The sequence below is a fragment of the Heterodontus francisci genome, chromosome 12, assembly GCF_036365525.1.
Source record: "Heterodontus francisci isolate sHetFra1 chromosome 12, sHetFra1.hap1, whole genome shotgun sequence".
In the NCBI taxonomy this organism is placed as follows: domain Eukaryota; kingdom Metazoa; phylum Chordata; class Chondrichthyes; order Heterodontiformes; family Heterodontidae; genus Heterodontus; species Heterodontus francisci.
Window position 1 is genome coordinate 99,020,856 of NC_090382.1, and position 144,179 is coordinate 99,165,034.

General features: G+C 42.9%; 1 protein-coding gene across 1 annotated transcript; it reads left to right on the forward strand.

The window, feature by feature from the left end:
- Nucleotides 1-12,848: 12,848 nt before the first annotated feature.
- Nucleotides 12,849-115,145, forward strand: fat2 (FAT atypical cadherin 2). The gene is made up of 23 exons (XM_068043037.1): nucleotides 12,849-16,077; nucleotides 21,625-21,939; nucleotides 34,755-34,816; nucleotides 36,747-37,061; nucleotides 54,973-55,183; nucleotides 63,772-63,911; nucleotides 67,553-67,828; nucleotides 72,607-72,817; nucleotides 74,217-78,278; nucleotides 79,963-80,159; nucleotides 83,585-83,738; nucleotides 88,188-88,421; nucleotides 89,845-90,234; nucleotides 92,063-92,277; nucleotides 92,777-92,914; nucleotides 94,125-94,268; nucleotides 95,322-95,519; nucleotides 96,281-97,085; nucleotides 102,484-102,638; nucleotides 104,247-104,697; nucleotides 105,033-105,186; nucleotides 109,882-110,453; nucleotides 114,634-115,145. Exons 1-23 carry the CDS (start codon nucleotides 12,849-12,851, stop codon nucleotides 115,143-115,145), a joined length of 13,140 nt encoding a protein of 4,379 aa, XP_067899138.1.
- The last annotated feature ends 29,034 nt before the right edge of the window (nucleotides 115,146-144,179 follow it).

Here is a 144,179-nt window from a genome sequence, read left to right on the forward strand (position 1 = left end):
GGGATAATGGATGCGGAACCAAAGAAGGATACTCCCTACCTTACAGCACTGCGGGAGCACCTTCACCACACAGACTGCAGTGGTTCAAGAACGAGGCAAATCAGCACCTTCTCAAGGGCAATTAGGGATGGACAATAAATGCTGGCCTTGCCAGTGATGCCCACATCCTACGAATGAATAGAAAATATGATCAGGAGGGTTGACCAAATGTTTGGCCATGGAAGTATATTTTGCGAAGTGTCTTCGAGGTGAGGAATGAATAGAGGGATTTAGGGTGGGGCCAAGGTGACTGAAAGGAGGATGCCAGTAGTACGATGAGGTGATGCGCAAGAAGCCAGAATCAGAGGACCAGATGCTCTGGGTGGAACGGAGGTGGTGTTGTTAGGCGGAAGTAGGTTAGGGAGGGGCAAGGCTGTGGACTGATTTAAAAGATTTCACATTTGAAGAGTGAGGGACTTGGAGCATGGGTAGGCCTGGTGTACGTACAGGGCTAGGTGACAGCTAGCAGAATATTACATGAGCCGAAGATTCTAAGAGGACAGCCACTGGGCCACAAACACACCTTTGTTCATATTATAGTACTGCTGCCAAAATAAGCAAAGGTGTTATTTTCCTGGACAATGAGGTTCAGCTTGATTTCATAAAACAACGTGCTGAGGCAGACACCTTTCAGTGAACAGCTTGTTTGCATTCCCTCATACTCCATCATTTCTTACCTTTTTATATGCTAACAGATGTGATAAATAGCTCATTAGTTAACACTCTGCATAGCCTGGCCAAAGCTTTATTTATTTCAAGATTGCACCTCTTTTTCTACTCTTAAATCCACTGTTCATTAAATTTAGTCAATTGACTGATAGCCATTTTGCTGCAGATGTAGTTCTGAGCTGAGGCACAGGAGGTTATCTTTCAAGCAAAACAAAATGACCTTTTGGGATAGTTTTTGACTTGTGCAGTTGGGAGAGATGTAAAAGGAGCTACTGACTCGTTATCACCCATTCTACATTATTGCACTGACAAGATTTAGCCCATTTATATAGCCGATCTCTCTCCATTGTGGGTAAGAACCTGGTCATCAGGTGCGAGGCGCTCACGTTGTTGCTCTACGTGGCGCAGGTCTGGCCCATACCCCACTCCTGCGCTGTGGCAGTCACCCGAGCCATTTTCCGCTTCATTTGGAGATCCAAAATGGACCGGGTCCGGAGGGACACGATGTTTAAACCTCTGGATAAGGGCGGGAAAAATGTACCCAACGTGGCCCTCATCCTGATGATTACCTTCATGTGCGGCTGCATCAAGCTGTGTGTAGACCTCCAGTACGCAAACTCCAGGTATCACTACGTGCTGAGGTTCTATCTGCCCCCAGTGTTGCGAAGGATGGGCCTGGTCACATTGCCGCTGAACGCTCCATCCAGTTGGACTGTGCCGTACCACCTATCCTTCGTGGAGCCATTTCTGCAGAAAGACAACTTTGACCACTGATCCAACAGGCAGTGGTCTGCATGGAATGTCCTCAAGGCCCTACGGGAAATGGAGATGGTGGATGCTGTCGGATGGTTCCCCGAGCAGACCGCCAAAGTCATTTGGCGGAATGCCTCATCACCAGAACTTTCAAACAAGCACCAAGATGTAGCTTGGCTGGTGGTGAGAAGGACCCTCCCCGTCAGATCCTTCCTGCACGCCCGAAGTCTCACCCCCTCCACGCAATGCCCTCGCGGTGGCTGTGGTGGGGAAGAGACGGTTGCCCACCTCCTTCTGGAATGTGTCTTTGCAAAGCAGGTGTGGAAAGAGATGCAGTGGTTTTTGTCGAGGTTCATCGCAAGCAGCTCTGTAACACAGGAGTCTGTGCTCTACGGGCTGTTCCCAGGGACGCACACCGAGATAAACATCAACTGCTGCTGGAGGACTGTCAGTTTGGTGAAAGATGCCCTTTGGTCTGCCCGAAACTTGCTGGTCTTCCAGCGCAAAGAGTTGTCCCCCACCGAATGTTGCAGACTGGCACATTCCAAGGTCCAGGACTATGTGCTGAGGGACGCACTGAAGCTTGGGGCAGCCACAGCAAAGGCTCAATGGGGAAAGACCACTGTGAAAGGTCCCCCCACCAAGCTGAACGGAGGGGCTGGATCTTTGGAAAACCCCTCGAACTGTATCGGGAAAATTTTTGTTTGCTGTAAAATGTATATGGCATGAGAAATGAAATGGAAGGGTTGTGAGGCAACTCATGATTGTATTGAAGGAAACTGACCTCCTTTGCACTGTTTGTAATTTTTGACTTGGTGCTGTTTGGAACTGTTTTGTCTTGTATTTTTACAGATTTTTATGAATAAAGTATATTTTGTAAATTAAAAAAAAATTATCGCACCTTTAACATAGAAAAACATCCCAAGATGCTTCACAGGAGTGTTATCAAATAGAATTTGACATATACCATATAAAGTGACAAGTGACTAAAAGCTTAGTCAAAGACCTAGGTTTTAAGGACCTACTTAAAGGAAGAGAGAGAGGTACAGAGGCAAAGAGGTTTAGGAAGGGAATTACAGAGCTTCAGGCTTAGGCTGCTGAAGGCATGTCCACCAATGGCAGATCAAAGGAAACCTGAGATCTGAAGAGGCCAGAACTGAAGGAGTGTAGCGATCTCGGAGGGTTGTAGGACTGGAAGAAGTAACAGAGGTAGGGAGGGGAAGAGACTCTGGAGGGCTTTGAACATCAGGATGAGAATTTTAAAGCTGGTCCATGACAAGGAAGGCCTAAAATATCATTATGTGGCCCCACAGAAAAGTAAAACAAAAATCTTTTTGGGCCTCATCAGTCCCACGTCCTCTTCCCCATTGTGTCCACCTGGCAGGAAATTCACCGTGGCTTCCTGCTCAGTAAAGGTTGCAGTCGGGTCCCAATAACACCACCTGGACTCAACATACATACGTAAAGAAGGACTTCGGTGGTCCTGAGCAGGTGCTTAGCTGAACTGGTTAAAATTGGGAACCGTCAACTTAAGCAGCTCCAGGATGAGTCAATAACCTGGTTGATTTTAACTGCTCACCCATTCAGTTTCCACCAGGCAGATAAGGTTAAAATCAAGCCCCATCAGAAACATGACAATCTATACTTGCCTAAATGGCAGCTGCTTCTGTCAGATGTGGCAGGTTTGAGCAGGCTACCTGTTACAGTTGTAAAATGGAGAATGCTGTATCTCCTCTAGGCAAAGTGCTATCCTCCACCTTCAAAGTCCTGACCATTTATCTCATTGTTGTTTGTGGGATATTTTTGTGTACAAATTAGCTGCTGTGCTTGCCTATATTACACACGGGACTACACTTCAAATGTACTTCATTGGCCCCGATGAGGCGAAATGCAAATTCTTTCTATCATATTTCACTCATTCCCCTCAACAAGGCATTGATTTATGGTGGGTCAGAGTTTCATAGGTGCCACCCTTCCCCCTATAGTGTTAGCAGGCTATTGTACCCTGAGAGGCATCACAGAGATCCTGTCCATATCCATTGTTCACACTTGCACACTTTCTGTTATGGGTCACTGGATTGCAATCTGAAGTAGGGCTCCTGACTTATTTCTCCCCACTGCCCCCTACCTTACCCACCAACCCTAATCCCCACCATAGCCCAGGGGCTCTGAGAGTGTTGTAGCTTTCTACTGCTTTCCCAGCTGAGATCAACTATCTCCCCAAAGACGAAGCATCAAACTTAAGGACTTTGCAGGGGCCTGTATGGCTCAGCACTACATTGAAGCATCAAATTCCTTATATTCTAAAGAAAAAGCTGAAATAAAGGAAGGAAAAAAAATCATAAAAATCGTTACAGCACAGAAGGAGGCCATTTGGCCTGTCGAATCCCCAATAGCTGGCTGCAAGAGCAATTCAGCTGGTCCCACTCCCCTGCTCTTTCCCTGTAACCCTGCATTTTTTTTTAATCTCCAGGTGCTTATCTGATTCCCTTTTGAAAGCTGAATTTACGTAGAATCATAGTATCATAGAAAGTTTACGGAACAGAAAGAAGCCGCTTGACCCATCGTGTCCACTCTAGCCTAAAAAAAAGAGAGCCACCCAGCCTAATCCCACTTTTCAGCATTTGGTCCGTAGCCCTGCAGGTTACAGCACTTCAGGTGCACACCCAGGCACCTTTTAAATGCGTCTATCGCCCTTTCAAGCAGTGAGTTCCAGACCCCCACCATACTCTGGGTGAAAAAAAATGTTACTTATCTCCCCTCTAATTATTCTACCAATCACTTTAAATCTATGCTCCCTAGTCACTGACCTCTCTGCTAAGGTAAATAGGCCCTTCCCATCCACTCTATACAGGTCCCTCACAATTTTGTACATCTCAATCAAATTTCCCCTCAGTCGCCTCTGTTCTAAGGAGAACAACCCCAGCCTATCTAATCTTTCCTGATAGCTGCAATTTTCCAGTCCTGGTAACATCCTTGTAACTCTTCTCCCCCAGTGCAATTACATCCTTTCTGTAATGAGGTGATCAGAACTGCACACAATAATAAAGTTGAGGCCCAACTAATGCAGTTCCAACATAACCTCTCTACTTTTATATTCTATGCCTTGGCTCATAAAGGAAAGGATAGCACCTTCACAACCTCAAGACATCTTAAAGCCAATTAAGCATTTTGAAGTACAGTCCCTGTGAAATGTAGCAGCCAATTTGTGCACACCAAGCTCCCATAACAACAATGTAATAATGACCAGATCATCAATTGTAGGGATAAACATTAACCAGGACATCAGACAATTTCCCCTGCTTTTCTTCAAATAGTGTCATGAGATATTTTGTAGCTATCTGAGAAGGCAGATGGGGGCCTTTGTTTAACATCTCAAGAAATAGCACTGCCTCTAAACTGCACTGCAGTCTCCGGAGTAAAGCCACAGCCTTCTGACTTAGAGGTAAGAGTGCTACCACTGACCCAAGGCTGTGTGTGATATTTTGCGACAAAGTTAAAATTTATATATTAGGGAGTATTTATTTCGAGAGATCTATCGATGTCAGTCTTGAAAGTCTTAGTTGACTCCTTTTGGGGGAAAGAGTTCCAAATTTCTAACACCCTTTGGGTGAACAAGTGCCTCCCAATTTCACTCTAAAATGGCCTAACTCTAATTCTGCTGGACTCCCCCACGAGAGGAAATAGATTTTGTATCTACCTTATTGAATCCTTTTAACATTTTAAACATCTCAATTAGATCAGCCATCAATCTGCTATGCTCAAGGGAGTATAAGTCAAGTTTATGCAGCCTGTCCTCATAATTTAGTTCTTCAAGCACCTGGTAAGCCTTCGCCGTGCGCTGTGCAAGGCCAACATATCCAATTTCCTGAGGAGTTGTGTCCAGAAATGACTGCAGTTCTCCTTATGTTTGCACAATAACACAAAATAGCATCATCACGCAATCAATGCTGATTCTAAGAGCAAAGAGCAAAGTAGGAAAGTCCTCATCGGGGAACTCCTCTTTGCTGACGATGCTGCATCAACATCTCACACTGAAGAGTGTCAGCAGAGACTTTTCGACAGGATTGCGGCTGCCTGCAACGAATTTGGCCTCACCATCAGTCTCAAGAAAACGAATATCATGGGACAGGACGTCAGAAATGCTCCATCCATCGATATCGGTGACCACGCTCTGGAAGTGGTTCAAGAGTTCACCTACCTAGGCTCAACTATCACCAGTAACCTGTCTCTCGATGCAGAAATCAATAAGCGCATGGGAAAGGCTTCCACTGCTATGTCCAGACTGGCCAAGAGAGTGTGGGAAAATGGCGTACTGACACGGAACACAAAAGTCCGAGTGTATCAAGCCTGTGTCCTCAGTACCTTGCTCTACGGCAGCGAGGCCTGGACAACGTATGTCAGCCAAGAGCGACGTCTCAATTCATTCCATCTTCGCTGCCTCCGGAGAATCCTTGGCATCAGGTGGCAGGACCGTATCTCCAACACAGAAGTCCTCGAGTCAGACAACATCCTCAGCATATACACCCTACTGAGCCAGCGGCGCTTGAGATGGGTTGGTCATGTGAGCCGCATGGAAAGTGGCAGGATCCCCATGGACACATTGTAGAGCGAGCTCGTCATTGGTATCAGACCCACCGGCCGTCCATGTCTCCGCTTTAAAGACGTCTGCAAACGAGACATGAAGTCCTGTGACATTGATCACAAGTCGTGGGAGTCAGTTGCCAGTGATCGCCAGAGCTGGCGGGCAGCCATAAAGGCGGGGCTAAAGTGTGGCGAGTCGAAGAGACTTAACAGTTGGCAGGAAAAAAGACAGAAGCGCAAGGGGAGAGCCAACTGTGTAACAGCCCCGACAACCAATTTTATTTGCAGCACCTGTGGAAGAGTCTGTCACTCTAGAATTGGCCTTTATAGCCACTCCAGGCGCTGCTTCACAAACCACTGGCCACCTCTAGGTGCTTACCCATTGTCTCTCGAGACAAGGAGGTCAAAGAAGAAGAAGCCTTCGCTGTGCGCTGTGCAAGGCCAACATATCCAACTTCCTGAGGAGTTGTGTCCAGAACTGACTGCAGTTCTCCTTATGTTTGCACAATAACACAAAATAGCATCATCACGCAATCTATGCTGATGCATTGCGCTGTCTCAGTTTCAAAGTCCCTGGCCTGAGCATTGTATTTGCACCATGACATGATGTTCTCAGGCTCATTCACTGAACTGGTCTAGTTTACACAGAGGTAGTATAAACTGTTCGAGAGCAGAGCATGCAGATCACTCTCAAAAAAAGCAAAACAAAACAAAAGATTATCATTCAGACACCTTCTTTGGATAAATTCGAGCCATCCAAGGAGCAATTTGACCAATTAGTATGATGGGCTGGAGCCTTTGTTAATCAGATTGCTAACAGGAAGCTGCTATTTAAGTGGAGACTTTTTTTTAAAGTGAGACATTCCTTCCAGAGACAATTGAGTCTAGAGGGGCCTGGGATTAGTGAGTACCTGCATACATATGAGATGAACTGGGAAGCAAGTCAGGAAGTGGAGGAGCTACAGCAGCAGTCAACTACGCAGAGGGTAGGTGGGTGTTCTGAGTAATTACCAAAGTATATTCCATCATGGAGTAAAACAAGCAATGTTGCTGGTACTGTGCTTACACTGGAGTATATTTTAACAATATATGCGATTCAATTCCAGTAGGGAATTCAGAAGAAACTTTTTATCCAGAGAGCTGTTAGAATGTGGAAATCGCTACCACAAGGAGTAGTTGAGGTAAATAGCATTTTGGGGGAGCTAGATAAACTCATGAGGGACAAAGGAATAGAGTAGATGCTGATAGGGTGAGATGAAGAGGGGTGTGGAGCATAAACACTGGCGTGGATCAATTGGGCTGAATGGGCTGTTTCTGTACTGTACAGTCAATGTAATTCTATGCAACTTACTGGTTGTTAGAAACAAGTACATAGAGGAATTTAATGTAAGTGTCAGTTGGAATATTAGCTGCTGATTTTTTTTACTCTAATTGTCTGTTTTGGAGTTTTTTTAGTATGTTTTCGACAGGCAGCTCTCCAACACTATGTGCAAGTGACTATTCTTTGAGCACAGGCAGTGAGGTTCAACAGGCTATATATCTGCAACTGAATCATAGTTAATCAGGATCCTGTTCTTGTTTGATAGCTGTGCATAGTAGAAGTTGCGGCAGAGTGCTCAGGAGCAGGAATGCTAGTGATTTTTTTTTTGCTGGTGGGGGGGCGGGGATGTTGGGTGGGCTATAGCCAATTGTAATTGCCTCAGTGCTGTCTTGGGCTGAGATCTGCAAACTCAGCAAAAATCAGGATTTGAACCTGGGATGTTTCTGGCCTGTATCGCTCAGCAACACACCAACTGCCCATTTGTCCTAAGCTATTAAGTGAAGCTTTTCGATTACGTATTTGGTTAACAAAAAAATGTAGTGGGTCTTATGTAGTGTTAGTGGACCAACATCTGGGTGGAGTGGACTTCAATGGAGGGGCTCAATTTACACCAGATTTGTGATGTTGGAGAAATTCAGTTCAGTGGTTGACAAATCACTTTTCTTATGCTGAGACAATTTACAAAATGGATTAGATTTATGCTGATTAAGGTGTTACATAATCATAGAGTGATACAGAACAGAAGGAGGCTATTCAACCCATCGTGTCTTGCCAATTCTTAGACACACATCTCTAACATATAGCTACACTCGGCTATCTTGCCAGTATAAGTAATAAATATTTTTAAATTACCTTTGTGAGTACCAAAATAAAACCCACACTGAATTGGATCTAAGTCAGTTCTGGAGCATATGAACTGGAACTGGATTATCTATTTGCTCACAGTTTAGGCAATTTATCATCAGCAGTAATTATTATTTTAAAAATTCTCATCTTTTACTGCCAATTTTTTTCCACTTCCCTCCTCTTCTAAATGATGTGCGCACTTTCACAGAGGAATGAATGGATTTATTTTTTAAAAACACTTTCCAAAAAATTCTAATTGAAGACAGTTGCCAAAAATTATTGACACTCATCCCCACAAATGATGGGAGTTAAGTAAAATCCATGGTCATTAATTTCTGGAGATGGTATTTACAGAAAATTTTGAATTGTCGAAGAATTCTCAATAAATTAAAATTTGGGGGTAGAAATTGGACCTCAAATGGGTGTAAAATGGGCACATCAAGGTCCTGTGTCCTGAAAGGCATCTGACCTGAAATTAGGTAGGCTTATTTGTCAGGTTGACTTGACCACCTAAAAAGGCATTAGGACACTTAAATATGTAAATTAGGGCCCTAACGCATCTTTTCGGTCCGTCACAGAAATGTTATTACAATGAGCTGGGCAGGCATTAGACCCAGCCAACTCAGCATTATTAAGGTGCTGAGAATTGAAAAAAACCGCAACCTACTTGTGGAACTAAGCAGCCCACTCTGCCAATCACTCTCTCAGCACCCTCCAACCACCCTACCGATTGTTTGCTCCAACACACTATACGAGAGAGAAACAGGGTTAATGTTTCAGGTCAATAACCTTACATCAGAACCTGTTCCTGGTGTTGGTTGAGGGAGGAAGGATGGCCAGGAAAGCTTCCATTCTTCCTCAAGTAGTGGAGTAGGATAATTTACTTAAGCAGTCAGACAGGGTCTCAGTGTAACATTTTGTCTGGCGATGTGGCACTCCTTCATGTGTCAGCCTGGAAAATGTGCTCAAGTCCTGAAGTGGGCTTGAAACCACAACCTGCTGACTCTGCAATGAGTTTGTGCACTGAGCATCCAAACTTCTCTCCATCCAACTGCTGAAGTTTCACATTATGTAACCGATGTCCCCCAGTAACAAACCACCATTAAGCATGAGATGGCTAATGAACAATTAAAACAGCAACTGCTTCTGGAATGGCTGGGTGGGTAACTGTAGTGTCTGGTCTGGCACTGCACGATAAAGTCTAGGAATGTCACTGTGTGCATGGTTAGTAGATTTCAGCTGTGATGGCAGTAGGAGTGCTATAATTAGCCTGTTTGTTATTACTCAGGGTTCCTCTTTAAGCTTTTTTAATGCAGTGGATCTTGCTGAAGAATAGATGTATATAGACATGAGAGAAGGTTGGGACCAAGTTTGGCTGTGATGGCCATCCCATGCCTAAATCAGATAACAGCACAGCAGAGAGAAAAGTGAACGAAATTGCATGAGGTGTGTGTTTGTGGGACTTGGTGGTGGGGGGGTGGGGGGGGGGGGGGGGGGTTGGCGGTGTGGGTGGCAGTGCGCAGGATTGCATAAGAATTACAAAATTAATATTTTTGGCTGTTATGAGTAGAGGTCAATGGAGAGGTTATATCAACTGGATGAATTTGGAATCAGAACCTGATATCAAAATGCATTTATGTATTCACCTACATAAATAAAGACTTGCATTTCTGTAGCACCTTTTACAACCTCAGGTCATTCCAAAGTGCTTTACAGCCAATGGACTTTTGGAGTGTAGTCACTATTGTAATAGTAACATACACTTTCACCAGGAGTCACTGGAGAGCAACCAAGGAAGGGAACTCTGGCAGGTTTCCCTCCCTAACCCAGCCATGTTGAGACCAATTGCAGTGCACCTAACTCAGAATTGATGAGGGGTCAAATCTGGAATCTTCCAATCACTGGATACTTCCACTGAGCCATCAAGGGAACCTTTGAGCCATAATCCTATGAAACAATTTGTTGATTAGTTCTAATTTAATAAGGTTTTTCATCAATTGGGATGGGGTTGCCATCGATGGGGTTTTCTTTTTGTGCTGGTAAGAAAAGCAGAGAAACAAAGCGGATTTTCAGCTAGGCAGGCCATCACTAGAGGGACAGAAAAACATAGGTCTACCAAGGGTCTTAAACGATGAGGAGGTGAGCCTCAAATAGCACTCAGGCTCCGTGAGGAGCATCACTGAATAGACGATTGATCTGTAATCTGCATGAATCAAAGGAAGTTTCAGAAACAAGATGTACTGTACTGCTGTATAATTATCAGGAAATAAGGAACATCCTATTACATCCTGGATGATAGGCTAACGTTGTTTCAGGTGTCCTGAGCTTTTTTAAAGAGCACATACAATAGGATCTATTGTATTCCATTCTTACTGGTACATGTTTGGATTATTTGGACATGAGGGCAAAGCTTCTATAAACAGCTGCTATCTGCACACTTGACCTCTGAGGTTGAACACTAGAGCAAAAAGCAGGGTGCTATTAAATTTCTGGCATGTAGCAGCAATGCTGGATCACAGGAACCTGCTAAAGTATTTACTTCTAAAAATGAACCTGTGTTCGGCAGTAATGTTGTACCTGGTATAAATAGTTTGAATACCTGTGGCCCTTATCATTGTTATTTGACGGATTCTCAAATCAACACTTTCTTAAATGCTTTAATTGTCATCATTTTGTATTCATGTGTCAAATAGTTAAAAAGAAGTCAATACTTAGCATGGTTTAGGTACAATGAGGTAAAAACTTGCCTTGCGTGGTAGCGCAAAACGGGCATGATCTCACATCAGCTGCCTGTTACAGGCCTCACCTGATAATCCGTTCCGTTGGTGCCAATGAAGCTGACTATCTGACAAGAGCGTATAACAGACAACAAAAGCAATAGCATCCATCCCACACCACCACCCAAGACGTATCTCTAGCCCAATGTCCACGTTTGTTTCACTGGCACCTTGCAACCCTCAGAAGCTTCAGTGTTGATGTAATTTTGTCCTGATATATGGGGGTGGGGGCTTGACTTTTGTACTGATACTGGCCCCACGTGTGCTTAAAAGAAGGGGCGGTAGCAGGACCAGAATTAAGTGGTGTATACTTACACCAACTTACTACTGCATCAATGTCTGTCTGTTGCGATTTTCGGGTGAACCTGCACCTGGTGGCCAGATCCCCCATTGAAAACAACCGGAAGCCTCATACAGATTTGCAAATCAGGGTCAAACATTGCAGTTAAGACTCCAAGTTGATTAAGGGAATTCTCAGCGGCTATCGGGGAATGTTGGCAGGAAGTGGGAGACCATTGGGAGGTTGCCTACTGGTTTTGTGCCTTAAAGGCCTTGAAATGTACTTGCTGCTGTAAGTTGCTCAAGCATGATACTTGACGCTTACAATACTCTGCATCTTTGTATTCGTGATGCCAAGTACACCTTCCCTTTAAGGTGCTGCCACAGGCCCTTTCACAAATGACCAACATAGTGAGCTGCCTATTAGGGAGTGCATATCATGTTGGCAGCTGATTGCGTTATAAAGTGGGTCCAGGACTGAAATCCATCGGACCCCACACCAACTCCTCCAGGCGGCCCCTGCTTGCATCATGACCACTGCCCGTCCACTTAACACAAATCTTCTATATATTTCACTATCTGGAGATTTAACCTTCATATTTTTCCTCTTGTAAGCTTTTTTTTTAATGTAGAATTGTCTTTATCCCCTTATCTGATCAGAAACACATCTCTAATCGGTTTCCTATTCTGGCACTTGTAACAATAGAGAGTTCAGAATGCTTCTGAGAGGCAAGGGGCATCCCAGATTATCCTACACTCTAAAGTCAGTATATTGCCATTGCTGGGAACAGACTGGTTTCAGACCACAGGGAAAGCTGGAGCAACCCCAGTTCTCACATGCATTGCTTAAATATCTTGCTGTTTGGAATGTGACCGGAAGTAAGACGCTGTACAGATAATATGCCAATGCGTAGGAGACAATTTAAGCAAGAAGGGAATTCAAAAGTGCATGGAGAGCAGAAGCAGGCAAGAGGAATAGATTGAAAGACTTAGTATGTATGGAGTGAAGAAGATGGAATTAAAGAAAGAAGCAAAGGGGAGGAGAGAATCAGAAACCATGGAGCAGAGTGAATGATAATGTAAGAATGACCTAGTAACATTAAATTATTATTTTTCCTAATGGATTAACTTCCAGGATTCAAACTCTGCCCTTTGCAACTGTGCTTCTTGGGCATACCTGTGTCAATATACCACTCTGTGGAAGGAGGCTCCTAGTTCTTATATGTTGGAAGCAAAAATGGGCACTGCTAATTCTTTACTTTTTATGTGTGCTGGTAAGAAACTTTTACACTGAGCTTAAGAGGACATTACCACCATGATTCCCTGCAGTCATAGCTGATGGCAATCCAGTATAAACTTGTCGGATTTTCTAGGGCTGGACAGCAGGAAGCCTCGATGATACTGGCACACCAGGATATTCAGTTTCAAACTAAGGTTAAAGACGAGCCTTGAACTTTAAAATGGGACTTCTGACTGTACATTTGCTGGTTTTGTAATGTTAGAAGCTTGTGGTTCTAAGGAGCTAATCACTTTCTATTGCCATCCTACAGATTTTGAGAAGAGGACCCATGCGATGAACAATGGCAGCAAAAAGCTTACGACTTGTAGCACTTTTGGTGATGGTTGGCATTTCTGAAGTGAATCTAGAGAAACTGCACACCTCGCCTTTCCAATTCACCCACCATGTTTACAATGCTACTATCTATGAAAATTCCTCCCCCAAGACCTACGTAGAAAGCAGTGTAAAAATGGGCATTCAGATCACAGAGGTTATCGAGAACATTAAATACAAAATTGTTTCTGGAGACAATACAAATGTGTTCAAAGCAGAGGAATACTTGGTAGGCGACTTCTGCTTTTTACGCATAAGGACCAGAAGTTCCAACATGGCTGTTTTAAACAGAGAAGTAAAGGATCATTATCTGCTGACAGTCCAGGCATCTGACAGAACATTCCAACATGAAGTATGGACCAAGGTGATGATCCAAATCCTCGATAAAAATGACTTGCGCCCCCTTTTCTCACCGCTGTCATATGCTGTCTCCATAGCAGAGGATACCCCATTGAGATCCAGTGTTGGCAGAGTCACCGCAACAGATGCAGACATCGGAAGCAATGCGGCGTTTTATTATGCTTTCAAAGACAGGACCAATATGTTTGCCATTGATCCCAGTCGCGGTGTTGTCACATTGGCAGGAAGCCTTAATTACACAAATCTAAAGAAGTATAGCCTAGAAATCTTGGCAGTGGACCGCATGGTGAAGCTATTTGGAGGCAGTGGGATTGGCAGTGTGGCAAAGCTGACTGTCAGAATAGAGCAGGCTGGTATGAGAGTGCCAGGAATTCTGTCTGTACATCTCACCCCTCCTGGAACTAACCACAATTCTACACATGCAATTATCACAGCAGAGGAAGGGGTAGATGCAGTGGACATTGTGGATGGAGACTCATCGCACCATTTCAGAGTGATACCATTCTACCAAGGCAGTAGGGAGTTCAAGCTAATATATATCAGAGAGGCAAACTGGTTAAGCAATTCCCTTGGCTATAACTTGTCTCTGCAAGCCAGAGATAAAAGCAACCCGACTAACTATTCACCTATAAAAGTCATTCACATACCAGCAAAGTGGCCAGAAGCCTTAAAGTTTGAGAAAGACCTTTATACGGTTAGATTGTGTGAGTTTGCACCGCCAAATAGTCCTGTTGTAATGGTTAAAGCTAAACCAAAACTTCCAAATCAGGCATATTATCTGGAGCATAATCATGACAGCACAAAATTTAGGATAAATCCTCGAACTGGTCTCATTACCACTGCTGCTGTAATGAATTTCTTGGACCAATCTCATTTTGAATTGAAAGTAAAGACGAGTATTGGTCAGATCTCAACCAATATTAATATTGATCTAATAGACACTAATAATAATCCTCCAGAGTTCAGAGCATCTTCATACCAAGGAAATATTGATGAAAATGCCCAAATTGGAACAAGTATCTTAACAGTCAATGCAACCGACAAAGACCAAGGTGAAAATGGCTATGTGACATACAGCATTGCCAATGTAGCTCCTGTCCCTTTCAGCATTCATCCTTTTACAGGAACCATTGTGACATCTGAGGACCTGGACTATGAACTCATGCAGCGAGTGTACCATCTACGAGTTTGGGCCTCTGACTGGGGATCACCATATGACTATGAAGTGGAAGTCCCTGTGACGATTTACTTGAAGAATCTGAATGACAACGAACCACTATTTGAGAAGAACAATTGCCATGGTAATGTTTCAAGAAATCTCACTGTTGGATACCTCATCACCACTGTCTCAGCAGTAGATGCAGATGAATTGCAAGGGATCAGATACAAGCTTTTGTCTGGTAATGAACTAGATTTCTTTGATCTCAATCCAATTTCTGGTGCACTAATATTGAAGCACCCTTTCTCTTACCGCCCTGACAATAAGATCTTGTTTTTTAATCTTAAAATCACAGCCACAGATGGAGAGAACTATGCTTCCATTATAGATGTTAACCTCACTATTACAGATAGCCTGAAAATGGTCAGCATGCATTGCAGAGACACTGGAGCACTTAAAAAGTTAGCAGAGACACTGCTGCTTTCAGTTAAACCACATTATGAACCTCATGAAGATTCATTCTCTTATATCCACATTGTCAATACTCACACTCCACAATTTGATATTAATTTCCCAAGCTCCATTGACATAAGAGAGAACATTCCAGTGAACTCAACCATCTTGAATATTCATGCTACTGATCCTGACTCTGGTTTCAATGGCAAGCTGGTCTATGTGATCTCAGATGGGAATAAAGACAGCTGCTTCATTGCAGTGATGGAGACCGGAGAGCTAAAAGTTGTGTTGCCCTTAGATCATGAAACAACAAATCTTTATACTTTAAACCTTACAATTTATGATCTTGGAAGACCTCAGAAATCCTCTTGGAGGCTGTTAACAGTACATGTGCTGGATGCAAATGATAATAAACCAATATTCTTGCAAGATAGCTATTCAGTAAGAGTACCTGAAAATGCGGAACTTGGAAGGTCTATAGCCCAGGTAAAGGCTAAAGATAATGATCGAGGAGAAAATGCAGAAATAAAATACTCACTTCTGACTGGCACAAAAACATTTTCCATTGACAAAACTTCAGGTATAGTGCTTGTCACTGGCCAATTAGATCGAGAAATTCATCCAGTATATGTTTTGAGAATTGAAGCCAGAGATCAGCCTCAACAAGAGCCCCAACTTTTCTCAATCATTGATCTAACAGTAGTCTTAGAAGATGTCAATGATAATCCACCTCAGTTTGTCCCATTCCACTACAGGGTGAGAGTTCCTGAAGATATTCCAGTAGGGACTGTCATAATGTGGCTTGAAGCCTATGATCCAGATTTAGGACCAGGAGGTGAAGTGAGTTATAGCCTGATAGCAACTAGAGAAAATACATTCAGAATCGACAAACTAGTAGGAGCTATCCGTACCAATACGCAATTAGACTTTGAAAGAAAGAATTTTTATAATCTAACAGCTCGTGCAGTTGACAGTGGAAAACCCTATTCTTTGAGTTCCACCTGTTATGTGGAAATCGAAGTGATTGATGTCAATGAAAACCTGCATCGACCACACTTCTCCTCCTTTGTGTTCAAAAGCTCTGTCAGTGAAGGGATGCCTGTGGGAACCTCAGTAATAACACTCACTGCTCAGGATGAAGACAAAGGAAAGGATGGTGAGATCCAATATTCGATCAAAGGTGGAACAGGTCATGCAGTCTTCACCATTAATGAAAAAACAGGTAAGAACATGAGTAGAACTTTGGTTGAAAGTTATATTGATCTGATTTCACAATAGTCTCTTAAAAATAATATGAATAGCATTACTGAATGTTTGAGGATTGAGCCTTTTTAAAGACTTACAAGTCATCTAAAATGTATTGTCATTTTACAAAATAAAGTCAAAATTCATTCCAAATTGGAGGATTAAAAGAAAGTCATTCCCATCAGGGATTAATGAGTTCATTTTCTTCTCCCAACTGCAGTGGAGCTTCATGTAAAGTTAGAACAAAAAAAATGTATTAAAGCAGTATTAATCCTGTTTGATCTAGAAACACCTACATAGAACCATGCCACATAAAACAGAATTCCTGAATGGCCTGAGAGAGCTGTTACTGAGTTGGAATATGTGTTTATCTTATTGAGTTGTCTTGGGAAATATCAGCATGCTGAAGTCAATAGCTTGGAAATCTTTGAAAACTGGGAGTGATGTGCAACGAGCAAATGAATCAATATTGCTTGTTTGACACTATTGTCCAAAGCCAAAATTACCTACAGAGGAAGAATTACCCTCAAATTACAGGAAGAACAGAAATTACAATAAGATCACAAAATGTTTCTATTTATTAAACACGGTTTAAGGGGATCTGTGCCTCTACCTAGGAATGTAAGAAAACTGTTTGGCTGCTAATTTCTACATATTAATACATTTGAAAATCTGTCAGTTGGATTTGTGGTTTGAAAATAGTATTGAAGATAAGGAGCTGCATCAGTTCTGTATGGAAACAACCCAGAGACTTGTAAATTACATTTTGCACAAAGGCTCGCTGCACAGCATGAACATTTTTGGAACTGAAAGTATATTGTAAATTAAAATCTGTTGTGGCACCAGAAAGGAACATGATAAATGGACTGAACATTTGGACGTTCGTTCTGGTAGGTAAATCTTAAGACCACAGTTTTAGGGGTTTTTCCCAGCAAGCCTCACCTTGTTTGCTGAAGATGATGAAGCCTGCTTATAACAGTAGCCCTCTTGTACATAGGAAAATAGAAATAGAATATGCTATTCAGCCTCTCAATCCTGTTCCGCCATGGCTGATCCAACTGCTTTGACTCTATATCCCTTAATGTCCTTAGCTAACAAAATTCTATTGATCTCAGATTGAAAATTATTAATTGAGCTTGTATCTATTGCTTTTTGTGGAAGAGAGTTCTATATTGCTACCACACTTTGCATGAAGAACTTATTCTTAACATTGCTTCTGAGAGCCCTTACTCTGTTTTTAAGGTTTTGTACCGAGTCTTAGACTCTCCCACCAGTGGAAAAGTAACTTTCTATCAACCCTAAATATTAAAAACCTCCATCAAATTACTCCTTAACTTTCGCTATTACAGAGGCCAGAAACCTAATTTATCTAATCTCTCCTCATAATCTGATCCTTGGGGCCCTGGTAATGTTCTGGTACACATCTTCCAAAGCCAATATGTCTTTTCTTAGGTGGGATTCCCAGAACTGGACACAGTACTCTAGATAACTGGCAGCAGAGGATGTGGACGTGGTTCTTAATGAATACTTTGCATCTGCTTTCGCAGAAGAGAATATGATATAGGCATTGCAATCAGGGAAGAGGAATGTGAAATATTCGATGAAATCAACATAGTGAGAGAGGAAGTATTAAGGGATTTAACATCTTTCAAAGTGGATAAATCCCCAGGCTCAAGCGAAATGTATCCTAGGCTGTTAAGGGAAGCAAGAGAAGAAATAACAGAGGCTCTGAAGGTCATTTTCCAACACTCTTTAGGTATGGTGCCAGAGGACTGGAAGACAGCTAACGTACCATTGTTTAAAAGGGGAGAAAGGGATAGACTGAGCAATTACAGGCCAGTCAGCCTAAACTCAGTGGTGGGAAAATTATTGGAAAAAATTCTGAGGGACAGGATAAGTCTTTACTTAAAAAGACACAGATTAATCAAAGACAGTCAGCACGGATTTGTTAAGGGAAAGTCATGTCTGACTAACATGATTGAATTTTTTTGAGGAGGTAACAAGAAGGGTTGATGAGGGTACTGCATTTGATGTAGTCTATGTGGATTTTAGAAAGGCTTTTGATAAATTCTCACATGGCAGACTAATTGCAAAAGCAAAAACCCATGGGATCCAAGGCAAATTGGCAAGTTGAATCCAAAATTGGCTCAGAGGCAAAGGGCAATGATCAATGGGTGTTTATGTGACTGGAAGCTGTTTCTAGTGGGTATCCACAGGGCTCAGTACTAGGTCCCTTGCTTTTTCTGGTATATATCAATGAGTTAGACTTGAATATAGGTGGTATGTTAAGAAGTTTGCAAACAATGCAACAATTGGCTGTGTACTTGATAATGAAGAAGTAAGGTGTAGACTGCAGGAAGATATCAATGGACTAGCCAGGTGGGTGGAACAGTGGCAAATGGAGTTCAATCCAGAGAAGTGTGAGGTAATGTATTTGGAAAGGCTAACAAGGCAAAGGAATACACAATAAATGGTAGCACACTCAGAAGTAGAGGAACAGAGAGACCTTGGAGTGCATGTCTACAGATCCCTGAAGGAGGCAGAACAGGTAGATAAGGTGACATACAGGATACCTGCCTTTATTAGCTGAAGCATAGAATATAAGAGCTGGGAGGTTATCCTGGAACTGTGTATAAAACACTAGTTATGCCACAGCTGGAGTACTCTGTGCAGTTCTGGTCACCGCACTATAAGAAAGATTGCACTAGAGAGGGCTGTGTTCTCGCACCCACACTTTTTGGGATTTTCTTCTCCCTGCTGCTTTCACATGCGTTCAAGTCCTCTGAAGAAGGAAGTTTCCTCCACACAAGATCAGGGAGCAGGTTGTTCAACCTTGCCCGTCTAAGAGCGAAGTCCAAAGTACGGAAAGTCCTCATCAGGGAACTCCTCTTTGCTGACGATGCTGCTTTCACATCTCACACTGAAGAGTGCCTGCAGAGTCTCATCGACAGGTTTGCGGCTGCCTGCAATGAATTTGGCCTAACCATCAACCTCAAGAAAACGAACATCATGGGACAGGACGTCAGAAATGCTCCATCCATCAATATTGGCGACCACGCTCTGGAAGTGGTTCAAGAGTTCACCTACCTAGGCTCAACTATGACCAGTAACATGTCTCTAGATGCAGAAATCAACATGCACATGGAAAAGGCTTCCACTGCTATGTCCAGACTGGCCAAGAGAGTGTGGGAAAATGGCGCACTGACACGGAACACAAAAGTCCGAGTGTATCAGGCCTGTGTCCCCAGTACCTTGCTCTACGGCAGCGAGGCCTGGACAACGTATGTCAGCCAAGAGCGACGTCTCAATTCATTCCATCTTCGCTGCCTCCGGAGAATGCTTGGCATCAGGTGGCAGGACCGTATCTCCAACACAGAAGTCCTCGAGGCAGCCAACATCCCCAGCTTATACACACTACTGAGTTGGCGGCGCTTGAGATGGCTTGGCCATGTGAGCCGCATGCAAGATGACAGGATCCTCGAAGACACATTGTACAGCGAGCTCGCCACTGGTATCAGACCCACCGGCCGTCCATGTCTCCGCTTTAAAGAAGTCTGCAAACGCGACATGAAATCCTGTGACATTGATCACAAGTCGTGGGAGTCAGTTGCCAGCGTTCGCCAGAGCTGGCGGGCAGCCATAAAGACGGGGCTAAAGTGTGGCGAGTCGAAGAGACTTAGTAGTTGGCAGGAAAACAGACAGAGGCGCAAGGGGAGAGCCAACTGTGCAACAGCCCCGACAAACAAATTTCTCTGCAGCACATGTGGAAGAGCCTGTCACTCTAGAATTGGCCTTTATAGCCACTCCAGGCGTTGCTTCACAAACCACTGACCACCTCCAGGCGCTTATCCATTGTCTCTCGAGATAAGGAGGCCAAAGAAGAAGACTAGAGAGGGTACAGAGATTTATAAGGCTGTTGCTTGGACTGGAGAATTTTAGTTCTGAGGAAAGGTTGGATATTCTAGGTTTGTTTTCTTTGGAGCAGAGGAGGCTGAGAGGAGACCAAATTGAAGTGTATAAACTTGTGAGGGGTTTAGATAGATTGGATAGGAAGCTCTAGTCCCCTTGGTTGAGGGGTCTATTACCAGGGGGCATAGATTTAGTGGAAGAAGTAGGGGCTTTAGAAGGGATTTGAGGGGAAATGTTTTCATTCAGTGGGTGGTGGGGTCCTAGAGCTCACTGCCTGAAAGGGTGCGAGAGGCAGTAACCCTTATAAAATTGAAAAAGTACTTGGATAGGCACTTGTAGTGCTGTAACCTACAAGGCTACAAACCAAAAGCTGGAAAGTGGGATTAAGCTGTATGGCCACTTGTCAGCTGGTGAGGACATGTTGGGCTGAAAGGCTTCCTTCCGTGTTGTAAATTTCTATGATTCTATGATATGTGGTCTAACCAGGGATTTTTGTTTTTCAGTACCAAAGCTACCTCCCCTTTATATTCCAGCCCTCTAGTTATAAAGGCTAACATAACCTTTTTGATTATGTTTTGTACTTGACAACTACAGTTTAGTGATATGTGTGCATTAACCCCTAAATCTCTTGGACCTCCGCTGTTCCATGCTTTTCACCACTTAAAAAAAGTACTGGGATCTATTCCTCTTTCAGTCCAAAATTGATGACCTCAATCTTACCTGCATTGAAATCCATCTGCTATAGTTTTGCCCACTCAATCGATCAATGTCTCTTTGCAATTTTATGCTTCCGTTTACTCCACTATGCCACCAATCTTTGTCATCAGCAAATTTGGATATATAGCTCTCTATTGTGTTATCTAAGTTATTAATAAATGTAGTGAATAGCTGCAGCTCCAGCACACATCTAGGGGGACACCATTAGTCATTACCTTGCAATTTGAGTGCATACCCATTATCCCTATTCTGTCTTCTACTGCCACCTAATCTCCTAACCCAGGCCTATAATTTGCCTCAATTCAGTAAAATGCTTTGAAAAGATGACACAAATCTAATTCTGACACAATTCTGATAGTATCATTACTGAAACCCTTTCTATGACGTGTGTGGACATACCTACATCTCCTTCTCCACCTCCACTGTGAGAACTGAAACCAGTTAATTGTGGGAATTTACAGAGTAGATTGCACACTTATTACACTCGGTAACTGGGGGAAACCATTGTCAGTGCTCTTGCATATTTGCTACTATATCCATTGCCTGATTCTATATATAACTAGTTGAGTGAATTTCATGGGAATGCTGATGGTTTGTTCTTTGCCTTATGGCAAGGTACTAGGTGCTGACAATATAGTCCCTGGAGCATTATTTAAGAGGGTAGTTTTAATATAACCTACCCGCTGGAAAACTGAGGGGATCAGTGAACCAATATTGTACCTGAATCCCATGAACTTCCTGCCCAATGAATTAGGTTAAAATTACCCCATAATTGTCATTTACATTACGTAAAATCTCAGTTGCTTGCTTGTTCTTCAGGATAAAGGAAACTTGTATAGATAGTAAGTCACATGATAAAGAAAAATCAGTCATTAAAGATAATTTATTTTGATTGCAGGAATAATACAGACTGCAGAGATCCTTGATCGTGAAAGATGCCCCCATTACTGGCTGACAGTTCTTGCAACGGATTTAGGTGCCACCCCTTGGGTCACTTCAACCGAAGTCTTCATCAAAATTAAAGATATTAATGATAATCCTCCTCAGACCTCGGCGCCTGTTTACTATGCCTCAATCATTGAAAACTCCCCGAAAGATAAGTCTGTTCTTCGCATTGATGCTGAGGATCCAGATTCCAGTTCACAGGACCAGCTGACCTACAGGATCACTAGTGAAAACCCAAGAGGATTCTTTGCTATTGATCCAAAGACTGGTACGTTAATATGTAACTATTACTTCTTAAATGTTCAGTATTTCCTCATGTTTTGTTTGCTTATGCAGCTACTGTCGCCTCTCTATAGTGTTATTCGAAATATATGTCTTCTTCATGAGTTTCTCATTACATTTACCCACAGGGGGTGGGGGTTTCAAATTTGTTAAAGTTTCCATGAACAACAGAATTATAGACAATATATAATTATACTGAATGATTGATTATTAATAGGCTTTTCTGACACAGTGTATTATGATTCATTAATTTGTACATAGATGAACTCTGATTAAGCCTCTATCTGTCCAAGTCAGGATGGTGCATAAATCTCTTTACAGGGGAATTCTGAATACGGCAGCACAGTGGCGCAGTGGTTAGCACCGTAGCCTCACAGCGCCAGGGACCTGGGTTCGATTCTGGGTACTGCAAGTGTGGAGTTTGCAAGTTCTCCCTATGACTGTGTGGGTTTTCGCCGGGTGCTCCGGTTTCCTCCCACAGCCAAAGACTTGTGGGTGATAGGTAAATTGGCTGTTGTAAAAAATTGCCCCTGGTGCAGGTAGATGGTAGGGAATATGGGATTACTGTAGGGTTAGTATAAATGTGTGGTTGTTGGTCGGCACAGACTCGGTGGGCTGAAGGGCCTGTTTCAGTGCTGTATCTCTAAATTTAAAAATATATATAGGTTGCTGCCTATCTACAATAGTTCTGGTCATTCCAATACTGACTATGTCTGTCAGCAGCACAGAGTGTTTTTTGTTTGTACGTGGATAGTGCTGATTTTGTGGAGTTTGTTGCCTGATTCCTGGTCATTTTTTGGATTAAATTGTAGTCATCTTGTCCAAGATGTCATTAATAGAAAGCTGCAGAATATTGTTCCTTATGCAAAAGCAAGACAATTGGTTCAAAATACAGGTTAACAGCATCTAGGAGGTATAAATTTATGTTTGTTAAAAGAAGGAAATTTTGAATAATTTTGAACTTGTCATTACATGATTATTGACCATGACAGCACTACTTGAAATAATTGACAGCTAGAATTGCAAATTTAAAAACACCTTTTAATTAGACTTTGGACAATTGATGATCAGATTTAGCTGAGACTGAAAAAGTTTTAATCCTTGAAGATTAGTAGTGCAAGTGCATGGATGTTTGATGTCGTTCCCTGCTTGTTTAGGTAAATGCTTTTGTTAGTTATGTAGTTGCTCTGCTTACTGCAAAGACACGCAGGGCTGGATTTTATGCAGGAGACGTGGGTCCCGGCGCTGGGCCAAAAAGGTTGGAGAGGAACCCACCACTGCACTTTTTCAGGCCCCCGGAGCGATCCTTAGTTTTTGGCCATCAAAGTTGAAGGAGGCGGGATCCCCGTCCCTTTAAACACTTGATAGGGATGAGGATTCCGCCCCCAAGAGCTGCTGGCCAATCACAGGGCCAGCAGCTCAACAGAATTGACAGCGCCACCAGGAACGGTGGCCACTGCCGGTACTGCAAAGGCCTCGGACCCAGGCCCTTCGTTGGCACCCTGGACCCGAGGTAGGTGAGACGGGGTCACCGGGGCCAGTCTGGAAGGCCCCGGTGAGCGGCATGGGTATTCGGTCCAGGGGGAGGGGAGTCCTGTCGGGGACAGTGGTTCCCGGGTGGGGGGGGGGGGGGGGGGGGTTGTCCTCCGTGGGCCATGACTGGCCTATGAAGGAGGGACACCCCCAAGCCCGCAGGGAGGGCACCTTGTTTTCCAAGGTGTCCTTCCTGCGTGGCAGAGACCCGCCCCCACTGCTGGTAAGATCCCAGCGGCAGCGGGTAGAGGCCCTTAATTGGCCGTCAATAGGCCACTTAAGGGCCTCAATTGGCCTCTGGGCTGGAAGGCCGACGTTGGCCTATCCCACCCCTGGGGAGTTCGGCCCCGGCAATCCTGGCGTCAAGTTCCATTGCGGCCACTGCTGCTTCGTAGCTTCTGTAAGTTCTGGTTGTAACAGTCAGCTGCCACTGATACCTGAAAAATACATCAACTCACAGCATCCTTTGTCATTCATAGTAGGCGCATATAATCTGTTCTTTGACATAATGGTGTTCTTTGATTATGTATGTCAGGACACTTATAATGCAGTTTTGGATTATTCAGAAAAAATAATTAAGCAAAATGAAGTCTCAGCTATGGATAGCCTACTTTTACAATCCTAAATTCCACTGTCAGTATCTATAATGGAACGTGCCTATGTAAACGCGCCACATTGTAATTGCACACTCATCAGTGAAAGTGCAGGAACATACTTTCATCGGCTTAAGAATTTATAATAGAAATCTGAAAATAAGAATCAAATGGATGACTTTAAAATGGGGAGTGAATTATGTATGTATTAGATTTGGCCCTCTAATCCTGCTTCACCTGAAATTATACATGGACTTGATTCCCCATGTGTGAAACCATTGGAGAATTCTTGCATCGCACATCAAAAATATAGAAAGCAAGCCAGTCATTTGCTGCTATTCTTCTGTCTTTGTGTATCCTAGTCTCTTCCTGAGGATGTGAATCAAATGATTTACAAGCAGTTCTACAAAATCATCTTTCAACAAGTGACCTTCATGTGTTTATTTAGAGCAGTTGGCTTAAGCAGATAGGTTAAATAAAACTCCATCTTAGCAGCTAAACATTGGAGATGGGGTAAATGTTGACCTTGTGCAATATTATAAAACAAGTGCGAACTAATTGGCAGCCTGTTTTACATCTCTTCCATTTTTTATTTCTATTGAGTATGTACGTGGGCAGAGCAATGGCAAACAAAAATTAATGCAGTCAAATGTGAAGTGTTACACAGGAAGGAAAGAAAATAGATGAATGGTGTTGAAATAGCTATGGATAAGCTGAAAGACAGCCAGAAGACTTAGGAGCAAAGCTAAACATGCCTAACTGCTGCAGAACAGCAATCAGGAAAGCCAATAAAACGTTGCATAACACAGCCAAAGCAATGGAATGTAAGTTTTGGGGAGTGATGATCAAACATATTCATGCTCCGAGCAAATCAGACCATAAATGCCGCCTCCAGACTACTAGCCAAGAAGCAAGAGAAATCATCAAATGCTGGAGGCACTGTGGAGAAGATCCACCAGACCAGTTCCTACTGTCAAGGGTCTGAATTTTGAGGAAAGACATCTGAAAGGTGATCTTATTGAGGTACAATCCTCACCACTTTTCGAGTACCTCAACAGTGCGGGAACGTTCATGGGGCATTCCGTTCTGGTCACTGGTCACCAGATTTCTACAGCAATTGAGAAAAGATGCAAGCATAGATTCGTTCACCCAGAGTGGCTTCTCCTGTTACCTGTTGGCCAAATTCACTGGATATTGTGCAAGGGTCAGACCTCTAATCTATCCCACGCTGGAAACACCAGGAGCAAGTCAAGAGGACGAGGATGACTCCATTACAGTTCACTGTTCTCAGAGCCGCCCACTGTTTCAGAGAAAGGGCTGGTTACAGTCTGCAGAGGCGGCAAGTTTAGTTTATTGTGTGGCTTGCCTTGCAGTGTATCGGGAATCTCTGCTGAGCCTGTGCTGCAGGGGTTTCTCAGATCGCTATCAGTTCCCCTGGGCCCAGTAACTGTCAGTTAGCAGGTCCCCTCTGATTCCCAGAATCATCCCTTCATACAGACTCTGCCAGAACTTTGGGTGAGGGACTGAAAGGTATCAGCTGCTCTCAATTTTATTTAACCTGCAGTCAGTTTCTGCCCCAAAATAAACAGACCTCTTATGATGCTATAACCGTCAACTTTGACATCAGTGCAAATAGATAATGGTTATGTCTGCCCATTTTTAATGTGGGTGTTTAGAGTGGTGTAGACTATATGTATGATTGTTAAAGGTATAAAAAAGTTAACCCTGAATGTTATTTTAAATTAAACTGCAGGAGTGAAATAAAAGGACATAGGTTCAAACTGGAGAAGGGTACTTTCAGAATAGATATCAGGAAATGTTTCTTCACAAAATGAGTGATTAACATGTGAAATAAAATTCCAGGTGGAGTAATGGAGGCAAACATCCTGGAATTATTTAAGGAATAATTGGATGCTGTAAAGTGGGGGCGGGGGGGGAGCGGGGGGGGGGGGGGGAGTGTGGCGGGGTGTGGGTGTGAATATTAGGATCTCTCTGAGTGGGTTAATCAAGATGGGCTGAATGACCTTCCACATCCATAATTATATTTTGATCTTGTTATGATGCAAGACTATAATGGTGAAAAGAATGAATGATATAATGAACAACTTATGTGTGCTTGTGGGTGTAAAGGGACATTAACACAAAACTGACAAGTCTTAAAAGAGAACTAGAGATAGAAGAATGGCTTTCCCTTGAGGCAAATTATTGGCTTCCAATTGTCGTCCTGGTTCCAGAGAAAGAGAATCGAACCTGGATCTTCTGATCTGTGTGACCTACATGATAGGGAAGCTGGCAGGGGGCTGCACGCAGCTCTCAGATCAGAAAAGCCATTCTTCAGCAAGACCTATTTTGGGAACACTTTTGTGGATTTTTCGAAAGTAGTCTTCCTGTAAATATTATGGTCATGGCAGCATTGCTTCTGTGCACCTTGAACATCAAACCATTTTAAACTGGACCTCAGCAGGAGTTGTCCTAATCCTCGTCCTATGATTCTTTGACCTAGTAGAACAGCAAGGAGGCTGTCCTCATTCACCTTTTATCATAAACTTACAGTAAATATCAGAGTTTATATGTCTGTGGGGAAATGGGGTGGGGTGTGGGTAAGAAGCATCTAGTCACGATGGTGCTGCCATCATGAGTGTGGGGCAGGCTTGATGGAACAACTATTTTTTGTTTGCCTGTCATTTTTATATGCAGGTATCTCTCTGCCCAGAGCAACATTACCTTGCACAACCAGCTAAATCAAGTCAAACAACCTCTTAATACTTCTTTCATTCAAGCCAGCAGTTTACTCGCACTGTTCACCTACATGGCACCAGTTGCTGTATTTCAAACATAGTTAATTATGTGAAACGCTTTGAATCTTTTTGGCATCCCAAAGTGCTATATAGATGGTGAAATCATAGTATAGGATCTTTAGATATTGGAATGTTTTACTGTTTTTTGAGATTGGTTATAATTATTGTTTTGTTTAATATAGTCTAATTTGGAATTTGAGATTGGAACAATTTGCATCAATTAATAAAGCTAATTGTGACATTAACCTGTTCATATAAAACAATTCTTGCCAATTTTCATGTCAACTTAATGACTCTAGATATCAGATTTATGAATAACAATAATTTACAAAATTACTGAACATCTCTGTGCAGGAGTCAACAAAACTATCAACAAGGCAATTGCCTGCCGCAAGAAAATTGGTTAATTAGTGAAACCATGAAAACAGAAGCAGACTTTCTTTCTCCCGACAGAACATTTTAAGGTTTAATTTATTTAATAGGTGGAGTATTTTCTAAGAACTCAGTAAATGAATCATATTACTCGCTGATCATATCACAAATGTTGAGAGATTTATCAACTTGCGAAACTCACAGAATTCCACTGAATTGCTCAAATCTGAATATATCAGGTTCCACATCTTCCCTTTCCAAGGCCGGAATTTTACGGCCCCCCACAGAAGTGGGCTGGCGGCAGGGGGGCGGGGACCGTAGAATTACGTGGGAGGTGGGGGATCCCGTCCCCGACGTCTTCCCACCTCCACTGCAATTTTACCAGGGGTGGAGGCGGTGAGAAATGGCCCGCCCACCCCAGGCCAATCAAGGTTCTTAAGTGGCCGATTAAGTGAAACTTAAGGGCCTCCACCCACCATCGCTGGTATTTTACCAGCAGCCAGCAGGTGCCTCAGGCCCCCATAAGGCCACCAGGTGTAGGTTGGAGCGGGGCCCTCCTGATCGGGCACCCTGTGCCCCCGGAGGATACCCCTGAAGCCCCAACCACCCCCACTGAAATAAAATCCTCCCCCCTCCCAACTGATCCCACTTGCCTCGCTGGGACCCGGCTGATTGTCCGCGACGAGGCCCCACAAATGTACCTTTCTTCTGTGGCTGGTGTCCCTCTTGCTGCCGATGCTGGGTGGCCACCGCTCCCGGTGGAGATGCTGGGACTGAGAGCTGCTGGCCCAGTGATTGGCCGGCTGCTCTTGGAGGCAGGACATCCTGCCTTAGAGAGGTGGAAGGTCTGCCCAAGTCCAATTAAGGGCCTGGGTCATGTAAAATTGTAGCGTGGCTCCCTGGCCTGGCAGAGGTGGGCTCGCCCCGACCTTTTGGCCAGCCTACCGCCCACCGTAAAATTCCGGCCTATTTTTCTCTACCTTCTCTATCCAGTTATTCCCCTTCCCTTTGTCATCCCCAAATCATTGCTTCCTCCCCTTCCTTCAGTTATATCTCATTTTCCATTAGATGGTTCATGATTTCCTGAGGTCTCTGGTTTATTGGTCTTGTATTTGGTCGGACAGTCCTCATTAATGACCACACTCAGAGATTTTCCCGTTATTGTCAGAATTTCCATTTTTATATTAAATGCTTGACTAAGAAATTTGGTTTCTCCAAGTGGTGCTTGGATGCACCTATGATACTTCATAGCACATCTCTAGTAAATTGTCAGACTTTCTTTGGCTTAAATCTGCACTGTAGCAATGTGACGGAAATAGATTTATGTGATGACATTGCAGCTTCAATCAAGCTTTTTCTAAGTTCAGAAATTATAGAGTTATTTACAGCATAGAAGGAGGGCATTCAGCCCATCGAGTCCATGCTGGCTCTCCATGGAGCAATCCAGTCAGTCCCACTCCCCTGCTTGATCCCTGCAGCCCTGCAAGTTTATTTCCTTCAAGCGCCCATCCAATTTCATTTTGAAATCATGTTAGTTGAAACAAGGACATTTGTCATTTTTGAGATATTTTATTAAGCTAAATCCATCTAGGACATTACTCAGATTAGGACAATGTTTGGAATTAATGAAACAAAAACAAGAAATGCTGGAATCACTCAGCAGGTCTGGCAGCATCTGTGGAAAGAGAAGCAGAGTTAACGTTTCGGGTCAGTGACCCTTCTTCGGAACTTCAGTTCAACTCTTGGTGGTGCATCATTTCATTGGCACCAACAACCCGCCACTTCTTCAGCCAAGTTGACATTCTTCTTGTGTGAGACTCGTCAGTGAGTCTTGGCAAGTTACTTAACCATGGAAGGTATCAGTGCAGAACCAGATCTTGTCTTCACTCTGATAGCCACACAAATGGGCCTGGAGTTTCCACCAGTATTCTGCCCCAACCTGAGCAGAAAGTGTGGGAAAATAAGCCCGACCACCTCAGCCCTGCCTGACTTCAGTTTTCCTCTCCAAACCCCTGCCAAGTGCTCTTCACCACCTGCCACGACTAATTGCCAGCAAGGATGCTGATAATCCTTCTTAACACAGCTGCTTTTGCTGATGTCAGGAGAATGCTGGCAATGCCAAGTCCTCAGGCCATTGGTTAATGGAAGGGCCTACTGGTGGCCTTCGCTTCCTCCCTAGGTATTTAACCTGCTAATGGACTCAAGCAGTCTGAGGCCTTCAGTTCAAAGCAAAGAGTTTACAAAATGTTCAAGTGTCTTCTGCCCCCTTGAAGATCTTCTCTCCCTCTTCTGGGGTTGCATTGGGTGTTCTGCTGCAGCACCATTGCTATTCCCACCTCTGCAGCAATGGGCTTGCTTTTGATGATTGTAATCCTGCCAAATTCCCACTCTGCATACAGAACTTGACCCGAGGAGGAAACTAAACAGGCTTTGGAGTGGGATTTGGATGGTAAATGATCCAGCTGCAACCATCTTTAGGCAGGCTTAGGAAAATCCAGGCCTTTTACTTTCCAGCAAGATTTACTGGATAACAATTCGGATTAACCATCACCAACTGTTACCCACATTGAAATCTGCCACGTCGGGACAAGTTGAGGATTGAGTCTGGGAACGTTCTGATCTGTATGGTATAGTGACACACTAGGAAGTGTCTTTGACCATAATGCCATCAATGATACTTGGGCTGAAGGGGTAAATTATGAAGACATAGATTAAGCTTGTATTCCATTAAGTATAGAAGATTAAGGGGTCATCTAATTGAAGTGCTTAAGATGATGGGCCGGATTTTATTCCAGCACTGGAGCCACAGTAACGGGCCAGAAGGTGGTTACGTGACTCTGCCTTGGCCCTCCATCGGACCCCCAGTACGATTTCATGGTGGGAAGCTGATTAACAACCCGCCACCCCTTTAAGGGATGAGCTTCCACCTCTTGAGCTGCCAGCAAATCAAAAGGCCAATAGCTCTGCAGGACCGGCACCACCACCCAGAGTGGTGGCCACATCTGGTTACTGCAAGAGGCCCTGCAGAGTAGATGATTGATGAAGACCCAGGAGAGGTAAGTGAGGTTGGGGTCACTGGGGCTATTCAGCGATGGGGTGGCGAGAGGAATGTTATTGAGGATGGGGGTCTTCCTGAGGGTGGCAGGAGGAGCGGTGCGGCCATCACTGACAGGGAGGGAGGGACGGGGGGTGGGTGGGCCCTCCAAGGGTCCTGGATTGCTCCCAAAGGAGGGACCTCCCTCAACCATGCTAGGAGGGTGCCAGGTTTTACCTGGTGGTATCTCGCTGTGGCAGCGGGCCCCTCCTCCTTCAACAAAATTGAGGTGGAGGTGGGAAGAGGCCCTTAAGTGGCCATTAATTGGTCTGGGGTGGGAAGGCTGTCCTCAAACTGGACTAAATTTGAAGACATCGGGAAGGTGATGGGCACTCCACCCCTGCCATTCCATGCAGTTTTATGGGTGCCCCTGCCTCCATTCCCGTCCCTAGGGGGCCCATAACATTCAGCGTGCTTAAAGGAATTAAAAGGGTAGCTAGAGAGAAACTATTTCCGCTGATGGGGGACTCCAGAACAAGGGACAGGTCCTTAAAATTAAAGCTAGGCTGTTGAAATGATGTAGTGGAAATCTGGAATTCTCTCCCACAAAAATTTATTGAGGCGAGGTCAATTGAAAATTTCATAACAGCTTGATAGATTTGTGTTAGGCAAGGGTATGAAGTGGTTTGGAACCAAGGTGGGCAGATGAAGTTATGATACAGATCAGCCATGATCTAGCATGGACTCTTGAATGGCAGAACAGACTCTCGGATCTGTTCTCATGTTCCAATGTTCTATCACAAGAATATGATTACAATTCTTTCAGAGCTGATGTGTCCAGTTAAAGCTGCGTCTTGCAATAACACAGCTAAATGTACCAATATGAAATACTTCCTTTCCTTAGTGTTTTGTTGGTCTTTAAATAGATCATTTGATCAACTTTATGATATACTTAGAGATTTGCGGTAAGCTAAGCAGCTTTCATGTTCGAAAAAAAATACAACTCCAAACTGCCACAGCATATTATTGCCCTTTAAACAAATTCCATGTCAATTTGATATTGCAGTTACTTATTTCTCTTTCCCTTTTGATTTGTGTAGGTGTTGTTAACATTGCCTGGAGCTAGTAAGCAAGGGCAGATTAATTCATGGGAAAAAGAAACCAGCAATTTGATTTCCATCTCCCTGTTTAAACACGACTGGGAATGGCATCAAGTAGCAATAACAACAAACACATCTGCGCACTTTATTGTGTGTAACCTGTTTTTAGTGGGTGTTTAGCTGTGATGTGCAGCATGCATCGGCTATATAATGTTGAACATAGCTCAATTGGTAGCACTCTTACGTCTGACTCAGAATATTGTGGTTTCAAAGTCCCACTCCAGAGATTTGAGCACAGAACCCAGGCTGAGGTTTCAACAAGATGTTGAACTGGGGTCCCATCTGCCATCTTAGGTGGAAATAAAATTCCATGGCACTATTTTGATGAAAAGTAGGGGAGTTTTCCCAAGTCTCCCAACCAACATCACTAAAACAAATAATCTGTCATTATCACATGGCTGTTTGTGGGATCTTGTTGCATGCAAATTAGCGCTACATTTCCTACATTACAACAATGACTGCATTTTAAAAAGTACTTAATTGGCTGTAAAGCACTTTGGGATATCCTGATGTCATGAAAGATGTTATATGAATGTATGTGTTTCTTTCTAATAGGCTTCACGCAGTAACATGAGTTAGTTTGGTTCAGTTGGGAGGGTCTGGTCTGAGTCAGAAAGTTGTGAGTTTAGCCCCGTTCCAGGAACTGAGTATGCAATCTGGGTGGATATTTTAGTGCAATGTTGAAGTAATACTGCTTTGCTGGAGCTGCTGTCTTCAAATGAGACCGTAAACTGAGGCTCTGTCTGACTCATTCAGGTGGATGTTGCGGTATTTGAAGAAGAGGAGGGAGTTCTCTAAAGTCCTCCTCAATCTTTCCTCAAATAACTCATTGCTCGTTGTGGCACCATTTTCTGTGAAAAATGGCAACAGCATTCTTTTCTTTGATTTCACAAGTTGTAAGACGTTTGTCCAGTTGCCAGAGTAAATAGAGTGTTCCGATTGCATTAGACATTGAGTGTGCCATTTTGTTTTCTGTCTTTTTATCAAGATGCTCATTGATGGAATGTGTTTCACCTCTGACTGTCTGCCAATGCTTGTTTTCTAAAGTGATTTGATACAAGTTATTTCAATAAAGGATTGAGATACTGATCATACCACCTCTACTTCTTAAGCCAAAAATTGCATGATCGAGGGGCAGTGCAACTGGGATGTGATTATGGTGGAAAGTGGGGCTAATTGAAAGCTGCTTACTAGGAAATTGCATTCCAGGAGGGGAAGCGATGGGTATTTCTAACGCATGGCTATATACAATTCACGGGAGAAACCTGATTGTGGGTGCAAAGGGATTCTGCACAAGGTTTGGCCAAGTTCAAAACACTGGGAACAACAAATCTTTTGAGAAAGGTAGTGACATGGAATAATCCCATTGGGTCCTTTATATTTGGAAATGAGACAAAAATCTATACTTTTGCTGGAGAGACATATCCAATAGGATCGGAGCTATGTTTGATCTGGTCGCCACACTACCAGAAGGACGTGGAGGCTTTGGAGAGGGTACAGAAGAGGTTTACCAGGATGTTGCCTGGTCTGGAGGGCATTAGCTATGAGGAGAGGTTGGATAAACTCAGATTGTTTTCACTTGAACGACGGAGGTGGAGGGGTGACATGATAGAGGTTTACAAAGTTATGAACGGCATGGACAGAGTGGATAGTCAGAAGCTTTTTCCCAGGGTGGAAGAGTCAGTTACTAGGGGACATAGGTTTAAGGTGAGAGGGGCAAAGTTTGGAGGGGATGTGCGAGGCAAGTTCTTTACACAGAGGGTGGTGAGTGCCTGGAACTTGCTGCCGGGGGAGGTGGTGGAAGCAGGTACGATAATGACATTTAAGAGGCATCTTGACAAATACATGAATAGGATGGGAATAGAGGGATACGGTCCCCGGAAGTGCAGAAGGTTTTAGTTTAGGCAGGCATCAAGATCGGCGCAGGCTTGGGGGGCCGAATGGCCTGTTCCTGTGCTGTACTGTTCTTTGTTCTTTGATTTTAATTTAGTAGGAACATTTCTTACACCTAGCTGAAGATATAGCATACATATTTTGCTAGTGTAAGCCAAATTTATCATGCAAATTTCTTGACAACTTCAGTCACGATGAAAAGCACACAGGGCATGTTGTCAGACAAGTGGTTTAACATCAATCCTTCATTGAGACTATGGAATAGGAACATAAGTTCAGGAGTAGGCCATTTAGCTCCTCGAGCCCATTCTGTCATTCAGTGAGATCTGCCACCTAACCCCATGTACCACTTTTGCCCCATATCCCTTTGGATAACAAAAATCTATCAGTCTCATATTTAAAATTAACAATTGATCGAGTATCAACTGCCATTTGTGGAAGAGAGTTCCAAGTGCCTCGCACCCTCTGCATGTAGAAGTGTTTCCTAATTTCATGCCTGGAAGGTCTTGCTCTAAGTTTTAGACTATGACCCCTAGTCCTGGACTTCCCAACCAGCAGTAATAGTTTCTGTCTACCCCATCTGTTCCCTTAATATATTGAAAACTTTGATTAAATCACCCCTTAACCTTCTAAATCCCAGGGCATACAACCCGAGTTTGTGTAGTCTCTCCTTGTAATTTAACTGTTGGAGTCTAGGTATCATTCTGGAAAATCTATGCTGTACTTCCTCTTCTTTCTTTCTTTCTTTTCTTTCTTTTGGGCCTCCTTATCTCGAGAGACAATGGATATGTGCCTGGAGGTGGTCAGTGGTTTGTGAAGCAGCGCCTGGAGTGGCTATAAAGGCCAATTCTAGAGTGACAGACTCTTCCACAGGTGCTGCAGAGAAATTTGTTTGTCGGGGCTGTTGCACAGTTGGCTCTCCCCTTGCGCCTCTGTCTTTTTTCCTGACAACTACTAATCTCTTCGACTCGCCACATTTTAGCCCCGTCTTTATGGCTGCCCGCCAGCTCTGGTGAACGCTGGCAACTGACTCCCTCTAAGGTCAGTATATCCATCCTAAGTTGTGGTGCCCAGAACTGCTCACAGTACTCCAGGTGTGGTCTAACCAAGACTTTGTATAATTGAAGCATGACTTCTACCCCCTTGTATTCTAGTTATCTAGATATAAAGGCCAGCATTCCATTAGCCTTTATGATTATTTTTTGTACTTGTTCATGACATTTCAATAGATTTAATAGCATTTGAATAGGTAAGAAAACAATATTGGAGATGCTAGAGGGTGGACTTAGTTTAACTCAACTAAATGGGCTTCATCTCATTGCATTTCCTGTAAATTTTCACCCTTGACTGAAATGATTTCTGCTTTTGTCTTTAGAATATATCTTATAGAAGAGTTGTTTCCTTCTTTTTGATTCCAGGTCTCATCACCACCACAGTGCGTAAGCTGGACCGTGAAAAGAGAAATGAACACAACCTAGAGGTGAGTAGAACAAAGCCAACAGGTTAGCTGTCAATATGCTGAGGCATCATATCAGTCAGAGGCAAGACAGTGGTCACGCTGAAAAACTCGCGCACAAAGAAGCTTTGTTGTATTTTTGGATTTGATATTAGTATCTAAAAAAAATTACTTTTATGAAGAAAATATAGAAAATTGTGTTAGTAACCATCAACGCAAAGACTAGATGCAGATTATTCACAATCTTTGTGCTTAGGCTTTCAACAACCCCCTACCACTGCTCCCCTCCTTCGCCACCGATTGACGTGCATCACTGTTGGAGCAAGGCTTTTATCAGCCCCGATGGTGCTTCCCATTACCCTGCTCTTATCCATATGGGAGACAGAGTCCCCCTCAGCCTATGCCATCCTGTTGTGCAGTCTGGAGAGAGCCGGGGACAGGTGGAGGCTTACTATGGCAGGCCTTGGAAGAAGAGATGAGCTAGCTGTTCCAATTTTTCTTACTCTGTCAATATTTCTAACAGGACTTGTGCTTGGCAGCACTCTGACAACACCTACATCTCCTCAATTTCTGCACTCGGGCCCATTCTGGGAAATGGTGGCGTAGTGGTAATGCCACTGAACTAGTTATCCAGAGGTCCAAGCTAATTCCCTGGGGCCATGGGTTCAAATCCCACCACAGCTGGTGGAATTTAAATTCAATTAATTAATAAAAAAAATCTGGTATTGAAAGCTAGTCTCAAAAATCCCATTTGGTTCATTAATGTCCTTTAGGGAAGGAAATCTACTGTCCTTGCGTGATCCGGCCTATATGTGAGTCCAGACCCACAACAATGTGGTTGCCTCTGAAATGGCCTCGCAGGCCATTCAATTCAAGGGCAATTAGGGAAGGACAATAAATGCTGGCCTTGCCAGTGACGCCCACATCCCATGAAAAATTTTTTAAAAAGTTGTTTCTGGTGGGAGCCCTCCATGGGTCGCAAATTGCCCATGGAGAAGAGACATTCCCCCTCCCACCAAGCCTGCAGTGAGGGTGCCTCGCATTACAAGGCATCCTCTCACGTGGCAGAGGTCCTTAATTGGTTGTTAATAGGCCACTTATTGCCCTCTGGGCGGGAAGGCTGTCATTGGCTTATTTGCCCCCAGGAAGATTGCTGGGTGACGGGGAGGCAAATGGGCCCACTGCCCCCCCGCGATTCATCGCAATACTCCGTGCCCTAAAGGCTGGCTACCCGACCCGAACCTGCCGGGACCTGACGACGTGTGTCGGGTTCAGGTCGGGTCGCACTTCCAGATCTGGCATTCGGGCTCAGGTCGGGTCGAGCCGGGTTGGACACGTTCTATCACAACCTCAGGTAAGTGGTTCCAATGTTAGTGTACTTTTTGGACTAGAAAGGTGGTTTTGTTACGGTTATTTTAAGCTTGTGCAGATAAGCAACAAAATGAAAAACGGAAGGTGAGTTAACTGACTGTCGGGTTGGGTCAGGTTGGGCGCGGGAAAAAATGGAAGGACTTGGGCTGGGTCGGGCTCGGGGTCGGATGTGGTTCTGTCGGGCTTGGGTCAGGTTTCATTTGCAGACCCGAGCCGGCCTTTACCGTGCCCCTCCCCACCTCAGTGGGGCCACACAAAATTACGGCCATGATGGAATCACCCCATACGAGACTCACTGAAAACTTGAAAGCAGTTATTTTTATTTCATGACCAAAACTGCTCCCATACCAACACTTAATGCATTTGTACCAAATCCACCTATGTGCCTTTTTAAGGGGTGAGAGACGAATGTGAGAGGAATTGAACTTAAAAGGTATGTTACCATTCATTTTCCCTGTTTATTCACCTGACTGAGAAGCTCGTAAAGTAGTACTGGTTCTGGACAGTGCTTCGAGGTGGATACTTGTGTTTCAACAATGTCAGGAGTACTGGGGGAAAATATGTTCTCTCTGCTTCTTCGCAGGTGACTGTTAGTGACAATGGTGTTCCCCCAATGCAGTCCACAGCAAAGGTGGTGGTGGAAATTGTGGATGAAAATGACAATGCTCCAAAGTTCCCAGAAGTCCTGTATAATGTTAGACTGTTGGAACGCAACAGCTCTACAGAACCTGTGCCCATCTACAAGGTGATCGCTTCTGACCAAGATATAGGTCCAAATGCAGATGTCACCTACAGCCTTGAGGACGGACCCGAGGAAGGGAAATTCAACATTAATCCAAAATCTGGGATGGTTTCATCTATGTGGACATTCATAGCAGGGGACTATGACATCCTAACAGTAAGTAGGAATGGGTCTTGTTTCCTACTTAAACCTCTTCATTAAAAGGAATGGTTTATGTCTTCTATGTGGATAGAGTTGAAGCTTCTAAAAAAAGTAAAATGCTGGGGAGTGGTATAGCAGTGGAGTAGACAAGATTTTGTAGTGGGGGAGTGTGTTTCAATATGAGTTTGCAGGTGGATGAGGTGCCTTGCTAAATCTATGCAAGTCGAGGTCCTATTATGTCAGCATGATGCCACTGCAATTTTAGATTTCTCACTAGGCAGAGGCAAGTCTGAGAAAGAAATGGTCCTTCTAGGTAAGTCTGAAACTTCTTGTTGTGGGGCCAGGAGGAGCCAACACCCCTGCTTCTTCCTGCAACACCTTCCTGAGAAACTTCCTCTCATCCACTTACCTGGAAAAAAGGAGGCGACCAAAGTTCATCCGATTATCTCCTGCTGTGTACCCTCTTTGTGTCTGTTTCAGGCAGCAAGAGGGTGGCGGCATTTAAATGAAGGTTGTGAGTTAAAATGAGGCCTCTGCTGAGCAGGAAATCAGCTCGTTGGAGCAGTTTCTAATTGGAAACCTGCTCTTAGTTAAAAGTCGTCCCAGAATCATTCATCTTTTACTTATCACTTGCATTTCACTTTCATCACAGAAAGAACTCTAACAAATATCTCTACTGAGTATCACTGCATTATTTTGGGGATAAGCCAAAGCTGTCAGCAATGAACAGAGCCTAGGTATAAGCCTCTTCAATGCAAGCTGTACGCCTTAGGTGTCACCTCCTGCCAAAAACATAAACATAGTTCAAAGTGGCAGGCTGCTTACATCACAAGGTTTGCAAGGAATGTCTTTTTCCCTCTCTCTTCCTTGCATTTCAGATCTTTTTACTCTTTTACTCCTATCAGGCGGTGTGACTTTCAGATGTTATTCCTCGTATTCTCTTGCTGGAGGTAGAGCAATACCAGCACTGATAGCAGCAGTTGAGTATCTTTTACTAAGACCATAGGGTTTGCACTTCAAAGAGGCTGTTTCACTAGAGCTATGAATACTGCAATAACACCATGTCCATATAGCCTCTTTTTTTCTCCCTGTCCAAATGCAGGAGACTTGATAGGCCTGCTAGTGTAATAAATTGCTTTCTTTGCTATCTTGGCCTGATCATGCTCCTGCAAAGTGGATGTTTTCCTACGTTAAAGACTTATATAAATCGTTTATGTGTTACCTCTGGAATCCCCCAAGGATATATCCTTGGCTCCCTCCTGCTTCTCATCTATACGCTGCCACTGGACAACATCCGAAAACACATCATAACTCTGTAATCTCCTCTAGCCCTACATCCTCTGAGAACTCTGCATACCCCCTATTCTGGTCTTATTTGCCCCTCCATTGGTGACCATGCCTTCAGCTGTCCAGACCCTAAACTCTGGAATTCCCTCCCTAAAACTTTCTGCCTCTCGACCTCTTTTCCTTTAAGATGCACTTTAAAGCATATCTGTTTAACCAAGATTTTGGTCACCTGCCCTAATATCTCCTTATGTGGCTCAGTGTCAGATTTTACCTGATAACGTTCCTGTGAAACACCTTGGTATGTTTAAGGCTATATAAATGCAAATTTTTGTTGTTCCCTAGCTACTGATCTATCCCTCTCCCTGGTAACTGTTTGTGGCTGAACCAGACTATTTGCAACTTTGATGTCATATTTGATGCTACAGTGATCTTCCAATCACATATTACTAAGACCGTCTATTTTTGCCTCCGTAGCATCTCTGACTCTGCCCCGCTTCAGTTCATCTGCTGCTGACACTCTCATGCATTCCGTTGTTGCCTTGAGACTTGACTATTCCAACACATTTTTGGTGGTCTCCCACTTTCTACTCTGTGTAAACTGGAGGTCATCCAAAATTCTGCTGCTCATGTCCTAACTTGCGTCAACTCCCATTCACACATCATCCCTGTGCTCAGTGATCTACATTGGCTCCCCGTTAAGCCTTGATTTTGAAATCCTCGTCCTTGTTTTCAAATCTCCCCTTGGCCTCGCTCTTCCCTATCTCTGTAATCTCCTCCAGCCCCACAACTGTCAAAGATATCTGCACTCCTGGAATTTTATCTCTTGAGCATTCCCGATTTTAATCGCTCCATCTGTGGTTGATGTGCCTTCAGCTGCTTAGGCCCTAAGCTTTGGAATTCCCTCTGTTAACCTCCTCACCTCTTTACCGCACTCTCCTCCTTTAAAACGTCCATTAAAACATACCCGTTTCACCCAGCTTTTAGTCAACTGCTCAAATATCTCTGAATATGGCTCAGTGTTAAATTTTGTTTTATGAAGCTCCTGTGAAGCACCTTGGGGCATTTTATTGCATTAAAGTACTATATAAATCCAAGTTGTTGTTGTTATTGTTGTTCTTATTGAGGCATAATTCTCCATTCCCTTACAGTTAGACTTGATTTTCTGTTCTACTACCCTGGACAGGTCTGATTTTCTACCCACATTTTTAAAATTCTTTCATGGGATGTGGGCATTGCTGGCTAGGCTAGCATTTATTGCCCATCCCTAATTGCCCTTGAGAATATGGTGGTGAGCTTCCTTCTTGAACTGCTGCAGTCCTTGGGGTGTGGGTAGATCCACAGTGCTCAGTGCTGTTAGAAAGGGAGTTCCAGGATTTTGACCCGGCGACAGTGAAGGAACAGCGATATAGTTCCAAGTCAGGATGTTGTGTGAGAAAGAGGGGAACTTGCAGGTGGTGGTGTTCCCATACATCTGCTGCCCTTGTCCTTCTAGGTGGTAGAGGTCGCAAGTTTGGAAGGTGCTGTGGAAGGAGCCTTGGCGAGTTGCTGCAGTGCATCTTGTAGATGGTACACACTGCTGCCATTATGCATCTGTGGTGGAGGGAGTGAATGTTGAAGGTGATGGATGGGGTGCCAGTCAGGCGAGCTGCTTTGTCCTAGGTGGTGTCGAACCTCTTGAGTGTTTTGGAGCTGCACCAATCCAGGCAAGTGGAGAGTATTCCATCATACTCCTGACTTGTGCCTTGTAGATGGTGGACAGGATTTGTGGAGTCAGGAGGTGAGTTACTCACCACAGAATTCCCAGCCTCTGACCTGCTCTTTTAGCCACAGTACTTAAATGGTTGGTCCAGTTCAGTTTCTAGTCAATGGTAACCCCTAGGATGTTGGTAGTGGGGGAGTCATTAATGTCAATTGAATGTCAAGGGGAAATGGTTGGATTCTCTCTTGTTGGAGATGGTTATGGCCTGGCACTTGTGTGGCGTGAATGTTACTTGCCACTTATCAGCCCAAGCCTGAATGTTGTCCAGGTCTTACTACATCTGGACTTGGGCTGCTTCAGTATATGAGGAGTCACGAATTGTGCGGAACATTGCGCAATCATCAGCGAACATCCCCACTTCTGACCTTATGCTGGAGGGAGGGTCATTGATGAAGCACCTGAAGATGGTTGGGCCCAGGACTCTGCCTTGTGGAACTCCTGCAGTGATGTCCTGGGACTGAAATGATTAACCTCCAACAACCACAACCATCTTCCTTTGTGCTAGGTATGACTCCAACTTACTATCTGGCTTTATCCCCTTGTCCTAGAGACTGATTCTTTATTCTCTGATTGTTATGCCTTGTTCAACATTACGTAACTCCAGAGATTGGACTGGTTCTAAGTTTTGTCACCCTGGAGATAGACACAATTCTCGGTTCCTAAGTAACCTGATTTGATATTCTCCTGTCATGCAGGAGTGTGGGTGTGGTTGCAGATCAGAGTTTGTGGCAGTGACAGTGACCAAAGACAATGGCTTTGGTCTTCCCGATATTTAGTTGGAGGAAATTTCTGCCTATCCAGTACGGGCGTTGGACAAGCAGTATGACAAATCAGAGGCAGTGGAAGGGTCAAGAGAGGTGGAGGTGAGGTAGAGCTGAGTGTCATGACATGTGGAATCTGATGTATTGTCACCGAGGAGCAGCATGTAGATGAAAATCATAGAATTGTCGAAACTTATAGCACAGAAGCAGGTCAGTCAGCCTGTTGTCCCTGTACTGGCTCTTTTTAAAGAGTAGTCTTGCTTTGTCCTCCACCTGTCTTTTTGTCCATGACACTGTAGGTTCTGTATTCTCAAGTACCCAACCAACCTCCTTTTAAAAATAAATAGTGGGGAGCCAAGGATAGTTTAAGGGGAAGTCCAGAGCTATTGGTGCAGGAGTGAAAAGAGAAGCCAGGGCGGGAGGAATCACTGTCAGAGTAGATTGGAAAAAGATATTGGAGCAGGCAGCTTAGTTTCCTCTGAATTACAGCACAGAAACAGGCCATTTGGCCCAACTGGACTATACCAGTGTTTATGCTCCACACAAACCTCCTCCCACCCTACTTCACCTAACCCTATCAGCTTATCTGTCTATTCCCGTCTACCTCACTTACTTGCATTTAAATGCATCTGTGCTATTCGCCTTACTCCATGTGATAATGAGCTCCACATTCCATCCACCCTGTGGGTGAAGAAGTTCCTCCTGACTTCCTTATTGGATTTAATAGTAACTATTTTTTATACATACGAACTTACAAATTAGGAGCAAGAGTAGGCCACTTGGCCCTTCAAGCCTCCTCGCTATTCAATAAGTTCATAGCTGAACTAATTACTCCATATTTCCACCTACCCCTGATAACCTTCCACCCCCTTGCTTATCAAGAATCTATCTACCTCTGCCTTAAAAATATTCAAAGACTCTGCTTCCACTGCCTTTTGAGGAAGAGAATTCCAAAGACTCACAACCCTCTGCGAGAAAAAATTTCTCCTCATCTCTGTCTTAAATGGGCGACCCCTTTTTTTAATCAGTGACTCCTAGTTCTAGATTCTCCCACAAGGGGAAACATTCTTTCCACATCTACCCTGTCAAAACCCCTCAGGATCTTACATGTTTCAATCAAGTCGCCTCTTACTCTTCTAAACTCCAGTGGATACAAGCCTAGCCTGACCAATCGTTCCTCGTAAGACAGCCCGCCCATTCCAGATATTAGTCTAGTAAACCTTCTCTGTACTGCCTCCAATGCATTTACATCCTTCCATAAATAAGGAGACCAGTACTGTACACAGTACTCCAGATGTGGTCTCACCAATGCCCTGTATAGCTGAAGCATAGCCTCCCCACTTTTGTATTAAATTCGCCTCGCGATAAGCGATAACATTCTATTAGCTTTCCTAATTACATGCTGTATCTGCATACTAACCTTTTGCGATTCATGCCCTAGGACACCCAGATCCCTCTGCATCTCAGAGCTCTGCAATCTCTCACCATTAGATAATATGCTTCTCTTAAATTCTTCCTGCCAAAATGGACAATTTCCCACTTTCCCACATTATACACCATTTGCCAGGTCTTTGCCCACTCACTTAACCTTTCTATATACCTTTGTAGCCCCCTGATGTCCTCTTCACAACTTACTTTCCAACCTATCTTTGTGTCATCAGCAAATTTAGTAACCATACCTTTGGTCCATTCATCTAAGTCATTTATATTATTATGACCAGGTAAGAAAGGTACCTAGGGGTCTTTTACAGTCTTCACCTGGTCTTATTCTAATGGGGTTTAATTTTAAACACGCCGTATTTTGAGCTGTCCCTTTGGTGAATCCTTGTTCACCACTTCCCAATTATAAGGCAAAGAAATGAGCATAAACAGGTTTTCTTAGGTTTAAGGAAGAAAAGTGAAATTTATTAAACCTTAAATTTAAACTCTAATATGGTTAACACCTACGATATATGCCACGCCCCATGCTAGAATGCCTATGCAATATGTATATGCAAATCGAGACAGAAAAGAGAAAAAAAAAAATGGAGAGGTTTGAGGCAATATCAGAAGAGTTGCTTGTTTACTGTGCTTTGAGCTCACTGTAGTCCTGTTGTAAGTCGTCTTGCTTTTCATTGGGACCCAGTATTCTTCTTAAACCTTGTTCACTGTAGGAGACTTTTCTCTCTTGGGGTTCATGTGTCTTCAATGGTTTCCGAAGTTGGTGAGAGCAGGATGAGAGCAAACAGGAGAGAGGCCTTCTCAGTCCAGGAGAAAACAACTTCCTGAGTTCAAAATCCCTGTTGGAAGTTCAAGTTCAAAAAAGTTCCAACAGTCAGCTAGTCATATGACCAAACTGGTCCAACCAGTGTATTTGGCCATCTTAACAGTAAACCTGGAATGCTTCAACGTCTAGTAATCAAAAGTCCATTGTGGATTAAATTGGAGCAGGGAAAAGCTCCTTTTGTCCTTCGAAGTACTGTCTGTTGATATGCTAATGTCTCTCTCCAGCCAAACTTCACCAACAACTGTTTAAAATCAATGTTCATGTGGCGAAATTAATTTTCCTCATTCTTGGCAGATGGGGGCTTGCCTGACAATAGAATTGTAAGATGTTGAGGCCCCAGCACAGGTCCCTGTGGCACACCACTCATTACATCTTGCCAACCAGGAAATGACCCATTTGTGCCTACTCTCTCTTTCCTGTTAGCTAGCCAATCTTCTGTCCATGCCAATATGTTACCCCCCTACACATGGGCTTTTATTTTCTGCAATAACCTTTGATGTGGCACCTTATCAGATGTCTCTGGAAATCTAAGTACAATACATCCGCCGGTTCCCCTTTATGCACAGTACATGTAACTCCCTCAAAGAACTCCAATAAATTGGTTAAATATGATATCCCTTTCACAAAACTATGTTGACTCTGCCTGATTACCTTGAATTTTTCTAAATGCCCTGCTATAACATCTTTAATCAAAGTTTCTAACATTTTCCCTTAGACAGATGTTAAGCTAACTGGCCTGTAGTTTCCTGCTTTCTGTCTCCTTCCCTTTATGAATAAAAGAGTTACATTTGCTATTTTCCAATCTAATGGAACTTTCCCCGAATCTAGGGAATTTTGGAAAATTAAAACTAATACATCGACTATTTCACTAGCCACTTCTTTTAACACCCTCGGATGAAATCCATCAGAACCCGAGGACTTGTCAGCTCGCAGCTCCAACAATTTGCTCAGTACCACTTCCCTGGTGATTGTTATTTTCTTGAGTTCCTCCCTCCTTTCCGTTTCCTGACTTACAGCTAATGCTGGGATGTTACTTGTATCCTCAATAGTGAAGACTGATGCAAAATATCTGTTCAATTCATTTGCCATCTCCTTATTATCCATTATTAATTCCCCAGATTCACTTTCTATAGGACCAATGCTCTCTTTGTTGACTCTTTTCCTTTTTAAATATCTATAGAAACTCTTACTGTCTGTCTTTATATTTCTAGCTATTTTTCTCTTGTACTCTAATTTTACCTTTCTTATCAATCTTTTAGTCATTCTTTGCTGTTTTTTATATTCTGTCCAATCTTCTGACCTGCCTCCCATCTTTGCACAATTATAGGATTTTTCTTTAAGTTTGGTACTATCTTTAACTGTTTTAGTTAACCACGGATGGCAAGTTCCAACCTTGAAATTTTTCTTTCTCGTTGAAATGTATCTATTCTGTGTATTCTGAAATATCCCCTTAAATGTCTGAATCTCTGTTGACCTGTCCCTTAAACTGATTTGCCAATTCACTTTAGCTAGCTCTGCTTTCATGATCTCATAATTGCCCTTATTTAAGTTTAAAATACTAGTCGGACCCACTCTTCTCTCCCTCAAACTGAATGTAAAATTCAATCATATTATGATTGCTGCTACCTAGGGGCGCCTTAACTATGAGGTCATTAATTAATCCTATCTCCTTGCACAATATAGCCTTCTCTCTGGTTGGCTGTGGAACGTATTGGTCCAAGAAATCATCCCGAAAACATTCTATGTACTCCTCATCTAGGCTACCTCTGCCCATCTGAATTTTCCAGTCTCCATATAGGTTAAAATCTCCCATAATTATCGCTGTACCTTTCTACAGGCTACCATTATTTCTTCCTTTATACCCCGTCCTACAGAGTGGTTTAGTTAGGTGGCCTGTACACCACATGCACAAGTGACTTCTTGCCTTTATGATTTCTCATCGCTACCCAAACTGTTTCGACATCCTGGTCTCCTGAACTTAGATCATTCCTCTCTATTGTGCTAATACCATCATTAATTAACAGAGCTACCCCTCCACCTTTTCCTAACTTGCTGTCCTTCCTAAATGCCATGTACCCTTCAATATTCAGGCCCCAATCTATGTCGTCCTGCAGCCATGACTCTGTAATGGCTATCAGATCATACTAATTTATTTGTATTTGCTCTCTCAGTTCATCGGTTTTGTTTCAAATGCTGCGTGCTTTCAGATACAGTTTTGTCCTTTTATTATTTTTGTAACCTCTAGCCTTATCTGTTAATTTTATCTGTTGATATTTAAGACCTCTGGCTTTTAACTCCCCACAAGTAAAAACAACTGTGTGCCTACTCTATTGAAACTCTTCATAATTTTAAAGATCTCAATCAAGTCATCCTTCAGCCTTCTCTTTTCTGAAGAAACGAGAGTTCTTTGAAGAAAACTTGGAAATTGTTGCTGGATAAGCAGTTGTAAAGTTAATCTACTGAATTTTTTTGAGGAAAGCATATTTTGAATGTAAGTTTAAACTGTCATTAAAAGAGCATTGTCTTCATGGGGAAAAAAAAGACAATCTTAATTTGTGCAAGGAGAATTGCCAGAAGGACATTTTAGTCATAATTACATGTGCAGTTGATGCCATGATGCACTGTGTTGTCTATTTGCAAGCAAACAGAAAATGGTTTGCCAAATGTTTTTGTGAAACTGGCTAATATTCTAAATAACATTTAAGAAAAGGCACAAACAATGTAATGTTTAATTGCAGCTTCTGAGGACACAGAATCCATTAAATAGAGATAAAACCTGATTACAGAGAAACAAGAAAGGCGTGCTGTGATTATTGTTTAGACATGTTGATGTGTGGAAGGCAAATCTATTCTTGGCTTTTAATTAAGAACAATAGAACCTTTAATGACATTGCTGAGCCCTCGGGAACCTCAAAGAATCTTTGCCAAAAGTAGTTTTTCTCGAGGGTAGATGATAGCTCAGCTTCTTCTGGGAGTCCTTTACCTGAAGCAGTTAGATAAAATTTCTAGTACGGAAACAGGTCATTCAAGAAATTGACCAACTGTGTTCATGTTCCACCGGAGTCTCCTCCCACCCTTCTTCATCTAAGCATTCCTTTTTCCCTCATGTATTCATCCAGTTTCCCCTTAAATGCTTCTATGTTGTTTGCCTCAACCACCCCATGTGGTAGCAAGTTCCACATTCAAACCACCAGTAAAGACATTTTTTCCTGAATTCCTAATTGGATTTATTAGTGACTCTCTAGTTTGGGATTTCCCCACAAGCGAAAACATTTTCCCTATGTCTACACTATTAAACACCTTCATAATTTTAAAGATCTCTGTTCGGTCATCCCTCAGTCTTCTCTTTCCTAGGGAAAAGTGCCCTAGCCTGTTCAATCTTTATATAATCTCTCAGCTCTGGTAAGTATTCTTTGCACCTTGTGCAATGCCTTTTTGTATTATGGAAACTGGAACTATGCACAGTATTAGGTCCATCAGTCCTGGATGTGATTGCAGCTGGTACTAAGTGCAAACACTCACTGGCACCCATGGTGCTTCAGAGTATTTAATCACCTATTCCTGTACCTAACCCTAGAACCTATATTTCCAATCTGAATCAACCATAAGTCCAGCATGATTTCAAAGCAATTAAAACAAATCGGTACTTTGGCTGGGAATTTAGTCATTGTATCTCCAACTAGTTATGAAAATATTCTTCCGATCCCTAATCTTGTTTGAAGCTGCAATCTACATTATAATCATGTTCCGCATGTCCTTGAGCTTTTGAAGAACATACACCACGAACATGCTCAACCTTCTTTTCTCTGAAAATAGGAAGTTTGATTTTCAATCTATTTTCATAGCATCTATTAGCATTTTGAGCCCCAGCAAAGTATTCTTAGTGTGTAATCAGTGATACGCACAATGTAGTGTGTACATTTTAATATTTGGTGGGTTATCATCTTTCTTCATCTTTAAGAAACCCAGGTTAAGGTCAAGGCCCATTGTTCAGGGTAAGGTGACGATGCAAAAGGAAGGACAGATGTGTAGGATGGTGTATTTGAAGGTTAGGAGGAACAAGAGAGGAAAGGTCAGAGGAGCAATAATCATGATACCGTCATAAAATAGAAAAAGAAAAGTGGATTATGATGCAGACAGTTATGAGTAGAGAATTGGAAGCTAGAGAGTAAGTAGGAAGTGAACAATACTAGGTATGCAGTGAGTATTTTCAGAGAGTCATAGTCATTTACAGCACAGAAGGTGGCCTTTCGGCAAATTGAGTCCATGTCGACTCTTCTTGGAGCAATCCAGTCAGTCCCATTCCCCTACGTGATCCCTGTAGCCCTGCAAGTTTATTTCCTTCAAGTGTCCATCAATTTTCTTTCAAAATAATTCATTGTCTCTGCCTCCAGCACCCTTGTCGGCAGCAAGTTTCAGGTCATTACCAGTCTCTGCGTAAAAAAGTTCTTCCTCACATTCCCTCTACATCGCTTGCCTAAAACCTTAAGACTGTGCCAAATAAAAAGAGAAAGTGCTGGAAATATTCAACAGGTCTGGCAGCATCTGTGTAGAGAGAAACAGAGGGGAGAATTTTATGCTGGCGGTATGGGTCTCGACGTCGAGGGAAACTGCCGCCGAGATCCCCGCGTCACCTCTTGTATGGGAGGCCCACCGAATTTAGTGCCAATCAGGCACTTAACTGGACAGCAGCATGACTTCCGTAGGTTTTAGGACTTTGTTGCCGGAAGTCCCAGCCTTGTAGAGCTGCCAGTCAATCAGAGGCTGGCAGCTGCAGTGCTACCAAGGAGGCAGTGGCTGCTGCTGGAGCTGCAGTGACCAGAAAGCGAGGAGTGGCGCTGGAACCAGGCTGAAGGCAGATTAGGACGGGAGGGATCTCGTGGGTGGGGGCCACGGGGTGGGGATGGGGTTCGGCAGCAAGGGCAGGGGTTGGCCCTTAATGGACACCCCTCTTTCACAATGCTGGGCCCCTCGTTCAGGCACTATATTATCCTTTTTGTCCCTAATAGGCCCCACTCCACCTATTACTACCTGCTTCCTATTTACATGCCGGTAGAAGATTTTTGGGTTCCTTTTATGTTGACTGCCATTCTATTTTCATATTTTCTCTTAGCCAGTCTTATTTTCCTCTTCACTTCCCCTCTCAACTTATTGTATTTGGCCAGGCTTTTGCTTGAAGAATTCGCCTATCTTTTTATGTTTCATCATATTCTTTATGTTCCTCGTCATCCAAGAAACCCTGGCTTTGGTTGCCTTACCTTTCCATCTTGTTGAAGTGTATCTGAAACATCTGCTCCTTAAAGATCACCCATTGTTCCAGAACAGTTTTTCCTGTCATTTTACCCTGGCTAGATCTCCTCTCATCCCATTTAAGTTAGCCCTCTTCCAGTTTAGACATTCTACTTTAGATTGTTCCTGGCTTTTCTCCATTACTAGTCTAAACCTAAGTGTTCTCCCACAGTCACTCGGTCCACTTGGCCCACTTCATTCCCCAGCCTTAGATCCAGTAATGCCTCCTTCCTAGTTGGAAGGAGAACATACTCGTCAAGGAAATTCACCTGAATATATTTCAGAAATTCCTTCCCCTTCTTATCCTTTACTCTAATACTATCCCAATTGATGTTTGGGTAATTAAAGTACTCCAATGCTACCACTCTCTAGTTCTTGTATATCTCTGTGATTTCCCTGCAGATTTGCTCCTCTATCTTCCTCTCACTATTTGGAGGCCTAGAGAATACCCCTAGTAGCGCGATCATCACCTTTTTATTTCTCACCTCTTACCAAGTGGATTCTGTCTTTTCCTCCTGAAGGACATCTGCTCTTTCCAACACTGCAATGTCTTCCCTGATCAGCGCTGCCACCCCACCTTCCCTTTTTCCTTCCGTATATTTTCTGAACACTTTTTATCCTTGAATATTAAGTTCCCAGTCCTCACCATTGTTAAACCATGTTTCCATTCTTGCCACTACATCATATTCCCACATGGCTATTTGTGATTCACCAAACTTTGTGCATTAACATACATGCATTGTAAACTGGTCTTTATATTCCTAGAAGTCCTTCTTAGTCTGCTCCTATCTAATATGATATGACTCTCTTCTCTAACACTGTCCAAATCTCTAACTTTTTGCACCTTATCCCTTTTTTCTACTTCTATATGCTGGTGCCCATCCCCCTTCCAATTTAGTTTAAACCCTCCCCAGCTACATTTGTGAACCTTTCCGTGAGGACATTGATAGCAATCCTGTTGAGGAGCGACCTCCTGCCCCAGAACTGATCTCAAGCCCCAAGAATCTGAAGCCTTCTCTCCTGCACCATGCCTCAAGCTACGCACTGATTCTCCCTATCTTCCTATCTCAACTCTCGCCAGCACGAGGCACTGGGAATAATCCAACGATTACTACCTTCATGGTCCTACTTTTCATCTTCCTCCCTAGCTACTGAAAATCTGATTATAGGTCCTCAATACCTGCAGTCTCAATGTCATTGGTACCGGCGTGTACCACAACTTCCATCTCACTCTCTTGCCTGTGCAGAATATTCTGCACCCTCTCCCAGATGTCCTTTACCCTAGCACCAGGGAGGCAACAAACCAAGTGGGACTCACGACTACAGTTACAGAAATGTCTGTCTGTCCCCCTAACTATGGATTCTCCAATAATGACTGCATTTCTCCTCTTTGCTGTTCCATCCTGTGTAGTCCCTTGCCCATTGGTGCCATGGTCTGAACTGCACTCCATCAAGGTGTTGTCACTCCCAGCTGAGTACTAGTTTGAGAGTGGCACACGCCCCAAAGACTCCTGTACCTCCTGCCTCTTTCTATTCTTCCGAATGGCCACCATCTGCTATCCTGCACTCTCACTACCTGTGGGGTGACCACCTCCTGGAGCATACGATTCAGGAAACTTTCCTGCTCCCTGATGCTTCGCAGCAACTGCAGCTAGAATCATAGAAAGTTTAAGGCACAGAAAGAGGCCACTTGGCCCATCGTGTCTGTGACGGCTGAAAAACGATCCACCTATTCTAATCCCACCTTCCAGCATTTGGTCCATAGCCCTGCAGATTACGGCACTTGAGGTGCATATCCGGACTCCTTTTGAATGAGTTGAGGGTTTCTGCCTCAACTACCCTTTCAGGCCGGGAGTTCCAGACCCCCAAAACCCTCTGGGTGAAAAATAATTTCCTCAACTCCCCTCTAATTTTTCTACCAATCACTTTAAATCTATGCCCCCTCGTCACTGACCACTCTGTCCATGCCCCTCAAAATTCTGTACATTTCAATCAGATCTCCCCTCAGCCTTCTCTGTTCCAAGGCGAACAACCCCAGCCTATCCGATCTTTCCTCATAGCTGCATTTTTCCGGTCCTGGCAACATCCTCATAAATCTCCTTTGTACCCTCTCTAGTGCAATTACATCCTTTCTGTAATGAGGTGACCAGAACTGCACACAGTACTCAAGTTGTGGCCTAACCAATGAGTTATACAGTTCCAGCATAACCTCCCTGCTCTTATATTCTATACCTCGGCTAATAAAGGAAAGGATTCTATATGCCAAGCTTGAATGAAACAGCTGGAGACACTTCCTACACACGTGGTCCTTCTGTATGAGAGTTCCAGGTACCTGAACAGGCAATACTTAAATACTTATTGTGTACATTTTAATTATACAGCTGACTGAAAACAGATCTACTGGCACTGAGCCAATATGGTTGTGTAGTTGTATTTGCAGCTGTAAAATCTGGTGGATAATAGGCAATTATATTTTCAGATTAAGTACAATGATTGCTTTAAGAAAGACTTTTTAAAAATAACTCTGAGCTATTTAGCTTACAAAATTGCCACAGACTTGGTGGAGTGGCACAGGTGCTGAAGCACTAAGACACTGTGCCGCAGAATGGTGCATTGTAGGTTATGTAGTGACAATAACCGCCGAGACAGGTTCTGATCTCAGCCAGACAATCAAGGTGGTGTTGCCCCATGAAAAGCAGGGTTAATTGAACCATGGAATCACAGAAGTATGGATTTGCTTAAACTAGGGCGTCAATACAGGCTTGTTTGTGCTGGTATGTTAATATGGCTTTCTTCTTTCAATGTGTGTCTGTTGATGCCAAAGTAGGGCAGTGTGGGCTTCTTTGTGCTGGGATGGGTCAGTTTGAGTTCCATCGTTCTAAAGTATACCAATCCATTTGTAAAGTGGTTCTAGTGCAAATGGCTTAATTGCTGGTGATGGGAATCTTGTCGCATGTTTTTTATTTGCACCATTGTATTGAATTTTCTGCCTTGCATTATTGACCTATAAACTTGCACTAAGTGACTACCGGATAGAGAAGGTTCTTCTGAAATATTTAGTTTGAGTTTTGGTCATCTTATTTAATATTTATGTACTTAGTAGCAGTTCAGAGAAGGTTCACTCGGCTGATTCCTGAGATGAGGGGCTTATCTTATGAGGAAAGATTGAGCAGGTTGGGCCTATACGCATTAGTGTTTAGAAGATTGAGAGGTGATCTTATTGAAATGTATAAAATTCTGAGGGCGCTTGACAGGATAGATGCTGAGAGGATGTTTCCCTTCTTGGGGGAATCTAGAACTAGGGGGCACAGTTACAAATTAAGGAGAAACCCATTTAAGATGGAGATGAGGAGGAATTTCTTCTCTCAGAAGGTTGTTAGTATTCAGAATTCTCTACCCCAGAAAACAGTGGAGGCTGGTCATTGAATATATTCAAGGTTGAGTTGGACAGATTTTTGATTAACAAGGGAGTCAAGGGTTATGGGGGAGGCAGACAGCAAAGTGGAGTTAAGGCCACAAACAGATCAGCCATGATCTTATTGAATGGTAGAGCAGGCTTGAGGGGTTGAATGGCCTACTCCTGCTCCTATTTCTTATGTTCTTGTGGTGAGGATGAAAGAAGTGCAGACTTGCAGGTTGATAGGTAAATTGGCCATTATAAATTGTCACTAGTGTAGGTAGGTGGTAGGGAAATATAGGGACAGGTGGGGATGTTTGGTAGGAATATGGGATTAGTGTAGGATTAGTATAAATGGGTAGTTGATGTTCGGCACAGACTCGGTGGGCTGAAGGGCCTGTTTCAGTGCTGTATCTCTAATCTAATCTAATCTAAAGTGAACTTTATCCATTTTTCCAGTAGTTAATGGTGAGTGTTCCCTCACTATAAAACAGCTTGCAGAATCTCAGTTTTTCATACACACCTTCAGGCTCAGCTTATACTTATTAGGTACAGAGATCAATCAGCAACAACATCAAAGTTATTAAGGAATCTGTTGGGTTTGGAGAGCTGATGAATAGCAACAACCAATGGTAAAAAAGTCTCATTGAAAGTGAAGTAGGGTTAAATGTCAGCTATAGATTGGTGACAGCCCAGTTTAATTAAAGAAGGTCCACTGTCTCATGTATGACTTGCACCATTGCCCATTTAAGATTCTTTTTACACAATAGGAGCATATTTTTAAATAAATCATTTAATATATATTAATTTACAAACATGTTTATGTCATTTTAATGTAGATTGTTACAAAATAGAAGCTACTTAAATGCTGCCTGTTATGTTGAAAGTCATTGCTCAATTCGGGCGGCACAGTGGCGCAGTGGTTAGCACCGCAGCCTCACAGCTCCAGCGACCCCGGTTCAATTCTGGGTACTGCCTGTGTGGAGTTTGCAAGTTCTCCCTGTGTCTGCGTGGGTTTCTTCCGGGTGCTCCGGTTTCCTCCCACATGCCAAAAGACTTGCAGGTTGATAGGTTAATTGGTCATTATAAATTGCCCCTAGTATAGGTAGGTGGTAGGGAAATATAGGGACAGGTGGGGATGTGGTAAGAATATGGAATTAGAGTAGGATTAGTATAACTGGGTGGTTGATGGTCGGCACAGACTTGGTGGGCCGAAGGGCCTGTTTCAGTGCTGTATCACTAAACTAAAACTAAACAATTTGAAAATCCACTCAGAGAATGCATCGATATATTATTTTTCTAATAATTGTGTATTTAAACACTTCCTGTCAACATTTCTGTTGGCACAATTTTTGGTCTTGCTTTTATGTTAATGTTTGGGTTTCTCCAGGAGCCCTCAGCTCCAGACCTCATTACAGCTTGATCCAAACCTGCACAAAAGAGCTGAGGTGAGAGTGATTGCCTTCGACATCAAGGCAACATTTGACCGAGTGTGGCATCAAGGAGCCCCAGCAAAATTGAAGTAAATGGGATTCAGGGGGGAAAATTCCCACTGGATGGAGTCATATCTAGCACAAAAGCAATTGTTATGCTTGTTGGAGGCCAAACGTCTAATCTCCAGGACATTGCTGCAGGGGTTCCTCAGGGTAGTGCCCTAGGCCCAACTATCTTCAGTTGCTTCATCAATGGCCTTCCCTCCATCATAAGGTCAGAAGTGGAGATGTTCGCTGACAATTGCACAGTGTTCAGTAACATTTCAGACTCCTCAGCTACTGAAGCAGTCCATACCTGCTTACAGCAAGACCAGGCTTGGGCTGATAAGTGGCAAGTAACATTCAAGCCACACAAGTGCCAGGCAATGATCATCTCCGACAAGAGAGAATCTAAGCATCTCCCCTTGATGTTCAGTGGCATTACCATCACTGAATCCTACACCACCAACATCCTGGGGTTTCCCATTGACCAGAAACTTAACTGGACTAGCCATATATATACTGTGGCTACAACAGCAGATGAGAGACTGGGAATTTTGTGGCAAGTAACTCACCTCCTGACTCCCCAAAGTCTGTCCATCATCTACAAAGCACAAGTCAGGAGTGTCTCCACTTGTCTGAATGGGTGCAGCTCCAACACACTCAAGAAGCTAGACACCATCCTGGACTAAGCAGCCTGCTTGATTGGTACCCCATCCACCAACTTAAACATTCACTCTCTCCACCAACAGTGCACAGTGGCAGCAGTGCTTACCATCTACAAGATGCATTGCAGCAACCTCCAGCGACAGCACCTTCCAAACCCATGACCTCTACCACTTAGAACAAGGACGGTAGACGCATGGGAACACCACCACCTGCAAGTTCCCCTCCAAGCCACACACCAACCTAACTTGGAACTTTATCATCGTTCCTTCATTGTCGCTGGGTCAAAAACCTGGAACTCCCTTACCTACACCACGTGGACTGCAGCCATTCAAGGAGATGGCTCAACTCCACCTTCTCAAGGCCAATTAAGGATGGGCAACAAATGCTGGTCTTGCCAGTGACACTCGCGTCCCATGAACAAGTAAAAAAAATTGAAATAAAAAAAAATGAAACTACCCAAGTAAATATTTAGAATGGAAATGCTGTATGTAAACAGTTGCCTATAACAATGTCATTGCAGACTCTGACCAGTAGGTAGCACTGTGAAGTAAGTTTCTGAAATCTCTCTTCCCAACTCAATCACCATATTCTGTCTTCAAAGATATATATTCATCAACTAACCATGGGCAATGCCAGGGGCGATTTATTAGTAATAATAAAACAAAACTGGCCATTTGATCCAATGCTGCCTCTCTCACGAATGGCTCAGGGAACTAGTGTGGATTTGAGACATTTTTGCACCATGTTTCCTTGTATTCTGAAGACACCCAACGGTAAAATGTTATCCTTCTCATCTGGTGGTTGAATCTGGAGAGAATGTGCAGCTGTCAGTAAGCATGGTGTTGCGGTGCTGTAAAATGCTGTACTGTTGCTATATAGCAGATACGTATCAGGATTAAGGCAAGGACAACTAGACTCACATCATGGTGTGAGACTGTGCTGAAATTCATTGCATAGACTGACACGACCATGGCTGGAATTATTTTTGGAATCCAAGCTATTAAACTGTGTAATCTGTACTTTCAGATCCGTGCCTCTGACAATGGGAGTCCCCAAAAATCAGCGACTGTTCGTCTACACATTGAATGGATTCAGAAACCTTCACCATCCACTGAGCCTCTGGCTTTTGATGAGCCTCACTTTAACTTTGCCGTCATGGAGACAGACCCAGTGAATCATATGGTTGGGGTGACCAGTACAGAACTCACTAAGAGCTGGTTATGGTTTGATATTATTGGTAAGTCAATAATAAACTTGCAGAAGTGTAAATGTTCTTTAGGTTGTTTAGAATTCTTTGTTGCCTCATATTGCTTGTATTTGAAATTGTTCATAGTTGAACCTACTCATCTTTCTGTTAAATGCTGGCATAGGACAACAGGGGAGACAGTGATGTAGTGGTAATGTTACTGAGCTAGTAATCCAGATTTCCAGCATCCGCAGTATTTTGCTTTTATTTTAGTAATCCAGAGGCCCACTCTAATGTCCTGGAGAAACGGGTTCAAATCCCACCATGGCAGCTGGTGGAATTTAAATTCAATTAATTAATAGAAATCTGGAATTGAAAGCTAGTTGCAATAATTGTGCCATGAAACTGGCATCAGTTGTCTTCTTGTTTAAAAACCCATCTTCACTAATGTCCTTCAGGGAATGAAATCTGCCATCCTTACCTGGTCTGGCCTACATGTGACTTCAAGCCCATAGCATTGTGGATAACTCTTAACTGCCCTCTGAAATGGCCTAATAAGCCACTCAGTTGTCAAGGGCAAGTAGGGATGGGCAACAAATGCTGGCCTTGCCAGCAATGCCCGTATCCCGTGAAAGAATAAAGCAAAATTAATTATGTAGTTTCACTCGAAGCGGCTACAATTAGATTTAGTTTATATTACACAGAGCTGCTTCAAAAAGAAAGAAATTGCATTTATATGACACTTTTATGACCTCAGGAAGTCTCAAAATGCTTTGCAGCCAATAAGGTATTTTGAAGTGTTGTCACTGTTTAAAATGCAGGAAACACAGCAGCCAATTTGTGCACAGCAAGATCCCATGAAAAGCAAAGAGATAATGATTGATGATGTTGGTTGAGGGATAAACGTTGGCCAGAATACTGGTATGGTGTAACCCCTGGCTTAGTTGGTAGCACTCTTGCCTCTGAGTCAGAAGGTGTGGGCTTAAATCCCACACCAGGATTTGAGCACAAAAAGCTGTGGAACTGCTACACTGTTGGAGGTACCTTTTTTTCGCATGAGTTGCCAAACCGAGGCCCCACTTCCCTCTCGGGTGAAGATAAAAGATCCCCTGGCATTTTTTTCAAAGAAGAGCAGGGGAGTTATCTTTGGTGTCCTGGCTAATCAACATCACAAAAATAGATTAGCTGGTCATTACCACATTGCTCTTTGTGGGAGCTTGCTGTGCTCAAATTGACTGCTGAGTTTCCTACATTACAACAGTGACTACACTTCAAAAGTACTTCATTGGCTATAAAGCACTTTAGGACATCCTGTGTCTATGAAGTGCCCAATATAAATACAAGTCTTTCTAAGTATTATCCAAGACACCAAGGAGAACTCATCTGCTCTTCATCAAAATAGTACTATTGCATCAATAATGTCCACCTGAGAGGACAATCAGGGCCTTGGTTCAACAATTCATCAGAAAGATAACAGCACTAACTGTACAGTACTCCTTCAGCACTGCATTGAAGTGGCAGCTTAGATTATGTGCTCAAGTCTTTGGCGTGAAACCTGTACCATCTGCCCAAGACAAGAGTGAATCATAGAATAGTGTAGCACAGAATGAGATCATTTGGACCACTGTGCCTCTGCCAGTTCTTTGAAAGAGCTAACCAACTAGCCCCTAGAGGACTTCAGCTCCAGGGCATCACCGCAGGAGTTCCTCAGGGTAGTGTCCTAGACCCAACCATCATCAGCCGCTTCATCATTGACCTTCCTTCAATCATAAGGTCAGAAGTGGGGATGTTCGCTGATGATTGCACAATGTTCAGCACCATTTGCGACTCCTCAGATACTGAAGTAGTCCATGTAGAAATGCAACAAGACCTAGACAATATCCAGGCTTGGGCTGATAAGTGGCAAGTAACATTCGCACCACACAAGTGCCAGGCAATGACCATCTCCAACAAGAGAGAATCTAACCATCTCCCCTTAACATTCTTTGGCATTACCATCGCTGAATCCCTCACTATCAACATCCAGGGGGTTACCATTAATCAGAAACTGAACTGGACTAGCCATGTAAATACCGTGGCTACAAGAGCAAGTCAGAGGCTAGGAATCCTGTGGTGAATAACTCACCTCCTGACTCCCCAAAACCTGTCCGCCAGCTACAAGGCACGAGTCAGGAGTGTGATGGAATACTCTTCACTTGCCTGGATGGGTGCAGCTCCAACAACACTCAAGAAGCTTGACATCATCCGGGACAAAGCAGCCCGCTTGATTGTCAACCCATCCACAAAACATCCACTCGCTCCACCACCGATGCACAGTGGCAGCAGTGTGTACCATCTACAAGATGCACTGCAGCAACTCATCAAGGCTCCTTAGAGCTTTAGACCTTCCAAACCTGCAACCTCTACCACCTCGAAGGACAAGGGCAGCAGATGCATGGGAGCACCATCAACTGCATGTTCCCCTCCTAGCCACACACCATCCTGACTTGGAACTATATCGCTGTTTCTTCACTGTCGCTGGGTCAAAATTCTGGAACTCCCTTCCTAACAGCACTGTGGGTGTACCTACCTCACATGGACTGCAGCGATTCAAAAAGGCAGCTCACCACCACCTTGTCAAGGGCAATTAGGGATGGGCAATAAATGCTGGCCTAGTCAATGACACCCACATCACATGAATGAAAAATAATTCCCCTCCTATTTCTCCACAGTCCTGAAATTTTTCCCCTTCAAGTCTATATCTAATTCCCTTTTTAAGGTTACGACAAAATCTGCTTCCATCACCCTTTCAGGCAGTGCATTCTGGATCATAACAACTTCTTGGGTAAATTAATGTCTCCTTATCTGGCTCTTTTGTCCGTTCCTTAAATCTGTGTCATCTGGTTACCGACCCTCCTGCCAGCAGGAACAGTTTCCCCTTATTTGCTCAATCAAAACCCTTTCATTATTTTGAACACACAGTGCTACTACTAACTGAATAGGGACCGGCAATATATGTTGGCCTTGCCAGCGACATCCACATCCGATGAACGAATAAAAATAGTTCTCCAGTTTGATCTGTAAATTTTGATATTGGGTTACTTATTCCTAAATCCAGATCAATAATGTAAATTATGAATAACAGTGATCCCAACACTCATCCTTGTGGAGGTATTTGCACTGCTTTCCTCTAATCTGAATAACTATGCTTTACCCGTACTCAGTTTTCTATGTAAAAGCCAATTTGCCAAGCATTCAGCTATTTGTAGAATCATAGAAAGTTGTCCCCTGACTCCACAAGGCATAATCTTTGTTATAAACCTACCATGTGGTACCTTATTGAAAGGTCTTTTGAAAGTAGGAACATGAAAGTTGCTTCTTTCAGATATCTTGCACCTGCAGATAAACATCCTCCACTTTACAATCGATTGAAACCCACCTGTTGTGTTCAGGCAACCGTTTGTGCTGTTTGTTTGTGGTTGTTGTGAAGTTCTTCAGTCATGTTTCTTTTCTGAATTGAATAAAATTTAATTACAGTTGTGCTGAGATTTAAATGTTTCTTATGCAACTCATTTATTTATAGCATGCCAGCTATGAACATCCAGTCCAGGTGATGACAGATTATGAATGCTGAAGGTAGATTAGATCTGTGTGAGTGCTCTCTGAGCATGGCCTCAGAGACTATTTGCACCTCAGTTAATTCTGAATGGCAGAGGGTCGGGTAATACCCACGGTGCGATGTGTCCTCTGATTGTCATGGTTACAGACCACGCTGCTCATCTCTACACCATAAGTTGCGCTGCTTTGCACCAATGGGAAAACACTTGTATCTTTTGATGGTCTGGAGAGGTATTTGCACAAGCGTTTCCTGGGGTTATCACAAAGGGGCTGAAATACCAAAAGAGTGGCAATTATGTTGCGTTATATAAAGCTCTGGTTCGACCCCATTTAGAGTACTGTTCAATCCTGGGCACCGCACTTCAGGAATATATTGGCCCTGGAGGAGGTGCAGTGCAGATTCACCAGAATGATAGCAGGGCTAAAAGAGTTAAATTATGAGGCTAGGTTGCCAAGTCTGGGCTTGTATTCACCTTGAGTATGGAAGATTGAAATCATTTAAGTGAGATGTTTAAGTTGATTAAAGGATTTGATAGGGTAAATAGAAACTATTTCTTCTGGTGGGGGAGTCAGGTACAAGGGGTGTAACCTTAAATATAGAGCTAGGCCATTTATGGGTGATTTCAGGAAGCACTTCATCACACAAACAATTGTGGAAGTTTGAAACTTTCTCAAAAATCTGTTGAGGCTAGGAGTCAATTGAAAATTTCAAGACAGAGATCGATAGATTTTGTTAGGCAAGGGTACCAAGACAGGTCGATGGAGTTAAGAACAAAGAACAAAGAACAGTACAGCTCAGGAACAGGCCATTCGGCCCTCCAAGCCTGCGCCGATCTTGATGCCTGCCTAAACTAAAACCTTCTTAAGATACGGGTCAGCCATGATCTAAGTGAATGGCGGAACAGGCATGTGTCGCTTAAGTTCCTAAGTTTCTGGGTCAGCTCATTTACATATATATTGGAGGAGATTTGGTGAAAATTCAGTTAAAAGGACAGTTGCAGTTGGACAGTCGAGCATACTGGGGCAATCATGTAGGGGCAACGAGGGCTGATTTGTTGTCATATTGAAGGATGAGTGGCAGAATAAGGGAATATCCCTTTATTTGAAAGTGGGAGAGAGGTAGATAAGGTTCTGGTGTCAAAAGTGAAGACTTGAATGATGAAATGTGCTTTGAGGCCCCTGGGAGCAACCACGAAGGATTCTTCCTGAGTTAAGGTGATCATGATGCTCTCAGAGTGCAACAGATTCAGACCATCTTGCTAGTATTGTCAAACTACAGCCTTTTTTATATGGTGAAGTTGTAAAGGGCACAGCAGGCTACAAATATGAGTGACATGATCTGGTGCATATTGGAGCTCCCCTTCCAATATGTCAAGGCAGCGAAAGTGTTTAAGACCCAGGTGTTCCTCTTGCTGACCATTCTGGTAGTGCTCTTCTTTTTCAAATCCTTCCCTGCACTGCCCTAGCAATGCTGTATGCCAAGATATGCAGCTTGGCACCTAGCTTTGCCAAGGGCATAAATTAGTAAAAATGTTGTATAAAGCATTTTGCTCATTCATGTGTTGTAAAAAGCGTACCAATTTGCGGGCAGGCATATTAAGGACCCACCCCTGAGAGTTGCAGGGATTTCCGCAGGATTCGCAAAGGGAGAGCCTCCTGATCATCCATTGCCGGTTTCAAATTCCAGCCCTTTCCTGCTGCCAGTGTGCCCAAAAACTGTGGCCATTCCACCAGAGATTTCAGGGCCTTGGTGAACAAAGTGACTTCCTCACTTTTCTCGGTCCAGTCTTCTCCTGTCATCCCTTGGAAGCAAGTTAAGATGATTGACAAAAAATCCAGGGCGGAAATTCTTTTATGCAGCAAGTTGTTACAATCTGGAATGCCTTGCCAGAAAGAGTGGTAGAAGCAGATTTAGTAGAAGCTTTCACAAGGGAATTGGATATGTACTTGAAAAGGAATGATTTGCAAGACTATGGCGAAAGAGGAGGGGACTGGGGCCAATTGGATAGCTCTTTCAAAGAGCTGACACAGACACGATAGGCCAAATGCCATCCTTCTGTGCTGTATGATTCCATGATTCTCAACACTGATTTACGATGGCATGCAGCTGTCATTCTCCACATGACAGCCTACGAAATTGGGCATTGGCTATCAGCGTCAACATTGTAAGAGAGTGCATCAAAGGCAGGTCTGATCTTGTCCTCACTAAACAACCGCTAATGCACACTTTCCAGCAGAGGTTACAGAATATCAATCAGGAGCGGGAGCCCTGGCTGACATTTGCTGTTTCCTAATCCGGCATGCTGAAGCCAAGTTGCAGCATCTCCGCATGAACAGGAGAGTGAACCTGGAGCCTTCCTACTTTGTACAATCCGGTTCCAACTGAGCAACACATTTAGCAAATTAGTCAGCAGAGGCACAACAGGCTCTTTCTATCTACTCAGTGTCTAATGAATGTGGCTCTGTGTTGGTGAAGATGCTTCAGGCATTGAAGAGACAGAGGCATGAATTGTGTACAAGATGAAAAACGAGCAGTGATGTATCCGTTCAGTGTACAGAAATGAAAATGTATGATAGAAGAGTATTTGCTGTGAGCCTAGAGTACATCATTATTTCCTCTCAATGTCATTCAATTCATGGTGTTGCCATCTGGGATCTGTCAGAAGCTCCATTCCCACTGGGTAATCCATCTGCTTATCACACCGTGCATTCCTTCACTTGGCCATTAATGTAATAAGTCCCTGTTGCTTGGAGATTCCATTAGCTTTCATTGTATTATGTCATTAACTAAACACACAACAGCCTTTTCTTTGGTGTCTGTTGGAAAAAAATGTTATTTTTCACAGTTGTTACGACCAGGTGAGAAAGGAGTCTGGGGTCTTTTACTGTCTTCACCTGGTCTTATTGTAACAGGGTTTGATTTTCAAACACACTATTTTTAGCTCCCCCTTGGTGAATCCTTGTTCACCACTTTCCAATTATAAGGCAAAGGAATGAGCATAAACAGGCTTTCTTAGGTTCAAAGAAGAAAAGTGAAATTTATGAAACCTTAAACTTAAATTCTGATTCAGTTAACGCCTATGGATACACGCCGCGCCCCACACTAACACGCATACACAATACGCACATGCAAATAGAGACAGAAAAGTGCAGGAGAAAAATAAAGTAGAGAGGTTTGAGGCAATATCAGAAGAGTTTCTTGTTTACTGTGCTTCGAGCTAACTGTACCCCTTTTATAAGTAGTCTTGCTTTTCATTATGGCCCAGTATTCTTCTTAAACCTTGTTTGCTGTAGGAAACGTTTCTGTCTTGGGGTTTATGTGTCTTCAATGGGTCTTCAGTTCCATGAGAAAGAGACGGGAGCAGATAGGAGAGAGGTGTTCTCAGTCCAGGAGAAAAGAGCTTTCTGAGATCCAAAGCTCTGTAACAAGTTCAAATTCAAAAAACTCTAACAGTCCATTAGTCATGTGACTAAACTGACCACATCTGTTTGTACATTCGGCCATCTTAGCAATTAACCTGGAATACTAGCCTCTCCACCTTCAACGTCTAGTAATCAGAAGTCCATTGTGGATTAAATTGGAGCAGTGAGTGACCCCTTTGTCTGTTCCAAGTACTGTCTGTTACTATGCAAATGTCTTTCCAGTCAGGGGCTTGGCAACCCCCTTGTAATAGACCTTCTTTTCTTCCCAGCAGCAATTTTAAGTTTTAATGTTCATGTGGCAAAATAATGTGTGCCTCATTTTTGGCAGGTGGGGACCTGCATGACACAGTGTTCCAAATGAGAATAATATTTTTATGAAAGTGTTTAACACAATGTTACTGGCTGTGTTATTTTAGAGGGAGCGTACACAGTATATAGCCATTTCTATGGTACTGCTGTTAAGATCAAACAACAATCTAAATAACACTGATTTGTGGATAAATAATGTAGGAAGGATAAATTCCTGTCATTTCTGTTAAATACAGGGCATTTCAACTGAGAATTCTATTTGCATTTCAGAGGAACTGACTAGATTCAGTGAAATAATAATGCAAGTTTGCGAGACACTTTCGTTAGATAATCTATGCTTTGATGTATTTAAACAAACAAGAACATTTGTAGGAATCAAAACACTGAACTTTGAGGAACCATTCTGCATTAACAAGGTCCTACAAGCGCAACAAGATGAATGACTGGTCATCTGTTTTCTGCATATGAAGAATGAAAGACTTGCATTTATGTAGTGCTTTTCACGGCCACAGGATGTCTCAAAGTGCTTTATAGCCAAGGAATTTGGCTATAAATACATAAATAGGATGGGAATAGAGGGATACGGTCCCCGGAAGTGCAGAAGGTTTTAGTTTAGGCAGGCATCAAGATCGGCGCAGGCTTGGAGGGCCGATGGCCTGTTCCTGTGCTGTACTGTTCTTTGTTCTTTGAAGTACTTTTGCCACTGTAGTAATGTAGGAAACATGGCAGCCAATTTACGCTTAGAAAATATCCACAAACAGCAATATGATAATGACCAGATAATTTTTTGAGATGTTGAATTGAGGGATAAATATTGGCCAGGACGTCAGGGATAACTCCCCTGCTCTTCTTCAAATAGTGCCATGGGATCTTTTATATCCACCCAAGCACGCAGAAGGGCCTTGATTTAACACCTTATCCAAAAGACAGTTCTCCAGCTGTGCAGCAGTGCACTGGAGTGTCAGCCTTGATTTTTGTGCTCAAGGCCTGGAGTGGAACTTGAATCCAGAGGCAAGAGTACTACCCACTGAGCCACCATTGACACATCATAAAGCCTCCTTTAACTCCCACCAGAACATGCTGATGTACCTTGGCTTAACATTTCATGTGGTTAGAAAAAGCCCACTACAGTACAAATGGTACTTAGTCCATTGGAAAGCACACGCCCAATATACAAAATGGCGTTTACTTGTTCTGCACTTTATGCTCTGAAAATGCAATATATTGTTGAGAGGTTTCCTTGTTTGACATTGGATCTGGGGTAAATATCTTTCAGGCTGATATTCTCATCTCTTCTTACTCTCTATCAGGTGGGAATGACAATGAGGAGTTTGAAATTGAGAAGAACAGTGGCACCATCACCATTGCCAAACGGTTAAATGCCAGTCGAACATCAAATTACAACTTGACAGTGCAAATGACGAATGGAACAAATGCTGTCACAACTCAGGTATAAGAGTTAAATAAATATCAATGCCAGCGTTGTGCACTATTTATTTCATAGTTGAGTCCTAATGAGCTTCGTGTGCCAGTAACGCATAGACTAATGCCAGCCCCTCCTGGAGCCATTCCATGGCTCTTTGTTGGAGATTGTTGCAGTGCTAATTTATTGGGGTCAGGAACACAGCTGCACGGGTTCCCTGCTTGGAAGGAGTTGCATTTAACTTGGCCTCACCCTGCTGTGGCAAGGTAGTTTAAATAAGCCCATCCTGAGGTGAATTAGCAGCTCATTATTGAGAGAGGTTTCTGTAGATTGGGAGCTGCTTATAAATGGCTGTTAATTTTAGGGAGAGGTCGGGTTACACAAGGTCAGAAAACCAACAGCAAGTGGCTGGCGTTATTACTTAACACTTTAAACTTTGATATCTGTAGTTTAAGTGTGAGGAAGGCACTATACATAACACTTTTTTAAATAGATAAGTAGATAAAATAAATTTGCTAAACATAAGTGAAAAATGCGTCACAGAGATGGCACCATAAAACACTGCACAAATGATTTAGTGATACGAATTCCCATCAGGTTCTTCACTCAAATTATAGCAGGTACAATAAAGGCAGAAAGTACAGAAATTTGCATTTCTATGTTAATTGCCATTTGTGATGCTACATTCATTATCAAATGTTCCAATCTGAGTCTGGGGAAGCCACATTATGAAAGTGTGCAAGATCATTTTCTTGTGCAGCCCTGAACAAACCTGTTTTATTATATATTCTAAACTGTTTCCTTTGCATCTGGCTTGAGTGTGAATTTGGACTTTGCTCATCTGTATGATTCAGTACCATACCGGGCATTGCAGTCATCCATTGATGACCTTAGTCCTAATCTTTTTTTGATCAGTTCTGTTAAGATCATCGTGTCACTTGAAAACTGGGTAATGGACCCCCATAATGGGTAGATGCACTCATGTGCTGTGGTCCTGGAACATGCAGACCAGGAGGATCCCATATTTAATGCTTCCTCTGTGCCTGAGAAGGATGGGGTTGTAGGTGGGAGGGGGTTTGGAGCTACAATTATTCCCAGGTAAATAAGGGGGTGGGGGGGTGCTGCAGAAATGAGACAGGTATTCCTCCTGGTTACAATTCAGTGATCTCTGCTGTAAGGTACACATTTGTGACATCAGTAAAGGATAAGATAGGCAATGAATGGCCCTCCCGCACCAGTTGATTCTCACTGTCTATGTTGAAAGATGGAGAATGAAACTTGAGCAGTGTATCGAAAGCCTGGTGGCACCTGAGTGGCTATACTTCAGCATGAGTCCCTGGTTCAGAATAGGAGGGGAGAAAATGTAACAGTAACGTAGAATATACCGCAGAGAAACTTGCCATTTAGCCCAACCAGTCCATGCTGGCATTTATGCTCCACTCGAACCTCCTCCTATCCTTCCTCATAAAACCCTATCAGTATAACCCTCTATTTCCTTCTCCCTCATATGCTCATGTGGTTCCCCTTAAATTGATTGGTATCATCTTTACTGCCCTAGTTATCTGAAACAGTGGGGAAGGGTTCATGTGAGGGAAATATAGAAAGTTAACTAGAAAGGACAAGGCAATAGTGCAGGGTAGCGGTTATGGGTAATGATAACTAGAGTGTGACAGGCAGGGACAGAGCATACAAACGTAACAGTACACCAGAAAATAGGGTCAGACTAGGAGAAAATGGTAAAAGTGGTAAAAGGACAGAATTAAAGGCTCTTTATCTGAATGCACGCAGCATTCGTAACTAGACGGTTGAATTGATAGCACCAATAGAAATAAATGGGTATGATATGATAGCCATAACAGAGACGTGGTTGCTGAGTGACCAAGGCTGAGAACTGAATATTCAAGGGTATTTGACATTTCAGAAAGATCGGAAGAAAGGAAAGGAGGTGGGGATCTCTGTTTATAAAGGATGAGATCAGTACAGTAGTGAGAAATGATCTTGGCTCAGAAGATCAAGATGTAGCATCAGTTTGGGTGGAGATAAGAAATAGTATGGGAAAGAAGTCGCTGATGGAAGTAGTTTTTAGGCCACCTAATAGTAGCCACTCTGTTGGACGGAATATAAATCAAGAAATGGGGCCTTGTAAGAAAGGTACTACAATAATCGTGGGCAATTTTAATCTGCATACCAATCGGACTAATCAAATTGGCAAAGGTAGCCTTGAGGATGAGTTCATAGAATGTATTAGGGACAGTTTCTTTGAATAATATATTCTGGAACCAATGAGGGAACAGGCTATTTTAGCCCTGGTAATGTGTAATGAGACAGGATTAGTGAATGATCTCATAGTAAAGGATCCTCTAGGCAAGACTGCTCATAACATGATGGAATTTCACATTCAGTTTGAGGGTGAGAAACCTGAGTCTGAAACTAGTCTTAAAACTTAAATAAAGGCAATTAGAAAGGTATGAAGAGAATTTGCTACAGTGGACTGGGAAAATAGATTAAAAGATAAGACAATAAGGTGTACAAAATTATGAGGGGCATTGATAGGTTAGATAGGAAGAAACTTTTTCCCTTAGCGGAGGGGTCAAGAACCAAGGGGCATAGATTTAGGGTAAGGGGCAGGAGGTTTAGGGGGGATTTGTGGAAAAAACTTTTCACCCAGAGGGTGGTTGGAATCTGGAACGCACTGCCTGAAGAGGTGGTGGAGGCAGGGATCCTCACAACATTTAAGAAGTATTTAGATGAGCACATGAAACGCCATTGCATACAAGGCTACGGGCCAAGTGCAGGAATATGGGATTAGAATAATTGGGTGCTGGATGGCCGGCACAGACACGATGGGCCAAAGGGCCTGTTTCTGTGCTGTATAACTCTATGACTCCAAATGTATCTATATTATTTGCCACGACTACTCCCTGAGGTGGTGAGTTCCACATTCTCACCACTTTTTGAATTCCTTATTTAATTTCTTGGTGACTATCTTATATTGATGACAGACTCAGGAGAAGTGCAACAGGAAATGTAGAAGTCCCACCCCAATGACTATGCCATGGGATTCCACTAGAGAGAAAAATCTCACCCAGTGAATTTGCCTGTGTAAAGGAAAGTGGACCAACTCATTGGAATGGATGATATAAAAGAAAAACTGCCTTGATGCATGCAACTGAACCCCTTTGAGTTTTAAATACCTTCCTCCCCGCCGTTGCAGCCTTGTAAGATAGGCATTCCTAGCACCCTGAATTCCTGGGGCATAAATGGCAGGAAATATAACATAGTAACAGTTAAATGGTAGCATTTTCCAGCAAGAGTTCTTCAGCCCATCCGATCTATGTACAGTGTTCCCTTGGTGTACTTCTAAATAGTAACAGTTGCCACTTATTCCTGTAATGTGTGTTAATGTGAGTGTGTCCGCCTGTATTAGGGTTATTTTATATTGCTCATCCCCAGCAGTAGAACATTTTGGAAATGTTGGTGGGGGAGGGGCACTGGAAGTCAGAGAGCGGCTCCATGTCTGGTTTCCCATCCTAATTCATTCAAGTTATACCATGGAGACAGCCTAACTTCAGGGGAAAATCCTGCCCACTGTTTCTGTAATATCCAGTAATAACACTTAATAACTTTCAGTGCAGCACTTTCTCATCTGTTTTGTTTTTATATATTAGGCATACATCAGAGTGATTGATATCAATGAACATCGGCCACAATTTTTAGAGACTAAGTATGAGGTATGGATTCCTGAAGACACTCCTCGCCTGACAAAAATCCTGCAGATCAGTGCCCGAGACACAGATGGGAGAAGCAAACTGATTTATACCATCCAGAGCAGCGTTGATGTTAACAGCCTACAACTGTTTCATCTGGACCCTACCAGGGGAGTGCTAATGACTACCGATGAGCTGGATTATGAATCGATGCACCTGCACACACTCACCATTATGGTAGGTTAACCACATACCATGAAATACTAGGCAGTCTAATGTTTTAAAAGGATTGTTTAAAAAGTCTTCTTATCCAATTAGTGCTTCTTTGGAATGGATTTCACCAATGCTGTCACTTTCCCCTGGCCTTTCTTCACTCTACTGACAGAAGTTTATCGGAATCACGCCATTTCTGCCAAAGTTATGGAGGTGGAGAAGATGGGAGGAAATTCCTGGCTCTATTGTTAGCATCAAGCACTCCCATGTCAAATGTAGCATGGTTAGACATAGTGTGAAGCTCACTCTATCTACCATCTCCCAACAATATGCCTCAGTCCTCAATTCAGAAAAACAAACCCCTACTACACCAGTAGGACATTTTTCTGTTCTCCACAGCCAGTCCACCAGTGGCCTAGCTAAATGAGATTGGCAGCTTAATTTCAATTTTTCCAGGTCTATGCTATATACCCAATCCCACTGGGATCTGAATTGACATTGCCGAAACTCACTCTATGTCGGACCCAATTAGACATTTGAGGCAGGATCAGGCCGTGTTATAACACGTTGGACAAAGAGTTGGAGTGGGATTCATACATTGGCACTTTTTGGACAGTACACTAGGAGACCCAGGACTGCCCTAAGAAAGTGTTTTTCATTGTACTGAAAATATTTCTATGTCGTAAACTAAGATTGAAGCATGTAAGGTCCATTTCCATTTCAAGTGAAATTAATTTGACTAGTTCTCTTGGTTCCATAAAACTGGCATTGTTAGCATCACAGTCTGCTTCTGTGGAGGCTGGGAATGAGATTGCTATTGAGCAGGAAATAATTTCCATTTTCTTGGAATCATATGGGAAAAGTCTTAACTGTGCCAAACCTGTGCCATCCACCATATGGTTGCTGTCAATGTGCAAAATGATAAATTATACTCATTTCCACAGCGCTGATAACCTTGCTTTGATATTCAAGGTCATGAAAGTAATATTTCTATAGTTTGCTTTGCCAAGCTTCCTGGTTGTATCGCCTTCTGGTTGCACTGTGCCCAGCCTTCAAGATGACATATTCTCACACTGAGCACAGTGAGGACTATGACACAATGTGCTGGCATGTCTAACTATCCTTTTAAACTAAGATGTAGACATGACTGCAAGGGAGTGATGAAATGATATTTCCTCTGTGACAGCTGTTAAGATACATAAGTTAGAAATCTGTTAAAATTGGGGCTGATATTTCCATTCCTGGCTCAAGTATCTTGATATTTGTCACCATCTGGATTTTATTTTGAAAAGGACGTCTTATCTTGTTTTTGCATTAAGTATCTCTCTTTTGTTCATTGTAACTTAGGAGGTAAGTGAGAGATATATATTTTAACTTCCATAAAACATTTAATAAGATTAGGGAACAGTAGAAGCGGAAAGCATTCAAGATGGAGTTGAAAGTGAATTGTTAGTTGGTTAGATAATAGTAAGCAGGGAGTAAATGCCGCTTGCAACAATTCTAATTAAGCAACAATATCCAGAGACCCAGTCACTCAGCAGCTGGGTATGGAAATGGCAAAATATGTTTCTTAAAATTGTAAATGAATTCATATCAGTGTAAAATAGGGCAGCCAATATGATTGTATATAGATATAGAGATAATTAAGATGTCACAGGAAAGATTTGGCTAGTTACCCACATTACAATCCCATGGCGCTTTACAGTTCATGAGTTACTTTTGAAGTGTAGTCACTGTTGTAATCTAGGAAATGTGGCAGCCAAATTGCATACAGCAAGCTGCTATAAACAGCAATGTGCTAATGACCAGATAATCAGTTTATGTGATGGTTGAAGGTTAACTGTTGGCCAGGTCACCGGGGCAAACCTCCCTGCTCTTTTTCAGATCGTGTTATGGTATCTTTTACATCCACTTGGAAGAGCAAACAAGGTCTCAGTTTAATGTCTCATCCAAAAGACAACCATGAACCTTCTCTTAGATTAGTATGAGTTGATTTTACCTGCTCTGCTGGTGGTTAGTGCCCATCCCGCTGAACAAACAGAGTGATGAGGCTGATGCAATGTCATGGTGACTGCTTTTCTTATTCAGGTAACCTCTATGCATTCTATGTGGGTCAGTGGCTAAGGCCAAGGTTTAATCAGACAAGAAACTGTCATGACCCCTGCTTCTCTCTTGTTGAATATGATTGGTCATTCAGTCACTTTCTCTTCAACGAAGTAATACAGGCATAGTCTTAAAAAAAGTCAAATCACCCCTAAAATATTGGCCCAATTCTGTTCACTGTACTTATGATTAATAGAGTAATGAAATGATCCAAATTGGGGTAACTAGAATGGCTCTGGATCTATACAGTTATATAGTAAATAAACCCCACTCTACTGCATCAGGATCAATAACATGGTTGCACTATAAAGTGCTTTAAGGGTTAATATCACTGGTTTATTTTGTTTGTTTATCCCTACCAGTTAAAATAATTCTGGTCGTAAATAATGACTCTGGGCAGGCTTCCAACAGACCTGAATGGTATTTTGTCAACATCATAAAATTGGCTGCATTTCATTTTTAGAAGAATTTGATTTGTAAATCAGACTTAATAATGACTGTATCTTTGAGTAACTTATTGCATTCTGTGAGATCAGGATATTTAACAGATGCTATTTCCCCAGCTAAAAAGGAATGTGGAGAATAATTAGGTGTTACTGCATATTGCTGTTTTACATGTGATGCTGGATTGAACCCAAGCGAAAAGTAGGGCAGGATAATTTCTACAAAGGCAAAATACTGTAGATGCTTGTTACGACTAGGTGAGAAAGAGGTCTAGGGTTCCCTTTCAGCCTTCACCTTGTCTTACTGTAACAGGGTTTAATTTTAAATACACTGTTTTTAGTTCCCCCTTGGTGAATCCTTGTTCACCGCTTTCCAATTATAAGGCAAAGAAACCAGCACAAACAGGCTTTCTTAGGTTCAAAGAAGAAAAGTTGAAATTTTTTTAAACTTAAACTCTAATTCACTTAACGCCTACGGATGCATGACGCACCCACGCTAGCATGCATACGCGATACACACACGCAAATAGGGACGGAAAAGAGCAGAAGAAAAATAAAAGTAGAAAAGTTTGAGGCAATATCCGAAGAGTTTTTGTTATGGTTCTTCGAGCTCACTGTAGAGTCCTTGCTTGTAGGTAGATCTTGCTTTTCATTGGGGCCCAGTATTCTTCTTAAACCTTGTTCGCTGTAGGAGACTTTTCACTCTTGGGGTTCATGTGTCTTCAGTGTATTCAGAGGCTTGTGAGAAAGAGATGGGAGCAGGCTGACAGAAGAGGCTGTGGTGAGCCAGCCAGGAGAGATCTTCTCAGTCCAGGAGCATTCTGCTTTCTGCCCAAACTGTTTGTACAAATTCAAAAAACTCAGGTTGCCCACCAGGTTAGTCATGTGACTGTCTGGTTTGACCATGTCCATTTGTGTATTCGGCCATCTTAGCAGTCAATCTGGACTGCGTGCTCCCCCACCTTCACTGTCCAGTGATCAACAGAGATTGTGGGTTGAATGTGTCAGGGAATGGCTGCTTTGTCCTTCCAAATACTGTCTGTTAATATGCAAATATCTTTTCTAGCCACGGCCAATCTGTTTAACAAGTCCTTTCTTCACTCCAGTAACAGTTTAAAATCAATGTTCATGGCAAAATTAATGTGCCTCATTCTCGGCCGGTGGGGGCCTAGCATGACAATGCTGGAAACCTAAAATAAAAACAAAATGCTGAAAAAAACTCAGCAGGTCAGGCAGCATCTGTGGAGAGAAAAACAGAGTTAATGTTTCAAGTCAATGACCTTTCATAACTCTGTTTCTCTCTGCACAGATGCTGCCTGACTGACAATGATTTCTGATGGGTTTTGGTGTCTTTTGGTGTCATTGATAGAGGTTTGGAGCATACATGGTATGTATTTAGGTCCAAGGGCAGGATTTTTGCCGTGGACTTCGGAACCCCGACATCGGGACCAAATGGGGGTCCAAGCCTGCACTTGCCGGCAACGAGACCAGCACAGTGATATCCCCGGAGGCATCCTCCTAATTGGCTGCCCTATTAAAAGCAGTTCAATCAGAGGACAATCAGCTCTGAAGTCTCAGCAGCCCCATTGAGAGAAATGGGTGCTGCTGAGGCAGGTAGGAAACCTCAAGTGTGCCCTAAAATGGAGATGCCCTCAGAAGGGTAAAATTAAAAATATTAATCAGTGAGGAAGCCAGTAGGCCCCTCGGATCAGAGGGGAAACCCCTCCGCACGGCTCTTGGGGCCGCAAGTCTGGCCTTTCCTGCCAGCGGCCCTCTCTTTGGGGCATGAAGGTGCTGACTCTGATGGTTCCCCCAGTTTGCCAGAAGGAGACCACCTCCATTAAGCTGGTGGCTATCGCACGTGGCAGGGAGGGGGTGGTGGGCAAAATACCAGCAGCTGGTAAAATCGCCCCTAATTGGGACCTTTATTATGTAAATTGGCTACCTATGTACGTGGTGTGGGCAGCCAGTCCACTTTGCTGCCTGCCCCTGGGAAATACCCCCAGTGGCAGGCATGTGTCAGGGAGCCGTCCCGACATGGTTCGCTGCTATTTTTCTGCCCACCCCCACCCCGCCTCCAAGCCTGCCACCCTGGGCTGGGAAGATTCAGCCCCAAGAGTCGTACAGCAGAAGAATAAACTAATCTGTTTCTTTTTGCCCAGTTTTCACTTTTTTAAAATAAAAATGAAAATGAAATGAAAATCTTTCTGCATGTAGAATTCTGATGGAGTTATGATCTGATTTTTTTTGTAAAAGGTGCGGGATCAGGAAGTTCCCATTAAGCGGAACTTTGTCCGGGCCATTATTAACGTGGAGGATTCAAATGACCATCCGCCCAGATTTACCAGTCCCACTTACAAAGGCAGTGTGAAAGAAACTGCACCGCTTGGATCTGAAGTTCTGCAAATATCTGCTTTAGACAAGGACACAGGAATTAATGCAGAAATCATATACACCATTCAATCAGGTAACAAGAACATCAAATACAGAATATTTTATAGATAATAAAGAGGCTAATTTTGTGCAGTTGTTCAACATAGATACGATCACAACATAGAAAAGGGTGAGAATAGCCACTTGAGCTATCTTAACTCATTCACCCAGAAAACCATACAGTTCCCCTTCATTACAACATTAAAACAGTTTGTTAACTGGTTTCAGGATGTTTGCCTCCACTACCTTCCCAGCATGTCCATTACATAGGTTAATTCTATGTAAAAAAATGTGCCTGACATTAATCCTAAATTTGCCTTTCACTAGCTTGAATCTGTGCAGCCATGTCTTACTCCACAATTTAATTTGAATATTACTGATCCAAATTTATTTTTTCTTTACCATTTATTGTCTTATGTACCTCTTTAAGATCACGTCTCTGTCACTTGCTTTCAAGGTTGAAAAGCCTAAGATTCTTTCCTCAGTTCTCTAACACCAGGGGTCATTCTCGTGACTTTTCTCTGCACTGCCTTTCAGGGTTCGACTGGTTCCTTATTTGTTTTTATTTGTCCAGGACTTAAATACAAAGGTTAAGGCTGGCACTACAGTGCAGTACTGACAAAGTGCTGCACTGTTGGAGGTGCCATCTTTCAGATAAGCCATTAAATTGAGGCCCTGTCCACTCGCTCAGGTGGATGTAAAAGATCCCATGGCAGTATTTTGAAGAGCAGAGGAGTTATCCCTAATGTCCCAGCCAATATTTATCCCTCAATCAACATCACAAAAACATGTCGTCTTGTCATTATCACATTGCTGTTTGTGGGAGCTTGCTGTGTGAAAATTGGGTGCAGTTTTTCCTACATTAAAACAGTGACTACTTTTCATCGGCTGCAAAGTTTTGGGATGTCCTGTGGTTGTGAAAGGCGCTATATAAATTCAAGTTTTTCTATATCTAGAATTGAACACAGCACTCAACAAGGAGTCTAACCAAAGTGACATAGAGTATTATATAAGGCCATGCAGCATATTACACTATAGTACCGTTTAACAATGTATAGCATCTTATTGCACATTCATTTTTATCCTTTTTAATTAAAACTGAGACAGTTGTTGAAGATATGTCAAGTCAGCTGCTGTTTATGGCCATTAAAATAAAGCTATGGACCCCTGTCCCCCTTTCCTTATCAATTCATTGCATAACATCCCAATTAATATATATAAAAGCTAGTCAAAAAGTGACACTTAATATAAAGCTTTATATGTGTGCAGCAATGAACCGTTGAGCAAATTCAGAAATAGGCAGCCCAATAATGTCATAACTGTGAATCTTTATTTCATTGATAATTGTATATAAGATCTCACACCCTGAGCCAAGTGCCAATCACATTTACAGTACGTGTAAAAGAATAACTTTCCTCCCATGTGTTTTTCAGGCAACAGTGGCAATATGTTCACTATTGACCCTGTTTCAGGCAAGATAATCGTGGCTAAGAAGCTAGACCAAGCTGCTAAAGGATGCTACAACTTAACAGTGAAAGCTCAAGATCAAGGTTACCCTCAGCTCAGTACACTTGTCAGTGTTGATATCATTGTTATGGTCTCTGATAATTCTCCCCCCAAGTTTCTGATGAAGGAATATTACAAAGAAATCAGTGAATCGACCAACATTGGATCTTCAGTTGTCATGATAACTGCAATCAGCCAATCAGCAGTGACTTATGAAATTAAAGATGGAAACATAGATGACGCATTTCATATCAATTCATATTCCGGTGTGATATCTGTTCATAAGGTGCTGGATTTTGAGAAAAACTCATCTTACAAATTGAAGATTCAAGGTACCAACATGGCTGGTCTATACAGCAGTCGAATGGTGTTTATAGACATTATAGATGAAAATGACAACCCACCTGTCTTTATTCAATCTCAGTATATTGGCAGAATCAATGAGAATTCTCCTATCAACAGCATTGTGCTGGATGACAGAAACGCACCCCTTGTAATTCAAGCAACTGATCGAGACAAAGATGCCAATGGTATGTTGGTGTATCAGATCATGGAATCTGATATATTGAAATACTTTGCGATTGATTCCAATATGGGAACACTCAGCACAGCTGCTGTAATTGACCATGAAACCATCTCCATCTTTCATCTTACCGTGCAGGTGCATGATCGTGGGGAGCCAGGTCTGTTTGCAGCAGAGGTAGCAAGTGTCACTATAATGGTGACGGACATTAATGACTGTCCTCCAAGGTTTGAGAAAGACTTGTATGAATCGACATTGCTGATACCTGCTCACAAAGGAACTGAAGTTCTCACAGTTAAAGCAGCAGATGCAGACTCTGATAGTTTCTCAAAAATTATGTACAGTATAATAGAAGGAAATAATAAGGAGACATTCACTATTGACTCTTCTACTGGATTAATTTCTGTCAAGGACACAGCCAATCTCAAAGATCATTTTGAACTGACAGTTAGAGCATCTGATGGGATGTACAAAAGTACTGCAGTGGTAAAAATAAAAGTGTTCAGTTTAAAGGAAAGTGGCCTAACATTTGCCCAGAGCTTACAATCGTTTTCATTGTTAGAAAACACTACACTGGCTGAAACCTTAGGTATTGTGAAAGCATCTGGAAATCTGCTGAACGAACCCGTCTTTTACTCTATTTTAAATCCAGATGAAAAGTTTAGAATAAGTTACACATCTGGTGCTTTTCAAACAACTGGAGTGGCATGTGACCGCGAAGAGCAGGAAGAATATGTATTTGTTGTTGAGGCCCATGATATGCGTAACCCTCCCAGAGTTGCCCATACATTAGTTAAAGTCTTTGTGGAGGACGTTAATGACAATGCACCAGATTTTGTCCGTTTACCATATCTAGCTACAGTCCAAGATGATGCAGAACCAGGTGATGTCATATATCAAGTTACTGCTGATGATAAGGACAGTGGAGACAATGCAGTCATCCATTACAGCCTTGTCGATCACTATAGATACTTCTGGATTGATCCCTATCTCGGAGACATTTCACTTCGTGAACACCTTGATTCTGATGCATCAGATAAATATATATTAACTGTCATAGCTCAGGATCAAGGGGATCCTCCACTTTATGCACAGACTAAAGTAGTTATCATTGTAAGAGATAAAACCACCCCTAGGTTTGAGAAAGCATATTATAGGGTCAGTGTACCTGAAAACATTTCTCCTTACACCCCAATTCTTCATGTACATGCCAACAACCCTTCAGGATTCCGTGTGATCTACAACATTGCCACAGAGCGAGCACTGCATTTATTTTCTATTGAGTTCAAGGCTGGAGTTCTGAATGTGATTGACTCCCTGGATTATGAAAGTCAGACAAAGCATGTTCTGACTGTGAGGGCCACAGATTCAGTGACTGGATCTTATGCAGAAACGATTGTTGAGATTGAAGTTGAAGATATCAATGACAACCCTCCTGTGTTTACAGAAAAGGTCTATGATGCAGCATTATCTGAGGCCTCAGCTATCGGCACCTCTGTGGTGCAGGTCAGTGCCACTGATGCCGATTCTGGAAGGAATAAAGTTATTAGCTATCAGTTTGCAGCTGTTACTAATAGTTCAGAATACTTCCATATTGACACTACTAATGGCCTTGTGACAACAGCACGTATACTGGACCATGAAAAGACCCAACATTACAGCCTTACAGTTAGGGCTATGGATAATGGTATTCCACCATTAAGTAGTGATGTCCTTCTGAATGTGAACATTTCAGATTTCAATGATAACCCACCTACATTTCGCCAAAACCAGTATGAGACTACTATAAGTGACGTGGCTACTTGTGGTCATTTTGTTATACGGGTGCAAGCAAGAGATCCAGATAGCATGGACATTAATAATCTGGAGTATGTCATCATGGAAGGAAATGAACAGAGACACTTTACCATTGGAACAAAATCTGGAATCATTTCCGTGTCTAATTCTTGCAAGAAAACATTAGAAGCAAATTACCACTTGAGAGTGGCCGTTTCTGACCGGGTTTTCAGGCGATCTATACCAGTTCAGATTAGAACTTCCAAGACAAATAAATCCAAGCCCATATTTGATCAAAACATGTATGAGGTTGAACTTGCCGAAAATGCTGCGGTGGGGACACATGTGATTGAACTCTCAGCTATAGATCCAGACTCCGGCCCATATGGCAACATTGACTATACAATCATAAATAAATTAGCCAGAGAGAAATTTAGCATAGATGACCATGGTCGTATTTTAACATCACAGAAATTGGATCGTGAAAATTCAACAGAAAAGGTCATTGCCATTAAAGTGATGGCAAAAGATGGGGGCGGTAAGGTAGATTTTTGTACTGTGAATATTATATTGACTGATGAGAATGACAACGCACCTCAATTCCAAGCTGCAGAATACAAAATCCATATTCCTGCCAGCACACTTAAGGGTGCTCCCGTAATCCAGATCGTGGCTGTTGATGCAGATGAAGGAATGAATGCAGATGTTACTTACTCTGTTGCCTCCGGTGAAGACAAAGTTGAGGAAATATTGGAGATAAATCCTCTTACTGGATTTATCACAATCAAGGAGAGCCTGATTGGGCTGGAGAACAACTCATTTACTTACTATGTGAAAGCACAAGATGGGGGCTCTCCGCAACAAGATTCCTGTGTTCCCGTTCTCGTTAAAGTTATCCCACCAGAACTATCAATCCCACGATTCTCTGAACCACTGTACTCCTTCTCAGCCTCAGAGGATCTCCCAGCTGGGTCAGAAATTGGTGTCATCACGGCAGAGGCTGACCAACCAGTTATTTACAGTCTGGTGAAGGGGAACACAGATGAAAGCAACAAGGGCGGAGTATTTACCCTTGATAAAAACACTGGAATGTTGAAAATTGGAAAGAACATAGACCATGAAAGAACAAAATGGTACCAAATTGATGTAATTGCTCAATGTTTCCATGAGGATCTTGAGGTTGCTTCTTCAGTGTCGATCAACATACAGGTAAAGGACGTCAATGATAACCAACCCATTTTTGAGGCAAATCCTTACAAAGCCTACATTCCAGAGAACATGCCAGCAGGAACCACAGTCATACAGGTGACTGCCAACGACCAGGATACAGGAACCAACGGACATGTGACCTATAGTCTGTCCAATGAATTTGATGATGTTACAGAAGTTTTTGCCATTGATGGAGAAAGTGGGTGGCTCACAACATTGAAGGAACTGGACTGTGAAACAAAGGCCACTTACAAGTTTGCCGTAGTGGCATTTGATCATGGTGGAAGAGTGCAATTGTCCTCAACTGCCATCATAGAAGTTGATGTCACTGATGAAAATGACAATTCCCCACAATTCACAAGGGATATCTACAAGGCAACAGTCAGTGAAGATAGCAAACCTGGGGAAGTGGTTGTTGTTCTCAGTATGGTGGATGCTGATATCGCAGAATCCAATAGACATGCCACCTGCTATATTACAGGTAGGTCTTTGGTATACATACATTCATTTAGACATTGTTGGCATTTAGGCATACAAATAGGTATACCAGACATTAAAATAACTTTCACTTTCACTGCCTGCGCATAGTAAAACATCCACCCATTGTCGACCCCACTGGATATTCATCCCATTGGTTGGATATAGGTGGGTAAAGCATTCTGCCGTTACTGTCCAGGCAGTGAAAGAAATTCCTTGGTGAGATTGTTGGTCAATTTTATTATTTATGAACTGAATTTATCCTAACCTTTTCCAAATGGTTTTCCTTTTATATCACCTCTTACTCCTATTCATCACTCCCTTGACTAAAAGACAGGATGATGAACTGTTCCTTGATCACTACTGTCATTGAACCAGATACCTGATGATTAACATTGGAAGCAAATTTAAGGGAACATAGCAAAAACATTATAAAAGCATTACTTCCTAGCTTGGTATGTTGGTTGTATTCTCCAGTCGTGGTTCATTGATACTCTTATTTCTGCCATGTGCCCTGTGGAGTGCCTTTGGGTTTCCACTCTTTATTAGATCAGTATGGGATTGTTCTAACCCCATGGCAGCACGTAGCTGAAATACAAGCATGTGCTGCAGACATACTGAACTGGTCGTACAATCATGTGCAGTGTGCATCTGAACTTCTGATATGTGCTCGGAACATAGGAGCAGGAGTAGGCCATTCAAACCATCTAGCCTGCTCCACCATTCAACCAGATCATGGCTGATCATCTACCTCAACGCCACTTTCTGGCATTATCCCCATTTCCCTTGATGTCATTAGTATCAAGATATCTATGTGCTAAGGGCAGCAAAGCTTCCCACTGGAAGCTCAAAGTAAGAAAGTTACCCCTTGGAACTTAGAGGAAAGATTACCCTGCTCCTGCTGCAGGAGGAGTCAGGGCAGTACTTCAGCCTACCATTCTGACCCAGCCAGCGTTGGTGGGGCAGTCATAAGTCATGCAAGGGGTGGGGGGGTTCCTGGTGAGAACTCTGTCACTAGCCCACTACTGGCAGGAATGAAGATAGAGCCCCAGAAGGAAAGAAGTGGCCACTAAGTGGAGGCAGAAGGGCCCCAAAATCCAAGGTTTGATTATTTTTCTTCTAGGCCTCCACTAGGCTGAGTCCTAAAAAAAGATACACTACCCCAAGGTCTACCAGAACCCTTCTCCTGGTAATCTGTGACATTGATAGCAGTAGCCAAAGAATTGCAGGGAAATCATGCAAACTGTCAGACCAGTGTCCCCGCCTCCCCACCGCTATATGTTATTTATATGTGGTGCACCAGTGAAAGGGGTTGCCTTGCCTGCTGTGATTGAGTGGGGTGGCATTTTTCTGTCAGGCAGGAATGTTGAAGCAGCACTCCCAGCCAACTTTCCTCTGCTATTCCACTCAATTGGAAGAAAATTCAGTCCAATATGTCTTTTGCTGTGTTAAACTGCCAATGTAACCAGGATGTCCATTCCTGACTCCACATTTTCTTTCCACACTCTTACTCAATGAAGTGCCTTGGGATGTATTTTTATATTAAAACATTTATAAATGGATTTGTTGTCAGATAGCGTTACAATCTAAATTAATAATCAGATTTTATAACTATATTGTGCCAAATATGTCACAATTTAATTAATGAGCTATATTAAAAGCTATGAATTACCAATTTGTTCCATTAGGTGGCGATCTTCTGGGCCAGTTTGCTATTGAAAACTTCCAAAACCAATGGCGAGTTTATGTAAAGGAAAGTCTGGACCGAGAGGAGAGAGAGAAATACATTCTAAATATCACGGCCACTGATGGCAAGTATCTGGCTGAATCTGCAGTTGAGGTCCTTGTAGATGACATCAATGACAACAGCCCACACTGCCAACAGGTAATTATCTTAGAAAGGGTGTGTGCAACCTGCAGCGCTGGAGTGCGTGCAGCTCTTTAACATCGCATTTGTGGCTCCCAACCTTTTCCATTTGGATCACATTAACATGAAAAAAGTCTAACAATATTATGTAAGAGTTGTAAAAAGGGTTGCAGACTCCTGTCCTACAACAAAAAGAATATTTAAGGGTCCAACCAAACTTACCACAGTGTTATGATTAGATTAGATTAGATTAGAGATACAGCACTGAAACAGGCCCTTCGGCCCACCGAGTCTGTGCCGAACATCAACCACCCATTTATACTAATCCTACACTAATCCCATATTCCTACCAAACATCCCCACCTGTCCCTATATTTCCCTACCACCTACCTATACTAGTGACAATTTATAATGGCCAATTTACCTATCAACCTGCAAGTCTTTTGGCTTGTGGGAGGAAACCGGAGCACCCGGAGAAAACCCACGCAGACACAGGGAGAACTTGCAAACTCCACACAGGCAGTACCCGGAATCGAACCCGGGTCCCTGGAGCTGTGAGGCTGCGGTGCTAACCACTGCGCCACTGTGCCGCCCATGGTGGCAGAATAGGTGAAACAAAGTGACTCCTGGCAATGCAGATGGCCATGAACATCATCAGACTGCACCAAGCTGCGCACATGCGTGCGCGGCATTCCACATTGCCAGGACTGGTTGACACATGCGCAGATGACGTCATCACGTAACGCGGAGAGAGCGGGGTAGGGGGGAAGCGGAGAGAGAGCGGGGTGGGGGAGAAGTGGGGAGAGAGCAGGGTGGGGGAGAAATGGGGGGAGAGTGGGGTGGGGGAGAGAGTGGGGTGGGGGGGAGAGCACCCCCTGGCCACTGACTGCATGCCGCTCGCACCGTGCTTCCCCCACCTCGCCCGCTCTCTTCGGCCACTCACTCCCCGCTTCCCTCAACCCCGCCCGCTCTCTCCGGCTGCTCGCTCCGCACTTCCCTCACCCCGCCCGCTCTCTCCAGCCACTCGCTCCCCGCTTCCCCCACCCCGCCCGCTCTCTCCAGCCGCTCGCTCCCCGCTTCCCCCACCCCACTCGCTCTCTCCAGCCACTCGCTCCCCGCTTCCCTCCACCCCGCCCACTCTCTCCGGCCACTCGCTCTGCACATCCCCCACCCCACCCGCTATCTCCGGCCGCTTGCTCCCCGCTCTCTCCCCGTTTCCCCCGCCTGCTCTCTCTGGCCATTGTTTGCTGCCATGGGTTTACGTTACCGTGCTGTGATTATTTGAGCAGTGCCATCTTTAGTCCTGGCAGCTGCCTGAACGTCGCAGACTGTGATTTTTTAGTGGAACAGGTTACATTTGTGCATGTGCCAGTACAGCGCCACCTAGTGGTTGTGTTATCAACAAACGCAGCCTCGGTGAAATACCGTGGCAATTCCTGGCCATTATCACCCTTGTACCCAGAGAACACACCAAAAGATTCAAGATTCACAAAATCATTTTGAGCTACTTTCAGGCAGTCAGTAATCTATTTAAAGTAAGAGTGAAGTGCACAAGGTACTTGACATCAGTGTCACACTGGATCTCCAGACAACATACTAGGACTTACCATTGCTCTCCTGGAGAATATGGTGAGTGTCACCATTCCCCGAAGTACAATGTGATGTATGTCTCTCCTTTAGCCTTTACACACATCGGGGGAATTTTATGCTCTGCCCCACATGGAGATTGGAGGCAGGGAGAGCACATAATCGGGTGGGATGGTGGCAGGGAAGGACCTTCCTGCCCTGCTGCCAAGTGAGCAATTAATGCCCAATTAAGGGCCACATCCCACCACCGCTATCATTAGCCCAGCAGCGGGCAGGCATATCACCATATTGGGAGCACACCAAGAAAACCTGTGCGGGTTGCTTGCCAGCTCCAGGAGGTGTGGGGTTCCCTTGTTAAAAGGCACTTAGTGCCTTAACAAGGGACCTAGCATTAGGAAAGTGGGGGCCTGCTGAGAGCCACCCTCCTGCCCTTGCTGCTGACCCCTTTGCAACTCCCTTCCCGTGACCCCCACCCTGTGAAACCCCTCCCACTGTGACTTACCCGTGGCCTGGTTCCAGGGCCTTGGGTGAACACAGGAGCACAAGAACACAAGAAATAGGAGCAGGAGTAGACCATATGGCCCATTGAGCCTGCTCCGCTATTCAATATGATCATGGCTGATCTGGGGCTTCAATTCCACTTTCCTGCCTGCCCCTAATATCCCTTGATTCCCTGCAAGATCTATCTATCCTAGCCTTAAATATATTCAACCATGGAGCATCCATAATCCTCTGGAGTAGAGAATTCCAAAGATTCACAACCCTTTGAGTGTAGTAATTTCTCCTCATCTCAGTCATGAATGATCGGCCCCTTATCTTGAGTGAGTCCAGTACTGACAGCAGTCACCGCTGGGGTACTTAATCCCAGGGAAGGCCCTCTACTGTCCAATTAAGTGCTTAATGGCGCTTGATTTGGCAGGCATTCCCCAGAGGAGTTGACGCAGGGCTCTCGCCAGTGCTTTTGCCGGTGGTTGAGGCCCCTGTCGCCAAGACCAAATCCCAGCCATCATGTGCTGAAAGAGGGAAACATTGGAGGAAACATGCAATTGGCACACTGCTTGTGAATGTTGAGTAGAGACAGTTGCCGGAATTTTACGCCACCCCAATGTGCCAGATGGTGGCGGGGCTGCGGCATAAAATGGAGCAGGAGGCTCCGGGAGGCCCTCCCGACCCGCTCCCTCCTCTGCCCCACTTTACGTAGGGCGGGAATAAATGGCCACTTAAGGGCCTTCACCTGCCTCCATGCAGATTTTATGCATGGCAAGTGGGTGTCCTGGAGCAGGGAAAGGATGCCAGGTAAAAGTTGGCAGCCTCTCAGCACCCTGGGGGTGGTACATGAAAATCGGGCACAGGGTGCCCGATTGAGGGCTGACCCTGCTTCCCCAAACACCCCCAGGACCCAACACGCCCCCCCCCCCTTCCTCCCAAACGACAACCCTTGCCTCGCCAGGGCCTGACTGATTACCTCCAGCGAGGCAACCAGAACTCACCAGAAATCCCGGCTCCATGTCTTCATCTGCCATCGGCTAGGCTGCAGTCCCAGCAGTGGCCACCACTCCCAGTGGCACCGCTGGGACTAAGAGCTGCTGCTGATTGGCCAGCAGCTCAGTGAGGCGGGACTTCCTCCCTCAAGCAGGTGGAAGTCCCACCTTGGAACAATTAAAGCCCGGGGACCCATACAATGCGGGACGGATCCCCAGGCTAGGTGGAAGTGTGTTCGCCACTGACTTTTACATTGGTGGCCAGCTCCCCTCCGCCCAACATAAAATCCAGCCCAATATAACACTTTGGTATGTCATTTATGTCACTGGTTACTTATGTTTGTTTGCTTTTGACGTTGGTCTTTCTTTTCACAGCTGATGTACACTGAAGTAATTTCAGAAGGTGCACCTTGGGGTCAGTTCATTTTGAAGGTTTCTGCAAAAGACCCTGATGTTGGCATCAATGCTCAGATTACTTACACTCTGCTTGGGCCAGGCGCAAACAAGTTTCGGCTCGACCCACAGACAGGTAAAAAATAAACAGTTGGGTTTGAAGTTTATGTGTAAATAGCACAATGGTATTTAGCCATAACAAATGAAAAAGTGATATGTAGCCTGGAGCTTGTAGAGGTGCTCAAGTAGCTAACAGATATTGAACAGAGTTTACAACAACATTTGCTGGAGCACAACAGTGAAGTCAAGGGACAGGAACATAGCAATTGATTGAGGTAAAAGTCCAACTAGATTGCCTTCTACTGTTCTGATAGTCATGTGATACAATGCCAATGAAGTTGTTGATTGCTTCTCTTCTGCTTTCTTATGCGCTATTCAACTCTGTTCTATTCTAATTGTGTCTTTTGTTCAACCGAAATGGCAGCTGGTCCAGGCCAAACTTCAGTGTTGCTGGATGCCTCAGATATGGAATTAAAGACAAGTGGTTTGCAGGCTCCTTAAGTAATGCAGAAACTTGCCATGTGGTCCTCTGAGTTGAATTAATGCCTTAAGTAGTAACTTTAATTGACATTTTTCTAATACAGGGTACCTTGCCAATTTGTACACAAAACTAGATTACAAATTTTTAATACTCGTTCCAAGTGTATAAGCATGGAACTTTCCAGGTGTGGTTTCTATGATAGGGAAAAGTTTCCAACAAGTACAAAATCATTCACAATTCTTCAAATGCATGAATGATCCTGACTAATGAGGTATTCTGCTTTGCTTTCCTAGGAAGACACTTTATAACTTTATCAATAGTTTTACAAGAAAACGTAAGGTCAGTCCGGAGATTTAAATTTCCTCCTCATTCTGTTGGGAAGGGTGTAAACTAGCTTGGCAGGCGTTTGGGAACCTGAGAGTAGATTCAGAAAGGAGAGAAGAAAAATTGGAAATGGAAGGTAGAAAATTAGTAAACGTGTTTGGAAGGCAAATGAAACAAAGGCTAGAAAATAGACAGCAAGGGAGTTTGGCAGTGCTAAATGGTATATACTTCCATGAAAGAAGTCGAGGGAATAAGGCAGATGAGCGGAGAGCAGAGGGAAGATGGTGATGTAGTAGTAATGTCACTGAACTAGGGATCTAGAGGCCCAGGCTAATGCCTGGGGACATGGATTCAAATCCCAGCACGGCAGCTGCTAGAATTTAAATTCAATTAATAGTTAAGAATAGTTATGGTAAAGGACAAAAATAGACCAGGAATAAAAGTTTGCATTGAGGGAAAAACTAATTTTACTAAGCTGAGATGTGACTAGCTAAAGTGGACTGGAAACAGCTACTTGAATGTAAATCAGTGCCAGGTCAGTGGGAGGCATTCAAGGAAGAGATAATGAGGATTCAGAGCAAGTAAGTTAAAAACAAAATACTGAGGAAATCTGGAATAAAAACAGGAAGTACTGGAAATACAAAGTAGGTTTGGCAACATCTGTGGAGAGAGAAACAGAGTTAATGTTTCAGGTCTGTGACCTTTCATTAGGATGACAGCAGGTGCTGTTCAGAGCAAGTATGTTCCCTTAAAGGAAAAGGGTGGGACTAACAAATCCAAAGGCCTCTGGATGTCAAGCGGCTTAAAGGAGAGTATAAAGAAAAAAAGGGAAGCTTATGACAGATACTGAAGACTCAATACTGCAGTAAACCTATAAGAGCATAAAAAGTGTAGGGGTGAAATTAAAAAGGAAATTATGAAAAAATATTTGTAAGGAAAACCCAAAGATTTTTTATAGATACATAAAGAGCAAGAGGATAACTGAAGAAAGAGTTCGGCTTATTAGGGACCATAATGGTAACCAGTGTGTGGAGGCAGAGGACATTGCTATGGTTCTTAATGAATACTTTGTGCTTTGTGTCAGTTTTCACAAAAGAGAGGGATGATACAGACATTGCAATCAGGGAGAAGGAGAGTGAAATATTAGATGGAATTAACATAGTGAGAGAAAGTATTAAGGAGTTCAACATCCTTGAAAGTGGATAAATTCCCAGGCCCAGATGAAATATATCCTCGGCTGTTAAGGGAAGCAGAGGCTCTGACGATCATTTTCCAATCCTCCTTGGCTACAGGCATGGCTAACGTTGTGACATTGTTTAGAAAGGGAGAAAGGGATAGAGTGAGTAATTACAGGCCAGTCGGCCTAAACTCAGTGGTGGGAAAATTATTGGAAAAGATTCTGAGGGACAGAATAATTCTTCAGTTAGAAAGACATGGACTAATAAAAGACAGTCAGCACGGATTTGTTAAGGGAAAGTTGTGTCTGACTAATATGATTGAACTTTTTGAGGAGGTAACAAGGAGGGACAATGAGGGTGGTGCATTTGATGCAGTCTATTTGGATTTTAGCAAGGCTTTTGATAAGGTCCCACATGGCAGACTGGTTGCAAAAGTAAAATCCCATAGGATCCAAGGCAAAGTGGCAAGTTGGATCCAAAATTGGCTCAGAGGCAGAAAGCAAAATGCAATGGTTGATGGGTGTTTTTGTGACTGAAAGGCTGTTTCCAGGATTCTGCAGGGCTCAGTATTAGGTCCCTTGCTTTTTGTGGTTTATATAAATGAGTTGGACTTGAATGTAGAGGGAATGATTAAGAAGTTTGCAGATGATACAAAAATTGACCGTGTGGTTGATAATGAAGAAGAAAGCTCTAGACCGCAAGAAGATTTCAACCGCTTGTCAGGTGGGCAGAACAGTGTCAAATGAAGTTCAATCCGGGCAAGTGTGAGCTAATGCATTTGGGGAAGGCTAACAAGGCAAGGAAATACACTATAAATTGTAGGATACTGAGAAGTATAGAGGAATGGAGGGAACTTGGAGTGCATGTCAACAGATCCCTGAAGGTGGCTGGACAGGTAGGTAAGGCATATGGGATGTTTGCCTTTATTAGCTGAGGCATAGAATATAAGAGCAGGAGGTTATGCTGGAACTGAATAAAACACTGGTTAGGCCACAGCTGGAGTGCTGCATGCAGTTCTGGTCACCGCACAAGAGGAAAGATGTGATTGCAATAGAGAGGGAACAGAAGAGATTTACGAGGATATTGCCTGGACTGGAGAATTTTAACTATGAAGAAAGATTGGATAGGCTTGGGTTGTTTTCTTTAGAACAGAGGAGGTTGAGGGGAGACCTAAATGAAGTGTCTAAAATTATGAGGGGTCTGGATAGATTGGATAGGAAGGCCCTATTCCCCTTGGTTGAGGGGTCTATAATGTGGGAGGCATAGATTTAGGGTAAGAGGTTGGAGGTTTAAAGGGGATTCGAGGGGAAATGTTTTCAGCCAGAGGGTGGTAGGGATCTGGAACTCATTACCTGAAAGGGTGGTAAAGGCAGAATCACTAATAACATTTAAAAATGTAACCTACAAGGCTACGGACTAAGAGCTGGCAGATGGGATTAGGCTGGATGGCCCCTTTACTTCTGGCGCGCACACTGTGGGCCAAATGGCCTCCTTCATGCTGTAAATTTCTATGACTGTATGATTCTATGTGTGTTGTGGTCATGATTTTTGTTTGCTTTCTGTGTTCTGTTTATTAAGGTGGCATTTTTCAAAAATTGTAGCTTAATCTTGATTGTACATCTTAATTTCCAATGTTAGAGCATTTTTCCATCAGCAAAATATTTGTATCACGGGTATCGGTGAGAATACAGCTGAAATATTTTTTCTCAGAACTGTTATATGTCTACACATAGTGGTCACATTGTGAAAGCATGAAAAGGGTATTAATTCTCATTCCACATCTGTGTGAATGCATTGAACTGGAGCTGCATGGCTCTGTCCAGATTTGTGTGTGTCAATATACATTTGTCCAGTTGTGCCACTTATGTCTCTGAAATTTGGATAAATGTGAGTACAATTTTCAATAATATGATTAAATTGAAATAGAGGAAGATTCTCAACAGAGTCAGGGCAAAGTGAAGTAAATTCATGCAGTTAAGCCTTAGGCAAAAAACTGTTTAATAAGAAAGATGTGGCTAGGCACGAAGGAATGGTAGTTAGATTAGTTAGAGAGTTTTTGTCTTCTAGCTTATCATCAATTTTCTCCACCATTTTTTTCCTCTGTTCTTATCAATATAGCCAAAAGCATCATTCCACAGGCATTGGTGATCTTTAGGTATCTCACCAAAGTGCCCATTATTCATGTGTGAGCCTAGACTTTAGCCTATGTGGGCTTTTTAAGCACAGTGGCATCACAACTGAGCCCAATCCTGTTCTTATCTGTCAACGATGGATGCACACTTCCAGCAGGGATAGCTGGATAGCAATTGTGAGTGAGAATCCTTACTAACCCATGAGCCCTGAGGCCAATTGCAGCACTCCAAATACCACCCCAGCTGTTGTTAGTTTAACTCAGCTCAGACTGGGGATTTAACCTTGGACTTTACTGTTCGGCATGTCTAAGCTATTCAGTGGATAAACTCACTTTCCTAATCAGGAATCAGTTAAAAGATTTGAATGGCAGGTTATACTTAGTAACGTTTGTTTCTATTCCTTGCCTCAGGGGAACTGATGACAGTTGGGATTTTGGACCGTGAGAGTCAAGCTCTGTATAATCTGGTTGCAAGAGCATCTGATGGGAGCAGCCTGTTTTGTGAGGCAGATATCAGCATTATATTACAGGATGTGAATGATAACCCTCCCAAATTCTCCGCATCTCAGTATGCAGTATCTGTCTTTGACAACACCACTGTTAAGACCCCTGTAGCGGTTGTCCATGCCAGGGATCCCGATGTTGGTAAGTATTTTGCAAACAGCCATGGTGTGTAGTGGTTTTCGTGTATATCTGGGTATATCTGATGCTTCGGTTGTATTGAGGTTGGATTAAGGGTCCCAGATATCCACTCATCACAAGTCACGTTTTGAAGAAAGTGACCGACTTATCAAAGAAGTGACTGGTTTGGTTGGCTTTAGGTTATGTAAGTTCGCATGGCTTTCAACACTTATAGTATTTGAAGTGAGTGTTTAGCTATGCTGGGCACACAACTTGCATTCAGCTGGAAGAAGCAAAGTACTGTAGATGTTGGAAATCTGAAACGACACAGAAAGTGCTAGAAACACTCAGCATTTGCAGAGAGAACAGACAAGCCAAGGTATGTGCCATTCTTCAGAGCTGAAAAATAAGAGATGGGCAGGCATATTAAACAGTTAGATCATCAGTTACATTGTTTCATTTACGATTCCGCATTTATATTTTACATTTAATTTTTCCCATCCATTTTCTGATTTCATTAATATGCCTGTCCACTTCTTATTTTTCTGTCTTGAAGAAGAATCTGCACCTGAACTGAATGGCACTGACTGATCTGCTATGTGTCTCCAGCATTTCTTTTTGTTATTGTTTTACATTCAGCTGCATTACCATTATCACATTTGGGTTGCACGGTATCCCAAACTTGTGTTCAGCTATGTCAAATCCCAGATTTTGCATTCTGTCATGTTGGTTTCCAGGTTGACTATGCAGAATCTACACTTGTGCTTAGCCAAACTACAGTCTAAGCCTACATTCCATTGCACTGGACACCAAGCTCAGTTTGACACCACTAGTTCTTGTTAGTATCTTTATGACCTCTGGGTTTGCTGGAGCATGTTGTTGTTTCCCAGAAAGATCCTACTGCATACTTACAGTGGATGGTCTACCAGATGTGAAATTTTGCAGCTTGTGGGAAGATTCACATTTACAACTTGTGGGACAGGAATATGTGAGTCAACTATTTATTGTGCAGGGTAGGGTTCACTGTCGCTTTCCTCAAGGGATTTGTCGACAACAGGGAATTAATTTTCTTCTATCACATTATGTAGATGTGCAGGAGACTTTTCTTCTGGGGTGAGTGTATGGGGAGGGGTTTGCTCTTCCCTGGAGTATGTTGATGTATATGATATGTTCATTACCTAAATGGAGACATGAAATGGATTTGCTGAATTAGAGCTGCTGGCTGCATTGAATGATGGTGTAGGCATGACACAAGTCTTTAGGTGGACTCACTCCCCCTGCAGTAGAGAGCTGTATAGAAGTAGTTTGCTATCAAGGAGGTTACAGTACAAAATGGAGTTCACAACACAGGAGAGATTCCCCTGCTCTCCACTATGCTGCCGGGCTTAAACTTTGTGGTAGGAAAGCTTCACTTGTTCTTTTCTAATCTTGTTTTCTCCATCAACAGGTCTCAATGCAGAGGTCACATATTCCTTAGTGGACTCAGCAAATGAATATTTCTCCATCGATGAGCTCTCAGGTGTCATATATCTGGCAAAGTCATTATACAAGGAGCAGCAGAAAGCTTTTAACCTCTTGGTTCAGGCCACAGATCATGGCCTTCCACAGAGATTCTCTTCATTTGTCACTGTGGTGGTTTCAGTCATAGGTATCAATGAGTTCATCCCCGTCTTCATACAAAGGGAGTATGTTGCCACCATCCCAGAGGATGTGAGCAATGGGCTGCAGATACTGAGTGTGTCAGCACTGACACGAGATGCTACTAACAATGCACAGATCCTTTACACCATCACGAATGGTAATGACCACGGCAAGTTTCGCATTGATTCCAAAACAGGTAACAATTATATGTTTTAACATCTGTTTCCTTATGAAAGCAACTGTTTAAATACTGCAAGGTTTGCTGGGCATATACCAAGTGGTTGCTGTTAGTTTGCTACTTTCTCTTGTTAACGTCCAAAGGCATCAACAAATGAAGGGCGCACAGATATGTGGTTATTCAGTGGAAGCGCGAGATTGCCTATTTCATGGGGAATTCAGTATATAGAAGGAGTTCACTCTATTATGATGTATGCAGGTACACTAGAGAGCATTGTGTCATGCAAGAAATGGGCTGGCATATAGCAAAAGGAGGGTCAGTTAGCTCAGTTGGCTAGATGGCTAGTATGTGGTATAGAAAGATGTCAACAGCACAGGCTCAATCCCCATACCAGCTGTGGTAGTTCACAGAGGCCTGCCTTCTTACCTTGCCCCATGCTTGAGGAGTGGTGACCCTCATGCTATACATCACCAACTGTCTCTGTCTAATGGGGAGAGCTGCCTATGGCCTTTGTGACTATGGCTAGAACAGCAATGTGGCAAAAGGGGGTATCACTGTACCACAGCCTATTTAAGCATACTGAAGCAGTTCAGTATCTCCCAAGGACTATCTTAGGTTAGTTCACATTCAGTATCAGAAGGAAATGCCAACACTAGAAACATAGGAGCAGAAGTAGGCAATTCAGCCCATCAAGCCTGCTGTGCCATTCAATATGATCATGGTTGATCATCCACTTCAATGCCTTTTTCCCACACTATCCCCATATCCCCTTATGTCATTGGTATTTACAAATCTGTCAATCTCTGCTTTAAACATATTCAATCACTAAGCTTCCACAGCCCTCTGCAGTAGAGAATTCCAAAGATTTTCAACACTCTTGAGTAAAGAACTTTCTCCTCATCTCTGTCCTAAGTGGCTTCCCCCTTATTTTGAAATCGTGTCCCCTGGCTCTACACTCCCCAACCAGGGGATTTACCCTGTCTATCCCTTTAAGTATTTTGTAGGTTTCAGTGAGATCACTCTCATTCTTCAAAATGATAGAGAATACAGGCCCAGTTTCCCCAATCTCTCTTTATAGGAGGGATGCTCGTCTTCCATTCAAGCCGGAACATGCTTTGAAGCCTGGAGCTGGGGTAGCATTTAAACTGGCTCTAATAACATTTGCACCAACTAAAAGTGTTTTTCTTTGCCTTATTGAGATGCAGCATGTCCAACACATGATTAAAATGCACTGGTCCTTACTGCATCAGTGCTAGGATGGCTGATTTTAAACGTGACCAGTGAGTAACCTCCATAGCTAGTAAATTTCAACAGTAAAACTGTCATGGGCTGGCGGGGGTAGCTTACCATTGTGCAAAACTTAATAAGGGCTTGGGCACAGCAGACATCTCATGAAGTAAAGAGAGATTGGTGCATTATCAGAACTGCTCTTTCAAATAAAGTTTTAAACTGATGCCCTGTCAATCTGTTCAGATATTAACAATGATCCTATAGCACTATTTGAAGAAAAACATTGAGTACTCCTGGTAACGTTCTTCCCCCCACACGTTCTCCAAAGGTAGATGAGTAGATTCTTCTTGTTGTTTGTGAGAGATTGTTGTATGTAGAACGGATGCTGCATTCACTTACATAGTTTAGTATTTGCACTTCAATATAATTCATTGCATCTGAAATGCTTTAGGAAGTCCTGGGAGATATGAAATGGTTCTCTATACGTTCAAATTCTTTCTTTGTTTATCATGGAAATGCAGTGGAGAAAGGGTTTGAAAAGGATTTTAAGTTTTTCAATAAAGAAATCCATTGAAGTTAATCCATTTGTAAAAACCATGTCCAATCCTGTGTTTAGGAGCCATGTATGTGAATGGGAGCCTAGACTATGAATCCTGCCAGGAATATTACCTGTCAGTTGATGGCAATAGAAAAGGAACACTGTTGTTCGGTGACAGTACGACGGTGGTCATCAATGTCACGGATGTTAACGATAACGCGCCCAAATTCAGCCACAACGTGTACCTTGCTGAAATCAGTGAGGATGCTCCACTCGGGGAATTGGTCCTTAAAGTAAGTTAAAAAAATATTATTGTTACATTATCATTCAAATAGAAATCAGATTTCAAAGTAAAAAAGAAACTGCTGTTGAAAAGATCAGTGATAAATTATAGGTGCACAATTCATCCTGGTGATGAAACAGTTAGACACCATCTCCTCCCCATCTGCCTTAAGCTTATAAGCAGCGTGGATATGTAAAATCTGACCAGGAACCCATAAAACTATGCTCTATGTCTACACACTACACAGAGGTCAAGTATCAATGTTTTGCGCTGATGGCGATATTGTCAAGATCTGTTAAAGTTACCTCTCTGCTTTGAAATGAAAATAGTCTTTGTGGTCCTCATCCCAAATAATAATTTTATAATTTAATGTCGGGCTGGCCTGAGTTAGAATTAGAATCCCAAATGGAATCTGCTATTAGGACTGTAGGCCTGAATACTCTGCAGTTATCGTTTATTAATTCCATAAGACGAGACCTATCTTGTTCTCTCTCTTGTGTTTCCATCAGGTGACAGCTGCTGACAGAGATGGTCCCCTAAACAACCTGATCCAGTATTCAATAATGAATGGCGATTCTAACCAGCATTTCAGAATAAACTCAAAGAATGGGGAGCTTTTGTTATCACAACACCTTGACAGGGAAGAGGTAAATAGAAAGTCTTTAACAGAAGGACTGAAAGGTACAGTTGATAAACCATTGTCCTTCCAGGAAGACAGATGGCACAGTCGTGTCAGGGGTGATTGAGTGGCATATTGAATATTGCCTTTGTGGGGCACTGGGTGGTTCAATGGATAAGTATATTCACCTTCCTGATGAGGCAGCACAACAGGTGAGAAAACTCCTCTACCTCTAAAACTTGGCTTCAAATTATAACCAGACAGATATGATAGAGGTTCCTTTTTGGCAAACTGGGTCAGTAACAGTGATAGGAAGTTCCTGGATTTCTACTGCACAGCACACATGGGGTACCATTTCTTCATTTCAAAGGTTCACAATGGTTCAGCAAAATCACAGCCGAGTATCATTTCCAGAATTCCACCAGTTATGAGTAGCCTTCATCCTGACAACTGCTACAAAATACTATTGGCAAAAATTGGGATCAGTTAAAGCTGCCTAAGAATATGTGGGTCAACTGTCCCAACAGTAGCTTTAGAATAGATTTATTCGAAGCACAGCCCAGGCTTCAGGACATTTTGTTCAAGTCCTTGCTGGAGGCATCCTGCATTTGTTACTGTCATGGGCAGTAAATGTGGTCTTACATTTGTAGCTTCTGCAGTCACAAAGAAGCAGATGGTTACCTATTTTAGGAAGAAATATATATAGGCCATTCATGAGGAGAACTCACCGATATTTAGTTCAAAGGGCTCTTATGTTGGGGTTTTGTTTCTGGCATGTCTCCAGCACTCTGACACATGCTTCACCTCCTAGGAAGTGAGTGCTGACAGGTTTTTTGACTGCCGGGAATATCAAAGATTAGCTCAGTTTGCTTCTGACCTGTGTCCATAATTGAACACTTTCTAGCAATAGTCAACAGAAACGGATCAGGACTGGGAATGCTTGCTGATTTTTTTTTTTCCCCCTCCCTAGCCCAGGGTTGCTGAGGCCAATTCTATCAACGGTCCTCTCCTGCACTGTAATCTCATCTAACTCAGCACAGACTAAGATAAAACATGGGATCTTCCTATGTCTGTATGATACATTACCACATCACAGAATGCATTTGCCCAGTGAAACCCAAAGATTTTATTTTATCTGCTGTAATGTGCAGAATGGTAGTAAAGTTATATAAGTATTTTAGGATTACATTTTTATAATTGTATTAAGACCCATGACCCATGCTGTGTCTCTTCTCCAGATACGCAGTTATTCCTTCGTAATCCGGGCTACAGACAATGGTGAGCCTGCACTATTCAGTGACACTGCTGTAAGCATCCAGGTGTTAGATGTGAATGACAATCCACCTATGTTCTTTCAATTCAACTACAGTGTGGTTATTCAGGTAAGTGTGAATGGATCAGAGCCGTGACCTTACAGAAGGGTGTATACAAGCGTTTTATTGCAAGCAAGATTCTAACAGGAATCTGCAGTTAAATAGCATCTTTAATGCAGTAAAGCATCCCAAGGAGCTTCACAGAACTTGACAGCGAGCTGCATATTAGGAAAGGTGATTAAAATCTGAAAGGAGGAGAGAGAGCTAGAGAGGCAGAAGGGTTAGGAAGAGATTTCCAGAGTTTAGGCCTTAGGCAGCTGAAGGCATGGTTGTCAGTGCTGGAGTGATTAGGATGCACAAGAGGCCAGAGTTGGAGGAATGCAGAGTTCTCAAGAGTTATAGGAGGTTACCGAGACAAGGAGGGGCGAGGCCATAGAGAAATTTGGCAACGAGGATGAGAATTTTTAAAATTGAAGTATCGCTAAAACAGGAGCCAGTGTAAGTTGTTAAATTGTATTATTTGACCCAGCTGATGTTAGGTACCAGATAGCTTTCCACCGACATTTTAAAGGTAGGCTAGTGTAGGAATCTGCATTTCCTTGCTGTCACATAGATTGCCATGAAGCAAAGGTGATGAATTCAGTTAGGGAGAATGACACCACCCTTTACCTATGGAATGTCAAGTAGGTTCAATTTAAGTGCTGTAGGGCAGAGTCTAACTTATCTTCTCACAGACAGCTGGAAAAAGGTCAGAGATGCATTTTTTTCCAAGCTGTCATGGACATTTTGATTTAATTTAGTTTCAATGCTGATCTTCAGTTTGAACTTCTCACACAATGGGTGTGTGCCTGTCAATATGGAACCTGGGCGGCTAATTTAACAGCCACAGATTCACACCTAGTTTATGTAAAGGAAAGACAATAGAATTGAAGTATCACTCTTACTGGAAGATTAAAAGGGAAAGGAATTGGTAAGATGGTTGTGGAGAACTGAACTGGACGATCAGACTTGCTCAATGGAAGCAAAGGTCAGAGAATCAGGTGCAAAGGACAGCACACATCTGATTGATTGCATTCCCAAATTTGAAGTTTTTGAGACTAAAAGCTGTTTCTCCTTTCTCAGGAAAATGAGGCAATCGGCTCGAGCGTATTGCAACTGGTGGTAATAGACCGGGACTCCGCCTCCAATGGGCCACCATTCCTTTTCTCGATTGCAGTTGGCAACGAGGGGAACAACTTTCACATCGACCAACAGGGACTGCTGAAAACGCACACTCGCCTCCAACAGAAAGTGAGGGATCAATACATTCTGCAGGTCCAGGTAAATTTTCTAAAACATCTTGCACTTTTCTTAATCCTCTCCTACGGCACTGACTGTCAGCTTAAAGAAGGAACTTTAGGTACATGAGATTGGGTGTCAATTAATCATATAAGCATTAAGAATGGTTGACTTGTATGTGGTACCCTCATAGTCTGACACGGTTGGTGATGAATAAACATTGGTCAACATCAACATATCTCCATTTCTGACAGTACTACTCACCTGCACCATCAGATCCTCCAAGATACAATTGAAAATTATCTCTGCTGCACTGAGCAGCATACCTCCTAGTTGCTCAGGCAAACCCTAACCTGGCACTGTTACAACTTTAGCAAACAATGACACCATTCATGTTCCTTCCTACTTAATAACTGCCCTAATTATGTGCATATAGAATGATCTCATTAGAGCACACATTATTCAATTCACTGCAGATATGAAACTTTTCCAAGCATTTTGTTTCAGTAACAAGTATAATAAGATTGTGGTTGATACTTCTAATAATCCATTTAACTACACTTATACAGGCTGAGGCACTGTGAATGAGTGAGGATTAAATGCTGGGGTACGATATTAGATACGTCTGCTGGTTTAGCAAATGAAAGCCTCAAAGGCTCAGACACTGTCTCATGTTGGCACACATCCAGGACCGTTAATCCAGTTTGTTTTCTCACTAAATCCTCTCTGCAATAATCACAGCAAAGAATAGGTAGCATGAAGTGAAGCAATGTCATTCATTTTTAAACCTTTGCTTTCTTCAGGTCACAGATAGTGGTCGACCGCCTTTGTCATCTTCATCTTTTATAAACATTCGAGTGATCAAGGAAAGCCGGTACCCACCATCTGTGCTTCCGCTGCAAGTTTTCATTGTTACCTCCAGAAGCAAGTTCCCTGGAGGATTCATTGGAAAAATCCATGCGACAGACCTTGACCTTCACGATACTCTCATGTACAGCACGGTCCCGGGGTTTCCGACGGATGGTATGTTTTCCATTGGTGGCGCAGATGGCAAAGTATTGGCACAGCGAGCCTTAGAGGCGGGGCACTACTTGTTCAATGTCAGCGTTACCGACCGAAAATTCGTCACCACAGTTGATGCACAAGTACACGTGACGAGTGTGACACCAGGCATGCTCGACCATGCCATTCTGGTGGAACTGGTGCAGGTCACACCAGAGAAATTCATCAGTCAACACTGGCGGAACTTTCAGAGATCCCTGGCAAATCTGCTGCAGGTTAACAAGAAAGGCATTGAACTCATCAGCATGCAGCCAGCGCAAGGCTCTCTGAACTTAGACGTGCTCCTAGTCATAAAGAAATCAGACAACTCCTTTTATAAACCTGACGTTCTGCAGCAGAAGCTCATCTCCTCTGCTGTGGACGTGGAGAAGTGGGATGAAATTCGGATAGAGAGGGTGGCTCACCGCTGTTCAGATCACAACTGTCCCCAACAACACTGCGAAGGGAAATTTCAACTGGACATGGAAAATGTATTAACATACACTACCGCTGTTCTCAGCTTCATTGTTCCACGGTACCTTCACTATAAGGCCTGCTCATGTAATGGTAAGATTTCATTGTATGATCATTAAATCAAAATGTTTATCTAGTTTTTGCTCTATCCTCTTCTGGAGGTGTCTGCCTTGGCTCAGCAGTAGCACTCTCGCTGCTGAGTCAGTAGGTCTTGGGCTCAGCCACTCCATAGGATTGAACACACAATCTAAGCCCATACTTCAGTGCAATACACAGTGAGTGCATGCAGTGTCCTGGCTGACATTTATCCCTTGGTCAACATCACCAAAATAGATTAGCTGGCCATTAGCTGGCTGTTTGTGGATTCTTGTGCAAATAGGCTTCCATGCATGCCTACATTAGTGACCACAATTCAAGTACTCAAAATTGACTGTGAACTACCCTGGGATGTCAATTTATACAATACTTGTAAAAGGAATTGTAACAAATGCAAGATTGTTCATTCATTCTTCCATTTGGTGGAGACTTGTGCTAAAGTACTGTTGGCCCTCCGATGCCCTGCCTAAGTGTGATTCTTCATGAATGAGTGCAGATGGTGAAAAGCAGGAGGATATTTCCCGTGGAAGACATCGTGATTGAGCATCATCCTGTCCTGATATTCACATACATATGTACCTTGTAGCTAGGGTTCTTGTGTGGTGATTAGGAGTAGAACAGTATATTGATTTTTTTCCTTCCATATTCCAGAAATTGTGAGGTCAATTATAGGACCTCCAGGACTATCACAGCTAACTCAGCATCTCCCTGGATCTGAACCTGTGATTTCTGTATCACTTTGTATTTATCCACTGAGCGTGATGAGAGTCAAAAAGTATAAAATAAGCATATTAAAATATGATTTATATAGACATCAGAATGAATTTTAGGATCAGTTGAGGTGCACAGAAAATTGTTCTTTGAAAATAGTTTTTATCAGTAACGTATGCTTAATTTACCAGCAGTTTAATGTACTGCCTTTACACGCTGTGCAGTGCAATTCAATCTATCACAATTCCATCTGTGCTATATAGCATATCTAAACAAGCGATATGCACATCTCCAAAAACAACAGCTGCATCCCACCTCTTTCCCTCGACTCAGAGAAGCAATTCAGATTCTTGTCTTCATCTTTAAATCCCTCCATGGCCTTGTCTCTCCCAACTGCCTTGATCTTCTCCAGCTCTGTGTTTTTGATCACACCCTCCCATCCTTAAACAATTGCTTATTTCTTGACTCTTGCTCCCTCCACTCCACCATTAGTTGCCACTGCTTCAGCCACATTACCCCTGTCCATTGGAAATCCCTCCATCCATCTTGCCATCTCCCTCCCAGACTTTATATATTCCCTCGAGATATGCCTTTCAACAGTGGTTTTATTTGCACCAACCCTCTACCCCACTCTCTCCTTTCTGCATCTTTATCAATTCGCTCAATAGGGGGAGGCGGTAGCATAGTGGTATTATCACTGGACTAATAACCCAGAGATCCCAGCTATTGATCTGGAGACATGGATTCTAATCCCACCACAGCAGAAGGTGGAATTTGAATTTAATTAATAAAATCTGGAATAAAAAAAAACGCTAGTCTAATGATGGCCATGAAACCATTGTCGATTGTTGTAAAAACCCATCTGGTTCACTAATGCCCTTTAGGGAAGGAAATCTGCCGTCCTTACCTGGTCTGGCCTACATGTGACTCCAGACCCACAGCAATGTGGTTAACTCTTACATGCCCTCTGAAATGGCCACTCAGTTGTACCTAACTGCTACGAAATCAATGAAAAGGAATGAAACCGGATGGACCACCCGGCATCGACCTAGGCACCGGAAACGACAACGGGAAACTCAGCCCTGTCGACCCTGCAAAGTCCTCCTTACTAACATCTGGGGGCTTGTGTCAAAGTTGGAAGAGCTGTCCCACAGACGAGTCAAGCAACAGCTTGACATAGTCATACTCACGGAATCATATCTTACAGACAATGTCCCAGACACTGCAATCACCATCCCTGTGTATGTCCTGGCCCACTGGCAGGACAGACCCAGCAGAGGTGGCGGGACAGTCATCTACAGTAGGGAGGGAGGTTGCCTTGGGAGTCCTCAACATCGACCACGGACCCCATGAAGTCTCATGGCATCAGGTCAAACATGGGCAAGGTAACCTCCTACTGATTACCACCTACCGCCCTCCCTCAGCTGATGACTCAGTACTCCTCCATGTTGAACACCACTTGGAGGAAGCACTGAGAGTGGCAAGGGCACAGAATGTACTCTGGGTGGGGGACTTCAATGTCTATCACCAAGAGTGGCACGGTAGCACCACTACTGACCGAGCTGGCTGAGTACTCAAGGACATAGCTGCTATATTGGGTCTGCGGCAAGTGGTGGGGGAACCAACACGAGGGAAAAACATGCTTGACCTTGTCCTCACCAATCTGCCTGCCATAGATGCTTCTGTCCATGACTGTATTGGTAGGAGTGACCACTGCACAGTCCTTGTGGAGACGAAGTCCCGCCTTCACATTGAGGATACCATCCATCGTGTTGTGTGGCACTATCACCATGCTAAATGGGATAGATTTCGAACAAATCTAGCAATGCAAAACTGGGCATCCATGAGGCGCTGTGGGCCATCAGCAGCAGCAGAATTGTACTCAACCACAATCTGCAACCTCATGGCCCGGCATATCCCCCACTCTACCATTACCATCAAGCCAGGAGACCAACCCTGGTTCAATGAAGAGTGCAGCACCAGGCATACCTCAAAATGAGGTGTCAACCTGGTGAAGCTACAACACAGGACTACTTGCATGCCAAACTGCATGAGCAGCATGCAATAGACAGAGCTAAGTGATCCCATAACCAACGGATCAGACCTAAGCTCTGCAGTCCTGCCACATCCAGTCGTGAATGGTGGTGGACAATTAAACAACTAACTGGAGGAGGTGGCTCCACAAATATCCCCATCCTCAATGATGGGGGAGCCCAGCATATCAGTGTGAAAGATAAGGCAGAAGCATTTGCAACAATCTTCAGCCAGAAGTGCTGAGTTGATGATCCATCTCGGCCTCCTCCTGAAGTCCCCAGCATTACAGATGCCAGACTTCAGCCAATTCAATTCACTCCCCGTGATATCAAGAAACGACTGAAGGCACTGGATACTGCAAAGGCTATGGGCCCTGATAATATTCCGGCAATAGTACTGAAGACCTGTGGTCTAGAACTTGCCGCGCCCCGAGCCAAGCTGTTCCAGTATAGCTACAACACTGGCATCTACCCGGCAATGTGGAAAATTGCCCAGGTATGTCCTGTACACAAAAGGCAGGACAAGTCCAACCCGGCCAATTACCGCCCCATCAGTCTACTCTCAATCATCAGTAAAGTGATGGAAGGTGTCATCAACAGCACCATCAGGCAGCACTTGCTTAGCAATAACCTGCTCAGTGACGCTCAGTTTGGGTTCCGCCAGAGCCACTCAGCTCCTGACCTCATTACAGCCTTGGTTCAAACATAGACAGAAGAGCTGAACTCAAGAGGTGACACGAGAGTGACTGCCCTTGACATCAAGGCAGCATTTGACTGAGTCTGGCATCAAGGAGCCCTAGCAAAACTGGAGTCAATGGGAATCAGGGGGAAAACTCTCTGCTGGTTGGAGTCATACCTATCGTAAAGGAAGATGGTTGTGGTTGTTGGAGGTCAATCATCTGAGCTCCAGGACATCACTGCAGGAGTTCCTCAGGGTAGTGTCCTAGGCCCAGCCATCTTCAGCTGCTTCATCAATGACCTTCAATCATAAGGTCAGAAGTGGGGATGTTCACTGATGATTGCACAATGTTCAGCACCATTCGCAACTCCTCAAATACTGAAGCAGTCCGTGTAGAAATGCAGCAAGACCTGGACAATATCCAGGCGTGGGCTGATAAGTGGCAAGTAACAGTCGTGCCACATAAGTGCCAGGCAATGATCATCTCCAAGAAGAGAGAATCTAACCATCTCCCCTTGACATTCAGTGGCATTACCGTCGCTGATTTCCCCACTATCAACATCCTAGGGGCTAGCATTGACCAGAAACTGAACTGGAGTAGCCATGTAAATACCGTGGCTACAAGAGCAGGTCAGAGGCTGGGAATCCTGCGGCGGGTACTCGCCTTTTGACTCCCCAAAGCCTGTCCACCATCTACAAGGCACAAGTCAGGAGTGTGATGGAATACTTTCCACTTGCCTGGATGGGTGCAGCTCCAACAACACTTAAGAAGCTCGACACCATCCAGGACAAAGCAGCCCACTTGATTGGCACCTCATTCTCAAACATTCACTGCCTCCACCACCGACGCACAGGGACAGCAGTGTGTACCATCTACAAGATGCACTGCAGCAACGCACCAAGGCTCCTTAGACAGCACCTTCCAAACCTGCGACCTCTACCACCTCGAGCAGCAGATGCATGGGAACACCACCACCTGCAAATTCCCGTCCAAGTCACACACCATCCTGACTTGGAACTATATCGCCGTTGCTTCACTGTAACTGGGTCAAAATCCTGGAACTCCCTTCCTAACAGCACTGTGGGTGTACCTGCCCCAAATGTACTGCAGCGGTTCAAGAAAGCAGCTCACCACCACCTTGTCAAGGGCAGTTAGGGATGGGCAATAAATGCTGGCCTGGCCAGCGACGCCCACATCCCATGAATGAATTTTTTTTTAAAGTTGCGATCTACCGCCCTGTAATGCTCTCTCTCTTTGTTTCTCCACCCCCTCCCTCTCTCTGGCAGTTGTACTGAGCAGGAGCACTCAACAAAGCAGCTTTGTGGTCAGTCACTTTGTTTAAAAACATCACGCAGAGTTTCACAGATGACAGCTGCTGAAGCAGGAATGCACTTCCCAACATCAGACAGATTCGGGGGTTTTCCGGCGGACTTTTTAAAAAAAGTCAGAAAACCCCAAACCTGTGAAAGTTGGGACGTGCATTTCCTGCTTCAGCAGCTGAGCTGTGAAACTGACAGCGCGATGTTTGATAAAGGCCGCTCTGCAAAGCTTGAACATCACTCACCATGTGAGGACACCAAAACTGAACATAGTATTCCAAGTGAGGGCTGACCAAAGTCTTGTACAAGGACAAAATAGTATGTTTATAATCAGTTCTCCTACTAATGCACCCCAGCACACTATTTGCTCTGGCTATTGCTTCACGGCATTGCTCATGTACCTTTAGAGAGGTAGGCATGGAAATGCCCAGATCTCTTTCTTTCTCCAACTTCTTTAATGAAGGGTATATCTATGTTGAGCATTTGCCCTGCTAGCGGGCAGAGCACTGCACTTTTCCAAATTAAATTTATTGGAGTAGATATTAGATTAATAGTTGTCATGCTGTTCTATAATTATAGTTGGATATGAAGTTACTTTACCTGCTGAAAACGGTGTTAGCAGAAAATCCATCAAGACGTTTTAATATTTCAGATTCTTCTCTGAGATTCACTGGTGACAGCTACATGAAGTATCGTTATCTGGGTGAAGAAGATCCAGTGAAAACAGCCATCAATTTCCGAATACAGACTGTCCAATCAGATGCAGTAGTGATGTACACCAATGGAACGGATTCCAGTCTTCTTGAGGTAAAAGCGCAACCTATTCAATCTCCGTAGGTTTCAATAGCAGGTCAGAGACTGGGAATTCTGCAGCGAATAACCCACCTCCTGACTCCCTAAAGCCTGTCCATCATCTACAAGTCAGGATTATGATGGAATAAGTGTGGCTTCAGCAACACTCAAGAAGCTCGACTCAATCCAGGACAAAGTAGCCCAGTTGATCGGCACCTTAAGCATTCACTCCCTCCACCGCCAACACACAGTGGCAGCAGTGTGTACCATATACAAGATGCATTGCAGCAACTTATCATGCCTCCTTCAACAGCACCTTCCAAACCCGCGACCTCTACCACCTAGAAGGACAAGGGCAGCAGGCATGTGGGAACACCACCACCTGCAAGTTCCCTGCAAGTCAAACACCATCCTGACTTGGAACTATATCGCTGTTCCTTCATTGTCACTGGATCAAAATCCTGGAACACCCTCCCTAACAGCACTGTGGGTCTACCTGCACCAGATGGAATGCAGTGGTTCAAGAAGGCAGCTCACCACCACTTTGTCAAGGGCAATTGGCACAGTGGGCGGCACAGTGGCGCAGTGGTTAGCACCGCAGCCTCACAGCTCCAGGGACCCAGGTTCGATTCTGGGTACTGCCTGTGTGGAGTTTGCAAGTTCTCCCTGTGTCTGCGTGGGTTTTCACCGGGTGCTCCGGTTTCCTCCCACATCCAAAGACTTGCAGGTGATAGGTAAATTGGCTGTTGTAAATTGCCCCTAGTATAGGGAATATGGGATTATTGTCGGGTTAGTATAAATGGGTGGTTGTTGGTCGGCACAGACTCGGTGAGCCGAAGGGCCTGTTTCAGTGCTGTATCTCTAAATAAAAATAAAAAATAAAAAATTGGGGACGGGCAACAAATTCTGGCCTAGCCACATCCCATGAAACAAATTTTAAAAAAAAATTTAAACATTAGGCCAGACAAACAACAATGTTGAAATGTAGATTTTTTGTGACTAAATGGGGAGTTTTGGTCAGTTGAGTTCCAGATACATACAGAACCCATTCAAATGCCCTACTTACCTAATTCCAACTAACCTAGGTGCTTGAACTATCCCGATGAAAGGTCACAAACCTGAAATAGTAACTCCGTTTCTCTCTACACAGATACTGCCTGACCTGCTGAGTATTTCCAGCACTTTCTGAAGCGGGGAGTGAGCGCCCGTAGAGCGGGATGGGGCGGTGCGGGGGAGGGGGGGTTGGGTGCGGTGGCAGTGAGCAGCCGGAGAGTGGGATGGCACTGAAACCTCACAGAATTATGAAGGGTGTGCAGGTGCTGTCCTTCTGCTGAGACTTTAAACAGCACAATGTTCTCCGTGTATCAAACATGTCCATTGTGTTCTGCCATGGGTTGAAGTTGTTTTTCTGTGATAAATTGAGCAGCGCCATCTTTAATCCTGGCAGCGGCCTGAACATCGCAGACAGTGACATTTCAGTGAAACAGGCCGCATTTGCGCATGTGCTAGTGCAGCACCACCTAGTGGTTGCGTTGTCAGCAAACACAGCCTTTCCAGAAAGCCAGCAGGTTTAATTGTGGCAGGAACATTTTTTTAAATCACTCTTTTGATTATGTTTTACAGATTACCAATGGAGATCTGATGTTCACTTATGTCTGTGATGAAAAGAGTAGGGTCTTGTCAGTGAACAACATGCCAGTCAACAATGGGCTGTGGCATTCAGTTGCAGTTGAGGTAACAGAGATATCTGTAAAGCTGGTGCTGGACATAGAACACATAACTTCTGTGGCACTTTCAGAGACATGTCGCAGAAGTGGTTTTGTGTTTTTCGGTGGTAAAGTTCAAGCGAACATCTTGGGACCTGATAATCATGAACAAGTCATCAGGGCATTCAAAGGCTGCCTTCGTTCCATTAGATTCCAGAAGGATGACATCACAAAAAATGAAGAAACAAGTGAACCATTTGTGGTGGTTGAAACGTCTGTAGGAATTGAAGCCTGTTGTCCCCCTATTGAAGTATGTTCAAAAGCACCATGTCAAAATGGAGGAACATGCACTGAAGTTCCATCCGGAGGTGAGTAATGAGCACATTGGCAAAACCTTTGGATGGACATTTTACCCAGGCTGCAGTAGAATCAAAGGATAACTCTTCCACCTGGTAGTTCAGCGAGTTCATCCAGTAATACACCCCTGTCCCCGTTGAATCAACTGTTGACATTCATTGCTTGGGTTCATCCACTAAGAATGGCTGCTGGGGTGATGCCTTTGGATCGAAATCCTAGTGGAAGTCAAAACTTTTGAGGGGAAGGATGGGATAAAATTGGCAGAAAAAGAACGGGACAAAGCTACTATGGTGCAGTTTATTGTATAGCTATTGTACATAAATATTCATTTATGTCTTAAATCCAGGATATGTTTGCAAGTGTCCGAAGAATATCCTTGGTGTGCATTGTGAACTAATTGATCATCCCTGCCTCTCACAACCCTGCTTATATGGTGGGTCCTGCATTCCACAAAAGAGTGGCTATACCTGCAACTGCACAAAGGAGTATTCAGGACCAAGGTAAAGAACAGTACCTTATCACACTTCACTACAACCACTTCCTCCAGCTCCTTATTAACATTGTGAAAGACTGACTATAAACTGTAGTTGACCCTTTGTTGGGAATCAATTAAAATCAATTAACGACTCTCCACACCATCTGATAGAGGTTAACAGTGTACCATTTATTTTTACTTGCAAGGAAGAAGTCTCTGCACACTCCTCATTCCAGAGTGCTGCAGGACTTCTCATTGAGTCTCATAGATATCAGTGCTGATATAGGTCGAAACCACAACGTGCTGACAGTCACGTACACAGTACCCATAATACTGCTGTGTCCACCGTACACAGCACCCACAATGCTGATGTGTCCACCGTACACAGTGCTCACAATACTGCTGTGTCTGCCGTACACAGCACCCACAATGCTGATGTGTCCACCGTACACAGTGCTCACAATACTGCTGTGTCCGCCATACTCAGTACCCACAATGCTGCCGAGTATACTGAGTGCATTTCCACTCTTTCAGGCCCAAGTTCAAATTATGCATCAGCTGTCTTCAAGCTGGATTTCTGTCTATGGTGACGTGTTATTACTTGAAACATAGCACCAAATTTCATAATACACAGTTCACATTATATATCCCACAAGTGATGATTTTACTAAATGCTTGCCTAACTCCCACTTAGAATTACTGGTTCTATCAACTTCACTCATTCCAAACATTCACTATTCTCTGTGTGAAATAGTTATATCTGATCTGTACATCCCCAAAATTCATGTGTCATATCCTGTAGATTAATATCATTTAGTTTATAGTTCAATGTTTACTCTCTTAGGGTAGTCTTGTCACTTTGCACTATTTTACATCAAATTTAATTTGCCATTTCTCAGCCCAACTTCAAATACTGTTTAGATTCCTCTGCACCTGATTAGCCAGCTAGAACTACAGCACAAGGGCAAGAACTTTGGGCCAACAGGTCTATGCTAGTATTTATGCTCCACATGAGCCTCTTCCCACTTTACTTCATCTCATCCTATCAACACATCCTTCTATTTCTTTCTCTCTCATGTACTTATCTAGCTTCCCCTTAAATGCATCTATTGTTATTCATGTCAACCACTCCATTTGGCAGCGAGCTCTACGTTCTTGCCACTTTTATGTAAAGAAATTCATCTTAAATTCTTTATTCAGTCTGTTGCTGACTATCTTACATTCATGCCTCCTTGTTCTGACTCATCTTCAAATAGAAACATACGAACTAGGAGCAAGAGTAGGCTATTCTGCCCCACGAGCCTGCTTCACCATTCTAAAAGATCATGACTTATTTGTTTGTGGACTCAACTCCACTTTCCTGCCTATCCCCAATACCCTTTGACTCCCTTGTTTGTCAAGAATCTTGTCTGCCTCTGTCTTAAAAAAATTGCATGATTCTGCCTCCACCACTCTCTGGAGAAAAGAATTCCATAGACTCATGACCCTCCGAGAGAAAACATTCATCTCTGTCTTAAATGGGAGACCCCATAATTTTAAACGGTGCCCCCTAGTTCAAGTCTCTCCCAAAAGGGAAAACATCCTTTCAACATCCACCCTGTCAAGTCCCCTCAGGATCTTATATGTTACAGACCCAACCTGTCCAACCTTTCCTCATAAGACAACCCTCTCATCCCAGAAATCAATCAAATGAACCTTCTCTGAACTGCTTCCAATGCAATTATATCCTTTCTTAAGTAAGGACACCAAAACTGTATACAGTCCGAAGAAGGGTCACTGACCCGAAACGTTAACTTTGCTTCTCTTTTCACAGATGCTGCCAGACCTGCTGAGTGGTTCCAGCATTTCTTGTTTTTATTTCAGATTTCCAGCATCCGCAGTATTTTGTTTTTATTACAATACTCTAGATGTGGTCTCACCAATGCCCTGTACAACTGTCGCAAAACATCTCTACTTTTATTATCCATTCCCCTTGCAATATACAACAACATTGCATTGGCCTTCTTAATCACTTGCTGTACCTGCATATTAACTTTTTGTGTTTCATGTACTAGGACACCCAGATCCCTCTGCATCTCAGAGTTATGCAATCTCTCTCCATTTAAATAATATGATGCTTTTCTATATTTCCAACCAAAGTGAACAAGTTCACACATTCCACATTATACTCCATCTGCCAAATCTTTGCCCACTCACTTAACCTATCTATATCCATTTGCAGACACCTTATGTCCTCTTCACAACTTACTCTCGCACCAATCTTTGTGTCATCAGCAAATTTAGAAACCATACATTCTGTCCCTTCATCCAAGTCATTGATACAGATTGTAAATAGTTGAGACACCAGCACTGATCCATGTGGCACCCCACTAGTTACAGCCTGCCAACCTAAAAACGATTCATTTATGCCAACTTTCTGTTTCCTTTTAGCTAACCAATCCTCTATCCATGTTAATATATTATTCCCTATACCATGGGCTCTTATTTTATTTAGTAACCTTTGATGTGGCACCTTATCAAATGCCTATTGGAAATTCAAGTACACCACATCCATAGGCTTCCCTTTATCCACGTTGCTTGTTACTTCCTAAAAGAACGCCAATAAATTAGTCAAACATGATTTCCCTTTCACGAAACCATGGTAATTCTTCCTGATTGCATTGAGATTTGCTAAATGACCTGCTACAGCATTCTTAATAATAGATTCCAGCATTTTCCCTATGACAGATGTTAAGCTAACTGGCCTGTAGTTTCCTGCTTTCTTTTTCTTCCCTTTCTTGAATGGCCGAGTTACATTTGCTATTTTCCAATCTGAAGGGACTGTTTCCAGAATCTAGGAAATTTTTTAAAATTAAAACCAATGCATCCACTATCTCACTAAATTCTGTTACAACCCTAGGATGAAGTCCATCAGGACCTGGGGACTTGTCATCTTTTAGTTCTAATAATTTTCTCAGTACCCTTTCCCTGATGATGATAATTGTTTTAAGTTCCTCCCTCCCTTTCAACTCTTGATTCACAATTATTTCTGGGATGTTATTTGTATCCTCTACAGTGAAGACAGATAAAATCTGTTCAATTCCTCCACCATTTCCTTATTTTCCATTACTAACTCCCCAGACTCACTTTCTAAAGGACCAACACTCATTTTACTTACTCTTTTCTGTTTTAAATACCTGTAGAAACTCTTACTACCTGTTTTTATATTTCTAGCTAGCTTTCTCTCATACTCTAATTTCTGTCTCATTATTGTTTTAGCCATTCTTTGAGATATTTTTATATTCTGTCCAATCTTCTGATCTGCCACTACTCTTTGCTGAATTGTATGCTTTTTCTTTCAATTTGATACTATCTTTAACTTCCTTAGTTAGCCACGGATGGTGCGTCCTTCCCTTAGAGTCTTTCTTTCTCACTGCTATGTATCTTTGCTAAGTATTATGAAATATCTCCTTAAATGTCTGCCACTGCATCTCTACTAATCTATATTTAACCTAATTTCCCAGTTTATTTTAGCCAGCTCTGTCTTTACTTACCCTTATTTAAGTTTAAAACACTAGTCTTAGAACCACTCTTCTCACCCTCAAACTAATGTGAAATTCAATCCTGTGATCACTGCGACCTACCTGCCTTTATTATGAGGTCATTAATTAGTCCTGTAAACAGTTTCTCCATGTCCGTCCTATTGAACCACTTCATAATGTTAAAGCACTCTATCAGGTCTTCTCTTAGTCTTCACTTTTCCTGAGCCTGTACAGTTTTTCCTGATAGTTGCAGCCTTTCAATTCTGGTTAAACTTGAAGTACTTTTTCATTTGAAGAAAATAATTTTTAAAAGGAAAAGTAAAGATTAGGTTTGCCATCTTCTGGTTTGCCACCTTCTGTTGAAACTAGGCCATATGAAAATATCCATAATACATTAAGATGTAATATCTGCACATAATTCCTGTCTACAAAATCTTGCTTCCCATTGTTCACACTTCTAATGAAAATTGCCTATTTAATGTTATCTTGTTGAAATTATAGTCTATAGTACCTTAGAGTGAAGTATGATTTCTATCCACATGTCTTATAAATAGGGATTATTTGGAAACCCCATCTTCTGAATGGCAGGCTTTGATCTACCACAGCGAGAATAGTCCTTGCTAAACAGGTTCAAGACAAGCCAGGGCCCCTGCGCAGCCAACCACTACCGCTGGGGCCTCAGTACAAACCCCTTATGCATTTGTGTAGAGACACAAACAATGTTGCACATTACTGAGGAGTGTCCCCTCTACAGGCTAAGTGGTGGACTAATCACCTTAAACTCAGCAAATGAGGAGGCTATCACTTGGCTCCAGGGATTTGCATTTGTTAAATAAATAAGTTTGGAAATGGCCCCATTCTGAAGTGTCTTTGGTGCTGTTCTTTGTTGGGTTTTGATTTTAATGAACTGTTGAAGAATCTCTTAGCTAAGATCATCCTGACCTCACACCCCACCAGTGGAGATCATTACATAACAACCAGTGGCACAAACAGTGAACCATTTTCCCTTCCCTAACCTAGGGGAGTTTCTGCCAATCATGATGTCCTATCTCCATCGTGGCTTAGGTCAGCTTCGACTAGGGGTGATTCTTTGTCTATATGCCTCAGAGACAGTGATTTTAACTCTGAACCATTGGGTGGGCTCCCCCCTTTCATCCCCCAATCACTTTTTCTGACAACTGTTTGCTTTGAATTCCCAGGTGCAAAGAGGATTTCAATGAATGCCTGAAGCATCCTTGCGTGAACAATGGGAGCTGTGAGAATTTCCATGGTTCCTTTAACTGCAGCTGTGCGCCTGGATACATTGGCAGATTGTGTGAGACATGGGCAGAGGGGCACTTGCAGTCCTCTCCGATAGTCATTAGCCACTATGAAATTATCGAAATAGCAGTAGCAGTGCTGGTGGCCTGCATTTTAGTTGCATTGTTTGTCGTCTTCCGTAAGATCAAGAACAAAAAGAAGAACCAATCCTCCCTGAGTGTTCTGGGCAGCAACGAGCTGTCGAAGAGTGAAATGACAAAGAACAGTTGCTGTGATTCACATTCAGCTGCGCTCATCCCACTCAACATTATCAAAGGTTCCACTTACGACTTGGACAGAGATTCTTACCATGGATCACAGGGGCATCCAGACCTCAACACGTTCAACCCAGTGCACAGCAAGTCCAGGCCAGCTGTCGTATGCAGTGTGGCACCAAACCTTCCTCCTCCTCCCTCATCTAACTCAGATAACGAATCTATACCAAAAACGACCTGGGAGTGCGAGTATGAGGGTGAGAACATTTAATGTTTTCTATCTTTGATCATTTTATTTAATTGAGGCTTAAACAAGTTACAAGCATAATAATTTTAGAAGTCTTCATTCCAGTATATCCTAACAGCTCAGTGCATTGATCCATGCAGGTAATTTCCAGGTTCTGTGCCAGGTGTATGCTGAATTTCTTGATCTCACCCAGGTCTGCAGTGGAGCACTGAAATTGGCCTTAGTGTCCCAATGGGCATATAATGGGCATGTATGGCCATCCCTTCATTATCACTGGGTCAACATCCTGGAATTCCCTACCTGATGCCATTGTCGGAGCACCAATACTACAAGGACAGCAGTGGTTCAAGAAAGAGACACAGCATTGATTTCACAGGATAAACTAGGCATGGGTAATAAATGTAGCCTTGCCAGCACTGCCTACATCCCAAAAACAAATATTAAAAAAAGAAACATCAGGAGGACACAACCTCGTGAAAAACCTTTCTTCAGTTGTTTGCCAGATAAAGTGCATCAATCTATATACAGGTCAGGATCAAAATGGTGCACCACTCTTTTTTGGTTCTGCTCAAATGAAAAAAACATTTTTGCCAAATAATTTTCTCATGAAGCCAGTTCCCCTTTAAATTCTGAATTCTGTATTGTGTCTTAGAATTACATTCCTGGGAGGCCTCTAATGCTTGCTTTACCTGAGACCCTTGAACCTGCCCTAACCTGCAGCAGGGATTCCTGATTCCTGACTTCAATCAGTCAGTTTCCATGTCTTCGATCTCTGCATTTAGATATCAGTCAAAGAGTATCTATTAGAAAATCATAGCAATGCCTTTTGAAACCAATAACAAACTAAACAATTACAGGAGGTAATTTTCGACCTCACCAGCTGAGAGGTAACACAGCCCTGCAGATCGCTTGCCCGCTGCCAAACCTGCCCGGTTTTCTGCAATGGGTGGACAATCCAGTCCACCAGGTTGCCGCCTAGGCGACAATTTTGAAAATGACTCCATGGAGTCATGGGTGGCGCGTTGGTTAGCACCGCAGCCTCATAGCTCCAGCAACCCAGGTTTAGTTCTGGGTACTGCCTGTGTGGAGTTTGCAAGTTCTCCCTGTGACTGCGTGGGTTTACACTGCGTGCTCTGGTTTCCTCCCACAGCCAAAGACTTGCAGGTTGATAGGTAAATTGCCCCGAGTGTAGGTAGGAGAATGGTGGGGATGTGGTAGGGAATATGGCATTAATGTAGGATTAGTATAAATGGGTGGTTGTTGGTCAGCACAGACTCAGTGGGCCGAAGGGCCTGTTTCAGTGCTCTATGACTCTAATTCTGTTGGTGTGCACCTATTATATCGTGTGATACAATTTGGGGAAATTTTATTAGGTAAGAAATGAATATGGCTCAGGAGGCCGATGTTCAAGCTGTGTTGTGTTTCTTTTCTTTTAATCTTTGCCTCTTGTGTCTTTAAATATTTTGTGGATCACTGCTGGGTAATTGTGAAGCTGTACTTTTAACCAAATATTGGGATTTAACAAAAAACAACTATGTGCATGTACAAAAACGGGGCCTGTCGATATGTGTACCTCAGTGTTTTAGGAGTTTTCTCTCATTGCCCTACACACCCCTCTGTGGTGTAACACTGCCACAATTTTACCAGTGCCAGTCAGCCTCCAGTGGCACACAAAAGCCATTATTCGTGTGTGAACCTTGACAATCAATGTTAGTCGGCTGTTTGGCTGAACAAAAAAGAGAATTACATTAAGCCTAATCTTACCCTTAACCAGGGATCATGTTAATACAAATGGTAGCAGGTTCCCTGGCCATTTTTTCTTAACTTAAACTGGTGATAATGACCCTAATTATCACAACCCAATTGAGTTCATAGGGCAGATGGAGAGAAACCATATCATCTAGTGTGGGAGTCCAGAACAAGGAGGCATAACATCAAAATTAGAGCCAGGCTGTTCAAGGGTGATAAAAGCAAAATACTGCGGATGCTGGAAATCTGAAATAAAAACAGGAAGTACTGAAAATACTCAGCAGGTGTGGCAGCATCTGCGGAGTGAGAAGCTCTGCTGTTTTTATTTGTTCAAGCGTGATGTTTGGATGCATTCCTTCACACAAAGAGTAATTTGTGTGGTGGAAATCTGGAACCCTCTCCCCCAAAAAGTTGTTACGGCTGGGGGTCAATTGAAAATTTCAAAACTGAGATTGATAGATTTTTGTTAGGTAAAGGTATTCAGGATTCGAGAACCAAGGTGTGTTGATGGAGTTATGATACACATCAGCTATGGTCTAATTGAATGATGAAACAGGCTTGAGGAGCTAAATTGCCTCCTCCTGTTCCCATGTTCCAGCCAAACTGATATCATCTCAAGTTTAGACAGACCAGGAGTCTAACCTGGGGCCTCCCTGATCTGAATGACACAGCTACTTAAAAAAACTCATTGAATCATGGGGCACTAGCAACAGCCTGCATTTTTTGACAGTTCTTTAGTTGTTTCTCCATCGTTATTACACTCCCTTTATCTCCACAGGGCTTGGTGTTAGCTTTCTAGCAGGTTGGGTCCTGTTGATGAACTGGAGCCTCCTTTATGGATTGTTTGAATGGAAAAACATTGGTATTAAAAAAGGGAGAAAATAAAGGAAGTGGAAAAATCAGTTGAAAGAATGAAGCAAATAGGGAATATTAAACAAAAGATACTAAGCAGAAAATAAATCAGACTGATAGGCAAGTCACAAAAATAAAAAGCAAATATAAAAATGAAATTGAAAGAAATCCTAAAAATTGCAAAAAGGTAACTAGAGAAAGAAATAATAACTTAATGAGATCCTTCAGAGGAATTTACAACATGAATAAGATAGCATGGATCTGAAGGTTGTAGCTATTATCGGCAGCATGGGCCTGTTCGCATTACGGTGGGTAGTTTGAGCTTGTTGGATGGCACCCTGTAGAAAGCACTACCTTGAAAACATCTCAAATTTCATTGCAACATTTAGACCAGATTATCAACTGCTGAGGGCAGTATGGTGCTATCAGTTAACAATGTCCTGCGATTCTCTGAGTGAAGGATAGAAACGCATACACAAGAAAAGAAAAAGAATAAGCTGTGAAGTGATTAAGTGGAGAACTGGAGATGGCTAACTTGCAGAAGTGATAATTCTTTTGGGCCTCCTTATCTCGAGAGACAATGGGTACGCGCCTGGAGGTGGTCAGTGGTTTGTGAAGCAGCGCCTGGAGTGGCTATAAAGGCCAATTCTAGAGTGACAGGCTCTTCCACAGGTGCTGCAGAGAAATTTGTTTGTTGGGGCTGTTGTACAGTTGGCTCTCCCCTTGCGCCTCTGTCTTTTTTCCTGCCAACTACTAAGTCTCTTCGACTCGCCACATTTTAGCCCTGTCTTTATGGCTGCCCGCCAGCTCTGGCGAACGCTGGCAACTGACTCCCACGACTTGTGATCAATGTCACAGGATTTCATGTCGCGTTTGCAGACGTCTTTAAAGCGGAGACGTGGACAGCCGGTGGGTCTGATACCAGTGGCGAGCTCGCTGTACAATGTGTCTTTGGGGATCCTGCCATCTTCCATGCGGCTCACATGGCCAAGCCATCTCAAGCGCCGCTGACTCAGTAGTGTGTACAAGCTGGGGATGTTGGCCGCCTCGAGGACTTCTGTGTTGGAGATACGGTCCTGCCACCTGATGGCAAGTATTCTCCGGAGGCAGCGAAGATTGAATGAATTGATAATAGCCCAAGACAAAAGGAGACATGATGAGAGAAATTAGACATCTGCCAGACCCAGAGAATGTATGAATAGTTAAAGCGGGTTAGATATATTGGAGAGGGGGAGCATGAAAACCTGGCATGGTGGAGCCAGCTGCAGTGGCCCAGGAGTCTGGTGGAAGGAAAAGACAAGTTAGCGTTTGGGGTCCGGCCCTCCCCACTGGCAATGTACATCCCAAGCACCAACCTCAGGGGTGGATGAAGGCCAGGGGTGGGTTGGTGGCAGGGGTGGGTGGGGAGTGTGGGGCGTGATGGGGGTGGTTGGTTGCTGGATCGAGACTGATTGGAAAGGAGAAAATATATAGCTAATGAAAAAACACTGCATGCCCTGCCCATTCCTTTTGAAGATGCCTGTTGATTATTTATATGTAGTTTGAATCGTTTACTTCAAAATTCTTTTAACTTTTCTTTTAAATTTCAGTTTATCATGGTGATCCTCCTATCTGGCCTCCCCAGTCTCAGTCCCAGTCATCAAGAATACAGGAATATCCACGATATGAAGTAATGGAAGATAATCACCCACCTCCGATGGGCAACGAACACTTTGACAGATACGATGGCTTCCCGTTCCCACTGGACCATTATTCCACACGGAGCAAGCGGGCACCCCTGGCTCCACAGTACAACGATAATGCTCTGGAAGACTTTCCCGACGGGGATCCGGCAGCTTTACTGCCGTCTCGTTGCCAGAATGAATACACTGCCATCAGCTACTACCCGGCAGAGCTGCTGAAAGCCCAAGTCCCAGGCATTCCCATGCAGTCCGGCTACCAGAAGGTTCACGTTCGTCTGAGTGTAGCCCAGCCATCCTACGCAGAATGTGGGCCTGTGCACTCGCAAGCTGTGGTACCCCCTATAGTCATGCCTACTTGCTACGAGGACTCTGATCTGATGGAGAGTGACTATGGAAGCTGTGAAGAGGTGATGTTTTAATGAGAAGACTTTTCATATCTCTATCATGCACTTTGACAGTTCAAGGCCGATGGCACCCACTTGGTGCCCACTCTAAGACTGCTGTAATAACTTCATTGTGGGTACAAATGGAATGGTCGATTTGGTATCCTCTGGATAACAGGGCTGATTAACAATGTCCCAGGCTGACAGCCTTGCCACTGTATGAGTGCTGTAGCAGCGGATTGGCATAGCAATAGTAAGGCCATGGCACTGAGGTTACATTAGGTGGCTGTTGATGAATTCAGAAGAACTGCCACTGTAAAGACTGGCAAGACATTGGAAGAACAAATACAACATTGTAACTTTTATGATTGTGATGTTAGTGAGATTGTGAAAATCTAGACTTTTTAGTAATACAAATATAATCTCTTCCCAGCCATAAAAGTATTGAATTAATGAGAGACTTTGGACATTATTTTGTATGTTCTCTCTTTGCTAATGGTTATTTGCAACAAGTATGCTGTTAATGGTTATGCACGTCTGAAAATACCTTGAAAACCAATTTGATACTTGTTATGTTTCACTGACAGCAGTTTGAATTTAGCATGTTGTGGGGTGGGGGGGTTTATAACTTTGCAGCTGTTTATAGACTCATTTGTTATTTTACATGGGAACTGACACCACCTTCCACGCCAGAGTCAATGAGCTTTAGTCTGCATCTACCTGGCCAGGGAATGAATCTTGCTCATCTTTGTTGCCTGAAAGAGAAAATATTCCATCCACCAACATTCTTTACATCTTTTTATACATACATTCACAAAAAGATATGCTAATTATTCAATGAATGGCAAATACTGGCAAGTCCTAAATATGCCTTTGGTGACATGCTATCCAATTAAAAACAATAAGAGATTTGATGAAGCAAACCAATTTGTGCCTGAAATTCATTTCCATAAAATGGTTCCTGAGTGTCTAATGCAAATGTGAACATTGCGAAGAACATTTGCTAACATCTGGCAGATTTCCTCATTAAAGCAAAAAATTATAATCACATGACGAATTCAAATCAGAGCAGCAGTTTGGGGTAATACAGGCTTATTTCTGTCTGTTGGAGCTAGTGAGAATTGATGCTAGTGTGAGGCCCTGACTCTAATATCCGTTCAGGGAAAAGTCAAGAGCAGGAATGCCACAGCAAATGCACCTACCATGGGGCATGCTGTACTAAAATCAGCTCTCCTATACAAGGGAAATGGTAGTTCATCATCAAACATCTAATCAGAATTTTACTAAAATCACATTACAATACAGAAACAAAAAAAAATGCACTGCTTTCTATGGTGCCTGACTGCCATCTGGCATTGTGCTAGGAGAAGGAGCTGCCTTTGCACATCCCTTGTTATGAGCTGACTGAGCCATCTTCTCAGCCTTAGTACTGAATCAATATCTTTATGGTACTTTGGAGGGCTATGGGCCAAGGACTAACCTCTTTGTTGAGCTACTTGGTCTGTCTTGAACAGTATATTACTGGAGAAAAGAGCAATATCTCATTACCTAAATACTGGAAGAATTATTGATGAGAGAGAATTTCATTGATATGTAGAATCCAGAAATGTTTATTTAATATTGCCTATGGTTTCCTGTTAAAATGACTAACATCTTCAATTTTAGTACACATTGAACCAAGACTTGTTTATCTTGTCCCTCCACAATCAAACAGACAATACAAATGAAGTACGAGTGGTACAGTCTTTATCAAGCACTCAGAACTGTGCAATACACTGGTGTGGAACCATTCACTTTAATTGTCCTCCATTCCAAACTATTGGGCCAACATGGGGTCAAATAGCATTGAGTATAAAGTGCTCCCTGCTCCAAGAGTAACGTAAAAACTTAGCTTTGGACTTAATGGCCACAGTTAAACAAATTGGTGACTGTGTCTTTTGGGGTCATACCTATTTTAATGAAGTGGAGACTTCAAATGAAATTCTGTGTTAGTGAGGGTTCAGATACACAATGTGCTACATCAAAGAGAGCCGAATCTAGGGTCATGCTACATAACAATCAGCTTTCCAGAAAGTGGCAGGCTGCTGATCTGTGTGAACACTGCAATGATACAATGACACTGTAAAGTGATTTTGACATTGGAGACTGAAGTTATAGCGTATCCATAGTCCCCCCCTGTTATATTTCTGCAGACCTGTTCTGCTTGTACCCCATTTGAGTAAAGTGTGATGACTGTATTTTGTTTGTGTGGTCAGTGTTTAATATACTGTTCTACTGTATGAGTTTGTACAGAAAGTGTTCTTCTTTTAATTTTGTATTAAATTCAATAAAATGTGGTTTTATTTTGATTACAGATCTTCAATATCTTGTGTTTATTCCATTTATTTTTGATAGGTTGGGTTAAAAAATGAATAACTCTAAAGCAGTACTTCACAGAAAGTGTGAAGGTTAATGAGGAGACAAAGGGGTGGTCCTCATATTAATAAGATGGTAGTCAGCAGGACGTGAGAGAGGATGGGGGGATGATGAAGAGCCGTAGAGGGTGTGGGGAGAGAAGTGAAGCAAGGGAATAGGGAAGAGAAAATGGGACATTAGGAAACAGATCATTGGCAAGATGAGATGGGTGAAAGGACGGGTGCAAAGGAGAGGTGGGGTGGGAGAGTTGACAGGGCACCAGGATAATAAGTGAGAGAAAGAGGACAAGCAGAGGAACGTAGAATCATAGAATCCTACAGCATGGAGGAGGCATTTGATCCATTGTGCTTGTGACAGCTCTTCGAAAGAGCCATCCAATTAGCTCCACTCCCCAGTTTTTCCCTATAGCCCTACCAATTAATCTTCTTCAGGTATATGTCCAATTCCTCTTTAAAAGTTATTATGGAATCTACTTCCACTAAACTTTCTCTTCTTCCCTCTCCTTTACTGCAATATTAACTTCACCCTCTTTTGTGAAGACAGATACAAAGTACCCATTCAGTTCCTTAGTCATGGTCTTTGCTTCCCCAAGAAGATCTCCTTTATGATCCTAATGGGCTCTGCCATTCCTTTTACTATCCTTTTAATTTTCAATATGTATATAAAGATTTTTGGGTTCCCTTTCATGTTACCCACTAATCTTTGCCCCATAATCTGCCCTCTCTCATATCCTTTTTTCAATTTTCCCCCTGCATGCTGTGGTATAGTGGGATTGCAAGAGACAGGAGAGGGTAATGGTCATAATAAAGTAAGGCAGTAGCTGAGCAGAAGGCACAATAAAGAGTTTTGTGTTACTTATTATCATTGCTATCAGGAGCATTTTATATTTACTTTTGAGGAACAGCTCTCAGATAAAATGATAACTGGCATGTGGAATTTCAATGAAGACAGCCTTATCTCATAATTTAGCTCTAAGGTTAAGAATTAGATTGATCTGAAATCATGTTTGTGCTTCAATATATTTAAAATCTGGCCAGATAAAGATTTCGATTCTGTAATGTCAACAGATACATAGAATCATAGAATGGTTACGACATAGAAGGAGGCCATTTGACCCATTGTATCATTGCCGGCTCTCTGCAACAGCAACTTACCTAGTTCCACTCCCTTGACTTTTCCCCATAGCCCTGCACATGTTTCCTCTTCAGATAATTATCCTGTTCTCTTTTGAAGGCCTCAATTGAATCTGTCTCCACATCCATGTTTATGCTCCACACAAGCCTCCTCCCATAATCAGGAAATCGAAAAATTATTGTTTATGGTGGCAGCGTAGTGTTCCCACTGTGCTGCAGCTGGACACTGAGCAGAAGTTAGACTAGTATCAGCTCAGTGACATACTAATATGATGTTAATGAATGGCGGAGCAGGATCAACATTTGCTTTAATTTCTTATGTTCTTATGTGATAGCTTGTGTTGCTTCAAATCCTTATGAGTTCCTGCCAAGTTCCATTTATGGCCAACATTTTGGCCTTTCTGAGATGTCCTGATGGTCAGGAATACAGCGTGTTCAGTGGTTTTCATCGATATTGAAGTCAGTTTAAATTCCCAAGAGAATCAGCATTGACAGAGCCCAACTGATTTGACTATGGTTTGCATGGCTGGAGGTTGCTGTTATATTGCCAGCAGACATAATTTCATTCACCACCGAACAAAACATAACAGAACCGAGTTATAGTGTTCTAAATTCAAGAACTGTAAATCTTGCGCAAGCAGCAAATGTACATCAGACATCTTCCATTTGAGGAGGGGGCAGCCCCCACCAGGACACTTTTACATGCTTCCAGGGTCGGTTATGGTCTAGGAGTAGGCCTTCTAACCTGCCGTCAGTGGCATAAAACCTACATGATACAAGAAACCAGTGCAGTAAGTAGATAGAAAGACAATGATGTGGCATATCTCTTTCAAAATACTATCTAATAAACAACTTTTAATGTGGAAATGACTCTTCATGATTTAACAAAGGAATGGATTAAATTTACTAAAAAAAAAAAGTTAACTCCAGCTACTGAGACTTATTGCACTTAGGAGAATATCATGAGAATTCTACCAAGCATCTGCAGATGAGGAGTTACCCCACAGAATTACAAGCATTCTTACTTAAAAACCCAATATCAGTCAATATTGAAAAGTTGATCTCCGTTTCTATTTTATTCCATGACTTATATTAATAATTATGGTTGCTAACACTAAAGTCAATAAGCTGGGTGATGTTTCAGTTGAAGTCTATCTTCAAGATTTCCTTTAGATCTCGAAGTTAACTTCTATCTAATTATTAGGAAAAGTTCCCTCCAGGTAGAAGCTGAGAGACTGTTGCCCCTGGCTGCAGAGTCTAGAAATAGGGGTCATAGTATCAGGATCCACCTCTCTAACTCTCTTTCCTCTTTTAAGACACTTCTTGAAACCGACTGCTTTGACTAAGCTTTTGATTACCTGACCTAATATCTACTTACGTGGCTCGGTATCAAATTTTGCTTTAAAATGCTCCTGTGATGGTCTTGGATGTTGTATCACATTTCTTTCTTTGGCCTCCTTATCTCGAGAGACAATGGGTAAGCGCCTGGAGGTGGTCAGTGATGTGTGGAGCAGCGCCTGGAGTGGCTATAAAGGTCAATTCTCGAGTGACAGGCTCTTCCACAGGTGCTGCAGAAAAATTTGTTTGTCGGGGCTGTTAGACAGTTGGCTCTCCCCTTGCGCCTCTGTCTTTTTTCCTGCCAACTGCTAAGTCTCTTCGACTCGTCACATTAAAGGCGCAACATCAATACAAGTTGCTGTTTTTGCTGATAAGGGGTCCGTCATTTAGGACTGAGATAAGCAGAAATCTCTTCACTCAGTGGGTTGCGAACCTTTAGAATTCTCTATCCCATAGAGCTGCGCCTGCTCAATCATTAAGTATATTCAAGATGGAGATTGATAGATTTTTGGACACTAAGGGAATCAATGGATATGGGGATGGAGTAGACAAGTGGAGTTGAGGTTCAGCTATGATCTTATTTAATGACGGAGCAGGCACAAGGAGTTGTACAACCTACTTTTGTTGCTATTTCTTATTTGCTTATGAGTTAGATTGTGTTGCTTCAAATTCTTACAAGTTCCTGACAAGCTCCACTTGTGGCCAACATCTTGCCTTGCTGAGATATCCTGATGTTCAATAATACTGCGTGTTCGGTGGTTTTCATCAGTCTTGAAGTCAGTGTAAATTCCCAAGAGAATCAGCGTTAACAGAGCGCAACTTATTTTACTACGGTTTTGCCTGGCTGAAGATTGCTGTTATATTGCCAGCAGTGAGGTAATTTCATTCACTCGATAATTGAAGTGAAATGGGGTCTGAATTATCGTGTTCTAAATATGTTGAAAAGCAATGGGCAGTGCCCTCTTTCCTGTGAGATTTCTTGTATTTCTGTGAAATAGTTCAAATCAGCTCCAGATAGCTATGGGCAACATCAAGTCTCTATGAAATGATTCAGTCAGCATGCAAGTGGAAGTGGAATAAATTCACAAATGTTATTTTATCTCATACTGGCTGCAGGTGACATTGGGCTAGTCACTGCACTGCTCCAATAACTCACGTTGACTGCAGGTGGCTGTGCAGGAGTGCATGTACCTATTCAGTAAGCTGCAGATTGTACTATGGCAGTGCATGTATCTATCCAATAACTTGGGTAAGCTGCAAATGATATGGTGGCAGCTTTATGTCTCTGCAATAGTCATATAAGCTGCAGATTATTTGCACATCCTTCTATCAGCGCTCAGACAAGCTGTGGAAGGTACAGAGAGCTACTTTGTAGCCTATTGAATGGTTCAGTATGCTCAGAAATGTTATTGGATGCTGTTCCGTGCCAAAAGGTCACAAGATAGTTTCAGATGAAGAAGGCTATTCAGCCTACCTTAGGCCACGTAGAAAGAACCTACAATTCCCCCATTACACAATCTAAGGTTTTTCTTAACTGATCCCTGTGTTTTTCTTCTACTATCTTCTTGCTTAAAAATCTATTCCACATTGATCACTTTTGGAAGAGCTTCCTGACATCAGTCCTAACTTTACCTTTTACTAGTCACAACCATTGGACATTGTCCTTGTCATGATTTAGTTTGAAGTAGCATTCCAGGTTAAGCTTTCTTAATCTTTAGAGTAATTTAGAGTCAGTCAGTTACAGCACAGAAGGAGACCATTTGGCCCATCGGGGTTGGGCTCTCCACAGAGCTATACTGTCAGTCCCTCTCCCCGGCTCAATCCCCATAGCCCTGCAAGTCTATTTCTCTCAGCTGGCCTTCCAATTTCCTCTTCAAGTCATTGATCGTCTCCGCTTCCACCACCCTGGTGGCAGCGAGTTCCAGGTCATTACCATCCACTGTGTAAAAAGTGCTTCTTCGTGTTCCCAATGCATCTTTTTCCCAAAACTTTCAATCTGTGTCTCCTAGTCCTTGTACCATTAGTTAATACGAACAGGTTTTCCTTGTATAACTTATCTAAGCCTGTCATAATCTTGTACACTTCTATTAAATCTCCCCTCAATCACCATTGTTCTAAGGAGAACAAACCCAGCTTTTCCAACCTAACCTTGTAACTAACATCCTCCATCGCTGGAACCTTTGCCATCAACCTTTACTACCTTTTGAGATGATGATGATGATCAGCCAAGGCACCTTAGAGAGATAGAAATGGGAAAAGATGCCAAATTTCTCCAGTCTTCCCTCAGAACTCAGCCCACCATCATTTGCATCATCTCCAGGGCTTCAATGTGTCCATTAGTGACAAGTACTGGACAGGGCAATCAACATCTAATCAGAGAAGTTATAAACAGGGCTTCTTCTAACTTGTTTTCATTACTTGGTTCATTATGACTGGTTCTAGTTTTGTCTGAGACAGGAATAAGTTTCCTAATTTAATAGGACCGTGGATAAGAAAATATGAACAAATATGCAACTATTATTACTACAAAGAGAGAAGTCTTGTATCTGACAGCACCCAGCTCACTGGCTTTGAGAACTGATGGCCTGGGGCTCAGCTATCTTTAAATAATAACTGCTTTTCTAGCATATCTGTCAGTACATCTTAAGCACAAATATGCATGTGGTGATATTTCTTCAACAATGCATGTACAGCAAGCTGAATTTTCCCAACGTAGTTTACTTTCAGCCATCAAGGCAAGATGCACATTGTTAACCCGTACATTCGACTGGTGGGAGTTCCAGTCCAATCTTCCGGCAGGCTGCCAATTAACAAGCCACCTCCGGGCTCGACGTTGTTACGACCACGGCGGGAGCAACGTGCTGTCAATTCAGTCCCATCACGCCACAGGTCGCAGCATATTATTAAGCTTTTACACACAATCAGAAAACAGCCAAATTAAGCACTCTAGTAACCGCCAGAATAAAACAGGCCAAACCAGGTATCTTTATTCAACAACGAATTAACTATTTATTAAAAAACTAAGTCTTAAACACGATTAAGATAAACCTATGTCTAAAGACCTTATAACTTCTTATTTTAATCTAACTCCCCTACTCACAACATACATTAAAAATCACAGTCGTTAACCGGTTTTTAAAAAGTGGTGTTTTTTAAAAATTAGTTGTCTCTTAAGAATAAATAAAATAAGTAAGTCCTTGTGGATTACGCTCCTGGTGAATGAGGTATTCTAATGTGGAAATAGTCAAAGGCCACTCGAAGTCTTCTCGTGGATTTGATGCATTAGTCGATTCTTAATTGGCATTCAACTCTTCAGCTGCAGTAAGCATTAAACAGTTCTTTGAACGATGAGCACAGCAATATGTCAACTTGAATTTTAAAACTGACAGTAACTCAGCTGAACTTTGCTTCGAATTCCAGCAAATTCAATCAGTCCAGAGAGATTCAATCTTGAAGCAAATACTTTCTGGCTTGGATGTAAAGAACAGGAGTTCAGCAATGCAAACTTAAAGGGAAAGGCTTTTTCTTTCCTTAGGGGATTAGCTAGGCCTGTAACTCCTTGTAGAATATCTGCTGAGAGAGAATAAAAAAGCTCCTTTTTCTTCAGTACGCTTCGCTGGTGAGTCTGGTTCAAACCAGTTTTTGCCAGTTCCACACACACAATAAAGTGGAAACATTGTACCATATAATGCCTCATCACCAGAACTTTCAAACAAGCACCAAGACGTAGCTTGGCTGGTGGTGAGAAGGGCCCTCCCCGTCAGATCCTTCATGCACACCCGAAGTCTCGCCCCCTCCGCACAGTGCCCCCGCGTTGGCTGTGGTGGGGAAGGGACGGTCGCCCACCTCCTCCTGGAATGTGTCTTTGCAAAGCAGGTGTGGAAAGAGATGCAGTGGTTTTTGTCGAGGTTCATCCCAAGCAGCTCTGTAACACAGGAGTCTGTGCTCTACGGGCTGTTCCCAGGGACGCACACCGAGACAAACATCAACTGCTGCTGGAGGACTATCAATTCGGTGAAAGACGCCCTTTGGTCTGCCCGAAACTTGCTGGTCTTCCAGCGCAAAGAGTTGTCCACCACCGAATGTTGCAGACTGGCACATTCCAAGGTCCAGGACTACGTGCTGAGGGACGCACTAAAGCTTGGTGCAGCTGCAGCAAAGGCTCAATGGGGAAAGACCACAGTGTAAGGTCCCCCCACCAAGCTGAACTGAGGAGCTGGATCCATGGGAAACCCCTCGAACTGTATCGTTGATATTTTCATTTGCTGTAAATGTGAAACTGTAATTGGCATGACAATAGTGAAATGGAAGGGTTGTGAAGAAACTCATGATAGTATAGAAGGAAACTGATCTCCCTTGCAATGTTTGTATTTTTTGGTGCTGTTTGAAACTGTTTGGCAATGTAATTTTTGCAGATTTTTATGAATAAAGTATATTTTGGAAATTAAAAAAAAATAGCTTGCTGCAGCTGCTGCTCCTCTTCCTCTGGCAGCTGATATGGCTCATGCTCAAGCTGCTCCTCAGTGGACCATTGTCATGCCCAGTAAAGACATATTATATTCCTAACTTTTAAGATACGGACTTTATTCAATGTGGACTCTTTAAAACTACTTTTCTTTTTAAAAAATGGACAATGTGCTGCAAATATGGATGCTGAAGGTCAGATGACCTGGGCTATGCATCCAAAAATTGCTCACTGTCTCAAAAGAATACATTCCAGACTATGAGGTATAAACTACACCCACCCTAAAACCAACAAGAGACTTTGTTACATTGAATGGCTTCTTCTGAAACAAAGAAGGTGTGAAGTAGCCACATCATAGCAGAATAGTACCCATCCAGACGTCAATAGAAAGCCATGGATTCCACTTCCTGGTCCATTGTCTGATTACACCAGGGGAGAAGGCCATGTGACAACTAACAGAAACTCCAATTTGATGGATTTTGACCTTGAAAGGTAACCCTTTGGAGCAAGAGGGAGAGTTCACAACAACATCACAGAAAGCAGTTTAACAAGAGGCTATGGAAAGAGATCGAGCCAAAACAAGGAAGAAGCCCTGCTACTAATTCTACACTTCAACTTACTGTAGCAGAGAACTGAAAGTGACCACCACTTCCAGTCTGAAGTCTTAACCACCAGAAATCTACACCTCAACAAATTCAAGACAACAAATACCCAGGCCTGCACCTTTAAAAGAGACTGTCCTCCTGAGAAGATTCAACGGGTTTACTGTAAACCACGAACACCTACCTCACTTTAAACCACTTTCCCATATCGCTCTCCATCTATCTATTCTTGTGTATGCATGTATGAGTGAATCTGTGTGTGAGTGATGTTGTGACCATTTTGGGAATTGTGTAAAGATGGTTATCTTTTGTTTAACCTATGTGAAAACCTGTAATTTATCTGTTTATTTGACCCTAAAAAATACTCAGGGGCTAACTCATCATTTTAAACAAAATGTGATTGCGGTTAGTTTGGGGTGAAGAATGGAAACCACCCACACCCCTTTCCACCCAGCGCAACAACCATCTCAGGTCAGAGAAACTGCCACCCATGACACTGTGGAGTCTCAAGGGCGCAGGTGACTAATCCCCTGTTGAGTTGGAAGAATGTTCTGTAGGGGGCTTTAACAATTTATCTCTCCAATACAATTTTATTAGCAGCAGTTTCAGTGAGCTGCCCCTTTAATGACAACCCTCATCCTACAGCTTTATAGCACTGAATGCATGTCAGTTTCAGGCCTCAATGACCTCCCGCTGTGCTCTTGTCTCCACTGAGCTGATGAGGTGTAGACACAGAGTGGAGCCCCTGCGCCGCTGGAAAAATTGCACTGTGGTGGGAAAATTTATCTAATTTTTCCTTAAACTGCCTTAATTGGCTTCCCACTGCTGACGTGCGGGTTGCCTATATCGGACTCAGTCCATCCCTGGGAAAAACAGCCGGAGGTGGGAACACATCAGCAAACCAGCCCAGCGCTTTGTTCTCAGATTTTGCTTGCCCACACCACCCACCCACCCACATCCCACCCCCTCCAAAGCCTGCCTCCAAGGGCTTGGTAAAATTACCCCCAATGTGCCTGCTGCTGGTAATATTGTACATGTGGCTGTATGTCTGTGGTGGCTGTGCACTTACTCTCAGGAAGTTCTGATGACAGTTGCACCCTTCTTGCACTGAAATGTACCAGGACCTGAATCCGGCTGGTGCTCTACCCATTCAAATTAAATTCACAACATGCATTTAGCTTTGATCTCACTCCATTTCATATTCGTTAACCTTGTAGTGGAGTTCCCCAGGTGTCAGTGTTGGGACCCTTGCTCTTCCTGATATATATTAATGACCAAGACCTTTGTGTACAGGGCACAATATCAACATTTGCGGATGATACAAAACTTGGAACAATTGTGAACTGTGAGGAGGATAGTGTAGAACTTCAAAAGGACATCGACAATTTGGTGGTATGGGCGGACAGGTGACTGATGAAGTTCAATGCGAAGAAATGTGAAGTAATTCATTTTGGTAGAAATAATTTGGACAGACAATATAACATAAAGGTACAACTCGAAAGGGGGTGCAGCAGCAGAGGGAGCTGGGTGTGCATAAGTCATTGAAGGCGGCAGGACGGATTGAGAGAGTGGTTAATACAGCTTAAGTATCCTAGGCTTTATTAATAGGAGCATAGAGTGTTTGAGCAAGGAGGTTATGTTGAACTTTTATAAGACACTAGTCTGGCCTCAGCTGGAGTATTGCGTCCAGTTCTGTGCGCTGCACTTGAGGAAGGATGTGAAGACATTGTAGCGAGTGCAGGAAAGATTCACGAGAATGGTTCCAGGGATGAGGAACTTCTGTTATGAAGATAGATTGGAGAAGTTGGGACAGTTTTCCTTGGAGAAGAGAAGGCTGAGAGGAGATTTGATGAAGGTATTCAAAATAATGAGGGGGCTGGACAGAGTCATTAGGGAAAAACTGTTCCCACTCAAGAAAGGATGGAAAACGAGAGGGCACAGATTTAAAGTAATTGGCAAAAGAAGCAAAAGCGACATAAGGAAAAACATTTTCATGCAGCAAGTGGTTAAGGTCTGGAATGCGCTGCGTAAGAATGTAGTGGAGGCAGGTTCAATCGAGGCATTCTAAAGGGAAGTACACTGTTGTCTGTGAAGGAAGAATGTGCAGGGTTACGGGGAGAAGGTGGGGGAATGGCATCAGATGAATTACTCATTTGGAGAGCCGGTGCAGACACGATGGGCCAAATGGCCTCCGTCTGCACTGTAACAATTCTGTGAATCTGAACTAAATAAATCTTTTCTTTACCGGAGCAGCTTGAAAAATCTGGCTGCATATTCCATACATGTTTAGTCTCTTTGCAGGACATAATTTTTAGAAAGTAATCGAAAACTTCCAGCATTTGAAGAATGGCTAAAGCTAATCAAATAATTGTCACAGATCACAAATCAGATGAGCACTCCACAGCATTTTAGATGTTCAACTATTCATACACAGAAAGTATGCTGCTAGTTATTTCATCAAATCTATTCCTGGATCTAGGGCTCCAAATGAAAACTATCAGTTAAACAGACGGAAAGCCCAGCTGCTGACAGATGACACTGGTGTGCAATAAAAAAGAGTGTTCCTCTTCTGTAATGTTTTCAGCAACAGCAAAGGAGGTAGACAGCTTGCAAACAATTACCCGTTTTGCACTGAAGTATGCTAGGAACTGAATCCCTTGCACAGAACACCTCACTGATGCTGTACATTACCCATTCAAATGAATTATTTCAGCGAAATAAACACTCTTCGCAAGATCAACTAAAAAGCCTCACTACAAACTATAGATACCATTCCCTTCACAATTCATTACATGTTATTGTAAATGTAAAAAGAGAACAGCTACATGCTCCTAAAGTATGGCTCTGAAATATGCTTGACTCGCAGAGAAAATTGAGGCTCAAGCAATAACCTAAATCATCAATCGCAAGGAAAGTCTTTGAAATGATTTTGAGGAAGCTACAAGACAAATACTTAGAAAAGCACCATTTGTTAAAGGACAGTCAGCAAGAAGTAATGAAAGAGAGTATGTGCTTCACTTGCTTGCAAGAGTTTTTCAGAAATACCTTCACCTTGATGGACAAGGGAGATGCAATTGATGTTACATGTCTGGATATTTGGAAGGCTTTTGATAAAGTTTCACAGGATGCTTCATGATAAAGAAAATCACAAAATATGGGTAATATGGATAAAGCATGGTATTGGAGAGATAACTACTTTAAGGAAACAATCAGAGGGGGAAAGTTTCCTTTGGTGAAGCTAAATTCTAATTTGATTCTTTGAAAATGCATTTCCAATCTGAAAGGAGGGTATAATTAGTATAACCCAGAGGAGATCAAGAAGTTATTGTAGATCAGTGAAACCCTGAGCCCAGTGTTTAGATGCAATTTAAAACTGCATGCAGAGGGATAGAGAGATTAAAGAAAATAAATTATGTTGCTGCTGTATAATGCATTGGTCAGAGTCAATGTGGAATATTGAAAGCAATTGCTCATGTAATCATATTGCTGTGGTTGAGATGATACAGAAGTCAGCAGACAACACCTTGCATTTATATAGCAACTTTCACATAGTAAAATGTCTCAGAACACTTCACAGGCTTACAATCAGACTAAAATTGACATTAAGCCAAAGAAGATGTTACAACAGGTTTAAAGAGTGAATTCCAGACCTTATGGCCAATGCAGCTGGAAGCATGGCCACCAATAGTGGGTCAAAGGAAGTAGGGATTGTCGGGCTGGAGAAGGTTACAGCAGTAAGAAGGGGTGAGGCCCTGGAGGGATTGGATGAGAATTTTAAAATCAAGGCTGGATTGGAAGCCAATGTAGATCAAGAGCAAAAGGGTGACGGGGCTTAGTGCAAGTTAGGATACTGACAGCAGAGTTAATTAAGATCATTTTGGGCATCAAAGTAAGGCAATTTGGCGTATTTTCTTTTGGAAAAAAAGAGACTTTGAGGGAATCTAGTTAAAGTTTCCAAGATCATGAAGGAGACTGACAAAGTGGATCTGGGCATAATCTTCACCATGTTGAGGGGTTCATTTGACCTAAGTGAAAAATTACAATCACAGCACTAACTTGGACTAATAAAGCGCCTTTAATGTAGCAAAACATCCCAAGGCAGTTTACAGTAACAATAAACAAAAATTTGACACCGAGCTGCATAACGCAACATTAGGAGAGATTACAAAAACCCTGGCTTTAAAAATGGGCATGGATTTGGGAGGCAACAGCATATTCAAGGACTTTGGAGAGAAAAGGTAGGTTAGAGATGGGCCAATAATTAGCAAGGATGGAGGGGTCAAGGGTTCATTTTTTGAGGAGGAGTTAATGATGGCAGATTTGAAGGAGAGGGGAACAGTACTTGAGGAGAAAGAACCATCAACAATAACCTAGCTAGGAGAAAGAAGGAAAGTCAAACAGAAGGCTAATAAACTTATGAAGTAACTTACCAGACAGGACTATTGAAAAATACGGTATAAATTGGTTCCAGAGGCAGCTAAATGAGTTTCTGGAGGTTGAGAGATGTAGGACCATATTTTCCTCTGTTTGTTAACTTTTACAAAGAAACTGATGTGCCCTAATGCAATACCAACAGAATTACCTTCGTAGAGAGTACATCATAAAGCAGGGAGGTCATGTTGGAGTTGTACAGAACTTTGGTAAGGCCACAGCTGGAGTACTGTGTGCAATTCTGGTCGCCACATTATAGGAAGGATGTGATTGCATTGGAGGGGGTGCAGAGGCGATTCACCAGGATGTTGCCTGGGATGGAACATTTAAGCTATGAAGAGAGGTTGGATAGGCTTGGGTTGTTTTCGCTGGAGCAGAGAAGACTGAGGGGTGACCTGATCGAGGTGTACAAGATTATGAGTGGCATGGACAGGGTGGACAGGGAGCAGCTGTTCCCCTTAGTTGAAGGGTCAGTCACGAGGGGCCACAAGTTTAAGGTGAGGGGCAGGAGGTTTAAGGGGCATTTGAGGAAGAACTTTTTTACCCAGAGGGTGGTGACGGTCTGGGAGGGTAGTAGAGGCGGGTTGCCTCACATCCTTTAAAAAGTACCTGAATGAGCACTTGGCACGTCATAACATTCAAGGCTATGGGCCAAATGTTGGCAAATGGGATTAGGTAGACAGGTCAGGTGTCTTTAATGCATCGGTGCAGACTCGATGGGCCGAAGGGCCTCTTCTGCAATGTATTATTCTGTGATTCTGTGATCATACATAGGACCTCACATATATAATGCCTCATTGTACCTCACACACTTGTTCATAAACGCACATATATACATATTACCACAAAACGTATGTCATATGTCAACATCATCGTATGTATGTATGTCATATTGCGTTCTATACAAAGAGCAAGGACCATAAATAATATCAATCCAAACTGGTAACTCGACGCATCCACTCTTAGAGAGTGTCTGTCTTTCGTCTAGACAACTTTAATTTCTGATTAAAATAAGAGGTTATATAGCAGCGTCCGCTGCTATGTCCAGACTGACCAAAAGGGTGTAGGAAAATGGTGCACTGACACGGAACACAAAAGTCCGAGTGTTTCAAGCCTGTGTTCTGAGTACCTTGCTCTACGGCAGTGAGGCCTGGACAATGTATGTCAGCCAAGAGCGACGTCTCAATTCATTCCATCTTCGCTGCCTCCGGAGAATCCTTGGCATCAGGTGGCAGGACCGTATCTCCAACACAGAAGTCCTCGAGGCGGCCAACATCCCCAGCTTATACACACTACTGAGTCAGCGGTGCTTGAGATGGCTTGGCCATGTGAGCTGCATGGAAGATGGCAGGATCCCCAAGGACGCATTGTACAGCGAGCTCGTCACTGGTATCAGACCCACCATGCCTCCGCTTGAAAGATGTCTGCAAACGTGACATGAAGTCCTGTGACATTGACCACAAGTTGTGGGAGTCAGTTGCCAGTGATCGCTAGAGCTGGCGTGCAGCAATAAAGGCGGGGCTAAAGAGTGGCGAATCGAAGAGACTTAGCAGCTGGGAGGAAAAAAGACAGAAGTGCAAGGAGAGAGCCAACTGTGTAACAGCCCCGAGAACCAATTTTATCTGCAGCGCCTGTGGAAGAGCCTGTCACTCTAGAATTGGCCTTTATAGCCACTCCAGGCGCTGCTCCACAAACCACTGACCACCTCTAGGTGCTTACCCATTGTCTCTCGAGACAAGGAGGCCAAAGAAGAAGAAGAAGATATAAGAAACAGTTAATTTTTAAGGTTGTGCTCTATATTTTTTTTCAGATCTCTTCAGAGCATGAGTGTTTGTGACTTGCTGATTGTTTCCAACTGTTTGTATCTTGCTTTTAATCTCTGATGATCTGAAATTTCAAAATATGTTTAGAGCTGCAGCCTCACTTCTGATCCAGCTGAGGGCACTCCAGAATTATATTTACTTCATTACAACTGTCCTTTGGGTTGGAATCTATGATTTACTTTAATGCTTCCTATCTTCCGTGGCCTGAAATTAGTACTGTTCCAATTGTCTGAAAACAGTTTATTTTAACAGGATTTGAAACTATTCTTCGACCAGGGCCAAGATGTGAATCACAACTTTTCCATGACAAAGGGCTACAGACCTGAAACACAAACTTTTTCCCTTTTTCCATGGATGCTACCTGACTTGCTAGGTGTTCCCATACTTTTCTGGTTTTGTTTCAAACCTTTTACGTATATGATTTTCATTCTTAAGCTAGAATGAAGGGAGAGGATGGGAGACACTTTATACACAGAGAGTTGTTAAGACATGAATACCCTACCAGAAAAAAAGAACTTGCATTCATATTTCAGGTGTCCCCTGCACTTCACAACTAGTAAAATACTTCTGAAGCAGACTCACTGTTGTAATGTAAGAAAATACAGTAGCTGAATGGACACAGCAAGGTCCTATAAACAGCAATGAGATAATTGACCAGATGATCTGTTTTTGATGCTGTTGTTTCAGGGACAAATGTTGGCCGGGAAACATCCCTAATCTACTTTATAAATTGTTAGGCCTTTAGTTCAATATCTCAGCTGAAAGGCGACACACCTGACAGAACACCAACCCTTAGTATCGCACTGAGGTGTCAACCTGGATTCTGGGAGTGGGGCTTGAGCTACAATGTTCTGAGTCACAGAATTATTACAGCGCAGAAGGAGACCATTCAGCCCACTGTGTCCATACTGGCTCTCTGAAAGAGCAATTTCCTCAGTCCCATTCCCCTGCCTTCTCCTCATAGAGAGGTCAAACGGCTACCATTGCATCAAGTCTGATAATACGTCCATACCAGCTTTTAAAACAGAAGTGGATAAACATTTGAAAAAGAAACATTTAAATGGAATAGGGAAAGGAGAGAAGAATGAATCTGACTAGATAGCCCTTTTAGAGAGCTGATACAGGTGTGACAGGCTGAATGGTTTTCTTCAATCCTGTAAAATTCAGAGAATTTTAACCTAACTTATTGGACAGGAAACCTATGAGATTAGGTGGAATACTGCATTTACACTCTATCCAACATTACCCCCACTGACTTCAATGCTTGTTTCAATCTTTGTTTTCAAATCCCCCCATGGCCTCACCCCTCCCTAACTCTTTAATCTCCTCCAGCCCCACAACCCTCCAATATCTGCGCTCCTCTAATTCTGGCCTCTTGTGCATCCCTGATTTTAATCGCTCCACCATTGGTGGCTGCGCCATCAGTTGCCTAGGTCCTAAATTCTGGAATGCGCACCCCCTCTGCCTCTCCACCTCACTTCCTCCTTTAAGATACTCCTTAAAACCTACGTCTTTGATTAAGCTTTCATTTCCTTTTGTGGCTTGGTGTCATATTTTGTTTGATCATGCTCCTGTGAAGTGCCTGGGGATGTTTTGCTACATTAAAGGTGCTATATAAATGTAAGTCCTTGTTGTTTGAAACCAGCATTGTACCTGATCCCATCAGTTTCCCACCAGATGGGTTAAGTTAAAATTGGCCACTATGAATCTATGAAACTCCTATTGACAATATTAGCAAATTAATACTTAACACCTTCATAGAATATTCTTCTGTCATTTTATTTTCTTTAATAAAGACATTGTCCATTTATTTTGACGCAATAGACAAAGAACTATTGCACTGAATGTTAAACATCTTTCCACTAATATCAGCAACAGGAATTTCTAGCCTGTTAACTCAAACTGTGAATTGTGCACTGACCCAGTCTCTAGAAGTTCTCAGTGTGTCTTGAGTGGCATCCCTATGGGGCAAAAAGGGACCTTTCAGTGAATTCTTTTATGATTCAAATTCTGAATCTTGTGACTGCAAGTACTCGCCTATGAGGCCATTTTGGGTATGTTAACTCAAGCCAAAATTAATCCAATGATAATAAACGCCTTAAAGTGCCATATACCTGGTGGGCATGTTTTTAATGATAGAACACTATTTGGTGAAGTTGGTTACCCTTTTCTTCAGCTACAGTATTTCTTTCTCCAGAGGTTGTTTTTTTCCTTGATGTTGCCTATCTTCTACCTTCTGTCCTTCAATTGCTTGAGGTCACAATCTATTTTTCTCTCATTTCTCGGAATTGCTATTAATATTGCTTATCTTTCCAGTGATCTATAACCGAAACATATAGAGGAGGTGTCTCTGTTTTGAATGCAATTGGCAATCTTGGCGTAAATTGCACTCGAGATTTATAAATAAAGGCATAGAGTACAAAAGCCAGGAAGTTATGTTAAACCTATATAAAACACTAGTCCTACCCCATCTGGAGTATTGTGTCCAACTCTGGGATGTGAAGGCTATGGAGAGGGTACAGAGCAGATTTACTAGAACGATTCCAGTTATGGTGATAAACTGGAGAAGCTGGGTTGTTTTCCTACGAGCAGAGGAGATTCAATAGAGGTGTTTAAAATTGTGAAGGGTTTAGATAGAGTGAATAAAGAAAGACTGTTTCCAAGTGCTGAAGGGTCAATAACCAGAGGGCACAGATTTAAGGTGTTTGGCAAAAGAACAAGAGGCGGCATGAGGAAAAACTTTTTTTCATGATGAGTGGATGGGATTTAGAATTAACTGCCTGATCGAGTTATGGATTCAGAATCATTGTTAGTTTTCAAAAGGAAATTGGATAAATACTTGAAGGGGAAAAATGCAGGGAAATGAGGGAAGAACAGGGTAGTGGGAATAACTGGATTGCTGTTGGGAAGAGCCGGTGCAGACTTGATGGGTCGAATGGCCTCCTTCTGTGTTGTAGCATTCTACGATTGTGCTACTTTTCTGAAACAAAGTTATGGGCCACGTTTCTGCTCAAACTCCTTTGCATAATCACAAATGTAAAATCTTCCATGAACGAGCACAATCAGGCAGCATTTTAGAACATAATTGTTTATTTATTTCCCTTCTGCTAAAAAATATTCCTTGCTATATTGACGGTGGTAACCTGGTGCAGTTTTATTAAAAGAGCAGAAAATAGGTTTATTACAAAAGAATAAGCATTTTTAATAACACAAAGGTGAGCTACCTGACTTTAAATAGCTGAAAATCACTTTAAAAGAGACTGTACATTTACTAGTTTTATTGGTGCACACTAATCAGTCTCTTAGTAAATTAAATATGTTTAAACATTTAAAATCTTTTAAAAGGTGTCTTTTAGTGTCCTTGCGCCTAAAAGAAACCCTTTAATTTTATAAGCCTCCTCAAAGGGCCACAACAGGGGCAATTAGTGGAAACTCAACATGGCAATTAATTCGATCGGGCATGTCACCAATTTTGTGGGCGGTGCTGGCTTCCAATGCAATGATTATTAAACTAGCACCAAAGACTGCAGAATTGAAATGCGCTGGATGTAATTTGCACATGAAATTTCTCAATCATTTGCACTGGATTGGCTGATTTTGGCTAAATTGAGCTGGAAAAAATCAACACAAACTAGCTGAAACCCCACCCGAGGATGCCTACTTGGCATCAGGACTTTGTTGAAAGTTCCTAAGACATCACTATGAGGTTAAACTTGACATGCGCTGGACATAATATACTTTTAATGCACTTGAAGTGAAATGTGGCTTTCAGGCTAGCTTTCTTATATAGAGGTAACTCTCCGACATCACACTGCTTGTAGGGAGCTTGGCTCGTTGGCAGATAATATCAGCAATTCATGTGTGTATTTGACCATTACTTTCAATGGAAATCTCAGCAAGATGCACACATTGCATTGCCAGCAGGTGAGGCTCTCTACCAGCACCAGGACATCAGCAACTTACCCCTTATATGGCTCCTTCCCTTCTTTTCACACAAGACTAATTAAGGCAGGCTAGTTAACAGGGTAGGTTTTCATCTGTACCTGGACCAAGAGACCCAAGGATTGCCAGGAATTTACAAAACCGAAACTACAAATTGCAACCCTTGAGGTGTCAGCTCACTATGGTTCACATGTTTATGTACATGATGCTTTGGTGAAGAATACGTGAATGCGAAGTTCAGTGAGTAGGCCAGATATTGAAGTCTGTTAACAAGCTGTTGGTATTACTGAGATTAGTAATTTAGGCAATTTTTATTTGGTAACAGTATCAAGGCATATGGAATTAAGACAGGTAAATAGAATTGAACTGCAGATCAGCCTTGATCTAATTGAATTGTGAAACACGCTTGAGGGGCTGAATGGTTTAGTCCTGTTCCTATAGCACTAATTAGCAGTTTGCCAATTCTGAATACATATTGCCAATACATACCAACTGGGAGTGGGCTCTATGCTAATGCCAAGAGTTTCTTTTTATTTCTTTTTATATTCGTTCATGGGATGTGGGCTTCACTGGCTTGGCCAGCATTTATTGCCCATCCCTAATTGCCCTAGAGAAGATGCTGGGAGCTGCCTTCTTGAACTGCTGCAGTCCTTGGGGTGTAGGTATACCAACAGTGCTGTTAGGAAGGGAGTTCCAGAATCTTGAGCCGGTGACAGTGAAAGAACAGTGATACAGTTCCAAGTCAGGATGGTGTGTGGCTTGGAGGGGAACTTGTGGGTAATGGTCTTCCCATGCATCTGCTGCCCTTGTCCTTCTATTTAGTAGAGGTCACAGGTTTGGCAGATACTGTCGATGGAGACTAGGTGAGTTGCTGCAGTGCATCTTGTAGATGGTACACACTGCTGCCACTGTGCGTCGGTGGTGGAGGGAGTGAATGTTGAAGGTGGTGGATGGGGTGTCAATCAAGCGGGCTGCATTGTCCTGGGTGGTGTCGAGCTTCTTGAGTGTTGTTGGAGCTGCACCCACCCAGGCAAATGGAGAGTATTCCATCACACTCCTGACTTGTCCCTTGTAGATGGTAGACAGGCATTTGGAAGTCAGGAGGTGAGTTACTTGCTGCAGAATTCCAAACCTCTGACCTGCTGTTGTAGTCACAGTATTTATGTGACAGCTCCAGTTCAGTTTCTAGTCAATGGTAACTCCCAGGATGTTGATAGTGGGAGGATGCAGCAATGGTAATGCCATTAAACATCAAGGGGAGATGGTTAGATTCTCTCCTGTTGGAGATGGTCATTGCCTGGCACTTGTGTGGTCTGAATGTTGCAAGCCACTTATCAGCCCAAGCCTGGATGTTGTCCAGGTCTTGTTGCATATGGACACAGGCTGCTTCAATATCTGAGGAGTCATGAATAGTGCTGAACATTGTGCAATCATCATCCCCATTTCTGACCTTATGATGGAGGGAAGGTCATTGATGAAGCAGCTGAAGATGGTTGGGCCTTGGTTGGGACTGAGATGTACACACAAGTTTTGCTATTCTCCTTCAACATCACAGATTCTTCTGTACCAGCTGTCAATATAAAATGGATCTGTGAAGCCCATTAGCTTGCTTCATAGTTGATGATGACAACCATAGAGCTACTGATCGAGTGCAATCTTCAGATTTACTGCAATAAAGTTATTTTTGTCACAAGGTGCTATCCTACTGCTTGGGGTAGTTATACCAGCATTCTCACATTAATCCCCCTCGACTTCTTTCTCTAAGCAAGCTAAGTAAAGAAAGATTCTCTTAGGGACACCCATAGTCTTAAGTGCTAGGAAGCTTGCAAAAGTGGAGTTACGTCGTCTAAATCTTATTCATACACAGCAATGGAGAACAGCACTCAAAGTACAGTAAGGAACAAATGAGATCACATTGCAAACTGGGCAAAATTACATTGATATCCAGATGATATAATTTTATCCTAATTTTTATGAAGCTTCTTCCTATTTTGAATGGAAGATGCTACCACCTACAGCAATCCCCACTGGTTTGGACAGTAGGCAAAATCGGAGGCAAGCTCTCTAGGTTCAAGTCAGCCCGACTTTACAATCTATAGAACCATAGAAAAATTATGGCACAGAAGGAGGTCATTCAGCCCATCGTGTCCGTGCTGGCCGAAAAATCTAGCCCCCCAATCTAATCCCACCTTCCAGCACCTGGTCCATAGCTTTGCAGGTTACAGCACTTCAGGTGCATGTCCAGGTACATTTTAAACGAATTGAAGGTTTCTGCGTCCACCACCATTCCTGGCAGTGAATTCCAGACACCCACCACTCTCTGGGTGAAAAAGTTTTTCCTCATGTCCCCTCTAATCCTTCTACCAGTCACCTTAAATCTGTGTCCCCTGGTAATTGACCTCTCTGCTAGGGGAAACAGGTCCTTCTTGTCTACCCTACCTAGGCCCCTCATAATTTTGTCTACCCCAATTAAGTCACCCCTCAGCCTCCTCTGTTCTAGGGTAAACAACCCTAGCCTATCCAATCTTTCCTCATAGCTGCAACTTTCAAGCCCTGGTAACATTCTTGTAAATCTCCTCTGTACTCTCTCCAGAGCCTTTATAGCCACTCCAGGCACTGCTCCACACACCACTGACCACCTCCAGGCGCTTACCCATTGACTCTCGAGATAAGGAGGCCAAAGAAGAAGATTCTCTCCAGAGCAATTATGCCCTTTATGTAATGTGATGACCAGAACTGTACGTATTACAGACTGGATGAGGGAGTGAATTGGAAAACTGCTGTGAATTTGGAAGGTGGAAAGAGAGAGACTGCTTCTGTAAACTAGTGAGTTGGAAGCAGAAGTGATCTGGAGAAGGAGATAAAGAATGTGCTAATGATAGGATGCCAGACTATCTCTGTGAGGATGACTTGTGGTAACTATTGGACAATTGGTGGTCTATTTTCTCTGTTGAATCTAGATAAACAAAAACAAACACTTTTTTTTAATATTAAGAATCTATCAGTTCTGAAGTTTAAAACATGATTAAAATTGATCACCAGTAGGTATGGAGGAAGGGGGAAGGAGGACGAGGCAAAAGCTGCATTTGAAAGGTGTGTGTACAATTCTAATTCTACTGCCTTCTAACTTGCCAGCTTCTTTTGAATGGGTTGACAGTATATTTACTCAGTGAAGCCAGCTCCAGACTGAACTCCAGTCAAAGCATTTCAGGATCCTTTCAAATCCATCTGAAAACATGTAGTCTTCCACCTCAAAGCTGTCAAATTGAGTGACGAAGATTAATTGATTTCATAACATGCAGCAGCCTTGCTGCTGTGATGCCGTCATTGTTATGCAGTAGATTCTAGGAATAACTGGTATTTTCATAACTAATTACAAATCAAAGAACTAAACAATAAGGAAATTCAACACAAGCTTTATTTTCATCAAATGTTACGCCACAGGAGGAGACTATTCACCCACCATGCCGATGTCGACTCTTTGAAAGAGCTAACAATTTAGACTTAGGTCCCTGCTCTTTCTCCATAGCCCTGTAAATTTTTCCTTTTCATGTATATACCTAATTCCCTTTTGAAAGTTATTATTGAATCTGCTTCCACCACCCTTGCATGCAGTGCATTCCAAATTATAACAACCCGCTATGTGTTTTCTTTTGTGCAATAGAAAATCTCATTTACTTGTTATAATGTTCACTAGCTGCTGCAATATATTTAAAGATTAAACAGATAAAGATTTAAAGAGATACCTGACAAATGGATACATATTAATAGAAGTGGAGATGGTAGAGGTAACGGATGGGGTGAAAATTGAGAGTAAGGATGCACTGGAAAGGCTGGCTTGGCTTAGAGTGGATGAGTCACCTGGTCCAGATGGCTTACATCCCAGGTTGCTAAAGGAAGTGAGAGTGGAGATCATGGAAGAGCTTGCCATAATCTTTCAATCTTTCATTTAAACGCAGGAGGTGCCAGAGGATTGGACAGTGACAAATGTGATACGCTTATTCAAGAAAGGGCACAAAGACATTCCTCGTAACTACAGGCCAGTCAGTTTAACATCAGTGGTGGGTAAAGTTTTAGATACAATAATCAGGCAAAAAGTCAACAGACACTTGCAGAGGTTTAAGTTAATTAAGGAGAACCAAAATTTGTAAAAAGCAGACCATGCTTGAAGAATCTAATTGAATTTTTTGATGAAGTAACAGAGAAGATTGTTGATGGGAAAGGAATGAATGCTGTTGATATGAATTTTAAGAAAGTGTTTGACAAAGTACCACATAAAAGCCTGGTTAAAAAGAAATTGAGGCTCTTGGAATAGAAGGGCCAGTATCAGCTTGAATAAAAATTTGCCTCAAGGATCAAAAATAGTAAGTTATGGCAAATGAGAACAAAAAGTGCCGGAAATACTCAGCAGGTCTGGCAGTATCTGTGGAGAGAGAAACATAGTTAATGTTTCAGGACTGCGACCCTTCATCATGAGGCCCAAGTTTGCAACCATCTGGAGAAGTAACTGTCTTGTTTTGAAAAGGACAGTGAGGTAATTGTAGACCAATTGAAGGAGTTAAAGACAGGTTTTACCTTATATGGAAGAGCGTCATAGCAAAAAAGATATAAAGAAAGAGCCCACAGGAACATCCTCGTTGCGGTGGTTTGGGTGACGTGTTCGGCCATCCGGAAGTCGTATATGGAAGATTCGTTGGCAAAGTGACCGCCGAGATGGACTCCTGCTCGCAGGACTGCTAAGCAACTGTGAGTATGTACTACTGCTTAGTGGTTTAATAAAGGTATACCACATCTAATGGAATAATATCCATGTTGTGTGCCATTGATACCCAGAGCAAAGGCTAGAACCTTTAGATCAGATAGAGGGTCTTACACTCTATATATATCTAGAGGTCTTTTAAATAATTTTGTAAACATTTGTTCATAGGATTTAAAGGGGGAAAGGCTTGAAGCCAAACAATGGCAGGTAACTAATATGATATATATATATAATATATTATTATATAATATAATGACATGTAGCTGCCCTTCTGGCACTTTCACGCCTCAGTTTTGACTGTCTGAAAGGTGCAATAGTCACACCAATTTACAATTATATAGTACCTTTAATGTAGCAAAATGTGCTAAGGTGCTTCACAGAAGGGTAGGTCAGACACTGGGATAAAATTGAGGAGTTGACCAAATGAACAGTCAAAGGGGTAAGTTTTGAGGAGTCTTTTAAAAATTGGGAAGGACATAGCAAAGCAGGTGGGGCTTGATGGGAATTCCAGAGTGCAGGCTGAAAGCTTTCCCATCAACGTTGAAGAGTTGGGAGGGATGCGGGGGATAGTGGGGGAGGGGGGGAGGGGGGGTTGCACAGTATTCAACACCCAGAATGGTAATGAGTGTGAGCTGGGGAAAAGGTTTGGAAGAGCTTGTAGAGTTAGGATGGAGTGAAGCCATTGAGGGATTGGTAAGTCAAGACAAGGGTTTTGAAATCAATGAGATGATGAGGATGAGGACTGCGGTGATGGGTTAGTCGGACTTAAAATGAGGTAGGACACTGCTAGCGGAATTCTAGATGAGATAGTGATCAGAAGGCCAGACAGCAGGGCACTCAAAACTGAGACTGGGTGGTGACAGAGAGGTTACCACCCTGTTGCTGAATTAGAAACAAAGGCGACAGTGTTTCCGAGCTGGACAAGGATTGTCTTGGAGATGCAGGATTTGAGACTTACCTGAGGATTGAGCTGGAGACTTGAAGCTGCAGATTAGCAGCACAGATATCAGTTAGCTCCTCTTTCTGCATGCTTTTGATGATGAGATCGTAAATAATAACCTTGGTAAAGATTTTGCCATAGCAGGGTTTGCTGTTAGTTAGACTTGCCTCTGTGTCTTACGGCTCCAAAACATTTTTGCCCTGAAAGTGCAAGTTGAAACAGGACAATCTAGGACCTGAGTGAGCAAGGCAAGCAACTGTGCATATCCTTAACCAATCAGATTGAAAATTTGTAAAATTAACAATGGAAGAACTGAAAAGGAGTAAGCGAAGTTAATACCAAAGCAAATCCAGAAAGAGAAAAATAGAGAGGGACAGAAAGACTGGATTAAGAGAGAGTGAAAAAGAGAGACAGAAAGGGAAAGTAAAAAAAAAAGGTTTCAATTGCATATTTTTATATCTCCAACAATGAATACTTAAAGTAGTGAGACTTGTTATGAAAGGGTCTCTGTGCTTTGCTAAATATATTTTTTGAGGATTCATTTTCGAAAAATTGAAGAAATGTTAAACTTTGAGGATTTCAAAGGGGGTTATTTGAAAAACAGTCCCTGGAAATGCTTTTTAAAAGGGGCACTGAGAACCCTTGTGAGGAAAACAAGCCTTTCTGCGAAACCACATGACTTCCAGCAGCAACAACAAGCCTTTCCGGGAAACCACCTGATCTCCAGCTCAATAAACAACAGAGAACTTTGGACACCTGGAGAAGTTGTTTACAAAGAAATGAGAGGTCAAGATTTATGGGGGTCAAAAGGTTGACCTCCTATTGTTGGTTTCACTTTTGAATTGTTTTGAGTCAGGGTTGAACTGTGTGAAAAAAGAGAGAACTTCCAAGGAGAGAAGAGAATTCCCAAGGAAGGAGAAAAGGTCACAACCCATCTCAGCTTTCCAGCACCTCACTAAAAGGTCCTAAGAAGTCCACTGTGTCAATTCATCTCGTCTCTTGCCTTTGAAGAATGCCTGCTAAGTTAATTCTCAATGCCACCTGATAAGACCTGTTCTAAAAGATCCCAGTGAACTGTCTATGTGTACTGGGAGGCCGGACTGTATGCCAAGTTTGGAACACAACCTATCTCGTCGGCTGTTTCTTCAAGAATGAGCAAATATTAAGCCCAAGTGTTTTTCTGCCTGGAATAGAGCTCTAAAAACAAAAATCCCTTTATTTTTTCCAGTTAACTGGTGTATGTGTGTGTGTGGGAGTATGAGGCACTTAGGTAAAAAGGGAACTTTAATATTTCAATCTGTGTGCTTATGCTTTACTTCATTACTGGTTAAGACTTGTTTTATAATAAATTGATAATGTTGTTGTTTATTAAAGAAACCTGGTTGCTGTGTTTTATTCTGGGATAAAAATAGAGTCTGTGATTGATCACAGAATCACAGAATAATACAGTGCAGAAGAGGCCCTTCGGCCCATCGAGTCTGCTCCGATGCATTAAAACACCTGACCTGTCTACCTAATCCCATTTGCCAGCACTTGGCCCATAGCCTTGAATGTTATGACATGCCAAGTGCTCATCCAGGTACTTTTTAAAGGATGTGAGGCAACCTGCATCTACCACGCTCCCAGGCAGGGCATTCCAGAGCGTCACCACCCTCTGGGTAAAAAGGTTCTTCCTCAAATCCCCCTTAAATCTCACCTTAAACTTGTGACCCCTCGTAACTGACCCTTCAACTAAGGGGAACAGCTTCTCCCTATCCACCCTGTCCATGCCCCTCATAATCTTGTACACCTCAATCAGGTCACCCCTCAGTCTTCTCTGCTCCAGTGAAAACAACCCAAGCCTATCCAACCTCTCTTCATAGCTTAAATGTTCCATCCCAGGCAACATCCTGGTGAATCGGCTCTGCACCCCCTCCAGTGCAATCACATCCTTCCTCTAATGTGGCAACCGGAATTGCACACAGTACTCCAGCTGTGGCCTTACCAAAGTTCTATACAACTCCAACATGACCTCCCTGCTTTTGTAATCTATGCCTCGATTGATAAAGGCAAGTGTCCCACATGCATTTTTCACCACCCTATTAACCTGCCCTTCTGCCTTCAGAGATCTATGGACAAACACGCCAAGGTCCCTTTGTTCCTCGGAACTTCCCAGTGTCAGGCCATTCATTGAATACTTCCGTGTCACATTACTCCTTCCAAAGTGTATCACCTCACACTTTTCAGCGTTAAATTCCATCTGCCACTTTTCTGCCCATTTGACCATCCCGTCTATATCTTCCTGTAACCCAAGACACTCCACCTCACTGTTAACCACTCGGCCAATCTTTGTGTCATCCGCGAACCTACTGATCCTACCCCCGACATAGTCATCTATGTCGTTTATATAAATGACAAACAATAGGGGACCCAGCACAGATCCCTGTGGAACGCCACTGTACACTGGCTTCTAGTCACTAAAACAGCCGTCTGTCATCACTCTCTGTCTCCTACAGCTAAGCCAATTTTGAATCCACCTTATCAAGTTACCTTGTATCCCATGTGCATTTGCTTTCTTGATAAGTCTCCCATGTGGGACCTTGTCAAAGGCTTTGCTGAAATCCATGTAAACGACATCAACTGCACTACCCACATCTATACACCTGGTCACATGCTCAAAAAATTCAATCAAATTTGTTAGGCATGACCTCCCTCTGACAAAACCATGCTGGCTATTCCTAATCAAATTTTGCCTCTCCACGTGGTGATAGATTCTCTCCTTCAGAATTTTCTCCAATAGTTTCCCTACCACTGACGTGAGACTCTGTAGTTCCCTGGCTTATCTCTACAACCTTTCTTAAATAGTGGGACCACATTAGCTGGTCTCCAGTCCTCTGGCACCTCCCCCATGGCCAGAGAGGAATTAAAAATTAGGGTCAGAGCCCCTGCAATCTCCACCCTCGCCTCCCACAGCATCCTGGGACACAAATCGTCCGGACCTGGAGATTTGTCCACTTTTAAGCCTTCCAAAACCTCCAATACCTTGTCACTCCCTATCGTATCAGTAAGTGTGAAAAGATTTAAATATATGTTGTGACCCATGAAGAAGTGGAACTAGAATAAACAATGCACTCCTCCCACCTTGGTTGTAACAGACTCCACGCTTGTAACATTTCATTTTCAGTGCTAGAAAGGTTGATCGGCAATAATTAACACTTATCACATTATTAAAAGGGTACCTAC

What these genes read in the sequence shown, in the direction of transcription:
- fat2 (XM_068043037.1), top strand. Translation starts at nt 12,849, where the DNA reads ATGGCAGCAAAAAGCTTACGACTTGTAGCACTTTTGGTGATGGTTGGC. An exon ending in TCGGCTCGACCCACAGACAG is followed by an intron (nt 83,739 to 88,187) that starts GTAAAAAATAAA and finishes TCCTTGCCTCAG; the next exon opens with GGGAACTGATGACAGTTGGG. An exon ending in AATACATTCTGCAGGTCCAG is followed by an intron (nt 95,520 to 96,280) that starts GTAAATTTTCTA and finishes TGCTTTCTTCAG; the next exon opens with GTCACAGATAGTGGTCGACC.